This window comes from Ixodes scapularis, unplaced genomic scaffold, assembly GCF_016920785.2.
Source record: "Ixodes scapularis isolate PalLabHiFi unplaced genomic scaffold, ASM1692078v2 PGA_scaffold1__304_contigs__length_218370807, whole genome shotgun sequence".
Lineage (NCBI taxonomy): Eukaryota > Metazoa > Arthropoda > Arachnida > Ixodida > Ixodidae > Ixodes > Ixodes scapularis.
The window spans coordinates 167,287,528-167,431,706 of NW_024609846.1; the positions used below are offsets into that span (position 1 = coordinate 167,287,528).

Below are 144,179 nucleotides of genomic sequence, written 5' to 3' on the forward strand. Positions count from 1 at the left end.
ACACGGGTCCTGGCCGAATTAACACTGACGCTGTCCTCGCTTTCGATACAAGCAGAGTGGAGTTCACGCCGAACGCGGACACATTTCTGTGTGTAATTCATACTGGAGTAGACGTGCCCAAACAATGGCGGACTTGGACAATTCGCGCAGCAGCTAGCAGGTGGCGCGCACTTTTGAAAGAGGCTCGATTGCGCCCGCTTACTCGTTTTATATCCGATTATCTGGGAATTCAGAATCAAAAACGCGCTCTGCGAACTACGAGGAAACCAAATTAATGGCAGGGCCGCAAGCCGTATCCGCGCGCTCTGCTCTCCAGTATCTAATACTTGGAATTTAAGTTCTGAAACAATTACCAAATTTTAATTGTTTTAGGTGTAGAGTGATACCGGACAGGTACCAGAATTTCGATGTTGGTCAAGGCTCATAATCTGCCTCGAGTCAAAACGTTTCTCTAAATGTTTCTTTCTTTTTCTTTTTCGTAATGCCGTAATAATGATTTTGTGGTTAAATACTGTTACAGATTTCACACACGCCAACGCATACCTGTTTCTGTTGATAGCGCTTTAGCAGAGGCACAAAATGCGCTATACTTATGTCATGTTGTATAAATATTTTAACGCATAAGTTCTAACCGATCAATACAGCTAGAAAGCAATAATACTGATTAAATTGTATAGTTATAAAATTTGTTAAAATTTTCAATTTCAAGCGCACACGTTTGATGGCGATCGTTGATTTTTTTTCTTATTTTTAGGAGATTTATGTTTTATGTTTCACTTTATGTTTTTTTATTTATGTTTGAAGAAGGGTTCCCTTTCCTTCCTTCCTTTTCAACCATATATAAAGGGTCTTGTCCTCAATAATGGTTTAGCTGTGTTTGAGACGTTTTCCTTCTCTTCCTTGTCGTCGTCTGTCATTACCTCACTCTCGGGTTTTTCACTAAAATGTTAGATTTATGTTTCCTAACGTGGCTTACGTCTCTTCTTGAATTTGATCGCTTAAAGTCATTGGCAGTTTGTGTTAACGCTTAGTTAGCGTTAACACTCCTCCATAATTACGATACATGTTCACAAACACGTTATTTTGTGAATAGTCTGTGAAAACCAACCCGAAATAAAAAGGTTAGGTAACTCAATGTCTATGCGCGTCTCTTTTGACAAGAGTTTTTTTAATTTTTATTTTTCACTTTAGTTGTGAAAAGCCCTAACGTGTTTTTGTTTTCTTCTTACTAACAGACTAGAACAAAAGGCGCGATTCTCGATAGGCGCTGCCACTGAAGTATGAGCAGTCGGCTACAAAACGTTTTTTTTTTGTCTTTTTAGGGTCTTCTTTATTACTGTTGTACTGTAGATCTAAAACCCCAATGACGGCGAAACGAACAGGTGTGGAACCTGGAGTAACGCAATAGGCGTCCGGAAACTTCGGCGGCTGAATAAATTGGTACTGTCAGCATATATTTGTGGCCGGCAATTGCAACTGTAGAGTAAGAAAAAAAAAAAGGCTTGACTAATTGTCTGTCTGCAAATCTCATTTCAGAAGCGAGTGGTTCCAGTTCTCAGCACACGTGTGCCTACCCTCAAGGTATGAAATGGTCTTGACAGCCACTCTACGCCCATATTGTATTGCCGTGGATTAACGTTCGTCTGTAGAACAACGAGAGCATACAATGGGGTGGCATAGCTACCGAGGCTGACTGCGTAATAGGCGGCAAAATGGGCGCTTGCACGTAAAGGTCTCGAGTCTTCATCAAATGTGTATTTTAAGGGCGCTTTTTACCCATAATTTAAAGTGGAAACGTAAAAACGACAAGTAGGATCAGAAACACACACGCCTTTTTCGCAGCTGAATAAATTTTATTGACGATCATGTTTTATACGCCACTCTCTCACGTAAACAGCTCGCCTCTTTTTTTAACTGAGTGTATTTTACCTTGTAAACCATCAATATGTAGCTCTCTTTCTGTAATGAATGGGACCAACAAACTTTCTGGGGTCAACTGCGGACGTCGACGCAGACGACCGAGCTGGCCACAGTCCAACGGCGGACGTCGAACGCTGGTGACCATATCCTCTGCGTTGGACGGAGCTCATCTGCTCACTGCGCTCATCGGAGGACGACGCCACATATACAGCCTTCGCTAACTCGGTTGTGTGCGTCGATGTCCGCCGCGTTGACTTTGGCCAGCTTGTTTTTCACAGGAAGATACCTATATATCTTGCAGTTTCGCAAAGTAAAATTTACCACTACAACATACCTTAGACGAAAAATTTAAAACTTCAAATATAAGGGTCAATTTTTCGGGGGGGCGATCTGGAGCTAGACTTGCGAGTTGTGCCAATGTTGGGTTCGTCTCTCGGAGCGATGTCCCCAAATATCAGGAGCCAAGTGTATGTTTTCCAAATTCGTCTCAACTTAACTAATCAAGAGGACAGAAAAAAGTGTCGGAAAAGAGCTTGGAAAGAAACCTTTTGTGAACCTCTGCGTAAGATTTGACCGGACTAGGGACAGTACTCACCAAACTCAAATTGAACATGCGAACTGTGTATGTGTTTATGGCAGCGCTATCCTGGAGGAAAGTGAACAACGGCTTTTTTGACGAAGTACCCGAGGATGATTTTTAGCGCTATGTTACAAAATCGTTGTTTGCTTTCTACAGGATAGTGCTGCCTTAAGAAAATGCACAGTTCGCTTGTTCCCGTTAAGTTTGATGATAACTGTACATGCATGCATAAGTCACGCGTTTGTGCTTTTCATGTCGTTCAATAGTGCTGTCTGGTCGACAACCAGATGCGTTCTATATTTTTTCTTTTTTTAAGTTTAGAGCAGCGCTGGGCAGAGATACTCCAGAGAGTATCCGGGAATAAAAATTCTGAGATACATGTGTTTTAAGGCCCAAATACAGATGCTGAGATACATTTGTCTTTTATGGAACGGGATATCCCTGATATACTTCTGAAGAAACTGCGGAAACGTATTCCGCATTACAGATACAGATACTTATAGAAATACATTTGTTCCCGAACGGTGCTACGTGGGGAGGGTCTAGTTCGTGGCGAATGTGAATAGGAATATATGCTTGTGCTCCTCTTTTTGTGCCAATTTAGGCACTACCCCCTCCCTCGAACTCTTTATTTATCAATAAGGCTGATAAAACATATGTCACCGCCGTTGAACCAGATAGTTACAGAACGGTAAAGACAACGTACCATGCTTGACTAAAGACGTCTGCACTAAATGAACCCTATTTTTCCACGAGGGCGCATCTCAAATTGTCGTCTTATATGTGTCTGAGTCAACCCTAGTGTAAGTATATTGGACAACAGTGCCGTCCGTTTTCTCCGCTGAACTCTTTTACAGCGTTCGCTCTGCTGAATCGGAAAGAGTTGAGGGCTTTGTGAGATGAGCTGATTTTGTTATTTTTAAACCACAGTTTTTTATGTTAGTGATTGAGATGGATCCCATTGTAGGGCGGATTCATATTATAAATTTCGAAGAAAATTGCACCAAACAAATGTTTTTATTCTTTAAATTTATCTTAAAAAGGGCAACAAATGTATCGCGATACGAGCGATACATTGTAAATGTTTTTCACTGCTGAGACACAAATAAATTTTTCAAGTATATCTCGATGCATATATTCAGGTACTAGGAAGTACCTCTAAGATACTATTGCGATACATTTGTATCGCGATACTGCCCAGCCCTAGTTTAGAGCATGGCATACTTTGCAGATCTCGCATGTTGTGTTTAGTGTGCGTAAAAGCTAGTATGTTGCTTTGGGATTCTTTTCGTGTTCCTTATTTGACGGTTCTCGACAAGCGCTCAAGCTAATTTTGCGCAGAAGTCACCAGGGTTGTGCTAATATTAAGTTTCGAATTTGTATTGGAGAATGGTTCTCCGAATAATTCTTAGTATTTAAGTTTTCGAATAATTCGACAAATCAAATATTGGCAGCACCGGCGAATATTCGGTTTATTTAGGAACGATCATATGATCAAATACGTAGACAGTAGTCCTTTTCTAAAGTTCGTTGAAGAAAGCAATCATGCCCTTATCAGCTCATCTTCTGTAATGCATTTTCCTAAAAGCACTAAACTACGCATGTTGCTACTTTGAATTAAAGGATCTTGCGTGAGATGCAGGCATCTTTGTAAATTATAAACCTACTCTCGGTTGGGACTTTCATAATTACACAAAACTACTGTTAAAATAATTATAAAAAAAAGGCAGCGATAACTGATACGCCTTTTTCCGCTAACCCGTCGGTCCCTGCGGTATCGAACGATGTGCCAGAGCTAGGTGGTGCGAGATGCACGCGAGTGTAGGGGTTTAGCAGTATTATTCTGCTCAGCAAGCATGCAGCTTATCCAGACGTACTACATCCATTGATGTATCCGTCAGCTTTGTCTCAAGTTTGTTGTTTAAGTCTCCGGTCCTACGGCAGCCAACTTGAATGTCTATTAGCGAGTTCGTTTCACACGCACTGGCACCGTTCGAGTTCTCTCCCAGAATGCATCGCACTCACGGAGTGCTGCACGGAAAACTGGACTCAAACGAACTCGCCAAATGCACCGAGTGCAGAATAGTGCAGAAGACTGATGCTGCCGCCATCTATGTTGTAGTAAAGGTACCGACTTCAAACCGAAACTAGCGCCTTTCTGTTCGGAGTGATGCGTGGGAATGCGAGAATGCAGTCGCTACCAACGTTTATCTACAAACGTTGGTCGCTGCAACCTGTAGTTTATAGTTGTGATGACTTCAAGCAGCTAGGCTGGCATAGAGATAATTACAGACGGCGTAAATTTCCGCAACCAGCTGTCTACAAAGCAGCTGGTTGCGATCTTTCAATTCTTATAACCGTTTACACTGAAGAAAACTGATGATGCTGTCCGAGCAGAAGCTTGATCCGTTTGAGCATGGTATTATGCGCGAACCACTGAAAGGGTACGGCTTAAAACTAGCCTGTTGGAATATCCAGCAAAACTGGGACTTTCGATTTGGATCGACATTATAGGTGGATTAGATATTAGCCTTGGTGAGGGCGTCGAGAACGAGAGCTTTCTCGAACAAAATACGACGGGGCAAGTTAGCTGACGTAGGTAAATGTTAAACATGATGATGTTGCCCAATCCTCGGGTAAACTCTCCATCTTTAGCTTTGTCTGATGCTTATTTGGCAGTCAGAGGTTTCTGCTGGGGGAGTTTCGTCGACAAATGTTAAATTTTTCACCAGCACACGGATGGTGATAGACATCTCGGGGGCTGCTGTTGCGTTTGTTCTGAGCATTTCTTTACGCACTGGTATATTTCAGCGTTTGTACGGCAACAGAGCGATTTAAAGCCTGCAAATAAATCACGGTTTGTCAGTTGCTTCCTTCGTGAAATAGCAGACGCTCACAATTCAAGCTCGCGTTTGATTTCGTTGCGGCCGCGGGATGCGATTTTATCAGAAAATCTACTTTTTTTATTTCCGTTCGGTTTCGCGACACATCGTAGCAGACGAACCCTCGCCGTCTGCTCCCGCTCCTCGCCGGCCCCACCGGAGCGAGGCATGATGGGATTGCATTTTGGCGCACTCCCGATTTTCTCGGTGCAGCGAGTGCATGCACGCGGGGGGTGTCAGCGCTGAAACGAACTCGGAAAGTGCAACCACTCGTGGAGCGCCGGCCGAAACGAACCCGTTCCACGCTGCGAGTGGGCACGCGTGGGCACGAGTGCCGTGAAACGAACTCGCTATATGCAACTTCTTTCTTAATTTGCGAAAATAATTGTAAAACTACTCGAAAGTAACTTAGCTAACATGTTTCCTGTCTTCTTACACATTCTATAAGAAGCTATTTGAGTCATAGGGTAATAACTATATTACAGTGAAATACCGGGGGAGCGCCAACCCCACTGTAACTGAAAACAGGATTAATCTAGACATGAGCGCTTGTTCGGTCAAGTCGGGCGCTTAACGTGTAACTTGGAGAATTCGTAAGTTTGGGAAATGTTAATAGTTCGGGTCTGAACGAAGTGGGTGCTTCCGAGGTATTTTACGCTAGGTAATTAACTAATGAATACGGCCACGCGCTTCTAATTTTCCTTACACAGTATCAACGCTGATAGGGTAAAACGTTTACACCGTGCACTATATATTATTATAAAGAAATGACAGAAAGCTTGCTCGAAAGGTTTGTTAGGAAGTGCTTTTAATAATATAATGTTTTTGGTAAAAGTTATCTACTTTAAACTACGCTTTCAATCAAGATCTTCATAACTGACTCTTTCACCTATTGAATAGAATACTGATTATTCGATGTCAAATAAAATAAAAAAGCCTCACCCTCCTAAATTTTGGTGTCAGAGAAAAATAAAGAAGAGAAACGCGCTTGACAATGTTTTGCTTAGAAATCATTTATTGAAATAATAACCTATGACAATAATAGCTTGTTATGGAATCACAAGTAGCAAATAGAGTGTGTTGGCAACACTACTTTTGAGTATATATTCTAGATTACTTTTAATAGATTCAAAAACGTTTGTAGCCATTCATGATTACTGCCGCACCATTTTTGTACCTGCTGGCCTCTTTCGCTTTTCGTGCATAAACAAATAACGTTTTTTTTTTATGTTTGCGGCTTTTTCTGTTTTAGTTTTATCAACACTGCATATAGAATTTTTTACATTCGAATTTGACACAACATTTGAATTTGTTTACTTTATTCGGTAGTATTCCACTTGAATTAAGTACGAGCTAAAACTTTAACATTCGTGGAGCTATACCTTTTACACATTTACTCCTCTTCCATGCAGTTCTGTTTCGAGTAGTAGCTTTCTACGTGACTGAATTATCTTCTATGTGTTTGGTGAATAAATATATCGCGTTTAATTTTTATGATAAACCCAGGCATCTGCCAAAATAGGAGATGTCCAGGAAATGCCGTATTCCCTCGAGTAGTAGACGCACGGCTTATAAACAAGCAGATTGCGTTTACCTTCGTGCATAACACACTTACACTCATTCATTGCGTTCTGCAAAAACCAAGTAGCGAGTAACCAGTCAGACGGCACGATTCTCGGTAGAAATGCGATCTGCACAGAGAGCATTTTCGCGTGAAGACGTTATCTCTATATCCCGTGAATCTCTGGCATTATTCCGACAATTGCGATGATTGGCTGTCAGCCGTACTCCGCGCGTAACCAAACTCACAGGCAGTGTTCTTAAACAGTGCATGTATTATTGGAGTAAATGCGGTTATTAGAATGTCTTAGTTTGGTTCGAACGAGCAACACCTTTGTAGCATTCATATATACCATACAAAATTATTGTCTTGAAAATACACAGAACACCAAACTTATCATGAAGAGAAGCACGTTGGTCAGGGCGCGTTGCTCGAGATCACGTACAGCAATGCTTGCGCGCGCGAGGCGCCGATGTCCGTTTCGGCCAACATTGGTCTTGACTACAGTGTTGTCTTGGTCATATCTCGGCGTCGACGCCACAAGTGGCTTGCCAGTCAGAGACCAATCCGAATCACGTGGGGAGGAACTGAGGCCGTTCGCACCCTCTGCAATGTACGGGTCAGTCTCTTTGCAGGTAATGCAACAAGGTCTACGACTGTTCCGACACTCTCGCTTAATTTTCTTTACCGGAAAGTTAAAACGAAAAGTTTATAAATCTCAAATAGCCTTCTTTGTGCGGAACCTGTAACCAGGCAGTCGTCCGACGCTTTAGGCCTAGTCGATCTGGCGGCACTGCGCAGCGCCAGACTGATGACGCGGGCTGTCGCATGTCCCCATGCCCATGGGGTTAGTCCAATACTGCCTAGAGGACAAGTCCTGGTTATTACATCATCGTTAGTGAATCCCCGACCCACCCTTCGCGGCAAACGCGCCGAAGATCAACGGAAGACGCCGCAAGTCGGCAAACGCATCCGTCTTGGCGTCGTAGCATGCTAGCGTCGCGCTCGTTTCGAGACGCTCTGAGACGCGTTGACGGCGATGCTGATGCACGCTACGCGGCATCGAGTTGATTCACTGTAGTTATGTCGTTCAGGACAAGGGGAGATAGCGCAGGTCTTGTCTTCCAGGTGGTATTGGTTGGTCGACCCTTCTCTCGTCAGGTGGGTGGTGACGGGTGGACACGCGGACGCCAAGGAAGCGCGTGAATAACGCGCCCACGTGTGGTTGGACCTTTAAACGTTATTGAAAGTATTAACACGAGAACGGACAAAACGACAAATGTATCTTTTTGTCCGTCCTAAGGTTCGTACTTTCGGTAACGACCTACGTCAGCCCGCATGTACGAGAGCCAGTAGACATCTTGCAGGAATCCGCCGAACTATAGTATAAAACTAGTACTGTAGCAAGCGCCAGAGGCCCACTTTTCGCCATTATGTCCAGCTTGCTCCAATCCTGGAAACCCGGACCCAGGCCACACAGTGACGACCACGGCCCGCTACAACCCGGCCACGGGCCGGTGTGTGACCACCCCGTCGGTGACCGGTCCACACGACTGCCAGAGGTTCGCCACTTTGGCAGACTGCCAGCGGGAATGCGGACAGTAATGGCGGAGTCTTCGAGAACTGTGGAAGACGCCCTGCGGTTATAATAAAAATAAACCTACTCTCAATCCACGAGTGTCGTCGATATTATTCTTACATCTTGATAACACAGGTTGGCGGACGCTCGTTTGAAGGTGCGGTTGGAAAAACAAGAAATAAAAATGACGGTTGATCTCAGAAGTGCTATCAATTTTAACGCATATTTAACACTTCAAGGTGTAGGCGAAGTCCGTGAAGGACTCTTCGGTTTCTTTGGTGGCGCTACAAAAGCTCGGACAGAATGTCTTCGTTGACTATAGATACTTCTTCGGAAGAATCAACCTGACCGAGACATAGTTCGCGGAGTCCGCCGCACTCCACCTAGCGGATACAACGACTGCTTCACATGGTTTGAATGGAATAGATGCTCCGGGCACGTGTAGTTAGGAATCCCCATTTTGCTACACGTCCGCTCAAAGTTTACAGGAACAATTCTATAGCTTCTTCAACCTTCAGAGACTGCGTGAGTTATTTCAATCTGAACTTCTTAACCACGCTAATTTGAAACGCTTCCGCCGGCGTGCGCGTTTTCTCTTGCCTGTTTCAACTCTAGGTCAATGGTGCCACGTCTCTATTTTGTAGAGTTCGCGCCCTTCCCATTTCTTTCTGGCTCCTTGAGCTTTTGCTTCCAACTAGTCTCTGGTATTTTTATCTCGCTTTCCCGCCTCGCGCTTCTTTGCTTCAATCGTTCCCCAGCATTACGTCACCGTCGTCAACGTCGATGTCCTTAAAGGGGTATTCACACGAGGGAGAAATCCCGGGGATTTCTCCCCGGCACGCGCGCATCACGAGATGAAAACGCGAGGCTTTTGCACATCGCAAAGCTTGACGTTTTCGTCGTGGGATGCACGTGCCGGGGAGAAATCCCCGGGATTTCTCCCTCGTGTGAATACCCCTTAAAGGGGTATTCACACGAGGGAGAAATCCTGGGGATTTCTCCCCGGCACGCGCGGATCACGAGATGAAAACGCGAGGCTTTTGCACATCGCAAAACCTGACTTAAAAGGAAATGTTTTGACAGAAGAGTTAATATTTTATTGGCGAGTTAATACCACCCAAAAAATATTTTGCAAGAGTGTCACTTATATTTTAATAAAGTAAAACACGCAACTGCTCGAAACCGAAATTGGACTGGGAAGGAAGAAGAAATGTAGAGCATGGGGAAAGTTGCAGAAGTCACGTGGCTGCACGCGACCGCGTTTCTTTTTTGGTTTCTCTCGTTTTTCCGGCTGTTCGTAGCAGGCGAAAAACGCAAACGTCGCACTTCCCCCCCCCCCCCCCCTCAAAAAAAAAAAAAAAGAAGAAAAAAAAAGAAAAGAATTTGCAGAAAGTTAATTACTTTCTGCTTGACGTTTGCGTGTATTGGCGACGTGACCGATCGAAAGCGTCGCGGTTAACCTCCACGATTAACCGAATGCTGACTTTGACGTCAGCAAAGGAATCCTCATCGACTGAAATAAGAGTAATCTAAGAAGTTCGATTTTGACGGTGTTGGCAGTATTGCTTTAAAAGCGCAATGATTTCCAGCTTCCACCATGCCAATTACAAACACCATCGAACTTGTTGCTCAAAGGGTAATGACGTCACAACAGGTAACCGTAGGAGGGCACCACCCAAACATATCGCCGCTAATAGCTCTTACCAATTCGTGTTCGTAAGGGGTGCGATGTCTTCAACCAGGTAAAGGGGCGACGACTCAGCGACGTCTTCGTAGGTGTCAGCTTGATGGTCGTGCGTGTCGCTCCGAATCAATCCTAAATGTTTCGATCGGTAAAAGATGTTTCTTTCGAAGCTAGACAGATAGCGAACAGCAGTTCGGAAGTAGTGGTCCTGTACGCCCGGCGTCCGCCGCCTTCGCTCAGTCCGCTTCGTTCAGCCGTACGGCCCGCGACTCCCGCTCACCAACGCCATGTTGAGAATTACGCAGAAGATGCACAAAGACACAAAGGGCTTCCGGTTCTCTCTGGAACGTTTATTTTCAATCAACGCATTGGCAGCATAGTAGAAGCCACAAAAATTGGGTATCATATTTCTTGTTTTTAATATTGAATGTGTGCCTTCGATGACCCACGACTTTGAATATATTTGGTGTGTATGTCTAAACCATAGAGAATGGCACATGACCCCGGAGAAGGGAGTGAGCGCGGCTCAAGCGGGCCAGTTCTCGATCGGCAATTTTCGGCCGGAAAGAAAACGAATTTCGACCGGCGAATTCTGTTCTGCGGCGTATGAGCTTCCGTATGACATGTACAAATAAAAACCTTGGCGAGCATGAATGCCCTGTCAGTGTCCCTATAATGGCTTTTACGAGATGAGGTTTCCGTTGACATTCATTGGGTATCAATTCCCAATTCCTCTCAAAATTAGCAGCGTTTCGAGATTCATGGTGACTGAAATTTTAGCTTGTTTATAGCTACTCGAAGTGTACAAAATTCAATCAACTTGGGTGTAACGCCCATTTTTAGTACCCAAGATTACGGACTTACAATACAGGCGTCCCACATGAGCTCAAATTATAAGCACTCGCCCACGTTCCATGGCCGAAATTGTTAAAGTGTATCCCGCATTGCCAACTATACTTCGTTTCAGTTTCGGTCCAGACGCAGCCAAAGCTACAAGCGCGAGCTCCAGGCTTTCAGCATCTCTGCCAAGCACGCGCGCTCATGCAGTGCAAGCACTGTTCTGGGCCAGATGCTCGCGCTTGTAGCATCGGCTGCGTCTGGACCGAAGCTGAAACGAAGTATAAAATAGAAATTTATTGACTTCAGTGTAATCCAGTTAGTTGCGGCTTGACTGTTGTACCCCAGGCTGTATCTCATCTGGAGAAAGGACCAGTGCTGGAGTACCAACAGGAACTGAGAGACAGGTGTCTCAACCCACTGTCTAGCACATATTTACAGCAATAGAAAGTACGCTATAATACTGCTCGTTGTACAGTGCGCTGCAGTATGATAGACCCACTCGGAGCGCGTGGCCGAGCGCTCCGAGCGGGTCTTTCATATTGCAGCGCACTGTACCTTACACGGGCCACGTTTCCCAATCTCGACGAATGGACTTGACGTGAAACTATCGTGAGCCTATACGGGTCGAGCAAGCGCCGTAGGAATTGTGATTTGCCCACAGCGCTGTGATTGACAGAAAGCTCACAACTGACAAGAACGCACGCGTCACCAATGTTCATTGTTTGGGCGACTCACGACTCACGAGCTGCTTCTCGACGGGCTACAGCGTAATAATTTCCGGTAGGTGGCACGATCACTAAAGATGCCTTCCCAGCAGAGTGTTGAACCGGAACCGAACCGAAAACCGGAACTGAACCGTTATTTTTAGCCGAACCGGAACTGCACTGAACCGAAATCTTCACCGCCATCTTGGAACTGAACCGGAACAAAACCGGAAAAAAATATAACGGTAACCGGTGCAAAACCCTTCACGCAATTTTTTTTTATTATTACGAAATGAGTGTTCTAGAAGTAAAAATTGGCAGCTGTACTTCTAAACAGTGATCAAACGGTCATATCCCCAATTGCAATGTGTTAGAAATTGTAGGTTTTCGTGGCGCTATTGTATTAGTACTACGATTAATCATGTGTCGCGTGGTCAAATGACGTCAAGGTGTCAAGACATGCTGTCAGAAAATATCACGTCACGTGTCCCCGTGGCATAGTCACGTGGCTCACCGCGTCAAGTCTAATCAAATTGAGAACGTCGCTAGATGTATTAGCGTTGTTGAAACCGCGACGTCACATGCCATCACGACTTCTCCTCGCGAGTCACGAGACACCGTGACGTACTCGACTGTCATGATCCCGAGTTAAGTGCTCGAGTTAATGACAATCAGCATCGCCAAGCATTCGTGTTGCCTCGTGTTCAATCCAATATGAGAATGCCGAACTCTAACAACGTCTAAAGCTCAACCTACGCTTTAATATCTGGCAACCCCAGTGCATGACTATGATGAACACTGGCGCTATACAGTTAACGTCAGATCAAATCGCCGCTTGTTCTAATAGCGAGTTGAGGTGGGAAAAGCTGTTTCTTTTCTTTATGTTTTTTCCGGCGTCTGCCGGAGATGAAAACTAATGGGTGTTTTTGCAAGTTATGAACGTCAGGGATTAGCTCTTAGCGATATTTACTGCAAGAAAAAGAATTGTTACACGACCCATTTTACATGCACACATCATTGAGGCGCCCTAACATGTTTTCGTTGTTGCTGAACTGTCTTAAAAAGTTGTCCCCGAGAATAGAAGCATTGAAAGGACTAAATATGGCTTATTAATTTGAAGATAAATAGAACTACAAGTGTGTATGGCAGGGATACCCGAAAAGAAAGATTCTCGTGGCCCCAGACTCCAGAGGGACAGCCGAACGTTGGCAGCCGCTCAAATTCTCGCAGTTTTGTTTGAACTTCACAGTTCTTTGGTGCAAAATAAAAGAAATGGAGAATTACTGTTAAGAAATTACACAAAAATAATTGTCGAATTGCCACCCCCCAGATGTGTTACCCTCAGAAATAAAAAGTATTCTTTGGAAGAGCATCGTAAAAAGAAAAAAGAAAAGGGGGGGGGGGGGGGGGGTGCTTTAAAAACATACTGTGTTGCCAGAGGTTCCTCTGCTGCGCATCTTCGCCGCAGACCAGACAGCGTGATCCCGTAAAACTACCTCGTTTGCAAAATTACTCTTTTGCAGAAAGAGCGTTTTCGTGGTGCAAGACGCTCCCGCCGTCCCTCACGACGATGCACCAAGAAAAAATAATTTTTGTTTCTGAATACGTGAGTTGCACTGAGCACGAACCTTCTGCAGCGTGCATTCTGTACCACGGCATCTCATTTTCTCAGTAAAAACAAATCTCAAAGACCACCAGCATATAGAGTCATGACGTCACGTGTAAGCCATGTTAAACAGATTAGTTTTCTGGTGAAATGCGATGTTCTCAACATTAGCGAAAATCCAAATTGTAAAGTTATGCAATATATATTGCAGTTTCGCGGTGATATGCGGCAGCCTAATGAAATGTTAGAGCACGAATGTCTGATGAGGCACAGAGCTGTAAAATGAGACCCACAATGAGCCCCTGGCATGTAGATTCAGTACCAAACGCGATTGATTTTTTTTTTTTCGAATTTGTTTTAGAGTGTGCAGGCCAATTTTGTTTTTAGTCTTACCTTATCCCTAAGGGGGAAGAGTGTGGGAACCACGTGCTTCCCGTTTTCCTATCTAGGCGTAGCACATGCAGGCTGTGGGGACCGCTATGGCGGCGGGTTTCCGTACACGAGGCAATGCCGCAATCCTCAAAGAGGGCAGTGTCTCCCATGCCCATTTGGGTAAACGTGCCTCCGGCATACCCTTGGGAATGGTCGTGACCGCGACCCATTTGCGGGCTGAGCCGGTCCACCTACCCCGGGCGCGTCCATTTTCCTTGGGCTAGATAAGCCGGCCCCGAAACGGTGGCCAGTACTCCCTCACTGCACTCTTAGAAAAAAGGGTATCGATAGTCCTCCCTAAGAGGAGGAACGGTCTTGTAACCTATGTTCCTTTAGAAAAGGAGAAACTTTCGTCCTTGAAGCAGGGGAGCAAGTAGTTCCTCCGTCGCCTGCGACTCATTATGGCGGCCCTGAATCGAGCAAATCGAGCTCAATAAGGCTTAACGAGGACGCAGCCTCTCTTGTACGGGACGGGAGGAGCAGAAAATAAAAGCGTAACACGAGCTTTCCGTGAACTGTGTTTATTCTGAAGCCGGATTCCCCCGCACGTACAGAAACTTGCGTTTCGAAAGCAGTTACTCAGTCTTGTCGTCGTCAGCACTGCGATGTTAAGCGGAGACAACCGATACACAGTTACTTCGCGCACTTTACGGCTTACCTTTGCTGTTCCTCGGGTCAGAATTCCTTCGTCAACCCCACATTACGGAGGGATGGCAAACCAATCCGCGTAACCAAAAGCCGCTCTCAAAAGAACAAACTCGAAGCCGCTGCCCATCGGGTATCCTGAAAGAAGGTTAAGTCGCTTGCCACCAGATGGCAGGGTCTAGCAGAGTAATTGCAAGTAGCTAGGCTAGGTGGCGCTAGGTACCGCATAATTCATGTTCTACTTTTTTAATTTCTCAGGCCATCATTGTACTTCGAGAACCTCTACATGTAGACACATTACGCATACTGAATATACATTAAGCGCATACACATACATGGCACATAAAACGGCACACCAACCCGAACAGTGCACTAGAGCAGTCAGTCACTCAGAGTTTTAAAAGCAAGGAAATCAAAGGAAGTGCACTAGAGCGCTGCGCTTCCGTCTTTTATGCTGGCCGTTTTGAACGTACGCAATTTCTCGGTGACTTAAGCAATAAAAAATATTCCCAGCATGTTGATTTTTTTTCCAGCAGTGTCATAGCTCTGAGAGTATTTTGAATGGCTCGGGGGATGAATCTCTTATTAAAAAGTAAACGCTTGATCCAGCCGAAATTATTTGAAAGCCAATAAATTAAGCCACTCCAATGCAGTTCGAAGCCATGGGTTTGTTTCCCCGCACGGCACGTCGTAGCCTGTATTTCTATTGTGGTGTTTTTTTTCATTTTTTTTTTTTCATTTGTGCTGCTCGCGCACCGCTGCAATATCCGTCTTGAATTAATCTCTGTAGAGCGGATATGCACTCAGCTGGAAGGGATGCTTCACGGGCAGACAAATCGCTTTTCGATCAACTTCATTTCATTTCATTTCATTTTATTATACCTCAAAGGCACTTCTACCGAAGTGCATTACATGAGGGGGGATAAGAATACAAACTCACATAAAAACAAACAAAAGCAAAAGTAGATTCACAAACAAATACAAATAGTAATATTTGCCGAAAAATGGCTAGGGTTAAATCGCATCAGGATGCAAATCATGGTAAAAAAAAAAAAAAAAAAAAAAAAAAAAAAAAACTAATGTCTAGCTACCGACATAAACATTTAGACTAACGAAAAACACTTTTGAGGTGTGCCTTGCAAAGATCGCGGAATTTAGCTGGATTATTTTCGAGAGCAATAGCCTCAGGAAGAGAATTCCAGTTATTGATGGCTAGAGAGAGCGGGGAATTTTGAAATTTATTAGTTCTCGCAAATAGAGGGTTTATTTTCTGGCTGTGGTCACGACGTAAGGAGATGTGAGATGGAGGTTGGCAGTAATGGTTTCGGAATGACGAAGAGGAATAGTAGATTTTGTGAAACATGACAAGACGAGCAAGTTTAGTTCTTTCGGCCAGTGGGCAAAGGTCTAGATTTGTTTTAAGTGCGGTTACGCTTGATGTCCGTGAGTAGTCATGAGATATGAAGCGAGATGCTTTATTCTGAACTGATTCAAGTTTGTTAATAAGGTAAGCTTGATGCGGCCACCAAATAAAGTTGGCATAGTCCAATTTAGCCCTCACAAAGGATTTATAGGCTGTTAGTTTAACACAATGCGGGGTACTGTGAAGGTTACGTTTGATATATCCTAGAGATTTACAAGCACTAGAAACTACAGTGTTAATGTGGGTATTCCAGGTGAGGTCGTCTGAAAATGTTACACCTAAATATTTGTAGCTGGACACTTTTTCGAGAGGCAGAGTTTGTAATGTATAATTTCGTATTGCAGGCGTTCGTTGGCCAGTGAATGTTAATAGTTTACTCTTGGTGACATTAACTTTCATCTGCCATGTGTTACACCATAGTGAAAACATATTTAAATCCTGCTGCAATATTAAAGACTCTTCAGGTTTAGTAATACGACGATAAATAACACAATCATCTGCGAAAAGCCTTATGGAAGATGTTATATGGAGAGGAAGGTCATTAATATAGATAAGAAATAAAAGCGGACCCAAAACGCTGCCCTGCGGAACACCTGATATTACGGGAAGGCTAGGTGATTTGTCCTGCCCCAGGTGGACAGCCTGGTTACGGTTACTTAAGAATTGAGCGATCCAGTGGATAATAGAAGGGTGAATGTTTAGTTTTGAAAGTTTATATAGGAGACGTTGGTGAGGAACCGTGTCGAATGCTTTTGAGAAATCAATGAAGATGGCGTCAGTAGGGTGAGACGAGTGGAAGTTGTTATGTAGATCAGTAACGAACTCAAAAAGTTGGGATTCGCATGAATATCCCTTCCAGAAGCCATGCTGACTATTACATATTAATTGATGTTCTGACATATAGTTCATAATGTGGGAGTAGATGACATGTTCCATAATCTTGCAAGGCACACTAGTTAGTGATATGGGTCTATAATTTGATGAGTCGTTTTTATTGCCGGTCTTAAAAATGGGTAAAACTCTCCCGAATCTCCAGTCTGCGGGAAGGGAAGTTAAGTCGAGCGATTGTTGGAACAAGCGACACAAAAGGCGACAGGATATGTTCTTTGTTAATTTGAGAAGTTTAGGACAGATTTCGTCATCACCAGGACCTGAACTTCGGGAGAGCCTTTCTATCGCACTCAAAATGCCATAGGGGTTAAAAGTGATAGGTTCACAGTAGACGTTAATTGGTTTACATATTTGATCACTGGGTACAGGTAATTGTTCTAAGGTAAATACGGATGCAAAGTAGTTATTAAAGACGGTAGCTGATTCAAGGTTCGTTAGCACTTCGTTGTGTTCGTTGCACAATTTAGGAAGCGAATCATCTTTTCTCGGACATATACTTTTCCAAAATTTTTGGGGATTGTTTATTAATAAGTTAAGTAGGTCTTGCTTGTAATATTTATCCTTTGCCTTCTTGATGTTACTTTTAAACTCTTTACAGCAGTCATTATACTTAGTGAAGTCAGACGCAAGGTTTGTAATTTTTGCTTTGATATAAAGACGTTTCTTTTTGTTATTTATTTTCCTAAGGATATTTGTAAACCATGGTTGATCAGCACTCGTCCTTAAAACCATCTGAGGTACAAAATCAGACTTTATACGCCTAAATTCATTTTTGAGCATTTCCCAGTTGCGCTCGACTGTTCTTTCGCTAAAATGCAGCTCGTATTCCGAAGCAAACAGCTCAAAGGACTCGTTTAGAGCGTTTTCATTAACTCTACTGTAGACGTTTATGGTTTTAGGGGTTATTTTTTTACCTATTACTGGCAGAGACATTTCTACTAGGACTGTGTTATGGTCGCTGATTTTCTCAAGAATACGAACCGATTTTACATTTTCTGCACTCGAGGTAAAAACAAGATCCAAAACAGAATTATTTCTTGTGGGTTCCAATACAGTTTGAGTTAAACCGTAGCTATTCATCAAGTCAACAAAACTGGACACTTCTGAATGGGCCACCCAAGAGTTTATTTCTTCCTCTTTCCAGTTGACCCCGGGGTAATTAAAATCGCCGCCAAAAATAACAGTACTACTGGGAAATAAAGAAAAAATTTGCTCCATGCAAGCGTGCAGCTTCGTAACAAAAGTACTATCTCGGCCTGGAGGGCGATAGCAGGCGCCAACAATGATGGGCAACGAAGGGTGACTCAAGCGTACCCACAAAATTTCTAGTTCACTATCTAAAGATATAAGGGAAGCATCCATCATTTTGCTGATAGCGATAAGAATGCCGCCACCACGGGAATGTGTGCGGTCTTTTCGAAATAGATGAAATGATTGATTAAAAAATAATTCGCCATCGTTTATCTCCGGATATAGCCACGTTTCTGTCCCGATAACAATTTTTGCGTCCGTGTCATTCACAGTTGACAAAAAAATATCTTGTTTAGGTAAAAAACTACGAAAATTCGCCACGAGCACTCCGAGATCAACACACTCATGTCTAGATGTTTTATCAGGTTGTCAAGTAGTCGCCAAATTTGTGGTATGGAAGTTGTTAAGCAAAATAATCTCGTCACTGTCGGAACAGTATGAATATTGCTTGCCATCAGCATAAAGTTTGTCGTACACGAGTTTCACTTTAATGTTTTTTTCTCTGAACTGCTTACTAAAGTGCCACAATTTGCTCCGGTGGAGGCAAACCCTAGCAGTAAACTCCTCCGAGATAGACACCTTCAATGAAGTTGAATGCTTCAGTTTACTGGCGTTATTCAGCACGTTTTGTCTATTCCTGTAGTCTAAGAAGCGCACTACAATCGGTCGAGCAGTTACCCCGCGCTTTTGGCCGACGCGATGTGCACGTTCTATCTCCCCAGTCTCTATACCCAGATGGTTATTAACGAATTCTTTTATGAGGCAAGCCGTTTCTTCCCACGTCTCCTTTTGTTTTTCTGGGATGCCCCTAAATAGCAAGTTGTTCCGCCTCATTCTGTTGTTGAGGTCGTCGATACCAGCGTCAAGGGCGTCTATTTTATCATGCGAGTGACAGACTTCTCTTTGAACTTCGTGCAAGGAAGATTCGACCACGACAAGCCTTTCCTTAATTCCGTTTATTTCCTGCATTTGCTTCTCGAGAGTAGCTACCTTCTGCTTTAGTTCGTCGATCCCTGAACTGATGCCGCTCAGTCTTTCGCGTGTTTCGTTTTGATACTTGTCATTGGTCGACGCCAGGTTTTCAATTAGTTTGCTCAATTTTTCCATATCAGTAGGGCCAGGGTTGAGCTCGACGTCTCCGCAAAGCAGCAATAACGCGTCAAGGAAAAGAAGGCAGCCATCATGGGGTAACGAAAGTAAACAATTGAACACAAAGGTTACAGCGCTGCAACAAAGGGTTAGTAGACGCTTTAGGTCGATGGGGCACGACACCTCTAAGAGCAGTATGTTATTGGAACGATAACATTTCGCGTATTTCAAGTAACAAACCTGTGGTATGAACTGCGTTAGATTCGGCATGGTTGTGTCGTGCCCCGATGCTTGCAAGGGTGGTAGATCCTTTTGTAGACAACAGCCAGTCGACGGAAACGGAAGCGTTCCCCGGTGCGCCCCCGTGCGGAAGTCATCGATGTTGTACCACGTCACAGATGACGCAGCCGTGGATTCCTCCCGGGTAGTTCCAGCGAGACCAAACACATGGGTGACGTCCGCGCCAAAGGAAATCGGTGAAGCTGTTGGTGCAGCGATGACGAGCAGCAGCACCTGTGGTATGAACTGCGTTAGATTCGGCATGGTTGTGTCGTGCCCCGATGCTTGCAAGGGTGGTAGATCCTTTTGTAGACAACAGCCAGTCGACGGAAACGGAAGCGTTCCCCGGTGCGCCCCCGTGCGGAAGTCATCGATGTTGTACCACGTCACAGATGACGCAGCCGTGGATTCCTCCCGGGTAGTTCCAGCGAGACCAAACACGTGGGTGACGTCCGCGCCAAAGGCAATCGGTGAAGCTGTTGGTGCAGCGATGACGAGCAGCAGCATCTGTGGTATGAACTGCGTTAGATTCGGCATGGTTGTGTCGTGCGTGTCGTGTGTCGGCATGGTTGTGTCGGGACTGAATGCAGTCAAAGCCGCGACTTGCGACAGGTGTTAAGTGTACGGAGCTACGCCGTGGCGATCTGGAAAACGTCTAGCGCGCATCCCAGCGCGCCACTTGGAGGGCAGTTTTTCCAGGAATCGTATAGTATATTTAAACAGCAAAATAAAGGGTAGCTTCTTTTTTTTCGATTTTACCTACTAATTTTTTAATGCTAAAATTCCACACTGTAATTATACGTACTTTCCGTCATAATTTCGTACTCTTCAGTCCTTACCCCAGAGCGCAATCGCTCTCTGGGAGTCAAAGTCAAACTTGGGGTTTTACGTGCCAAACCTACGACGGGCATCTGGCACGCCCCAGCGGAGGACTGAGGATTAATTTGGACCACCTGGGGATCTTTTGACGTGCAACCGAAAGCTCGGTTACACGGCGCCTTCTCCGCAATAAGCCTCCGTCATATTGCGGGCACCTCGGTCGGGATCCGAACCCGCCATCTGGGGATCCGTAGGCCGGCACTCTCGCCTCGGAGCCGCCGAGGCAGCTGGGCTCTCGGGGAGGAGACAACCGACAGTCACACTGACCACTGTACGATAGGAGCTTACTGTTCGACCAGCGTTCCAACATGACTATCCGCACGTCGATCGATTGCACCGAATCCCCCAAGTGGTTTTAAACTCTTTAAAGTAAAACGGAATGTAAACCTGGCGACAACCCGCCCTCTTCGATCACGGCCCGACCAGTGGCATCAATGCCGGATAATTTACGTCATCTCATCTTGTTGTTACACCACTGATACGGTCACATCGGCGATAATTCCAGTCTTCTGTTCACAACGCACATCACTGCCATCACGATGTTGCTGCCATGCAGCTGACAGGCAGAAATACAGAGCCACATTGATTGCCGGTTGGAACTCGGCATCGGAAAACAGAACCGAACTCAGCACGGAAAACACCCAGGTAAGCCGGCAGCAAAACCTGCCTGTCTTGGACGCAGTTCCTGCGATTTCCATAACGTAGAAAACGTCGACACAGCTCCGCGTGGTTCCGCTACTGTAGTTTCGCGTGGGTCCCGCAATCCGGAGACCAGGGGGGGGGGGGGGGGGAAATGTGCCGCCGCCATAGAGTAATATACACAAGGTAAAGAACGGACACTGCCATAGGCCCCAGCGGCCCAGATAGGGCAGTGACAGCTAGCGCTCTGAGCGGGCGGTATTAAACACAATCTGCTTCCGGTTCCGGTCAAATTAGTTTCGGTTTCGTTTTGGGCATTTTTGTTTCGGTTCTTCGGTACCCTTCTTCTCTTCTCCCTTTCTTTCCTTCTCGCCTCCATCCTCGCTAGGCTCTCGGGAGCTCCTTGGCTCCGGAGCCGATGATTTTTTTTTTTGTTCTTGTTTTTATGCTGACGCAGATTTATTTTAATTTTTACCATATAATTTTTGCAAAATGTGTCGAACAAAATTTCAACTTATTGTACACATTGAAGTACAGTCGGGGACAAAAGTCTCCAGGACGTGCGAGCTACGGCTGAAACGCATCGTTCTGCCATCTGCCGGCGGGTGGCCTGGTTTCGACATCACACAGGCAGAGTAGGACGCGCATGCGCGTCCTACTCTGCCTGCAAACATGTCTGTTTTCCCGCTCTTCTGCGGCACAGTGCCTTACTCGGAATCGGGCGCGTGGTACCGCCTCGGAGATAGCGCTGGCGGCTGAGGAGCGTCTGCTACACATTCCGAAACTCGAGATACCGCCTGGGGCATTTCGCCGCATTTCGCCATGTCAGCGCACCTTGCTTTATAACCAGTTCACCTTATTGCTCAGTTGAGATGCCGTGACTTCTTGCTTGATAGGTGCCATGTCAGTAAGCGCTATCTCCGAAGCGGTACTACGCGCCCGATTCCGAGTTAGGCGCCGCGCCGCAGAAGAGCGGGAAAGCGCACATGTTGGCAGGTACAGTAGGACGCGCATGCGCTTTTCTGTGATCTCGAAACCAGGCGACCCACCGGCAGATGGCAGAGCGATGCGTTTCAGTCGCAGCTCGCGTGTCCTGGAGACTTTTGTCCCCGACTGTACATAATCGCCACATTGACTCCTGGCTGGTGGAGCATTTCGGGATGTTTTGGGGTCAACAACAGTAAGTGGTTTGAAAACATTTTATTAGACCACATTCATATGTACATGATTTACTTCAGAAGCTCTATATGTTTATAAGAAATAGATACTCACAAAAATAAATGAATATGAAGGAGTTCGGCATATCGTACACTTCGTAATAGATTTTTAGCGGAGCCAAGTTAACAAAAGCTTTCCACAGGGAACATGCTGAATGATCCATTCACCTTCACGCCGACTCGGGCACGGGAAGTAAGTGCAGAAAGAAACAAGACATCGCTATCATTACCGGGCGAAGCACACACCGGATAGTACAACATCCAAAGTTCCGGCTAATATAAAAGGCACGAAATGGCATAGCCTGAAACTCGCTGCGGGTGTGCCATTACAAAAAAAAAAAAAAAAAAAAATAACAACAAAAAAGAATGAGAACTCTATTCGGAATCTGACAAGATTCAACCATAGATATTCAACCACGATTCAACGTCCCTAAACATTCCCCGAAATACATATGTTCAGGAAAAAAGTATTACTTCAGAAAAAAAAAAAAAACGTCCAAACAATATAGACGGGTACACAAGTGGACACATTTTCTTCCAAATATCTATAGCCTCTATACACTATTTTCTATAGAAATTCTGTAGGAAGGGGATAAATATTTGTGTAAGGGGGCCGTGATACACATTTCCTGGAAATAAAGGAAACAAATGCTTGGAGTGCAAGCTACACTGCCCAATTAATAAGCACTCTCTTTTTTTTTGATTTGGCAACCGCCTCTGTTAACACGCTATTAAGCTATTAACAGTTAAACTTATCTAGTTGCTTACTAGCAACCGAAGAGTGTAACCGAACTTTGTCTAAGTTCCGGTTAAGGAATCGAACATGCCAACACAAGCGTATTCGGCAAAACATTTTTAAAAACCTTTTGTGACACTCCTCTAAGCAAAGGCTGAAACCACCCAGCCCTGGGAGTGTGTGATACATGGCTGCGCACACTCCTCGAACATGCGCTACACTCTCTATTACGGCAAGAAGGTAATTTTCTAGTTTCTGAATGAAGCTAAAGGCAGCCTGTGATGGTACTGCTAGGTGTCCGAAGAGTTTCCCAGGCACGTGGTATGCTTTAAGCATAAGAAAATACTGGTGAGGCCTGGTCAAGTTGTCAGACTCATCCTTTAGCAGCTTAGAACAGCCACAGCTGTGGGTTGTCTGTTCAAAGAAAAGTTTGATCAAATAGCCTCCAACGTAGTAAGTGCACGAGTCATCAATTATGTTAGACCTGATGTCTGATGCCAGCTCAGAAATATCTTCTAGTGGCGGGAAGTTATCAACTGGAAAACATTCCACATTGTCTGCAATGAAACTTTCATGGTGCGAAAATATTGGCAACTCCTTGAGGAGGGCAGCCTTTTCATCCTCTACACTCCCATTGTTCGAGAGTCTGAACAGTTTCTTTTTCCCTATGTGTTTCAGTTCTGAGGTGAACTGATTCACATTTGGGTTTGTATTGCAGCCCAGCATTTGTCGTATTGCCCCAAAAATGTTCTCCAGTGGGTCTTGCTGCAGGCGTCGAGTAAGTAAGAATTTAAAGTCATAGCTGTTTGAAACCTCATCCCAGAGCATGAGGACACTCTTTATTGTAACTGGCCACCCTATGATGGTTTGTGGCTGCCTCCTACTTTAGAACTTCCATGTTGAAATCCAGGCCAGTTGTTAGTGAAGGAAATCGAGTATCTCAGATTCTCCTTTCAGAATGGCATGACGCAACTTCTGCCCCGTCTTCTTGAATTGCGAGCTATTTAAACAATCAAAAAGTCTGTCCATTCCATTCCATCACAGAAATAGGCTGTAGCCATGGCTGCCTCAGGAAGCTCCTTGGCATAGACAAGGGATAGAATGGCAAGACAGACTGAGGCACTCAGGACCTGTGTGGCACGCTTTACTATCATGTTACTGAAAGGTTTTTGAAAATTGTGCCTCTCAGTAAGTTTTGGAGCCAATCGCAACCTCATCTTATGAGTAGAACGATAAAGTTCAACAATATGGGAACACTCAATGACCTCATTTCCAATGCGAAGTTTGTGTGCTTGGAGATTGTTTCTGGTTGTTCTGATGAGGTGCGGAACATCAAAGATAAAGTAAACAGGTTCATTGTCGACTTCAAAAAATGGCTTATCAGCGGATACACCAAGTTGGTTGGCTAAGCTTACGTTTGAAGCCCCCTGATCGCAGACCACGGCCTTTACAGTGAAGTAAACAGTCTTAAGCTCTCGAATGAAAGAAATCAGGAGGCTCCGGATAACAGAAGACGGTGTTGAAGTGTGCCCAAGAGTGTATGCGAGGGGCTTAAACCACCTCCTGGAAATTCCGGAGAGCACAACAACCAGGGCTCTATCTGCAATGGTCGAGGTTTTTTAACACCGTCATCTGTAAATTTATGGACAATGTCGTGTGCAGGGTCGTATGTCAAGTTCTTCTTTAAAACAATCTCATCAAAAATCAAGGTGCACACACGATCGCGTGCATTCCAAGACCGCGTTTGAGATTCGATGGAGGACATGACACCAGGTATAATACCAGGAATCATTTTTACGTTCGACAGCCACCTACACACTGAACGCTGTGTGGGAAGCTGTAACGATAAAAATGGTATGCCTGTGGGCCACGAAAGTTCAGATGCAAAGCAAACTTCTTGAGCCACAGTGGAAACTGTTTTCCTCGTCCCTTGCGCTTTAATTTTACATGCGACGAGATAAGTCCAAAAACCTCTTCTGTCACAAACGGACGCACCATTTCAAGTGTTTCAGCAGCTGTTTGAGGCATTTGCTTCTGTTGCTTGCGCAGTCTTGATATTGTCTTTCTGTAACTGGAAACCTTTGCTTGTAGGCGTTTTATGACGTCCCTGGGCCTTCTTGAGAGCTTGGCGGAAGCAGGTGTTGAACGACCAGAGCCTGCCAAAACAATACCGGAAGCACATAAGTCAGGCTACACAAAAATGATAAAAGTAGAACCCGACAAAAACGATACCCCCAAATACCGACCACTTACCCATGCTGCAATATGTGCCCCCCCTTCTCCCCCCCGCTGCTTTCGAAACGAAATAAACAAAGCACGTATCAAGTTCCAATTCCAGACTTAAAAACCCACCCACCTAACATAAATGCTCATCCGCTTCAGCTGCTTCTCCAAGCATACCGATGTAAAAGGTGAAGCTTAGTGCACGGGCCTCAAAGTGGTGACCCCCCCTTCCCCCCAACCTTTGGCTGCTCTGCATTTTTGCTTTCGGGCATAAGAAGCATACATCTCTGAGTTTTTTATGATTATCTCCAAATTGTGAGTGGGCATTTGCTCCGCATGTTCCGTTACCACTGTTTATACACAAATGGCTGCTATCAGAAAAAATTAAACTAGCTCTTAGTCTTTAAGCTGCAATAATTTCACCAAAAAACTGTATTAACATAAATTGATGAATCTTTCAAATATTGAATAATCGCGTAGTCAATCACTACATTCAACAGGGTCATCCAAAATGAGAACTGTATGTAAAAGGATTGGCAAATTACTACAGTAAGCACAGATTACTATACTAGGAAACCACCCCTTTTCAGAGCATTTCACGGTGCCACACTTCAAAGCTTATGTTCCCCGTCACCTAGAGCCCTGTAGTTATGTTACAAGTTATTAAAGCCAGCACAAAAATGAAGTGACAAATAATGTCACCTAATTTGAAGCAATGTGCATACTAAATGCAGAGGTACTTAACACAATTTTGCAGTGCTTAAATCTATAGAGAAGTCAATTCATACTCACAGGTTCCAGATGATTCAGAATGGCCAACAAACGAAGATGGAGTGCTGTGGTCCAAAGGCTGGCCAGGAGAGCTGGCCATCCCCGTTAGCTCTGGAAAATGTGTCACTGTTAATTACGAATGTTTGCATAAACCCAATTTGTGTACCAGATTTGTTTTACGACAGGCCGCTGTGGAATGTGACGTACTGGTACCCTCCAGTGGAATACCACAGGGGCTTGTCGCCATCGGTTGTTCTGAAAAACGGTTGCTTGTCAGATATGAGCAGCTGTTTTAAAAGAAATGATCTCACCATGAACAGCTGCCAAAGGTGACGTTCCGCTGCTCTCCAATGGAACATTCCCGGGCTTGGTGCCGCCATCGGTCCTTCTGAAAGACATTTGCTTGTCGGGTATGATCTACTGCTTTAAAATAAATGATCTCACCATGAGCAGTTGTTGAAGGTGACGTTCCACTGCCCTCCAATGGAACATTCCCGGGGCTTGGTGCCGCCATCGGTTGTTCTGAAAAACGGTTGCTTGTCAGATACGAGCAGCTGTTTTAAAAGAAATGATCTCAGCATGAGCAGCTGCCAAAGGTGAAGTTTCACTGCCCTCCAATCGAACATCCCCGGGGCTTGGTTCCGCCATCGGCTTTTCTGAAAAGCGTTTCCTGGTCAGATATGAGCAGCTGTTTTAATATAAATGATCTCACCATGAGCAACTGCCAAAGGTGACGTTCTACTGCCCTCCAATGGAACATTCCCGGGGTTTGGTGCCGCCATCGGTTGTTCTGAAAAACGGTTGCTTGTCTGATACGAGCAGCTGTTTTAAAAGAAATGATCTCACCATGAGCAGCTGCCAAAGGTGACGTTCCACTGCCTTCCAATCGAACATCCCCGGGGCTTGGTTCCGCCATCGGCTTTTCTGAAAAGCGTTTCCTTGTAAGATAGGAGCAGTTGTTTTAAAAGAAATGATCTCACCATGAGCAGCTGCCAAAGGTGACGTTCCACTGCCCTCCAATGGAACATTTCCGGGGCTTGGTTCCGCCATCGGCTTTTCTGAAAAGCGTTTCCTTGTCAGATAGGAGCAGCTGTTTTAAAAGAAATGATCTCACCATGAGCAGCTGCCAAAGGTGACGTTCTACTGCCCTCCAATGAAACATTCCCGGGGCTTGGTGCCGCCAACGGTTGTTCTGAAAAACGGTTACTTGTCAGATACGAGCAGCGGTTTTAAAAGAAATGATCTCACCATGAACAGCTGCCAAAGGTGACGTTCCGCTGCTTTCCAATGGAACATCCCCGGGGCTTAGTTCCGCCATCGGCTTTTCTGAAAAGCGTTTCCTTGTCAGATACGAGCAGCTGTTCTAAAAGAAATGATCTCACCATGAACAGCTGCCAAAGGTGACGTTCCGCTGCTTTCCAATGGAACATCCCCGGGGCTTGGTTCCGCCATCGGCGTTTCTGAAAAGCGTTTCCTTGTCAGATATGAGCAGCTGTTTTAATATAAATGATCTCACCATGAGCAGCTGCCAAATTTGACGTTCCACTGCCCTCCAATCGAACATCCCCGGGGCTTGGTTCCGCCATCGGCTTTTCTCAAAAGCGTTTCCTTGTCAGATACGAGCAGCTGTTTTAAAAGAAATGATCTCACCATGAACAGCTGCCAAAGGTGACGTTCCGCTGCTTTCCAATGGAACATCCCCGGGGCTTGGTTCCGCCATTGGTTTTTCTGAAAAGCGTTTCCTTGTCAGATACGAGCAGCTGTTTTAAAAGAAATGATCTCACCATGAACAGCTGCCAAAGGTGACGTTCCTCTGCTTTCCAATGGAACATCCCCGGGGCTTGGTTCCGCCATCGGCGTTTCTGAAAAGCGTTTCCTTGTCAAATATGAGCAGCTGTTTTAATATAAATGATCTCACCATGAGCAGCTGCCAAATTTGACGTTCCACTGCCCTCCAATCGAACATCCCCGGGGCTTGGTTCCGCCATCGGCTTTTCTCAAAAGCGTTTCCTTGTCAGATACGAGCAGCTGTTTTAAAAGAAATGATCTCACCATGAACAGCTGCCAAAGGTGACGTTCCGCTGCTTTCCAATGGAACATCCCCGGGGCTTGGTTCCGCCATTGGTTTTTCTGAAAAGCGTTTCCTTGTCAGATACGAGCAGCTGTTTTAAAAGAAATGATCTCACCATGAGCAGCTGCCAAAGGTGACGTTCCACTGCCCTCCAATGGAACATTTCCGGGGCTTGGTTCCGCCATCGGCTTTTCTGAAAAGCGTTTCCTTGTCAGATAGGAGCAGCTGTTTTAAAAGAAATGATCTCACCATGAGCAGCTGCCAAAGGTGACGTTCTACTGCCCTCCAATGAAACATTCCCGGGGCTTGGTGCCGCCATCGGCTTTTCTGAAAAGCCTTTCCTTGTCAGATACGAGCAGCTGTTTTAAAATAAATGATCTCACCATGAGCAGCTGCCAAAGGTGACGTTCCGCTGCTTTCCAATGGAACATCCCCGGGGCTTAGTTCCGCCATCGGCTTTTCTGAAAAGCGTTTCCTTGTCAGATACGAGCAGCTGTTTTAAAAGAAATGATCTCACCATGAACAGCTGCCAAAGGTGACGTTCCGCTGCTTTCCAATGGAACATCCCCGGGGCTTGGTTCCGCCATCGGCGTTTCTGAAAAGCGTTTCCTTGTCAGATATGAGCAGCTGTTTTAATATAAATGATCTCACCATGAGCAGCTGCCAAATTTGACGTTCCACTGCCCTCCAATCGAACATCCCCGGGGCTTGGTTCCGCCATCGGCTTTTCTCAAAAGCGTTTCCTTGTCAGATACGAGCAGCTGTTTTAAAATAAATGATCTCACCATGAACAGCTGCCAAAGGTGACGTTCCGCTGCTTTCCAATGGAACATCCCCGGGGCTTGGTTCCGCCATTGGTTTTTCTGAAAAGCGTTTCCTTGTCAGATACGAGCAGCTGTTTTAAAAGAAATGATCTCACCATGAACAGCTGCCAAAGGTGACGTTCCGCTGCTTTCCAATGGAACATCCCCGGGGCTTGGTTCCGCCATCGGCGTTTCTGAAAAGCGTTTCCTTGTCAGATACGAGCAGCTGTTTTAAAAGAAATGATCTCACCATGAACAGCTGCCAAATGTGACGTTCCGCTGCTTTCGAATGGAACATTCCCGGGGCTTGGTTCCGCCATCGGCTTTTCTGGAAAGCGTTTCTTTGTCAGGTACGAGCAGCTGTTTTAAAAGAAATGATCTCACCATGAACAGCTGCCAAAGGTGACGTTCTACTGCCCTTCAATGGAACATTCCCGGGGCTTGGTGCCGCCATCGGTTGTTCTGAAAAACGGTTGCTTGTCAGATACGAGCAGCTGTTTTAAAAGAAATGATCTCACCATGAACAGCTGCCAAAGGTGACGTTCTACTGCCCTTCAATGGAACATTCCCGGGGCTTGGTGCCGCCATCGGCTTTTCTGAAAAGCGTTTCCTTGTCAGGTACGAGCAGCTGTTTTAAAAGAAATGATCTCACCATGAACAGCTGCCAAAGGTGACGTTCTACTGCCCTTCAATGGAACATTCCCGGGGCTTGGTGCCGCCATCGGTTGTTCTGAAAAACGGTTGCTTGTCAGATACGAGCAGCTGTTTTAAAAGAAATGATCTCACCATAAGCAGCTGCCAAAGGTGACGGTCTACTGCCCTCCAATCGAACATCCCGGGGGCTTGGTTCCGCCATCGGCTTTTCTGAAAAGCGTTTCCTTGTCAGATATGAGCAGCTGTTTTAAAATAAATGATCTCACCATGAGCAGCTGCCAAAGGTGACGTTCTACTGCCCTCCAATGGAACATTCCCGGGGCTTGGTGCCGCCATCGGTTGTTCTGAAAAACGGTTGCTTGTCAGATACGAGCAGCTGTTTTAAAAGAAATGATCTCACCATGAACAGCTGCCAAAGGTGACGTTCTACTGCCCTTCAATGGAACATTCCCGGGGCTTGGTGCCGCATCGGTTGTTCTGAAAAGCGTTTCCTTGTCAGGTACGAGCAGCTGTTTTAAAAGAAATGATCTCACCATGAACAGCTGCCAAAGGTGACGTTCTACTGCCCTTCAATGGAACATTCCCGGGGCTTGGTGCCGCCATCGGTTGTTCTGAAAAACGGTTGCTTGTCAGATACGAGCAGCTGTTTTAAAAGAAATGATCTCACCATAAGCAGCTGCCAAAGGTGACGGTCTACTGCCCTCCAATCGAACATCCCGGGGGCTTGGTTCCGCCATCGGCTTTTCTGAAAAGCGTTTCCTTGTCAGATATGAGCAGCTGTTTTAAAATAAATGATCTCGCCATGAGCAGCTGCCAAAGGTGACGTTCCACTGCCCTCCAATCGAACATCCCCGGGGCTTGGTTCCGCCATCGGCTTTTCTGAAAAGCCTTTCCTTGTCAGATATGAGCAGCTGTTTTAAAATAAATGATCTCACCATGAGCAGCTGCCAAAGGTGACGTTCTACTGCCCTCCAATGGAACATTCCCGGGGCTTGGTGCCGCCATCGGTTGTTCTGAAAAACGGTTGCTTGTCAGATACGAGCAGCTGTTTTAAAATAAATGATCTCACCATGAGCAGCTGCCAAAGGTGACGTTCTACTGCCCTCCAATGGAACATTCCCGGGGCTTGGTGCCGCCATCGGTTGTTCTGAAAAGCGTTTCCTTGTCAGGTACGAGCAGCTGTTTTAAAAGAAATGATCTCACCATGAACAGCTGCCAAAGGTGACGTTCTACTGCCCTCCAATGGAACATTCCCGGGGCTTGGTGCCGCCATCGGTTGTTCTGAAAAACGGTTGCTTGTCAGATACGAGCAGCTGTTTTAAAAGAAATGATCTCACCATAAGCAGCTGCCAAAGGTGACGGTCTACTGCCCTCCAATCGAACATCCCGGGGGCTTGGTTCCGCCATCGGCTTTTCTGAAAAGCGTTTCCTTGTCAGATATGAGCAGCTGTTTTAAAATAAATGATCTCGCCATGAGCAGCTGCCAAAGGTGACGTTCCACTGCCCTCCAATCGAACATCCCCGGGGCTTGGTTCCGCCATCGGCTTTTCTGAAAAGCGTTTCCTTGTCAGATATGAGCAGCTGTTTTAAAATAAATGATCTCACCATGAGCAGCTGCCAAAGGTGACGTTCTACTGCCCTCCAATGGAACATTCCCGGGGCTTGGTGCCGCCATCGGTTGTTCTGAAAAACGGTTGCTTGTCAGATACGAGCAGCTGTTTTAAAATAAATGATCTCACCATGAGCAGCTGCCAAAGGTGACGTTCTACTGCCCTCCAATGGAACATTCCCGGGGCTTGGTGCCGCCATCGGTTGTTCTGAAAAGCGTTTCCTTGTCAGGTACGAGCAGCTGTTTTAAAAGAAATGATCTCACCATGAACAGCTGCCAAAGGTGACGTTCTACTGCCCTTCAATGGAACATTCCCGGGGCTTGGTGCCGCCATCGGTTGTTCTGAAAAACGGTTGCTTGTCAGATACGAGCAGCTGTTTTAAAAGAAATGATCTCACCATAAGCAGCTGCCAAAGGTGACGGTCTACTGCCCTCCAATCGAACATCCCGGGGGCTTGGTTCCGCCATCGGCTTTTCTGAAAAGCGTTTCCTTGTCAGATATGAGCAGCTGTTTTAAAATAAATGATCTCGCCATGAGCAGCTGCCAAAGGTGACGTTCCACTGCCCTCCAATCGAACATCCCCGGGGCTTGGTTCCGCCATCGGCTTTTCTGAAAAGCCTTTCCTTGTCAGATATGAGCAGCTGTTTTAAAATAAATGATCTCACCATGAGCAGCTGCCAAAGGTGACGTTCTACTGCCCTCCAATGGAACATTCCCGGGGCTTGGTGCCGCCATCGGTCCTTCTGAAAGACGTTTGCTTGTCAGGTATGAGCCCCTGTTTTAAAATAAATGATCTCACCATGAGCAGCTGCCGAAAGTGACGTTCCGCTGCACTTCAATGGAACATTCCCGAGGCTTGGTTCCGGCTTCGGCTTTTCTGAAAAGGGCTTCCTTGTCAGATATGAGCCGCCGATTAAAAATAAATAATCTCACCATAAGCTGCTGTGGGATGCGACATCCTGTTTCCCTCCAATGGAACGTCACAGGGGCATGTTGTCGCCACCGGTTCTTCTGAAAACTTTTGGATTTTCATATATGAATACCTGCTTATAAAGCTTCAGATGGAGAATCCCTGCTACAGGCGAATGATAGGTTAGTAGTGTTACCTTTCAAAGGGACAGAAAATATTCAGCACTCTGAAAGGGCATTGAAATCCCTTATTGATGAAAATTAATGTTGAGCAATATTAATCAATGGCGAAACAGGATCCCGCGGGTCTTGAAAAGGCACTTCGGAATCTCGGAATATCTTAAATTTCTACGGCCCGGTACGCTAATGCATGAAAACATAACAGCATGGGGAACTAAAGCTGACCCTGTAAACATGAGTGTCAGGAAGATGACTCAGATTGCACGAGTCCTCTTGTGAAATTCGATATGAACAGGGGAGCGTTGACCTGCCTTATCTTTCATTTATATCACTATTGTATGATACACACCTAGGATGCCCTGTAAGAAGTCATACTGCACTGACAGAACTGCCCTTCTTGATTGCAGGACACAAATTACTGTATTTCAATGCAGCTGACCTTGTGCTTTAAAACAATTATCTAACAAACTGGGCCGGATATTGGTTCTGGGCAACAGTATGCGCAGGGACATTACAGGGAATTAGATAAAATATTTAAGCACAAACTAATAATAAAAACTAATTATATCAGATTAAAACTTTTGAGACTGTCAGGAAGCATCGTTGACAGCATGCTAGCAGTTGGCATCAGTGACGTAGAGTTGGTCCTGCCTAAAATCAAAATATAACAGAACTCCGTACAGACTGCAAATAAAGAATATGTTACCTTGGGCTGTTACACATGGCCTAAGCATTTGCGGCCGAACCGTAGGGATAGCCGTTTTGGTCAGCCTTGTCTTCCCAGGATCCAAAAAGTCCTTGGCTGTGAAATGCTCACTACACAGGCGATACCCCTCATAGAGCTCCTTGGCTGTCTTTCCGAGGAGCTCAGGACGTCTGGCGTACTGTAGCCATGCTTTTGACCTGCAGAACATTGTATATACCACCAAGGTTACACATACTGTAAGGGTCAAATAAACTCCAAATATATGAGTCTTGTTTTTAATATTTCACTGCCGTTGGTGTGGCACCTCTCAGCGAAGTGTTCACGTTTTGAAGAGTTGTTTTTCTTTTTCATGTTACTCTACAGTGCAATACAGCTAAACAAACAGATTGCATACCCACCAGGGTATGCAATCAATTTAGGCCTGAGGCAAGATAACCCAAAAATCCTGAAAGATATTGGTGTTTATAAACCAAAGTGACATGGAAGAAATTGTTTTTGCTATAGTCCGTTGCAACCTAAGAACGAAGGGCGAGGGTAAGACGGGCCGGGGAGGAGGGAGCAGACGGAACGCTGGAGAAGAGAGGAGAAAACCTCATTCTCTCTTTAGCGTTCCGTCTGCTTCCTCCTCCCCGGCCCGTCTTACCCTCGCCCTTCGTTCTTAGGTTGCAACGGACTATAGTTCTCATTTCAAAATGTTATGCTTCGATCAAATGTTGTAAGGACAGCCTTAGAATCTATACGTACCTTAGGTCACGTGGAATTCGAAAAAACTTGACATTTGGCTTGTCATTTGTTTTCCCATTGTCGGCACACCAGACCACGCAGCAGTAACTTCCGTAGGACATAACCTGGGCCAGCGGGAAAGGGTGAGTTTAACATCTACTGAAGCCTAGCCAATGGCGCGTTCCTTTAGTCCATCAGAAGGTAGCACAATAGCGGCTGGTAAAAAAATAAACTGATGGAGAATTAAACAATGTCACAAGATAATCTAGCTATTGCCTTGACGCAATGTTACAATAAACCCATGACACATATTAACACAGACGGGTGAAAGAAATATTGTGAAGTTTACGCTATCTTCATGCATCATAATTTGAACGCAGTGTCTAGAGTGCCATCCCACAGCACTCCAACCAAGTGTTCAAGTGACGTCTGACTGGTTTTACCGAACGTTCGAATGTCGTCCTTAAGAGTAAAACAGGAATTTTAGCATAGTACGGCGGTACGGCCAAAATGAGTAAAACTAATCTATCTCTACTGTTTCTGGTAACTTGGCCGTCAATATTTTGAATTTTGCTTTCTTACATAGAAAATAATGTCAGCGAACCAAAGACCTAAATTTCGAGCTCCATTTGGTGATGTAGCGATGTAGTGGGAACCATGTTTGAATAGCAAGCCCTAGCAGCACACACGGTCCTCCGTACATCCTCAGAGTGTCCTAAAGTTCCATGGATGTCCTATCCTGGATGTCCCGTGGACGTCCATAGGATATACTATACTGTATGCTGCTTGGGAACTTTATTAAATATCTAAATTTGATACTGCGTCTCGCAGTTTTTTTCCCCTGAAATTTTATGCATGCGTTTGTCGTCGTAACTGCAGCTCGTATGGCGGTACACACAAGCCATGTAGCTCGCTTGAGCGACGTTCGCTTCTTTCGCACTTTATATGATAAATCAAAGCAGCGATGCGTCATTGAAAGAATACATGTCAAAATATCAATATGACTCAATGGACACCTTGCCCCGAATTCGTCGCACTGCGAACGACTGTCGACCCAGCTTTAGTCAGTGAATTAACTTCAATCCATGACGGCATAAGTCCCCTCAACAGCAATCCACAGCTGTCTGATGGCACTTGAGCACGCATGAACAAAGCTCTGCCAGAGGGGCGCCGGACGGCAACCCAGACTTAGCAAATTCAAAAGCCAGCTTTACAACACAGTCGAAAGACAAATGAGCAAAACGACTTACCTTTTGTTTAAAAATCTAGGCCCCGACAGCCCGACGGAAACACGAGAAGCTCAAGTCATATCAAGCCGCTCAGCTCTACAAACTCACGCCGAGCATGTGAGCACGTGGGCGGTCATGCGTCACTTTGTTTCGAGCAAAGTCGACCGAACACGCTGTAGCAGAAAACACAGACGAACGGCACGGACGGCACGGCACGGACGAAAGAAGCACGGACCGCACGGACGAGCAGAGGTGACGGCGTGCAGGCAGGCAGGCTATGACAGGCGCCATTCGTCACGTGGTTTTTGTGGCGTAATTGATTAACACTATTTAGTCGTTTTAAGTACTTTAAATAACTCTAAAGCATAACAATTTAAAAAATAAATACTTTTCGGAGAGAGAGCTCTAATTAATATTAACCAAATTACAGAAAAGCGCCACGTAGCGGAGGGTATGAAACGCACTATCTGGGCCCCGAATCGGTTTTAGTGTCCTCCCTCTTTACGTTTACTATATTACTCTATGCCGCCGCTTCCAATCAACGAGGTTAAGGGGCTTAGAGTGATAAACCGGAAGTTTGGAAGTGGCACCCCCCCGGCTGCCGCCATGTTGCACGCAAAGGTGACCACTCGTCACGTGACCTCTCAAGAGCCGTGACGTCACAGTTAAGATGGCAGCGCCCAGAGCTGACGGATGCGAGTTTGTTCGGTGCGCGGTAGCCGTAATGTGCAGCTGCTTTCCGACGACTTCGAGCTTCTTCGTGCTCGCTGACGCAGGTATAATGTGAAAATATGAAGGAATGTGTAGAGGGCGCAACCCTCGCGTAGTGATTGCCGCAGGCAACCCTGTGCCACCGCGGGGGCGGCTTCGTGTGTTATTTTTGACGGAATAAAAGTCACTTGTTGTTCTGGCACGAGGGAGTTCGCATGAACCTTCTTCTGGCCCGGCATGGCCTCCACATGGTGTCAGGAGTGCCAAACGTTATTCCTAACGACGTAGGCCTCGCCTCCGCATGAATCGTCTCCGCCGTAACTGCGTAGTTCGCTCGCCCGTCGCCCGGCTTTCGACCGCCGTGTTCCTGCTCGCTGCCGTCCCGCTCGCTGCCATGCCTGACGACGAAGGAAACGGCGCCAAGCCTTCATGGCAAGGTCTTTCACTGCATCAGCCCGACCGCTTCGACTTCGAGAACGCCGGTTCCTGGCCGACGTGGCTAAGCCTTTTCGAGGACTACGCCTTCGCTTCCGGTCTTCGACAGGCGTCGGGAAAAGTTCAGGTCCGCACACTTCTTTATTGCATGGGGCCGGAAGCTCGTCCTCTTCTTGCGACGTTCGGCCTCGGCGACGCTCCTACGGACTACAACGTGGTCGTAGAGAAGTTTACGGCCCATTTCGTTCACCCCCTCAACGAGGTGTACGAGTCGGCGCAGTTTCACCGGCGAGTCCAGCAGCCGGGGGAAACGGTGGGCAGCTACTATGCGGAACTCTGCAAGCTCTGCAAGAGATGCAACTACCCGTCACCCGAGGTCGTGGAACGCCTTGTCCGCGACCGCTTCATCGTAGGCTTACGCGACGCTCGCCTCGCCGACCAGCTCTGCCGCAACCCCAAGTTAACCCTCAAAGAAGCATGGGTGCAGGCGAGACAAGCAGAAGACGCCCAAAAGCAGAGAGACCAGCTCGCAGGCCACGACACGCAGTCTGGACCGGTGAGCCTCGACGCTGCCAAGTCTCGGCAGCCCCAAGCGGGACGCGTCAAGTACAGCTCAGCACGCGACAAGCGCACCTCAAGCTCTAGCTCCTGCGGCTACTGCGGCCGCGCTTCACACGCTCGCTCGGAATGCCCCGCCCGCAACTCGTTGTGCAACCACTGCAAGAAAAAAGGCCATTTCGCGGACGTCTGCCGTTCCCGGAAGAAACGGTCGACCCAGGTGGCAGAGCTGGGTTTGTACGCCGTTCGCAACTCCGACCAAGGCAAGTTCGTGGAAGTAACTGTCAACGACTACACGGAAGTGTTCAAGGTTGACTCGGGAGCCGAAGTTTCAGCCGTCTCGAACACCTTCCCCAACCTGCCGCCGTCCCTCGACAAGGTGGACGACACTCTCTTCGGGCCAGGGCAGCAGCCACTCAACGTTCTTGGGTCCTTCATGGCCACTTTGCTGTGGAGAGGCAAGTCAACCCAGCAAAGACTATATGTGGTAAAATCCCTCTCCGTGCCTCTTTTGGGCTTTCCAGCCATTCAGGCACTTCAAGTCGTCAAATTCGTCGACGGCGTCTCATCGAAAGAAAAGGACCCTCCTACCGTCAAAGTCTCTTCTCAGACTTGTGACAAGCTGTTTAATGGCCTCGGATCTCTCTCTGAAGAATACAAGATCCGCCTCCAGCCAGACGCTGTTCCATTTTCTCTTAGCGTGGCAAGGCGCATCCCCATTCCGTTGCGGGAAGTCGTCCGCAAGGAACTGCAGAAGATGGAACAAGAAGGCGTCATTCGCCGAGTTGACACGCCAACACCATGGTGCGCCGGACTGGTGGTCGTCCCCAAAGCCACCGGGGGCCACAGGCTGTGCGTGGACCTTACGAAGTTAAACCGGGTGGTCCTGCGAGAACGCCACATCCTTCCCACGGTCGATCAGGTCCTCGGCCTGCTGGGAGACGCAACGGTGTTCTCCAAGTTGGACGCTAAATCAGGCTTGTACCAGGTGAAGTTGGCGGAAGAATCTCAAGAACTCACCACATTTATCACACCTTTCGGACGCTACTGCTTCCGTCGGATGCCCTTCGGCATCACCTCTGCGCCCGAATTTTTCCAGAAGCAGATGTCCAGGATTTTGGAAGGCCTTGAAGGCACTGTGTGCATGATAGACGACATACTCGTCTTCGGACGCACTCTCGAAGAACAGGACTCCCGCCTGCAGCAAGTCCTGATGCGACTATCCCGCGCAGGCATCACTTTGAACGAGAAGAAGTGCTGCTTCCGCCAGAGCGAGGTTTCCTTCCTGGGGGTGATGGTATCTGCAAGGGGCATCCGTCCTGACCCAAGCAAGCTCCAAGCGATCAAGGAGATGAGTGCGCCAACTGACATTGCAGGTGCAAGACGCCTCCTTGGCATGGTGAACCACCTCGGGCGTTTCCTTCCGCACGTTTCGGACGTTGCAGCTCCTATCCGAGCGCTCCTGAGCAAGAATGCTGCGTGGAACTGGTCCCACGAACAAGAAACAGCATTCACCAAGCTCAAGCTGATGCTCGTCTCGGACCGCTGTATGGCGAAGTATCATCCGGCGTACCCAACAGTCGTCTCAGCGGATGCCAGTTCATTTGGCTTGGGGGCAGTCCTTCTACAAACTCAGCCTTCCGGCGAAAGAAGACCGGTTGCTTTTGCGTCGAGGTCCCTTACAGCGACTGAATTACGTTATAGCCAAACGGAGAAGGAAGCCCTGGCAGCTGTATGGGCTATTCAACGGTTCGACGAGTTCCTCCGTGGGTTGGTCTTCGACGTAGAGACGGATCACCTGCCTCTGGTCTCACTGTTTGGCAAGATGGACCTGGACATGGTACCTCCACGTATCCAGCGCCTTCGACTGAAGGTGATGCGGTACCAGTTCACAATGTCATATGTCCCTGGGAAGCTTCTCGCAACAGCGGACACCCTGTCTCGTATGCCAACGGAACCTGCCGATTCGTCTCGTCCTGTAGACACAATCGAAGTGTTTGCTGCGGAAGTCCTTCAGACCTCATCAGAAGCAGCATCTCTACAGCTGGAGGACCTTCGAACTGCTCAAGCAAGCGACGGGGAGTGTCGCGCACTCGCGTCGATGTGCCACAACGGGTTCCCTCCGAAGTCAAAGTTACCGCTTCACCTGACGAAGTATGCAAGCGTGTTGGACGAACTTTCGGTTTGTGATGGCTTACTCCTGAAAGGCACTCGCAATGTGGTACCAGCAGTGCAACGTGCGACAGCGCTGACTTTGATTCACGAAGGTCACCAAGGCATTAACAGATGCAAGGCTCGTGCCCGGGAATCAGTATGGTGGCCAAGTATCAACGCTGACATAGCAGCACTCGTGGCACAATGTGAACAGTGCACGTCGTACCGAGACAATCCAGCAGAGCCACTTCGGAGCACGCAGCTTCCAAGTCTACCTTGGGACTTTCTGGGCGCTGACTTGTTTCACCTGAACCGACAGACTTACCTCCTCGTGGTCGACTACTATTCCAGTTATCCGGAAGTGGTCTCGCTCAACTCTGCAACAGCTGGGCATGTCATCCAAGTGCTCAAGAGCATTTTCGCTCGTCACGGCATCCCCTCCACTCTGCGGTCAGACAACGGACCACCCTTCCAGTCCCACGAGTTCGCTCGGTTCATGGCATCGTATGGAATCGTACACCAGACAAGCAGCCCCAACTTCCCACAGTCCAATGGGGAGGCAGAGCGCATGGTGCGCACGGTGAAGAACCTGCTACGCAAGGCGCACGATCCGTGCCTGGCTTTGCTCAACTACCGAGATACCCCCGGACCCTCAGGTTTCAGTCCGGCACAATTGTTGATTGGGCGCCGACTCCGCACCAGACTTCCCAAGGAGGGGAGACTGTTGGTACCAAGTAGCAAGCCACAGGAGGAGGTGGCCACCAAGGCCGCGAAGCTCAAACAACGGCAAGTCACCGACTTTGATCGCCGCCATCGGGCTAGAAGCCTCTCGCCGCTGGAAGACGGTACCCGCGTCTGGGTTCGTCCGGAACGGGTAAAGGCTACTGTCCTCAGTCCAGCGCAACGTCCCAGGTCGTACGTGGTGGAAACAGATGAGGGAGCAATCTGGCAGCGCAACCGGAGAAACTTGGTGCCTTTCAGGACAGGCAGTGAAGACCCAACTGCGAGAGAAGAGGCTCAAGGTCTGGCTCCTTCTCAAGAACCGGCGGCACCTGCAGCGCAGGAACGAGCTTCACCTCGGCAACCACCTGCACCTGCATCTCAAGGACTGGCTCTTCCTCAAGGACTGGTTCCTCCTCAAGAGTTGGTGGCACCTGCAGCTCAAAGATTGGCTCAACCTCAGCAGCCACCTTCGCCTACGAGCCACAATCTCCGGCGCAACGAACCTGACTTAGGTACCTCACCTGTACAAAGAACCAGGTGTGGCCGACGGGTGGTGCGTCCCAGGAAGTTGGACCTTTAGTGTGATTCTGAGGGGGGAGATGTAGAGGGCGCAACCCTCGCGTAGTGATTGCCGCAGGCAACCCTGTGCCACCGCGGGGGCGGCTTCGTGTGTTATTTTTGACGGAATAAAAGTCACTTGTTGTTCTGGCACGAGGGAGTTCGCATGAACCTTCTTCTGGCCCGGCATGGCCTCCACAGAATGATACTTTACACTGTTTTCGCGCAAGATCGCTCTGGATCATCTGGATATTAACACCTGTGAGACAGCATCAGCTCTGCATCGCCGTACCGGTGCTCGGATTCCGGGATGTGTTCGAGGCAGTCTTGTACACGTTACTAAAAAAAAGTAATCGATTACAATTACTATTACTCTTGGCTAAAAAGTATTCGATTAGATTACTTGATTACTTGACGGCAAAAGTAATTGGACATTACTTAAAGAAGTAATCGTTACTTTTCCGATTACTCTATTGTGTGAAGACACATCTTTAGCGCTCATAACAATGAACTACTTCCAACCTATATTTCACATTTGCACAAGTATTGAAGAAGAAAAACTGGCTCCCTCTTCGTGCTCGTTGCACCTTCACAATGCGGACACAAGCATAGAATTCGTTTGAAGACGTTTAATGATTTGGGCCTTCGCCAGTGTCTGTGTGTGGGGAGGGGGTTCTAGATCTTGTTAAGCTTGAGCAAGGGTTGTCGCTCAAAGTTTGCGCCGCTCATTTTATTATTCCCATGCGGATGAGCTCGCATGTTATACAAAAGAGCAGCAGCTCCAGTATTTGAAACGGATCATGTGTAGTATCCATTAGCGGAAGAGATCGCCCCGACCACTTCTCAACTCGAAACATTGCTTGTCACAAAGACCACTTAGGGGAAATGGGGAAATATTTCAACTGCCTTTGTTATATATTGCATCCGCTTTAGGCATTCTTCGGTTCTGGTTCTCCTACGGGCTGCGAGTAGGTACCCTAAGCAGATTTTTTTTATTTTTTTATTTTTGTGTGTGTGTGCGTGAGGGGGCTAGTTTGAACGAAGGACTCAGAAAGCTACATTCTCCTTCCTTGAACTTCGCCCTGAATGGCCTTTGTCACGCACTGTGGCTTTCTTGGGGCTTCCCACTCCCAGTCCCCCCAGCTCGAAAAAAAAAAAAAAAAAAAAACGGATATTCTACAGAAATTGTACATAGAAAGAGATTGACCTGGTTTCCTACAGCTCCGCAAAAAAATTTATTTTTTCCGCTAAAAAAAAAAAAAAAAAAAAAAGCAAATTTTATTTTTGTAATTTTATAAAACAAAGGCTTGTCTTTGTGCCCGGGGGGGGGGGGGGGTGGTCCCGTGGACGAATTGTAACGGTTACAAGTAATTTTATTACTTCAAAAAGTAATCAGATTACTCTTGTGATTACTGCGTAATAAAAGTAATCAACTGATTACAAAATTACTCCAAAAAGTAATCGATTACAAGTAATTTGATTACTTGTAATGCGTACGGTACAAGTCTGGTTCGAGGATCGATAGAACTTTGAGCGCTTTTAAGATGAAATTTTCGCATTCTCTTAGCTTTGTTTGAGCGTTGAAATATCTGAGAATCTACGCGAAATGTATGCGTCGCGTTAGGGCCTAGGGGAAGTTGTTTCAGCCCTTTGTCACCGAACAACCATAGCAACTTTTAGCGAGGAAGCTCCTGCGATTTTAACCTTTTGTGCTAATCCACGATTCTACATTCGATCGCTTTTCCTCCTTTTTTTTTTTGTTTGTGAATGCGAAGTGCACACTTATTTTCAGCTACGAGGATGACGTTTTATTGAGTGTGGGGAAGAATAAATCGTTGCAGGCACCTGCTTCAAAGCTATTCGACTTGCTATTGAGGAGTTTCAGCGACGGTGTCACCGCCCTGACGGCCGGTCGCCGAAGGAGAACGAGGGGGATAGGTTCGCTGGGCGTTGGCTTGGTGTAAATGCGTTGGCCGCGATCGTAGGCTTAGAAACTTCGGCAGCAAGAATATTACGCGGCTTTAGTGTTCCGGTACGAGCAACAGAGGTGACACGATCTGCTGCGACTAGCTACGACCACCCGCCGCAGCGATGCAGGCGTCGAAGGAGCGCAACCTGTGTACTACGCACTTAGTCGCCGTCGCCCGCCCGACGCAGGTCGTTTGGCATTCAGGGCGTTCCGCCCCAGGTTCTTCGTATGTACTTGGAACAGAGTATTATTTCCTGTGCTTGTGTCTGTGCTCAGTGGCTGGATATGGACCTCAAAGAGCAGTTCTTCAGACTCAACAGCGACTCAAAGTTGACGGCGGAGGGGCTTGCAGCAACGCTTTCGGTTGGTGTACAGGTGCGACGACTACACGGATAAATTTTAAGATTGCTGCTAGCAAGGTGGGCCATAGTCGCTTTATGTTGACACGATTTTGGGTGTAAGTACTCCGTGCAAAGGCGAATCTATCGCGTTTCTAATCCACCTTTGTTTTTGTTTTTCGCACGCACGACCGACTGCTAAGCAAATGCTTCTGTACCGATCACGGGGTGAATGTCTTCGGCCTTACATTGCGGAACGCCCAATAAAAAATCATATTCGTTCAGCGAGAAAACTCCCCTTTCGAGTGACCTTCTTTGATTGATAATTTCTCCCGTACTTAAGTGCTTTAATCAACACGATCGATTAAGTTTGCTTCCCTAGCTAGGACATTTTTGTGCCACATGCAGCACTAATGCTTGGCACGATGTACGCCACTGGTGGTATTGTGAATTGGTTTACTTCCAAAGCTAACAGTGTGACAGGTGGGACCATTCAATTTGCTAAAAATGTGATATGGGAATTTCGTTGCATAACTAGCGTTTTACGTTTAAGATTGATAAGAAACATGCTCATGTGATGATGCATTTCAACAGCATAAGTTTTGCAGATCCAGAATGGACGTGCTATAGGCTACAGTTTCAAGATGTTTAATGGACCAAATTGGTGATTACATGGCAATAAATATTGTGGTGGAAAACTGCCCATTGAGTCGGCGAGTTTTGATCTTGACCATTGGTGTACTGTTGGCAAATTAGGTAATGGCACACCTTTTCCCTGATCATATGGCTTCAAGGGACATTGCATCTAGATGTGCTTAAATAACTTTATTTCAAGGTTCAGTGGACCCCTCTGCATCATTACAGGAAGGCAGTCTCAAGCCACAAGAAACAGCAGTGAATATACAATGCATAATAACAGGCACCAGTGTCCAGGCGTATAGTCCGCAGAAGCCAATTTGAGCCTAAAAATGTTTGTTTTGTTTAGATAGTTTGCATTTGGTGTATAATCCGCAGGGCCCGATTTCCGCGCCCAGTGCATAGTCCGCCAAGCTGGTGCGTTGCGTCTTCGTGCTTTTTTTTCTGGGTGGTATTTTCTTCAGAAGTTCTTCGGCGAACCCTATTGAGCCTGAAGAACTGCTCTTGGGGCCTATATCCAGCCACTGAGCACACACAAGCACAGAAAATAACACTCGGTGCCAAGTACAAACGAAGCACCTGGGCGGAAGGCCGTGAATGCCAAACGAGCAGCGTCGGGTGACGGCGACTGACTGCGTTCCGCCCTTTCGATGCCTGCATCGCTGCGGTGGGTGGTCGTAGCTAGTCGTAGCGAGATGATCTTCACTTCAAGCAAGAGATCTTGCCATACCATAGTCAAGATATGCGTGCAAGTGTTCGATGACGTGGGCTCTCTCACGTTGGTGCAGTTGTCATCAAGAAAGGTGCATATCAACAATGTTGCGTGTTTGAGGCTGAAACTATGACGCATACTTATCTAAACCTAAATTTATTGGTCTGCGGCTACAAACATTTTCGTTGACGTTGCTTAGATGACGTAACCGTTCACGCCTCGCAATAAATGGTGTTGCGAACTCTTCGGTTGTGTATGAAAACCTATTTTTGCCGTAACAGAAGACATTTTCAAAAGGACACGTGTCTTCTGCGGATACATATCTTCCAATTTACAATGCAGAGGCAAACAGAAAATCAACGGCGTACATCTACCTCTTAGCATAAGCACCTTTTGCCATTCATTCTTGAGCACACTCAAATATCGGCTTAGGTTGCTCTTGCTTTAGAAGCTTTGCCCTGTTCTGTAAAAAGAAAACAGTTAAAAAAGCTCTACCTTCGTTTTCCTTCTCGCATGTAATACAGACTTATTTGTCAGCAGATCACACACACAGCAGATATCACCGTGGCACATACAACTCGAATAACAGATGAGACTATTGCTATTACAATAAAGCTTTCCACAAGAGCCAAAACGAGGCTTGTAGGGGTGCACAAGCACATCGAAATGAGATTGGCGCTTCCGGGGCTTGTTTATATTATGCGTAAAAATAGGACGATCGGCGACCAGCTGATTGCAATATAACACCAAGGATACCGATGTCTCGATACATAGAACGCGGGATAAAGACCTCAATCGTCCCTTGTATGCTGTAGTTGTCATACTTCCCATCCAACCGCTTTTTAGCACAATTAACTAGAACAACCGAAGAGTTCGCAACACCTCTTAATGCGAGGCCTGAATGGTTACATCATCTAAGCAACGTCAACGAAAATGTTTGTCGCCGCAGACCGATAAGTTTAGTTTTAGATAAAGTACGCGTAATAGTTTCAACGCGCGAACATTGTTGATATGTACCTTTCTTTGGACCCGCGTACATTCGGTTCAACTTGATGACAGCTGCACCAGCGTGAGAGCTCACGTCGGACACTTGCACATATAACTTGACTATGGCAAGATTTCTTGCCTTCGACTGGCTTGAACACTTCGTCTGTAGCATCACGATAGGTCTTGGTTGAAACGATGATCGTCTCGCACACGGCAACAAACAGAGAACGACACGCTTTTTTTTATTTATACGCTACCGGTCTACGGGCGTCGCAAATCTATCCCCCTCTCGTCCGCCATGTTGGATCGATCGGAGCGCCCCCTATATTCGCTGAAACTCCTCAATAAGAACAACTGTTTTGGTGCATGCATAGATTAACTTAACATTTTTTCTCTTTCGTAGGATTTATTGCAGCCATACTCTTTTCCATCAAGAGTGCATTGTATTAGTCAGTCAATTAATTAATTGTTCTAATTACCTGGATAAGATGATTCATATTTGTGTTCATCCTTTGCCTGGAGAGCAGTCTTGTTGAAAAATGTCGACTACCATTCCTTTCGGTCTCTTCAATAGACTTTTTTCAAAAGTGGGGGCTGCCTATACTTCGTATCACCGTAACTTGGAAAAGGCCAGCCGCCACAGCCCCCTCGAGCCAATCAGAGAGACGGAGCGACGGTGTGTGACAAATCTCTGCAGACGAGCACACTGATGATATGTTGTCATGTTCCTCTCTCCAACGTGTGTATTGACTCACCGAGACTGTAGCCTTTGCCGTCTGCCAAATTCTGATGAAACAAATTACAGTAGCTAGTACTCTAATTACCCCAGGCTTTCATACTTTGGGCATTTGTTCCACAAGAATGTTATATCCGCCATCCCTGTGAATTCGGCTCAGCACTTATTGGACTCGAGTGCTGCATTAGCGTTCGACGTGAACTGGGGCCCATCCGTGTGCTTTACGCCGAAAAAAATGGTGACAGTTCTGTTGCTTGATGGGGTTCTGCAAAGGGTCTATTGTGTCATACATATACGCCTCGCAAGTGGGCTCATTTTCGTCTTCTGCGCATGAGAAAGGAAGTAGCGGTGACGTCAGAACACCGAGCCCCGATTGGCTGATCGCGACCCCCTATCTGAGCGTCGTCTGCTCCTTTGCAACGTCGTCTGCTCGCAACGTCGTCTGCGTCTGTCTTACCTTTCCTGCGACTTTCGGAAACGAGCGAGCTCGACTTCGCCTTTCAGAGACGGCAGACGAACTAACTCGAGATGTACGTTGTTTTTGTTTAACAACTAGCAGCTGCGCATCAAGGAGAGAAGTAAAAGGACTCATTGGCGATGTGTCCCGAGGCGCCGAGGTTTGTTTGCTAAGAACCGAGAGGTGAGCGTGTTAGTGTCCCGCAGGTTCCCTCCCAAATACGTTTTCCCTCTTTTCATGTGCGGGGAGTCCCCTCATTCTTTAACGGCGTCGGCGGGTTGGCGCAGTTAACGTCGTCTGCTTTACGTCTGCTAGTCAAAGCGATGGCTGCTTTACGTTTCCTGCGTCTGTCGGAGATTCACCGCTTTTTCACCGGCGAGAGTCACCGTTGCCTCGGGAAGCAAGGAAATAAGAAGAGGAAGAAATTGACCTCTTAATCTAAAATACAGGTCAGCGATCAAAGTATAATACGGGAAGGGTTCACAAGGGTCGCGCGGGCATATTCCATTCAACACGCCAGCCGGTGGTGGGCAGACGGTCGCCGAGTCGCGGAGTCCCTGCTAGGCCTAACTGCCGAAGCTCGCTCGGTCGCGTTCGGTAGAATCGTGGACGTTGGAGCTTTTCCCGGGTGTTTGTGGATTCAGCGTTCTTGTTCGTCGTGGTCTGTTTCACGTAATTTTACTTTTTTTCTTGCTGCTTGAAGTCGGCACGCGTGAGAAGCACACGTAGAAAAATAAACGTCCGTGGGTCGTCGCGACCGCGACGCTGTCGGCCATGCTGATTTGATCGTAAGAAGTGCGTAGACATTTAGCTTCGGAGCTGTCGTAGGATTTCGTCGTAACCTGCGCAAAACTTACGAAAATTTTGTTTCGTGAATACGAATTCGTTCTTAACTTATGTCTTACGCACATTTTGGCGTAACATCGTTTCGTGAATCTGCACTTCCGAAAGCCGCAGGAAGGGCAAGACAGACGCAGACGACGTTGCGAGCAGACGACGTTGCAAAGGAGCAGACGACGCTCAGATAGGGGGTCGCGATCAGCCAATCAGGGCTCGGCGTTCTGACGTCACCGCTACCCCCTGCGCGAGAAGCAGACGAACTTGCCCTCCGCATAGGAAGTGTCATGCTATATAACAATGCATCAACACATACTATTAAACTATATGCTTAGAGGTGTGTTTGTTTTTCGAATTAACAAGTTACAGCAGTGTGCTTTAATGTTATTATCATGTGTGTAGTTTTAAGTATCCTCTCTGCAATGCCTACGAAGGCCCCTGGAGGGAATAAAATAATAAATAACATTTTCACATCACTGTAGTTGGTTTTCGGATGCACCACATGTCCAGGAAAAGTTGAACAAGTGCAGCCCCATGCAAGAAGTCAGCCAGTCTGGTATGTCCCATTAATTAATATTGACGGGTCAAAGATGCGAGTGTCCTCGTAAGGTCCAGAGCGTACAGTGAACACAATTCTCACTGTATAGACTCTCAAGGCGTGAAGGCAAGCGGAAATATGTTTATCGGGTTAGTCTATCAAATATGTTTATTTCCACTTGATTACATAATTATTGATTCTTAGTAAATGGTCCCATAACGAGTTCTTTCTGCGACAGTCTCGTGTCAGGCCTTCAGTCGTAGTACCTGTGCTCCTTGTTGTCGGATGACGCTACTGGCACGTCGGTGTTCAGTTTGGTCGAGTGGCAACTTTGACCGACTGATGCTGTCTTGTAATCATACGTCATGTGCGGCCACTGAAGTCTGATGCACTGAAGCTGCAGGGCTGGCTTCTAATCCGAAAATTTTCCTGGTAGTTTTCTGCGTCAATGCAGCAAGCTCGGGCATGTATTGCTTACGTGGCTGTGCCTTTTGCTGTACCGTTGACTTGATAGCTGGCAACAATGTTTGTTTGCTATCCAAGTCTGGTGATGCTTGCAGTTCACTTTTGAGAGCAACCAACCATTCTATTCCTTCAAGTCACTCAGGGGCATTCTCCCTCAAAGTTGGAAATTGTGTGCTTCGTGGAGTGGACACAGATAATTGGTGTCAGCAAATTTTTAGCTATTGTCCTTGGACGACAACCGACACCAAATCCACTGTCACTGCATTGCCGCTCACCTGCTTTGTCGTGCTTACCACTCGTTGAGGTGATGGGCATCAGGAGCTTCGGGGTAATCAGGAATTCAGCATCTTCGATTCAGCACCTTCGGCATCGGGGACAAAGGTCGCCGAAGGTAATCCTTAATCTTCCGTGGTCGCTCCTCGAGACGTGATCGAGGGTCGTTCGGCACGAAGCCTCGCAGACCAATTCATTGGTACGGGCAGCTTTGGTAGACATCGTCGGCTTCATGCAGTGGTAGCAAAGTGTTCTTCGGTCGGCCATTCGCATTACCTACGTTTTCCTCGGCGTACTTTGTTGAGCACAGACCTAACCTACACACAATGTTGGGAATGCTTCGGCGTTGGAGTGTCTCGTTGAATTGGCGTTGAATACTAAGGGGCAGCCGGTGGCGGTCGCCGTGCCATTGTGGCGTAAGTTGCCCTTTGTTTGTCAGATGCCGCTTCGCTCGCAGAAGTCTCGGTTGAAATACCTGTCAAACTTGTTCCGAAACAATCTCGGCAATCAAAATAAAAGCCGGGCAACTGATGGCAGGAAGTAGCTTCCTGATCTCCTCCCAGACAACGTCGTGGATGATGTCGTGGATGCCTGGGAGTTTGGCGTCGAAGTAGCAGCTGAACAACTCGAATGTCGAGACGCCGGGAAGTTGTTCATAGTGACAGTCTCGGGCATGCAGTGCACATTCAATGTTGGAAGCCTCGGTGATATGAACACTTCGACTGTTGTTGGGGGTTGCGGACAAGGCTGCCGAAGGTGTTTTCCCTCACATGAGGGGCATGGGATTCTTAGGTTCTTGTCTTCTGTAGCATCAAGGTCGGCGTGGGCGTGGTCGCTCGATCAAGTGCAAAACAACCTCCACGAGTGCGGTGGCGCTCTCGTTGGGGCAGTGTCCTGGACAGAATCAAGAATGCGGCTCTCTCTCGTTGATGTTGGCTGACGAATGCGTGCTTCAGCTCGATCTTGCAAACTTCCCATGACGTTAAGGAGGATCTAAGGTTCTCAGACCAGCGCCGGCAGTTTCTTCCACGAGAAGTATAGGTCTGCAGGAGCTGGTTGTCTGCCCACCCAATGTGGCGGGCGACACTGTCATATTGTTCAATCCAGTCCTTGTCGTCTTCATACACCTTGCGTGAAAAAGCGTCGGAGTGTGATTTGCGACGGGCATGCAAACAATGGTGGGAGGGGACGCGGTTTGCTGCTACAGGTTTGTCATTGTTGGCTTAGTCAGCTTCGGATTTTCTGGCAGGAGACCGAATTCCGGTGGTTTTTCCTGGTAGCTGCAACTGGCTCGGATTTCAGGTGCTTCGTGGTGTATTTCCGAGGTTACTCCTTGTGGTACTCGCTCGTCTTGCGGTTGTTCTGCCAGGCTCGGGTTAGGACTTTGCTTACGGCTCGCCGGGGGTATAAGACGCAGGATAGTCCGCCACCCATGTCCCATTATCGGGCAACTCGGCTGAGGAGCCGCCGGGTTCACACAGAGTGAAGGGCTATGGGTAAAGTACCCAGCACCTCCACCAGAACATACGATGACAGCCGAGCATGACCTGCAGTGTTCCAAAATAGTGAATATTGATAGAAGATAGGACTGGAACAAGGATCCGTGACAATACAACAAAACTCGCAGAAGAGAGTCTATCCTGACCACTGAAGAAGCTGCATTGCTTTAATGCCATTCTGTCCGAATAAATCCTCTCCTTCGGGGTTTGGCGACTGCCGTGGACGAACTGAACTGAAATGGATGTGGGACCACTATTCTGGTAATGAGCCACTGCAGACTGTTGCCACAAAGCGGCGTGAGCTGGGTAGGTAACACGCTCGATAAAATGTCCATACAGCTTGCAATTCGCGTAACGAGTGTGGATGTACGTTTGTGTTGACGAAACGTGCCACAGACCAGCGGGATCAATACCAACTGCAACACCTGTGCTCCGTGAAAGTGCACGTGTACGCCGGAACAATTTCGGAAGCAGCACAGCATCACCTAAAGCATGGTACAGGAACTACCAGCTTGGAGGCAGCTCTTCGGTGCGCCGCACACCTGTGCTCCGTGAAAGTGCACGTCTACGCCGGAACAATTTGGGAAGCAGCACAGCATCATGCAGCACGGCACGGGAACTACCAGTTTCAAGGCAGCCTTCCGGTGCGCCGCACAACCAAAGTGATCCCTCGGTCATTTGACCGAAGCTGCACCAGGATTGCACACCGCCAAGCACGACTCACGCAATTTCCGTCGCTAAACTGTGTATTCAAATATATTGCACACGCTTCACTGCAAACCTTGGAGATTCCGATGGTCAACGAGAGCACAGAAACGTCGCCTTAAATTTTATCTTAGCGGTATCTGAATCAATCCGAGGTCCGAGCAACGTAGGTCAGATTGTCTCTTCCGCGGCAATATCCCGGTCGGTCACCAGCGAAATGCACACCGTTCCTCCGTGTTTTCACGTTATACCTACGTCAGACACCACGCTGAGCTCTGAAGTCGCTTTCCCCCTACAAAAATATGTATGGACGTCCTATGTCCATACTTTTGCCGTTCTGTTACCCCTTTGTCCATCCTATGGATTCCTGTAGACAGTTCTTAGACCGTCTATGTACCACTGGTTTGCCACAGAATGGGCATAACAACGCTATAGAGACCTTCGCGAAAGAAAAAGTTTTTAATTCCTTCCTATTTCCGTTCTATGGTCCTGGTGAGTCTATGGTCATCCTATTGCCTCTCTATGGTGTGAGCTATATTTTGGTACATTAATGAAGTGATGCCGGGTAGACGTTTTCTTTAGGTGTAGCGAGGTGTCCCAGTTAAAGAGTTGTTAATTAAGTTCCGGGTATCAATATGTTACATTGATGTCTGGAGGCATATCCAAAAATCAAAATCAAATTGGACGTTTTAGTGATTTATACAGCGTAAGGTTGGTCTGCCAGTAGGGGCGACACTGGTTTACACTGTAGATGAGCAATTTTGCCAGTGCAGTACGACTGCTAACCTGGGGTCTTTAACGTGCACCACGCAGTAGTGATACACGACCGCACGCCGGTACGATGCTCATCCAGATCGAGAGGCATATCCAACCTCAGGGTATATTCATTGTGGAGATGGAAGTGTTTAGTATGTGCCGGAATAATGTTTTTACTTTCTCAGTGGGAGGTAGATATATCTGGGTCGCTGCGGCCCCCGTAGATATTCGCAACTTTCACAACCCATAGGGGGCGCACTGGTGCCTATCAAAATTGCGGTCATCTGGATGATCGTCGCAAAAAAGCGGTGTACTAGGCTGGGTCTGCGCGCGACGCGTAAGCAATTCTAGTTATGCTGTATACGCGCAGTATAAAAACCTTACTTTATGTTTTTTGTTTGTTTTTTCACGTCACGAAAGTGTAGGCAAGCCATTTGATTATGAGGCCAATCATCCAGGTGCTAGGGAGTGCGATTCTCACACCGCGGTACCACCATCGGTTAAAGTGGCTTCTTTATAAACCCCGTAGGGACTCCGTGTAGACCCTGTATGGCTTCTCTGCAGACTCCATAAGGAGCCCGTGTAGACCCTGTATGTCTTCCCTGTGGACCCTCTATGGCTTCCCTGTGAACCCCGTACGTACTCCCTATAGACCTTGTAGGGCTTCTTTGCAGACCCCTAAGGACCCTACACTCTTTAAAATGACTTTTACAGAGCACGTTTTTGCGTGAAAACAAATGGGAAAAAGCTCTTTTTGTAGAAACTTTTATTGGAGATAGTACAAAATGACAAGGGCGTGATGTTTGCATACACTTTTAGCTTACTGGGTTTTGCGGCACAATTAATATTTCTTTTTACAGCCATGCCTCACCGGCGACTTCAGGTACCGCGTCCCGACTTGGGTGCGTCCTAACTTCGGTTGCAATTCGCGGCGCGTCCGCCTGGGAGACGGGGGTTGGCATCCCTGAAACCCCTCTTCTACCGTATATGTTTCGGCGCCAAAGTGGCCGATTAAAGCCGAAGCAGAACAGTCACATGCTGTTGAATATCGATAGTCCCAAACCAGCACACGCAGTCGTGCAGTTATCCGAGTGGCCGCTGCGGGTGGAATGGTGGCGTTGCGATCGCAATTAGTTCGGTTTTCGAGTACAGATCGGTGCCGCTTTTTCAGAGCAAGCTCTTTAGCGTTTCCCAACTGACTTCCTCTACAAACGTTGGTCGGTGCGGACCCCGTACAGACCCACTGCAGACTGACTGGCTTCTCTGCGGACCCTGTAGGGACTCCCTGTAGACCTTGTATGGCTTCTCTGCAGACCCCATGAGGACCCTGTGTAGACCTTGTATGGCTTCCCTGTGGACTCCCTAGGGACTCCTTGTTGACTTCGTATGGGTTTTCTGCACGCACCCTATAGACACCGTAAAGACCCTGTGTAGACACCCTATAGAGTCCTTATGGACTCTATAACGCGTCTTACCATAGAGAGGGTATAGGATGACCACACATCATCCATAGAATAGGACGTCCATAGAACGTCCGTTGGCCAATATTCTATAGGGCAGCCATAGGACGACTTCACGGAGGCAACAAAGGTCGTGGTGTGCCTATAGACGCCTTTTGTTCTGCCTATAAACGCTGCTCTATAGAACGTCCTAGAAGTGTCCATACATATTTTTGTAAGGGTCGACCGGCCTCATATGACGGCTTCCGCGTCTGAAATGAACTCGCCGAGACGAACAACCAACAAAGCATCCGACGAGCTCCGGCCCAGCTGGGGCCAGCCGCTGCATGGGCGCTGCCATCTTTCCTGTGACGTAACGTATTTGGTTTCGTCATGTGACGTGTGGTCCAATTTGCGTACAATGGCAGCCGCCTTATGGGGGTCACTTTGAGTGCAGACCGGAACCCCGGTTTATCGCTCTAAGCCCCTCTACCTCGTTGCTTCCAATGCACCCTCCTCAGAATTTACTGCGCTCCGTGGGGGCCGCCATGTTAAAACTTGATACCAGTGTTGTTGCATCTGTAGGTTATCTTTAGGTTAGAGCTGACGGAGAAAATCTGGCCACGGCGCAACGCCAATGTTCGCTGGAAGCTAGAGCTGGTTTGCTTTCTTTGTTTTTGTTTGGTCGGAGAAAATCTAGCTACAACGCACGTTCAACATGGCGCCGGTATTGCTTCGGCAGCTTCGGTTTGACCACGTTTGACGCGGTTTGCGAGCACATGTAACGAAGATGTGACCGGAGAAGTGCTCCTGTGATTGTCCCGGAAGACGGAAAGTATCATTCGTAATCGTCGTGCGTGCTTTGAAAGCGAAGGGAGTCACAGGGTCCACGAGTGCGCAACCACAAGCCAAGGTTCACGACAGCGCTCCGTTGACTTCGGCGATCTTGTTCAGTTTGGTGCATAGAGATAGGTTTGGTGCAACACGGCGATGCGACAAAAAGTTGAAACGTTCGTGGTGTGTGGTGTGGTGCTTGGAGGTAGAAGCCCATACTAACACGAAGCGCAAATTGGTTATTGTGGGGTTGAAATTCAACGGGTGAAGTCCCGTCGTCGGCAGCTGATCCGGTCCAGCTGGTCCGGGAGGACGCGGCGAGTGCTTTAAAAGTAAATCTTGCTTCGTTCCGTTTCAAAATGTGGAAGATTCTCGACGCTTACCGTAAGTAAAAAGCTGTGGGCGTTTTCAACAAAATTACGTCAGTTTAATTGAACAATGGACTCCGGATTGTTGTCCTAGACCTGCCGTTCTTATGTTTCGTGTTGTTTGCGTTTGCACAGCGACGCAAACAACACGAAAAAATTTAACCATTACAAAAAAATTTATCCATTTTCTACAGAATTTCTAGACATAATTGTGGCGAGAGAGCATTGATTTCCTAGGGAGAATGTATCCACTTTTTTAACCATTGTCTACAGATTATTGGCCGCTGCTTCCTACAGGTTTTGTGTAGACTTCAGTGTACGGATAATCTGGCGACTCTGTACAGCAAACATACAGACATTCTAGCACACTCCATCCCATTTCTAGCGCCACTTAGAGAGTTTCTAACGAATTGCGGTAGACAAGTGGCCACAGTTTCTATCATCTCACTATGGAGAATATAGCAGTTTCTACCCATTTTCTGCCCACTTTCTACAGAGAAAACCCCTCAACTCTATCCATTATCTACAGAAAATAGGCCAGTTTCTATCTTTGTGTAATGCTAGTTATTAGTTCTGAAGTGTACCTATGCATATGCTGCATGCAGAGCACTTGCTTCATTATACACTCAAAGACCAGACAAACTGTTCTTATTTTTCGTTTTTTTTTATTCTCAGTTGTTGAGCATTGTTTTGTTGTACTTGTCCAGCTTACTCAGCATGCTTGATAGGCTGTGCTTGATCTTTGCTGCATCGACCTTGAAAAGTGCACAGATATGGCCTGGAAAAATAGAGAGAGAGAGAGAGAGATGACAAGTTAGCATCTATTAAAATCTCCAGTTGTGCTGCTCCCCACTACTCACCTGGGGAGCACATGCCCCATTCATAGGCTCACTTGCTTGATAATTATGAAAAACGGGCATGACACCTTGGAACCAAAAAGGGTGGTAGATCATGGATGATGGACGATAGAGGCTGTAACCTTTGTAAGCTTGCGCCACCAATACAGCTGGCCCGGCCAAACTCTCCAATCAACGCCAAGCTACCAGCTTCTGCCTGCAGCTTTCATAGAAGCCTAGATTTTGCATGGTGAAGAAAAAGTTAAGTGTCCTCAAATTTCTGCACCATTAGCAAGTCTATTTTACACTAGGGACGTATACAGGGTGTTTTCTTTTTTTTAGTTGCACCAAATTTTCAAAAAGGGAACTTGAGATAGAGTATATTGAGCCCTAGGGAAGTGTTAATGGCCATGGCGGCCTCTAGAAGATACGTGAAATTAGGTAATTAGCAAATTAACTAAAATGTTTTCATTAGCTTTTTAATTTTTGACTTGAGGGCGCAAAAAGCACTTAGAAATAGCGCTGTACAGTGCCTTTCGGGCCGATCGCTGTGGATTACACGTTGAACTCGTCGGAGATTCTTGGCACAGAGTTCGACACGGTTCAAACTCATCGGATAGTGACAAAACGTACATTGCGTACCAAGAATACCTATCCCAAATGGTCAGGAGGGCCTCTCCTTGTTACTCACATGAAAGAGAAGGCGGTCCGTCGTGTCTTCGGTCCGTCGAACCGTCGAAGCTGGTGGGCACATGTATTCCCACATCAAAGGAAGATCACCAGGCGCTGCCGAAAGAATATCCATGGTCTTGGCAATCCGCATGTTGAAGATCGCACTTGGCACTTAGACAAAATGCGCTGCTGGTGATTGGAACTCTGGAACTAGATTTACCACATTTACCACAGCGGCGAAATCCACAGCAGGCCGCAGGCCGCATCACCCGCGAAGCTAGGTCCGGTCTTCGCAGGCGTTCCGGGTTCGTCAACGGCTAATGCGTTATCCGTCAAACCACGTGATCACGCTTCAGCCGTTACCCGCGCGCAGAGAGAGGATTCAAGCGATAAAAAGTATACAGTTCATTGGTCCGGCGAATACGCACCCTCTACTACGCCTTCAGCTTAGAGAGAGAGAGAGAAAAAGAAAGAAGTAGAAAGGAAGCAGCAGAGAACGGGGGGTGCGCTTACGAAGGCACCCCCCGTTCAGGGCCATCTCAACAATGAACACAACGGAAGGATTTGTCACTTGTACCCAAGGTTGATAATGCAGTGGATGTTATGCGTAGCCTTGGGCTTTTAGTCAGGTTCCCTGCTCTGCCGTATCACCACCTTCGAGACTGTAGTCACGTGACCTTAATTGGCGACACGATTGGCCTAAAACACGCATAGCGTCTACCCTGTTGTCAATACCGATTGAACAGGACAGCTCTTTGAGGGCCAGCTTTTGAATTTCTAAAGAAGCTGTCTAGCCCAAGAGTGACTCTAAACGGGGCAAGTTTGAAGACACTATGTTTTACGTCGTATACCTTACATTATAATTTAGAATGAAGAACTAAGCGCGACTATTTTTTGCGCACGATGTCCACAAATAAACAAATAAATATATATATTATCAATAAATTTAAATTTATTTGTACACTGTTAGGTTCTTGTTTTTAAACTTCAATTTTTTTTACAAAAGAGTTACACATAAAAGACACCACGGACAGCACATCGTCCGACTTTCAGCACACGATAAATCGCCGAAGCTCGCTGACAGAAGGTTTCGATGCTGCGCTAACAATTTCGGAAAGATGCTGCGTAGGGTACGCCGGGCGCAACTGCTTCGCGACCGTTCGAAGGGCAAAGGATTTGCGACGACAAAGTAGCGTCGTCCAACTTCAGTAAGCTAACGGGGCTCGAGTCCCACGCTCACATTTCCGTAGAGCGAGCGCGGCCGGCCACATGGCGGCGCAGGGTGTAGGAAAAAATGTCCCCGGAATAAATGTCCCCGGAAAAAATGTCCCCGGAAAAAAAGGCCCCAGATGGAAAGTAGGAAAAAATGTCCCCAAAGGATTTTCTATCTCTGGGTTTCCCTGATCCTCATGTGCTTCGGGCGGTCCGGTCATATGTCCTGGGAAAAAAAGGCACCGTGTGGCAGGTAGGGGAAAACGGCTCCGAAAGAGGATTAGTGAGAACGAAATTTTACCGTTTACCCAAATAAGCACCTTCAATACCTATAATAACTTTGATGACAATTAACCTCTCGTTTCTATAAAAAATGACCGCATCTCCACGTGGTGAATTATGTTGATTGGGGCGAAGCTCTGGTGGTGCTGATGATACTGATTTTATTGTTCATAGGTAGTGCTGATGGTGCTGATTTTTTTTTATTGCTCATAGGTATTACTGAGTTCCGGGTTGCGTTTTGACTTCATTATTACTGCTTTATGGTAGGTGAAATGCAGAGCCAGTGGTTCTTCTAGCGGATCAGCTTGGATCCGCTGGATGCCGTGGGAAAGCATCTCCACGTCCATGTCAGAAAGAGAATGTGTGGTATAGAACGTGGTTATATACGCATTTGAGCATTTGACCGCAGCGCCCTCCGCCCTCTCTATAAACGTTGAGCCAATGCATGCAACGTTTAACGCGATTACATACGCATTTGACCGCAGCGCCCTCTGTTGTATAGACGTTGAGCGGCTACATGCAACGTTTCATCCATGACATCCCCAGCTCTTGAGTTACTACCACATCTCAGAGCCCCCACTCGTCCCGCAGTTAAGGCGATGGACTAGAAATCCATTGGGGTCTCCCGCACAGGTTTGAATCCTGTCGACTGCGCAAACATTTTTTTCTTTTTTTAAGAAGACAGGTGGGATGGCAATCGATGTGAGCACGGACGCCGGACAAACAAGGCTAAACCCTGGGAGCTTCGCCCCCTAAAAAAAAAAAAAAAAAAGAAAAAAAACAAAAAAAACTAGCGATTGCTTGTTTGTGTTAAGTGTCGCGCTTTTTACATATTTGGAATAGGGTACACAAGTACCTCTCAAATTTCCCGACACAATAATTTGGTTTTAGCTAGAAGTGTTATGAATGTTTGATTTACAATGAAAAACAAACACAAACAGTTGAGATGCAATGTTGCAAACTCAGGAATGAAATGACAAACTCTTGATTCATACACAAAAGTCAAAAACGGATTGTACTTGAAGTGGAAAAAATGTCCCTTTGGGGACATTTTTTCCTACTTTCCACCTGGGGCCTTTTTTTTCCGGGGACATTTTTTCCGGGGCCTTTTTTTTCGGGGACATTTTTTCCGGGGACGTTTTTTCCGGGGACATTTCTTCCGGAACCCGGCGGCGCAGTATGCTCTCGCGTCGCGATTGCTACGTCGTTGCTCTGCCTACACTGATGACATGTGCACTGGCAGTCGAAGCAACCCTCTCGAGATTCATTCGAGTCCAATAGACGACTTTATAGCGCGATAGACTCTCGTAAAACTGAGAGTAGAAGTCACTTCGGTTGGCGGCGTAAGCGGCGGCTTTATGTTTATTGACACCTGCGTCGACAATGACAAATAAGCAGAGAAACATTAAATATTAAAAATAGGACACGTAGTGGTCGAGGCTGCAACCTACAGCATGTTTGATTTTTGATTGGAAACCTGTGTTATTGATATATATATATACTCTATGTGATTCTTTTTAAATGTTTATCACAGCCGGATCTTGTGACAATAAAATCCTGTACTATGTAGTTCCCTTCAAGCCTGTTGTAAAAGCGTTTCTTACTAGACACGAAAACTGCTTATGACTCATATCAACGATTTTGTCATGTTTTCAGTGTGTCTGGTCTATCAGGTCAGGTCTGTAGAAAATCTAGGAATATGGCGACGCAAAGTCTAGCGACCGTTGGCGACAGACAGTTGGTAGGGTTTCTGTCGACCGTACTCTGTAGACTCCTGTTGACAGGAAATCTGTAGAAACCTTGTAGGGAAAATGGGGATAAGATAGGAAGTGGACAGGTATGTTAAAAAAATCGTTAAGATGTCTACAGACTGGCTCACATTTTTTTTTTGTAAGGGCACCGCCTGAGTAGACGATTCGGTCCTGCAAACGACCGGTCATACAGAATTTCAGGGAAACTTAAGTCACCACCGATATTTTTTTTTGTAAATCTCGTGTGAGTTTGTTGCGCTCGTCATGCGGTGTGAATAAATTAGGGCAACGTTTCCTACCTGCCTGCGGATGCTGGACTGAGACCATTTTTACGTAGTGAACATAGCGTTTTTTCTTTATTTTGGAAAGAGGTGTTGGGGAATTTATTATGGTACAATCACTTGAGAGTTCAGAAATTGGAGAGAGCGAGCATGCTTTCCCAACTTTGTCTCTTTTCTCTCTTGCATTGCCCCTAGTCTCAAGTTGCAGTTTCAGTAGACATACCTACTAGCAGGTACAAACTGCTGTAAAGCAGGTAAAAGACTGGTAAGTCAGGGCGGTGCGGACTCCGTGTTTCGCGCTTTTCGCAAGGCGACTGGGTAAGTGCTTTTGTGAGGTATGCGGAATACGCAAAGGATTTTGTAATGCCCGTCGTTTGCGTCTCCAGCAAAACGAATAAGATGATGTACAAAGGCGCAATCACAAGCCTATATTTACGATAACAGTGCATTTGATTCGGTGGTCCGTGTAGTTTTATTTTACCCTGCTTTCTGCAACACCGTGTCATGGCGAAGAGCTGGAACGTTCACGGATTGTGCTGGGCTACCGGTTGACCCAGGGGCGGATGCAAAACTCTGTTTTTTTTGGGGTGGGGTGGGGAGAGAAATCTAAAGCAAGATAAACAGGACTCTGGTTGCGCCTTTTGTTTTAACCGCCGCAGAACCACACTGCGCCGACGGCCCCTAGATCTGCGCCGCTGCGTGGACTTTTGGTTCTAAGCCGTGCTTTGAAACCGCCGCCGCGGACTGCAGTCTCGGTTGAAGCGACGGAGTGGTTCTCCAAGTTCAGAGTACAAGTATGCCTGCTAGGGTGCGACCTACCCTACTGGGAAACCTCGTCCTTGAGTACCGAGCCTCCTACCACCTGGCAGGCCGGTGGTTGGTTTTATTTCGGGGATCCACCCATGTCCAATCGCCCCCCCGAGAAGGGGGCAGGGGAGGGGGGGTGGGTGTCGACTGTTTGGAGGGAAGGCAGCCGTTCCCGTCGCCCGCCCCCCCCGCCCCCCCCCCCCCCCCCCCCCTTGGGTCGCCCCTGGGTTGACAGAAGCCCGCGTCGCCCGCATCGGCACTGAGTGCACTTAGGCTGTTGTAGTGACTCTAGGCTGTTGATGCTCAAGCCTTTCATCCGCGGCTTGCCGCCAGCTGATCCGGCTGCTCGACGGTGAGGAAGCGGCGAAAGTTACCTCTTAAGTAAATGTAAATACTTGTTCATCCAGTTATCCGGTGTCAAAGTGTGGAAGGTGTCCAACGTGTACTGAGAGCGGGAACTACGAGCGTTTTGCCTTGCTTTCGTGACCGAAACCAGAACAGCGAGATAACTGCCTTGCGTACTCCAAAATGACAAAAGCAATAAGTCGTCAAAAACCCGTTTTTAGGGTTTCAAACCAAGTAAACAAGACAAATATAATTAAACTTCGTTGCCTGTATGCAGGAGGACTTATGTAACACAACAATACATTCTCGTTCCAAAACGAAAAAGAAAGTAAAACTCAGTCCGCCGTATATGGCAGCAACTTCTCCGTTGCAAAACCTATGCCGGCAATGTAAGCGGTTTTAATATGGCAGCCTCCGCTTTGCGCCGCGTTCCCTTTCCCTCCCCCCCCGCCCGGAGACGGCCTTCCACTGATCTCAATGACAATTGCTGGATCGCGCTTCCCCGCTTGTTCGCTGCAGCGCGAGGGAAGCCACCGGACTTCACTCGCTTGGGATACGATTTGTGGTTTTGCTAGCCTTTTGCTGCGGTTTTCCGGCGTGCTGTGGACACGTTTTCTACTCGTTCGACGTCATTCGCCGAACAAGTTTTTTAAGACTCAGTGCACCGTTGAGACTTTCCGTTGTGAACACGTAGACAATTTTACGAAAGCGCAGTGCCGCAAAAAAAAAGGCACAACTCGTCGAAAGCAAGTTTCGCCGGGCTGGCGGCGTGTTCAAAGCTTCAATTGGCACGCCGAAGTGCCGTGTCTCTGTGCCTTAGCACGCAATTGGATACGGACCAAGAATCGACGCCGTGTGAATGTGTTTTGCGAGTGGAATGTGCGTGAAACCGTATGTGCCTCCGGATCAGCGTCTTACTTTACTCTGACGTCTGTATACTTGCGACCCTCGCGGTTTAGGAACGAGCTTAATCCAGCGTTCACTAGCGACGGAAGATGGGGGGAAGGTACGTGTTTTTTTCGTCCTTAGGCGATTTACAGAATACTGCGCAAAACAGCTCCTCATCACTGATCAGTGCTGGCTCATTATCAACCTACTTAATTGCACTTGACGTTTGACCACGGCTCGCCCTAATTGTGATTGGTCAACAGATTGCACGCGACCATATGGGCCGCGCTTCAAAGATTTTCATTCTCGCCGTCTTGTACTTTTGCCTTCGAAAACCCTCCTTGCTCCACAGCTTTGCTCTATTCGTGCTCCCATGTGACCCATTAGAGTAGATTTGGAACATAGCCATGGTTAATTGTACATAAGAACACGTACCGATCTCCCCCTTTTTATTGATAGCAACTCACCGGAACAGCTGGACGATCCAGAACTCCGTGGCCGATATATATATTATATATAAATGATCTAAAGGCATCTACGCGCGACACACGTTCAGAACTTCGGTGCGCCTTCAATTCTTGATCGGCATCCAAGCGTGCGAAGGCACAAAGATGCATCACTCAGCGTGCTAAGGAAGCTTTGATCACGCCGCGAGACCGGCGACACTTGTTTCCGACGAGTTGTACCTTTTGATACGGCTTCACGCACATTGCACTCGCAAAACACATTCACACGGCATCGATTCTTGGTCGGTATCCAAGCACGTGAAGGCACAGGGACACGGCACTTCGGCGTGCCATGGAAGCTTTGAACACGTCGCCAGACCCTTGCTTTCGACGAGTTGTGCCTTTTTCCTGCGACACTGCACTTTCGTAAAATTTTCCACGTGTTCACAACGGCAGGTCTCAACGGTACACAGAGTCTTAAAAAAACTTCTTCGGCGAATGATGACGAACGAGTAGAAAACGTGTTTACAGCACGCTGGAAAACCGCAGCAAAACGCTGGCAAAACCACAAATCGTATCCCAGCGAGGTTGCGTCCGGTGGCTTCACTTGCGGGAGCGGGAAGCACGGTCCAGCAATTGTCATTGAGATCAGTGCGGCCTTCTTACCCAGTGTACGTAGCGCTGCTGGCACTGCTCCGGAACTTCGCTGTTTCTAGCGGCTTCGTTTGCTCATTTGATAGAATTAGTGATAAAAACGTCAATGCAACCAAAATGTTCTGCACGGTTGGACTAGAAGACGAAATTACAGGCAGCCTTCGCTGCCGCCGAAGCTCAATCAACTCAACAACATTTATTGAACAACGTGCGCGACGTGCTCGGAAAACGAAACCGAAAGATGAGTCAGGAGGACGAAAGCTTTCTCCCGTCTGCCTGGAGAAGGAGAAAAACGTCTCGTTCCTCCCTGTTTCTCGCGTCCGCTTGGGGGCGCGTCAGTAGAAGGGAGGAAGACGCGCCGTTGCTACCTTTTTCCTCTATTTTTTTTCTTAGAGTGTGGGGGAGGCTCTGGTCCTCGGAGCCTCTTTCTTTTTGCAGCTTCTCCCTTCCCCCGAATCTGCCTAGTACGATAGAGTAGGCTCCTCGAGGTGAATCTGTCTGATACAACAGCGCTGACCTTTTTAGTCTTTCATGCCTTTGACCGACGGGAAAAGTTTGGTGGCGAGATGCCAATAAACTTTTCTTCTGAATCCCTGTGTTTCGGAGTGACTCCTCTTCACCGGAGCCTACAGCAGCCTTCGGACGGACCCGGCCGTAGCAGTCCTCAACAGCGAGCTACGGAGTGGGAACTAACTCGCGGCGCAGTAAGGTAAATGGAATCCCACAACCTTCTAAAGGAAGGAAACGCAGAAACGGCCACGAAGTCCTACCAGCTGCTCATGTGCGTTCTCATGTCCTCGTTTATTGTCACAATCGTAATTTGTGCTGCTTGTCACTGACACTTCAGTTGTCAAGGGCGTGCATCAATGTCCGTCAGCTGACCTGGTCCAAGCAATCGGGCACATGGATTAGGTGGAGGCCACTGTTTTCAAGCTGCAAAAGTCGGGGTACGCGGCTGTTCTTCAAGCCGTGGATAGATTTTGGGAACTAGTCAGCCCCCGAATTAAAATGTCGCGACTCACTGCCCGTCAAAGGAACTTTGGGGATGTCGCCGTGTCCACCGCGGGAGAGTGTTTCAGGGTGCACGTATTACTTCCATTTTCGACTACACTCTTAGAAAAAAGGGTATGGATAGTCCTCCCTTAGGGGAGGAACGGTCTTGTAACCTATGTTCCTTTAGAAAGGGAGAAACCTTCGTCCCTGAAGCAGGGGAGCAACTACTTCCTCCGTCGCCTGCATCTCAATATGGCGGCCCCGAATCGAGCAAATTGAGCCCAATAAGGGTTGACGAGGACGCTACGTCCCTTGTACGGGACGAGAGGAGCAGCAAATAAAAGCGTAACACGAGCTTTCCGCGAACTGTGTTTATTTCCGAAGCCAGATTCCCCCCACAGGTACAGAAACTTGCGTTTCGAAAGCACTTACTCAGTCTTGTCGTCGTCAGCACTCCGATGTTAAGCGGAGACAACCGATATACAGTTACTTCGCGCACTTTGCGTCTTACCTTTGGTGTTCCTTGAGTCACAATTCCTTCGTCAACCGCGCATCACGGAGAAGGGCAAACTCAATCCGCGGAACCAAAAGCCGCTCTCGAAAGAACAAACTCGAAGCCGCTGTTTATCGCGTAGCGTGAAAGAAGGTTAAATCGCTAGCCACCAGATGGCGGGGTCAAGCAGAGTAATTGCAAGTAGCGAGGCTAGGTGGCGCTAGGTACCGCCCGATTCATGTTCTACAAAAAATAATTTGATTACCTCAGGCCACTATTGCGCTTAGGGATGCTCTACTATACACACTTTACGCTTATGAGAGGCCATAGAGTTATTATAATGTACGCTAGAGGTTCAACTGGCGCTAGTGTGCTGCTGCAAATTGAAGCAGACAGCAACCAGTCCGAAATTGACTTCCGGTAATACATTTCTATGGGGAAAAGTGAGTGCATTTGCTCTCTGCGCTCGAGTATAAGAGCAAATATCACGACTAATTCGTACGCACTGGACACATTAGGACATTTCTCAGTCACGCAGACGGAATAATTGGTCAGTTACGGCGTTTTTATTTTAAATACGTGGCATGAAAAACGGTGCTAAAACTGCTTCGTACATGTATTTATGTGCACTGTCGGACACTGTTAGCGCGAACACGGCATCGGCGATTTCTAGCTTGGGGGATATAAGTGCCAAACGAACGAAAGACATCTGGGAAACTATGAGAGACGGTAAGAACTACGCAGTAACACTGAATAAGTGACTCCTTGTGCATGCAGACGATCAAAATAAATTGAAAGCCACGTAATATAGTCTGATTTCCAATAAATAAGTACTGCTAGTTTTATTCTTTCTGCTCATGAATATGTGCGAAGATGCTTGTTCTGGGTTCCAATCATCACCCGCACGCTCCAAATCTTTGCAGAAGAAGGGAGAAGCCGGAAAACAGGTGCCCGATAAAAACTGCTTGACATAGAAAATAATAAAAATACACACCTTTTGTAGCCCACGTACTTTATTTTTTACGTTCGAATGTTTTTTTTAACCGATCGTAAAGATGCGCACGACGGAGTCATTTTCATATAATGACACGACGGGCATATTAGCGATATATGACCGGCACCAGAATGCTAGCTAACCCTGAACACATTCTACATTCCTTTCGATCGTTATTTCGCTTGGAATCGCCGCTCGTTTTTACATACCTGTCATGGTACAGAGGTTTGGGCCTGAAATACACCGAATTTTGACATCGTTCAGTGGTAAAGAAAAATGCCGTAACTAAAGCATTTACACTTTCATAATGTTAATAAAGGTACACACTATACAGTACAACCGAAATAACAGAAGTTATTTATGTTATTTTCCGGCGAAGAGACAAAATTCACGCGTGTTTCCCCATAGAATGCACAGGAGCACTGCAAAAGTAGACTGGTTGCTGTCTGCTTCAATTTGCCTCCCGGTAGTCGCATAGACACTAGCGCCAGTTGAACCTCTAGCGTACATTGTAATAACTCTATGTGAGAGGCATCAGGTGAACATACACTGAACACATACACGGCACACACACATATCAATAAAACGGAACACCACACTAACCCGAACACTACACCCAGCTCGGCGTTTCCGTCTTTTATACTGGTCGTTTTGAACGGACGAAATTTTTCGGTGACTGAATAAACAATAAAAAATATTCCCAGCATGTTGATTTTTTTTCCAGCAATGTCATACCTCCGAGAGTATTTGGAATGGCTCAGGGGATGAATCTCTTATTAAAAAGCAAACGCTCGATCATGCCGTAATTATTTGAAAGCCAATAAATCAAGCCGCTCCAATGCGGTTCGAAGCCATGAGTTTGTTTCCCCGCACGGCACGTCGTAGCCTGTATTTCTATTGTAGTGTTTGATTTTTTATTTGTGCTGTTCGCGCAAAGCTGCAATTGCCGTCGTGAATTAATCTCTGTAGAGCGGATATTCACTCAGCTGGAAGTGATGCTTCACGGGCTGAGAAATCGGTTTTCGATCAACTTGAATGCAGTCAAAGCCGCGACTTGCGGCAGGTGTTAAGTTTACGGAGCTACGCCGTGGCGAGCCCGAAAACTTCTAGCGCTCATCCCAGCGTGCCACTTGGAGGGCAGTTTCTCCAGGAACCGAACTATATATTTAAACAGCAAAATAACGGGTAGCTTTTTTTTTCGACTTTACCTACTATTGTTTTTTAATGCTAAAATTCCACACTGTAAATATACGTACTTTCCGTCACGATTTCGTACTGTTGTCCTTGCCCCAGAGCGCAATCGCTCTCGGGGAAGAGACAACCGACAGTCACATTGGCCACTGTACGATAGGAGCTTATACTGCTCAGACCAGCGTTCCAACATGACTATCCGCACGTTCATCGATTGCACGTAATCCCTCAAGCGGAATTAAACTTTTAATGTAAAGCGGAATGTCAACCTGCGACACCGCGCCCCCTCCGGTCACGGCCCGACCAGCGGCATCAATGCCCGACAGTTTACGATTTCATCTTGTTGTCACACCACTGATGCGCGACCACACGGTCACATCGGCGATAATTCCAGTCTTCTGTTCACAACCCACAACACTGCCATCACGATGTTGCAGCTATGTTGCTGACACGCACAAATACAGAACCACGTTGAAAGCCGGTTGCACTCGGCATCGGAAAGCAGAACCGAACTCAGCACGGAAGGCACCCAGGCAGCCGGCGGCAAAACCTGCCTGCCTTGGACGCAGTTCCTGCGGTTTCCATAACGTCGAGAACGCTGACACAGTTCGGCGTGGTTTTGCTACTGCAGTTCCGTGCCGCGTGAGTCCCGCAATCCGGAGACGGCCATCCTACAGAGCGTACGTGGCGCTGCTGGCACTGCTTCGGAACTCCGCTGTTTCTAGCGGCTTCGTTTGCTCGTTTAAAAAAATTAGTGATAAAAACGTCAATGCAACCGGAATGTTCTGCACGTTTAGACTAGCAGACGGAATTACAGGCGGCCCTCGCTGCCGCTGAAGCTCAATCAACTCAACAGCTATTCATTAAACAACGTGCCCGACCCGCTCGAAAAACGATACCGAAAGAAGGTGAGTCGGGAGGGCGAAAGCTTGCTCCCGTCTGCCTGGAGAAGGAGAAAAACGTTTCGTTCCCCCGCTTTCCTCGTGTCCGCTTGGGGGCGCCTCAGTAGAAGGGAGGAAGACGCGCCGTTGCTACTTTTTTCCTCCATTTTTTCTTACAGTATATTTCCGGGTGCAACTTTCTGAAAGATTACGGAAACAGAAAACTTTCAGGCTTGTTGCTATAATATCGCTGAAGCTGAGAAAAGCCTTAAATTCGAGCAAATCTCCAGCCTGTACGGAGCATTCGTGTCGTTAACTGATCTGTCTGGTGAAGTTTTGGCCGCAAATCCTGGTCACCAAGCTAATTAGTACCACTGTTTTATTAAACAGAAATTATTTCTTTCAAGAAAATATAAAGGTTTCAGATTTAACATTGCCCTTGTGATGCACTGCATGGGTGTCTCCTTTCCATTCGCACTGTACCCCACTGGCTCGTCGGCGACTGCAATAAAAGCGTGAAAAACTGGTCAGTAAAATTAACAAGACAAACGGAAAGGCATACGCCTCCCCACAAGAAACATGAATAGCATAGAATTGTTGTTCTTGAGTGTTGTTATGCACGGGAAGGAGGTATGCCTGCACGTAATGTTAGCCTCCTTGACCTGGGGCAAGACTCGCACAGGCGGTGAAAGAGGGCGAGAAAAGAGGAGAAGAGGTGTTGGGGTTGATTTGGTCGCCGATCTCTGGATGAGTAGGGTCGAATCAGGAGGCTATAATTTTTAGGGAAAGGGGACACTGCAGAGCAGTCTTCTAATGTTGAGATCACAAAGTAGTCAATGGCAGTTGAGACGAGAAGGCGTGACTGGTCTAGATGACGGGCCGGAGGGCTAGAGGCGCGGTGCGAGTCCTGTGGCTTGAAGGTAATGCAAGTTCTCTTTTTCGCCGACCTCCGGGGAGAAATAGGATTTGGTTCTTTTGAGTCAGTTAAAAAAATTCGCAAGGTCTCTTATATTATCCCTAAGGCAACTTGAAGGCGAAAGCCCAAGCGCCGATCCCGGTGATAGCTAACCTCCGAAGACAGCGCGCTTTCTAATGGCGCACTTTTGGCGCCGTTAATCTCACGGCATGTCACACGTCCGCTCTTCACCACTGCCCAAGCGAAAGTGTCCTTCTCTCCCGCTCCTGAGGTATCTCGCCGAATGCTTCCAATTTCAGTTGGAGCTCGTCTGTGAGCGCATGCTGGTCCCTCAGGCGCTCCACCAGGGTTTTGAGGTCTCTGATGTTTTGCTCTTTTATTTTCAGAATTGTCATCGTTACGTTGATTTTCTTCTTAGCCGACTGTAGCTTCTTGGTCATGCACAGCCGCTTGCTTTTTGGGGACTCTTGGTCTAAATATGTGTGGTCTGTACTGAAGGATGGTTTTGGTAATGTGCCACTGTTGGTTCGTCTTGCTGGACGCTTTGTGGGAGCTTATGAGGTAGAAATTAAGACGGCACATTAATGTGTACACACCTTTGTTTTCTTTCACTGGATGTAAGTTGAAGACTGAAAAAAAAGCATTCAGAAACAGGCACCACAAATAGTATAATTGTTTTTTTCGGATTTACCACAATGAAGTGCAAGCTTAATTGGACCATGTAGTGTAGCAACAAGGGGATGGATGATATATTGATTACATCGTTTTATTAAGACTGTTGCTTTGTTACACACATAAGAATCACACCAAGTTTTTTATTAGCTGGTGGCTGATTTCTTTTTGTTTAAGTTATAGTAACTGTAAATAAAACGGTGATTATTTTGTGAAATATTGTACAGAATCCCAAAACATATAAATATATTTCATTCAAATTTTGCTTTCCCCTTTACATCTGTACACTTCTACAGAAAACTATCATTTTGATGCCCCTGAATTTTTTATATTCACTCTAAAGTGCCTGTTCAATATTACGTTAGAACCACTTTTATTTTTAATCTACATTTTTTTCAAACAATGATGAACAAAAATGTTTCTCTTTTAATAAATAATGGTGCTGCTCACATCGTAATGTGCATATTGTTTATGTGCCAACTGGCATATTAACCGTACCTTTTGTCCTAAACACTGAAATGAATCTTCTCCTTATATCCCTATGGACTCCACAAATATCTCCAAAACGGAACAGGTACAAATATGCCTTGTCATGCCCATGAACAGGGGTTTATCCAGAATTCTTACCCTGCGGGAGATTCACAATTTTTTCGGGGCGTTCAATGTGGTGTGTGGGAGGGGGGTAGGGCCTCGTATGCATTTTGCGCAGAAAGGTCTGGGTTGGTGTGGGTTTCAATCTGGGGGTGCTGGGGTATGTGTACAAATCACTGCACATGAACATGTGGTTGGACATTTTAGAGAACTACTGGTGACATTTTTTAAAGTTTTATAGCCCTTCGGGGCATTATGGTTCATGAAATTTTGTAAGCATATATTTAAATGTGTGTAAACCCTAGTAAGACGAAGAAGTTGACAATTTTTTTGTCAGTTTCATGTACATGATGTGGGTAATCCATGCATGTGGCATAAAAATCTACTGGAGTTACTTGGTCATATTTTGTTTTGTTATGTGCTTCGTTGTTTGGTGTGCATTGATTGCGTTAAATGGTTTAGGAGGTGCAATTATTTGGACTTAGCGCGCCTTAATTTGCAAGGTCTGGTGCCCTTGTACGAAAGGAGACTAATGCAAACTTTGTTTTTTCACATAAAGCAGTGAGTGCCATCGCCTATGTACCTTTTCCTCAGAGTGACATTTCATTTTGTTCTGTACAAAACTGTATCACATCTCTTTTTGTCTGCAGAATGTTGAAGGTTTGACTGGGATGGTATAACAGCTTAAAAATATGAGGACAATGGAAGGAATCTCCTGTGGTGTGTGTTCCTTTTATCGACCTCGTTTTTTGAAGCTGCTATATCCACCATGTCAAACTTTTACCAGCTCGCTCAGTTGATCTCCTTGGTACTATTAAAAGTGCATCCTTCGTTGACGTTTACAGTTCTTTTGTAGCCACAAGAAGAGAGGTTTACATTTGTTTTTGTGCTCTCATAACATTCAGGAATGGCATGTCGGCAACTTGGTAACACATATGTGGTCTGACTTTTTTGCTTTAGTTTTAATTTTTATATGTTATCATTTGTTTTTTGTTGTTATCGTTTTGTGACCACAGTAAACAGAATAATAAAGATCTGCATTCGGTATACTAGTATTTTTTACCTTATACACTTACACTGACACAGGATGCTGAGGCTGCAGAAATGGTGGGTACCACATCTTCCTTGAGCCTAATTAGTTAAAACGTCTGTCGACGAACTGAACGCCACCGGGCAAAAATTTAGATCCGGATCCACGGATGCCCGCATCCGCAGCTCATCGCATCCCCATCCGATCAGCAACCTGCCCAGTCTGGCTATTATTTATCCGCATCCGCCAGTTTACTGCGAATATCTGCGAATAATCCGAGGGTTTATGCAGGGCTCTATTGATGAGCGTAAGGAGGAAGAAACTGCTAGTGGAAAACCATGGACCTCACAACCGCGACGTACAGAAGGGGACTGGAGCAAACCCCTGGACAGGAGGTCTTCAAACGCCTAAGGAAATTTCCCGTCTAGCTGGCAACAAAAAAAGGTTCCTGCGTTTTCAAACTAAGACCTTGCCGGTTGAAACGTGGCTGCCTGTCGAGACCGTTTACGTGCCATGGAGGGACCACTGTGGTTTATGCGGGCAAAGGGGAACTCCAATGCACGTCTTTCTAGACTGCAAGAATGGGCTTTGCTTCTGGGCGGACTTCCACTTCGCACTGGAGGAGAGTTTCGCCCTCACGTGGCAGTCAATCAAGTTCTCGGACGTTGGTACAGACAGTGTGCCTCCGTTTGAGCCACTCCTTGCAGTGGCCCTTCATGCCATTTGGATCTGCAGAACGATGTATATTGAAGCGGTTCCGACGCCGAAAACGGCATGAACTATGTTCACTGAGTGAGTGCAGTGGACCCTGAGTGTCGTCATTTCAAAGCCAGACCAGTTTGACGAAGGCTGGATGGATGTGAGAGAGAAAATAACAAAGCGCTCACTGTGACAATATTTGACACTACTAGACGCTGCCACGCACCGCGCAGGAGTGACCCGCTCGTTATATATAGCAGACGTTGTTTTTTCTACCAAGGACAGGTGACATCCATTGTATTTCACATGAGTATAATGACACTGCTCGATTATTATTTATATAATATAGTGATATACATTTTATTCGTGAATGTGCACATTTCTCTTAGTCTATATGAATGGTCGGCAACACGGCCCTCGGGCCGCATGCGGTCCACGGGGAAGTTTCATACGGCCCCGGCACGACTCCAGGAAATGAACCCCCCCCCCCCCCCTCTGCAGCTTCCTCACAGACCCGAAAACCACAGGTTATTTACGACCGCAACTGGGGTTAGACAGGAACAAGGAGCGCTTTCAATTGACATTGCCCGGCATTTTCATACGGGTGGTTATCATTTGGGCCCGTTCTCATTTCGACCTTCTCACTTGGCCCTTCTCAAAACAACCATTCTCAAAAAAGATCTTTTCTCTTGGACCTGTCGCATTTGGTCCTTTCCCGTTTCGTCTTTCGCATTCCAACCCTCCTCATTTGGGCCCGTTCTCGTTTCGCCCTTTTCACCTAGCCCTTTTCACAACAGCGCCATTCTCAAAAATATCTCGCTTTGACCCGTCGTACTTGACTCTTTCTATAGCAAAATAGTTTTTGAGGGTAATATTAATACATTGATATAATTTGTGTGTGTTTGTGTGTGTGTGTGTGCCACACCACAGGCATACTCTGTCTGCTAAGGATTTTAGCAGTGCGTCGAGGTCGTCATGAAAAGCTACTAGCTGACAATAAAACAGACCAACTATTTATCACAGTCAGATCATATTCCGAAATGTCACGTTGTTTGAGGACTCTCGATTTGGGACGATGCCACCACTTCTATAATGCAGTGGTTCCCAAAAGAGGGTCTGCAGCGAAGACATTCTAGGGGTCCGCGAAGCCCTGTCTCATCAGTCAGGCACGGCACTATTAGTTGTCTTTCTTCACGTTGAGAAGAAACGTTCCAATTTTCGGGAGAGTACTCTCGTGTGTATGTCAATGAGATAAGTCTACTTTACACTAGCAATTAGTTATATCCATTTATTAAATCATTATCATGATAACCTATACCTTTTTATTCCCCTCACCCCGAACGGGGTCCTCCATCATCTCCGCCTTTCTACAAGGCGTCCGCGAAACATCAATGGTTGAGAACCACTGCTATTTATGTATGCTATTTCTGTTAAAACGAAGTTTCCAAATTAAATGTTCATCGCTTTTTTTTCTCGCTTGCTTAGAGGAAGGGAAGCAGGTGTCAATGTACGATTATCAGTGCGTACCTCTACACATAACATATATCTGGTGGTCCAAGCAAGGTAAGGCTCATGAACAAAGCCGCGAAGGCATAACGACGTTAGAAGCATGCCGAACCAGCGCCATTCGGTCATAGCGCGAACGGGCGAAATGAGAATGGGACCAGCTGCGAAAAACACGATTCGGATCTTATGAGAAGGTTCAAACGAGAAGGACCAAATGAGAATGGGTCCAAGTGTGCAAGGTTCAAATGCGAATGGGACGTTTTGAGATACACCCTCTTCATACTTGGGTAAAGTACGTCTTCACTTACTTTTTGCATTTTTTCCCCTGACCCCCCTACCGCCCCCCCCCCCCCCCCCCCCCTTTTTGCAGCGACGACTCGGCCCGTCGCTGCAAAAGGTTGTCGACCCCTGTTCTATATTCTTGTGAAAGAAACACCATGTATATTTTATGTTTCGTACTTGCCAAATTGTAGTAAGAATCGCACATTCATTTTCGGTAGTCCGAGTCTCAAGGCTTGAATGCGCTAGTGACAAGAATGCTTGCTGCTGCCAAACTATACTCCGTTGTTAGACGCTGTCAACGCTGCTGGCTGTGACCCCTAGCTGTCTTGGTTTAGCGTTCAAGTTACACGAGCTCTCGTGGAAATGAGAGTTTAGTGACAGTATACGCGCTCGAGTCGCTATCGTTGACAGCGTTATACTCGCACTAGCGTCGACTTGCGTTTTATGAATTAACACAATCCTGCCGTGTAACGATCCACTTAATCTAACCGCTGAGCCTATAAAAATGATTGAATCAAATCCCTGTCCTATATCAAAGGCGCTGGATGTACAGCTCACGGAAGTTCTTACCATCGTTCAAAAGTTGGGATATCTGTCAATCGACAGTGCCCTATAGTATTACCTCGAGAACAACCAAGAAAACACTCATGTGGCGATAAAACCACCGGGAGAAAGAGTTTCGACGTCAGAAAGTAATTATGTGTCTCAAGTTCAAACCGTGCACAGCTCGTGAACGAGGCCCATCGTGACGATGTTGTGCCTCATCTTCGAGCTGAAGTTCACAATTTAGAAAACCGGTCGCACAGAAACATCCTTATCTTTTTCGGAAACAAAGACACTGGTGAACGGGAAAGATCGGTGGATTCCGAGAAACTGATAAAGTAATTTTCTAAAAATTCCTCACCAAAAAAAAAAAAAAAAAAAAAAAAATATTGCAGGGTTATTTTTAACAGAAAAATAAACTAGGCATCGCGGAACGTTCATTCTCCGCCCAAGGGCGCAAAAGACATGGACGTCTGTTGCGCTAAAAACCGAAAACCAGCAAAAATGGGCCCAATTTTCCCATTGAAACTTTCAGAAAATTATAACTTTTGAATAAGATATTCGTTCAGGCTAAAACTTTGGCATCTGGTTTGGACCTCGAGCGCTTCCTTCGGACGGAGAATGAGCGTTTGGCGATGCGTAGTTTAATTTTGCGGTGAAACAAAAAACAAAACAAACCTGTAAATATTTTTGGGGACACCCTGTAGATAGCATTTCCAGGGCACATGGAGTTGGCGCTTTTTCAGTTGATAAGAAGAGGCGAATAATAGCAGAATGTTGAAATGAAAAAAATATATTGGAAGTATTATTGCAGACCGTTGCAAAATAAACGACACTGAATTTAGAGTAGACAATGATTACACTCGGACGTGCTTAGCAACAAACGTAGAAGTCGACTCCAATTTTTTTAAAACCGTGAAGGAGCTTGGTGTCGAAGTGCGCTTGCATGATCAACTTTTGGTGAACGAAGAAGTGTATGTTTGGGACTGTGATGTTGGACCTGCTGCCCCACTGGTTACCACCGGTAATGCTGAAGCATGACGTGTTCATCTTTCGCCAACAGGAAATGCTTTGCCTATATACCTGGTGAGCGTTACTTAGCAAATTGTTAACCCTCATGTACCCACTGCTCCTTCGTGTCTTACAGAAATAAAATCCTTAAATTTATTTTACATCGTGCTATCTAAACACAACGATATCTCCTCTTTGATAGAGTCTTTCTCTACGGACAGTGTTGCTGTCACCGCAACATAGTTAAATGACGTATTTGACTCAGCTATTTTCGAGGGCGTGTCTTTCTTTAACATATTTCATCACAATAGACAGCAGCGCAGGGGTGGCGGCGTAATGTTTGGTGTTAGTAATAATGTAATATATACACGTATATTATTGACGCCGGTTTTGAAAAAGTGTGGATGTCTTTAAGAATTAAGATTATCAATGTTGTTCTGGGAGTGGTTTCCAGAGCAGCGGACTTCAGAGAGGGTTTCATTTCTGCATTTCACGGTGCACATTTTACCCTGTCTTCACGGTTTTCTAGTTGCTCTTATATTATCCTGGATGGTTTTAATTACCCGTCTATTGACTAGACGCGGAATCATCCTTCTAACTCTGCTGAGTGCATAATTTTTGACGACGCGTGCCTCAATTCCAACCTCTCGCAGCTTGAGAAAGTGCTCACACGATCCATTCTCGACCTAATCCTCACTACTGAACTCGACCTGTTTGAGCCAATCGCAACATTTCCAGGTTCACCAGACCAAGACGCTTTGATCACTAGAATTAAATTACCAGTTCCAATAAAAATATAATGTTCGACAGCCAATTAGGAGCTATGGCAGGGCAAATTATGATGCGATTAACACTGTGTTAGCCTATTTGTGTAATCCAATATTTATGTATGGCTTTGAGTACACTTTTAGAAAAAGAGGTATCGATAGTCCTCCCAAAGGGGAGGAACGGTCTTGTAACCCATGTTCCTTTAGAAAGGGAGAAACGTTCGTCCCTGAAGCAGGGGAGCAAAGTTCCTCCGTCGCTTGCATCTCATTATGGCGGCCCCGAATCGAGCAAATCGAGCTCAGTAAGGCTTGACGGGGACGCTACGTCTTTTGTACGGGACGAACGGGGCAGCAAATAAAAGCGTAACACGAGCTTTCCGCGAACTGTGTTTATTTCCGAACCCAGATTTCCCCCGCAGGTACTGAAACTTGCGATTGAAAAGCAGTTATCCACTCTCCTCGTCGTCAACACTGCGATGTTAAACGGAGACAACCGATACCCAGTTAATTCGCAAACTTTACGTCTTACCTTTGCTGTTCCTCGAGTCCCAACTCCTTCGTCAACCGCACATCACGGAGGAATGGCAAACCAATCTGCAAAACCAAAAGCCGCTCTCAAAAGAACAAATTCGAAGCCGCTGTTTATCGCGTAGCGCGCAAGAAGGTTAAATCACTTGACACCAGATGACAGGGTCAAGCAGAGTAATTGAAAGTAGCTAGGCTAGGCGGCGCTTGGTACCGCCCAATTCATGTTCTACAAAAATAATTTATCTTCTTCGCGCCACCATTGCGCTTCGGGATCTTCGGCAACCTCTATTATACACACATTTATGTAGACACATTACGCACACCACAAGGACATTCACGGCGCATACAAGCATCAATACACCGGCACACTAACCCGATCGCCACTCCCGAACTCCGCGTTTCCGTCTTTTATACTGGTCGTTTTGAACGTACGGAATTTCTCGGTGACTGCCTAAGCAATAAAAAATATTCTCAGCATGCTGATTTTCTTCCAGCAATGTCATACCTCTGAGAGTATTTTGAATGGCTCAGGGGATGAATCTCTTAATAAAACGAAAACGCTCGATCATGCCGTAATTATTTGAAAGCCAATAAATCGAGCTGCTCCAATGCGGTTCCAAGCCATGAGCTTGTTTCCCCGCACGGCACGTCGTAGCCAGTATTTCTATTGTAGTGTTTGTTTTTCTATTTGTGCTGTTCGCGCATGGCTGCAATTGCCGTCTTGAATTAACCTCTGTAGAGCGAATATTCACTCAGCTGGAAGTGATGCTTCACGGGCAGAGAAACCGCTTTTCGATCAACTTGAATGCAGTCAAAGCCGCGACTTGCGGCAGGTGTTAAGTGTACGGAGCTACGCCACGACGAGCTCGAAGACTTCTAGCGCTCATCCCAGCGCGCCACTTGGAGGGTAGTTTCTCCAGGAACCGTAGTATATTTAAACAGCAAAATGAAAGGTAGCTTTCTTTAAAATTTTACCTATTCTTTTAATGCTAAACTTCCACACTGTAAATATATGTAATTTCTGCCAAAAGTTCGTACAGTCCTTTCCCTAGAGCGCAATCGCTCTCGGGGAGGAGACAACCGACAGTCACATTGGCCACTGTACGATAGGAGCTTAAGGTATATTCACACGATACATCTTAATGGCGAATCTTGTGTCGCGAAACTAGGTTTTGGGAAACAGATTCCCCGTCTGAACGCGACCAAAAAAGTGGCGCGCCTCCAAAAGAAGTGGCGAGTGTTCCTCGCTTTTGGAGCAATTTTTCGCTGAAACCTCACCGAGGCCTGTAAGTCACCCGAAGAAGAAACGCGGACGCTGTCAATGGCCGCTCGACTTCGCTATGACGTCTGAGCTTTGAGGAGGAGCGAGCTTTTGGAGGAGTGTGATTTTTGGCCGATTCTGTATCCGAGCCAAAGCCGAAAGAAAAACAAACAAACATGGCAAGGGAGAAGCGGTGCGTACGGGCGATGAGTCTTGGTCCCACTCGGTTGCAGGTGTGTGAGCGGCGTGCAGTACGGGTTGGTGGCGCAGTGCACATTCATCCACAGTCGCTACGACTGCAAGCACCGCATATAAATACGATGGCTGGGGATAACTTTCTTTACTAGCGGTGCAAAAATGTCCGAGATGCTTAGAGATCATCTGCCTGTTCTTTGACGTTCGTGGTCTCTCCCGGGTTTGGCAGGACTAGTAAACCCAGTGAGCCGAATCTGACGAACTTCATTGAGTGGTATTAATTAAACGGACGTTCTATTCACACTGTGCGTACTTCATATCATTTTGATGCGAAACGCTTGATATTCCCGAGGCAGATGACAAGGTTTGGAGAAATTCTTGTGAGTCAATACGTCACAGGTTTCGCACGTCAAACTCCACGTGTGAACAGGCTGATTTCGCGAAATCTTGGTTTCGCTAAACTGTGGCGCGTTGAAAAGATGCATAAAGTGAATAAGCCTTCACTGTTCAGACCAGCGTTCCAACATGACTATCCGCACGTCGATCGATTGCACCTAATCCCTCGAGTTGTCTTAAACGCTTTAATGTAAAGCGGAATGTCAACCTGCGACACCCTGCCCCCTCCGATCACTGCCCGACTAGCGGCATCAATGCCCGACAGTTTACGCCATCTCATCTTGTTGTTACACCACTGCTACGCGAACACACGGTCACATCGGCGATAATTCCAGTCTTCCGTTCACAACTAACAACACTGTCACCGCGATGTCGCTCCTATGTTGCTGACAAGCAGAAATACGGAACCACGTTCATTGCCGGATGGTACTCGGCATCAGAAAACAGAACCGAATTCAGCACGGAAGGCATCCATCCAGGCAGCCGGCAGCAAAACCTGCCTGTTTTGGACGCAGTTCCTGCAATTTGCATAACGTCGAAAACGTCGAAACAGTTCCGCGTGGTTCCGCTACTGTAGTTCCGCGTGGGTCCCGCAATCCGGAGACTGACATCTTACCCAGTGTACGTAGCGCTGCTGGCACTGCTCCGGAACTTCGCTGTTTCTAGCGGCTTCGTTTGCTCGTTTGTTAAAATTAGTTGTAAAAACGTCAATGCAACCGAAATGTTCTGCACATTTGGACTAGAAGACGGAATTACAGACGACCTTCGCTACCGCTGAAGCTCAATCAACTCAATAACCTTTATTAAACAACGTGCGCGATGTGCTCGAAAAACGAAACCGAAACAAGATGAGTCGGAAGGGCGAAAGCTCTCTCCCGTCTGCCTGGAGAAGGAGAAAAACGTCTCGTTTTTCCCTTCTTCTCATGTCCGCTTGGGGGCGCGTCAGTACAAGGGGGAAGTTGCGGCGTTGCTACTGTTTCCGTCCATTTTTTCTTAGTGTACCGCACTGTTCAAAAAAGTGGGAGCAATATGCAAACAAAGTTAGTGCTCTGGTATTTAAATACATTCCATTCAGGCTCATCAAGACGTGTAATCTTTCTCCCTGGTACACCGTTAGATTGAAACGACATGGAAATAAAAAAGAAACCTTTTAGACGGGCTAAAATTTGGCAGTTCCTTGGAATAGCGGGCATACTATGTGTGTTAACCTGAAAACAAAAAAAAATGACGTGACTAGAAACTCCTACTACAACACTATATTTTCCTAATATGCTGCGACCAGATCCTAAAAAAAGTTTTTGTCTATAATTAATCCTAAATAGTCAAATGACCTCAATTTAATTGATAGGTCAGGAACTCTACTGTCTAATTTTGAAAGTGTTAGTTTTTTTTTAGATTCCACTTTATGTGCAGCTTCTCCCATGAGGGTATTGATCCTCTTCCTTCATTTCCATCTTAAGGGCCCCATCAAATGGAGAACACGGCGATAAACTCGTCCGGGATGTTAGAAGTATTTGAAAATTTGACATATTCTTTTTCGGGTTGCAATGATGAAATTAATTTTAAGGTACTTTGTAAATACGAAGTTTAATTCCAGTGTCATTTTGTCAGCATTCTTTTCACCATCACTGCTCCATCATTCAGTTTCCGATGACTGGAAGATCGGCCAAATTGTCCAACTTTTTAAGTCAGGTGATCAAAACTCCCTTCCAAACATCGACCTATATCCGTCACATTCATTGCTTCAAAAATTCTTCAGCAGAAACATTCAAAGGGCATCCGGTTTTTAGCGGAAAACAATCTATTTTTCAGTCACCAACATGAGATTCGCAAGGGGTATTCATGTGAAACTCAACTCGCAGGCTTCGTACATGACGTTCACATTTTCATCGACTCTGGTTCTCAGATCGACGCTGTTTCTAGACTTTTCAAAAGCAGTTGACTGCATATCACATCAGCGCCTGTTGCACGAATCAATTACTCTGAAATCTGATAACAACGTTGTTGCCTGAGTCAACCCTATTGAAAATTCCATCAAGGTACGTAATTCGGGACACTGACTGCCAGTCAGCAGCCTTGGTGGAACGTGATGGACCATAAGACGTCATCTGATGGTCCATCAGATGACGTCTGACTGCCACTGCCAAGGGAATTTCATCAACAAGGGCAGCATTTATATAAGAGTAAAGCTATACGCACTCATAAATATCGCCAAATGCCTCGATAAAACAAAATGTTCGAGAAAAAAAAAAGAAAAAAAAAAAAAGCAGGACAACCGCGGATTTGAACCCGCGACTACTTGCGTACAAATCGCACACGTTAACCGCTATGCTATGGAACCGTTTTTGAAACTCGATTTCACTAATCGTTTTATACGAGATGCTTCGGCTGCAAATGCAGTTAAGCCGTCAGCATGTTATGCAAAGCACTCGTACATCACTCGCCGTACTTCAGTTCTACTCACCTGCCATGTAGAGTACTTTCGCGTCGTAGAACGATCCTTTTGTTCGCGCGTCACCGGCCCAGTAGACCTGGTACACCTTGTCGTCTTCAACTACACCGCTTAAGTCCCTTACATCGTCGGAACTCACAACAGGCTGGGTTTTGTCGGGTAGATATTCTACTAAAAATAAGTCATTGTAGAACCCTGGCAGGATCGACAGGTTGGAGCAAGCGGGCAAACAAAACGAGTCGAGAGCGATCGTTCATGAAAGCTCGGCGAAGCGGCGAAGCCTCTATGGGCGAAGCGAAGTGTCGTTTTCGGCGCTTCGGCGGGCTTCTGATCAAGGTTGTCGGTCGGTTGCGTGTCAAATATCTAACGTCAGCGGTTTTATGGGCTCACGTCCCGAAATCGTTTTCTCGTGCATAGATTGCTTTTCGTATTCATAGATTTGACGAAATAGTGGTGTCCGAACGAGCTTTACGTCCTTTGACCGTACGTCTGTCTGCACGTCAAAGCTTTTTGACGTACAGTCAGAGACAATCGATGTACGGTCAGAATCGCCACCAAGACATCCTGATGGAATTTCGCGGCGGCCGACTGCCACTAGGAAACCATCAGAAAGCCGACAAGCAGAGTCTGACTGGAGTTTGACTGTCGGTCAGAGTAACCTGTTGGCCAATCAGACATGCTTGACGTACAGTCAGGCACAGTCAGCGGTCCACTAGAAAACATTGACTGCCAAACAGGGTTACATTGATGGATTTTTCCTTCGGGAAGGATTAGCTTTACAGGAAAACCCAATACACAATCATAAATTCGCATAATTCAAGTGTTCCCATTTCCTCCGGTGTTCCGCAGGGCTATGTCCTTGACCTCTACTTTTACTGTTGTATATTAACCCTCTGCCATCCTCTGTTTTATTTTTCATTCGTATTTTTGCAGGTGATTGCGTTTTATGTCAACAAAATTTAGGTACAACCGTTCACTAAATTCTACAAGACGACCTTTCTAAAATATCTGACTGGAGCCCATCTTGGCTCATGAAGCCAAACCCACCTAAGTGCAAACATATTTCGTTCAGTAAACAAGATCCCTTTTTCATACACTCCTACTCTATTGATTCTAACTGTAGTAAATCTGTTTCCTCCTATAAATATCTTGGCGATTAACATCTGTCATGGCGAGATCATATTTATTTATTGTGGTCATTCTGCAGTCGCTTTTTTAGTTACTTAAAACATAATCTTCGCTTTGCTCTTCCTAACCTGAAAAAACTGCATATCTCGTCACTTCCGCCTAAACTAGAATGCGCATCAAGCATATGGGACCCTTATCATGCATATCTAATTACCGAAATAGAAGTTTTTGAAAAACGTTTAACGCGTTTTTTGTTTCAGAATATTCCCGTCATTCAAAGATCACCTTATTAAACTAAAGAGCCGACCTTCCCGAGTTAGCCTCGAGACGGAAAGTTTCTTGCATATGCCCCGCCCCCTTCATCGCATTTTCTGCTCACCTTCTCTCCGCCATGATCTCCTCACCCAGTCCCCCTTCTTTACTCCTCGTCTGAAAGAGCCATGCAAACTTGATCGCTACACGTGTCGAACCTCTTCATTTCAATTTTATTTTCCCCATATCTGTCGTCCCGTGGAATGACCTTCCTAATTCCATTGTCACCTTAACTAATCCCGAACGTTTTTGGCCACTAATTATTTCTACTCATTTAGGTAATACATAATTTGTGCTCGACCGTTTTCAGATAGTGCTTGTCTTCTGCGATTAGATTAAATTATTGATTGATTTTTGTGTTTATTACTTCGATTCTTTTGGTTGTGAATAAACTGTTTTCTGTTATTGTTCGGGCAATTTTACTGTTTTTTTTTTGTTTTTCCCTGGTGTTGTTTGTCTCCCCCCCCCCTCCCTTATAGAATTTCCTTTTTAAGGGGACCTTTAAGATATTTCAATAAAGAAATAACTATCAAGTTCCTTAAGATTGTGATCGGGATAGTTATTTCTTTAGTTGTCACCTTGACCCCACAACCTTTGTGGCCACGTAAAAAGGAACCAGTCAGCTTGTTTCATCAGAGATTATAGAAACTTTACCCACTTCTGAGCTCGCACGAACACGCCGGTATTTCATGTAAAGTGTTTAGGAAGTTTAGAGCAAGCTGAATACAATTGGTAACTTGATTGTACAAGTTCAATGTGAAATTTTATAATAATTAAAAGGCCTTATCTTCTTAAACAAGTCCTTAGAAAGCAATGCATCTTTAAAGTTTGCTCCAAATGAAAAACTAAAAAGGAGTCTTTGAAGCGTTGCACTATCACGCGAATACTTAAAAAAAAAACAATCAGCTTTATTAGAATGCTGTTTTTGCATTCTCGAACTCGCCTCTTTCCACTTTTGAGAGCACTTTATCATTACTTGCAAATTGTATCCTGACAAAGGCACAATTGTACAAGTACTTGTTGTTGGGCTAGTTGGCGATGAACGTTTTAAGCCATGGTTAAAAGCTCTAAAAAAACGATCACCATCTGCTGCATCCGTGTTTGTCTTCTACCTTGTGTTCGTCTCTCTAGCGCTTTTAATTATGGGTAAAAGAAGGAGACAATTGTATAAAAAGTGACAGCCTATATCCGATTTATCCTAGTAACTAAATTTAGGCTTGTTTGATAAAGTGAAATCTTATACATGGCTGTTTCAGATTTCACATTTATTATTACAAGTGAGCAGAGAAATCTAGACGACAAAGATGAAACACGTAGCCGTGCAAAAAGGCATTGAGTACATGGAAATAGATACGTATATATATTGGAATGGGGCGGTCGATCGGTTCAGGCTCGGCACCGACGAAGACGACAAAGAGGACTAAAAAGCGCCAAAAACACAGACGAAGAAGAGACACATACAACACGGACTGGCGCGAACTTTCAACTGATTTAATCAAAACAAACCACCCAACACATATGCGGGAACACTCTTTCCCATCACGCCACCCACATCTGATAAAAGCAACCCATAAACACAAACATCAGATGACAATAATTTAAACATTCGTACCAGTGCAGCGTGACTACACAAAAACATATAGAAAAGAAACTTCTTTGTCGTTTAGGAAAATCGAAGGCGTGCTGACGCAGTTGTCACCTGAGGACTTTATAAAACGCGCTTCAACTATTTCCCTCTCAGTCTTGTTATTTGCTCTTTAATAAATTTTGTTAATTCTAACAGCGGATCACACCCGCACCGCAGTGTACCGCAAGCTGTCCCCCCGCTTTGTTACGAACCGCTAGACGATGGTCACGCGCTCTTTCGTTAAAACACCGCCCAGTCTGTCCAATATACACGCGCCCGCACGTTAGCGGAATCTCGTAAACAACATTAGAGGCACAAGCTTTGCACTGAGTGACGTGCTTCTTCGAGCATTGGACACGTTTCTGTCTAGTCATAATACCACACATTTTTGCCAGCTTGCATGGAGCGGAGAAAACAACATTGACATCGTACTTAACTCCTTTTTTTTAAAGTTATGCGACAGTTGAAAGTTGAAAGCTAGCGCCAGTTTGTGTTGTGTGTGTCTCTTCTTCATCCCTATTTTTTGCGCTTTTTAGACCTCTAGATCACAATGAAAAATCTAGCCCAATCCAAAGGACGGCAAAGCTACTCTTCGAAACGAGTTCGACGGCATGAGAATAAACGGAATGTTTTCACTTAAGCTCGCAGTCGGTCGGATCATCCCTTCCGTCCTGAACATCGAACGCGCTACAAATTGGTGACTCGGACGTGATGATCGACACAGAGCACCTGCCATCCCGGGGATGGTAGGTGCTGAGAGTTTTTCCTGCGCACGCAATTACACCGCCACTGTAACTGCTCAAAATTGCCGTGCTTTTTCGCAAATTCGCGTTTTCACCACGATAGTAGAAACAAGTTAGCTGGCGCGCCAGTATCAATCTTCGGAACGCCGTCCTTATCGGCAACCTTCGCCGGAACCAGCCACTTTGCTTGATTGCTTGTGCTGCGTATCCCTACTTCCAGTATTTCAAAGTCGGCCCCCGACTCCGTGGTTTTTTCGTCAGTTACATCGTCATTGATTATCACGTTCACTCGCTTGGGACAGCGCGCCACAAAATTACCGTGACGTTGTCACTTTCGGCATTATTTTCGCACCGCTGGACAGCCCGCTCCTTGATGAGTGAAGTTGCACTTCTGACTGCGGTCTTGTTTAGGTGGTACTTGTGCTGGTACCGTTAAATGCTTTCCGTTGTTTGGTTGATACTCAGTAAGAATTCTTTAGGATTGTCCCAAACTTTGTTTTGCTTCGCTTATATTTCATCCGCCTTGCACATATGCACTGCTCTGGCAAGAAACAAGTGCTGTTCTCGCAACAGCCTTTGCCGTAATCTCTTTTTCGCGGTACCGTACACGAGTTTATCCCTGATCATTAAATCGGTCAAACTACATAATTCACAGGTCTTGGGTTTCAACAACAGGTCGCGGTAGAACTGCTCAAGCTCTGCTTGTACCCTCGATTTGAAGACGTAACACTCGTACGTTTCATTCTTCTTGGGAGACCAGTAGCTTTGAAAATTTCCTACGACGTCGGCGTAGGTTAGCTCTCCCTCGAGGTTGAACGTGTCGTAAACATCTAAAGCCTGTTCTCCAGCGACAGGCCGCAGCACCGCAATCTTCAACTCCTGTTTCCTTCAAGTGGATGGCTCCGAAGCAGCTGTTAAGTTTTCCAGCCGTTACTTGAAACGTCGCCAGTTTTCAGCAAAGCTGCCTGTAAACCACTTTTGTACACGTTCCTCAAAAAAGGAACGAAAGCTCGTTCCTCGTTCCTTCTGATTTTTGGAACGCGTTCCCGTTACAAGTCTCACCCGCAGAAAAGGAACTATTTCCCGTTACAGTTAAAAAATAGAACGTATCGTTACATATACGTTACATTTGTATACTGCCGATTACATTATTTAGTTAGATTAAGCAGTTTTTTTTATCTATCCTATCAAACGGGGACATACGATTTTGAATACCGGGATGGAAGGGCACCAGGGGAAGAAAACAAGCGGAAGCAGGGTTTCTTTTCTTGGTATATTCAGGTTTACATATCTCAGCTTTTAACCATATTCATATTCGTGCTAAAAAATTCAGACGAGCCACCTATACTGTTACCTCACATTGCACGAGCGTTTACCTACCTTACACGTTTCGATCTAAAAAAATCCCTTGTTCGAACTTAACAACAGTTGCTTCTCGATGTTGCTGTCCGCAAGACGAGCAAGTGAAGGAGAGGGTAAGGATTTTGGAATGTCAGTCTTGAAAACTTCAAGTCTGTCTTCGTGAAGGTTGGATTCGTTGTTCAGTTTGAGGATAGGGGACAAGGGGAGAAGTATAGTTTAATTTTTGTGCATCTTTTAAGTGACGAATGTTCGAAATACAAGGGTGCATTCGATGCCTGGTAACCTGTATTTTTGTTGTAACTCTAGGTCTCTTTGTGGAAGTTCAGTGATGGCTGTAGTCGGCCTTAACTTTTTGAGTATATGAGGATTCGTACACTGTTAGCGAAAATGTAATATTTCGCCTGTTTACACCCCATTTTCACTCGTTAGCATATTTTTACACGCTCCGCTAGTGATAAATCGTCAAAAAATTACTTGGGGTAGTAAAAATTGGTGTTTCGGTTTCGGTTTACACGACTAGGCGTGTAAGCAACACTGAAAACACCCCAGCCCAACACCTCAAAACGTCGAGCGCCATGTTGCTTCTGCCTTGGAGCGGTACGGCGGACGTAGCAGCCGAAGGTGAGTGTTTGATTTTTTTTTATCAAGTTTGTATAGAATGTAGCACGTCTCAGATTTTTATTACGTGCCGTTCAAGAACGTTAGATTTGCTTTGAGCAAGCCGGCTCAGGCGTTAAGCCCGATTCACACAACCGGCGTTTAGCCACCCCGTCGATTGGAAACGACTCGACTGCTCGCCGGTTCTTTTGCGCGAGCTTTCGCTCGGGCGCTGTGAACCCTATGAACTGTTGTGCTCAAAGCTAGCACAATTAGGCACGGCTAGCGTCCCGGTGGAAGCTGCAGAGAGCGGAAACCGAAGACACCGTCGCATAAGAGTGGCGAAGCCGCGATCCTGCGCTGATCGTTGTCCCGCCGCTCTCTCCGGCAATATCGACACTTCGCTGCTGGGTGTCTCGTATTTCGACGTTTTAGAGAAACTTGGCATTGGCAAGCGCGAGGAGTCTCTATATCGTTTTCTCCGTCGCCTGCGTGGAGGAAACACGGTGGCGATAGAAACATATGCTCATGCAGTCAGTCAACTTGGACAATCCCCCTGTTCCCTCAATCCTATCGCATTCTTTGACTGCGTTTGTGACAACAACGTTTCCCCAGTGTGAAAGCTTTCAGTCACAACGGGCTACAAACTGGGTTGTGCATTGCATGTAGCCCTGAGGGAATTCTTCGCCGGAGACACCAGCACATTAGTTTCATTGGTAAGGTGACCGGCCACTAACGTGTTTGGCAAATGAAGCGATCACGGGTAAGTAGAAATGCAAACAATGTTGAATGAATATTAAGGTGATTGTAGCCAGAGCCTGCCAGTTGAAATCAACCTTTAACAATATAGTCTGCGGTAACTTCTTTTTGCACTTAGTATTGCAATTTTAAACACAAAGCCACTCCACATAGCTGTCGAAAATCGTGTAAACAACAGCAGTCATCGTCCCCGGTTCGGATGAGCGAAGCCTTAGCTTGATGAAAAGAATGGCGGTCTATACTTCTTGGTTGTGTCAATCACAACCTCGCACAGCTGAACAGACAAACAAATCAAGGAAATATATCCCGCGCTGGCTTGCAAATCACAGCACACAAGCAGGGTACATAGCAGAGCAGAAAACACTGGCAATGAGCACACGGAGGCATGCAGCTTCCTTTCTTTTTCCCTCGGCGAATGATTGGTTTGCTGCAGCATTCCGTAAGCACGTCGACATTCAAAGGTTGAGCCTGATCTGTCTTGCAGTGCCTTGCGGAACGGCAAGTATCGCCCACCATTCCACAAGGCACTGCAGGACTCGCAAATGTGTGAACAGTGCTTTGCAATAAAGGCCATGATCGGGCAGCAGGTGCCCATCTAAAGACATTTAATATTGATTGGCATTGAACTAACCTTTGGGCTTCATCACGTAGCAAGCATGGGTGAGGTATAATTCAAGAACATTTAATGTTCGACGAGTTTAATACGTTGTGGTGCTTTCCCATCTGTTTCGGTGTCACGGAGTGGAGTTCAAATTAATAAAAATAATTCAATGATCCACTCTGAGAATAAACGAGAAATTACGGGAAAAGAACAAGAGAGCTAAGTTCGACCATTGACTAGCGCTAGGTCCACGCCTGGTGTATAATCAGTAGAGAAAGATGATGACACAGGGAGGATAAGCAAACAAAAGATTAGATTTAATAAAGTGAAAAACTAAGCTGTACACGGCAATAGAGCACTCAACACAAACCACACTCCAGCTCAAAGCTATGGAGCCCTGCGAGCCAAAAACTAATACTAAAAAGACTCGACGCTCATAAAACCGGAATAAGCCAACAAAACAGTGACGAAAACCCGACACTAACAACGAGAGCAAACCGAGATGGAGCTCGAACGTTACCGCTACACACATGGGATAATCCCCCAAAACAGTCGCGACAGAAAGTAGCACTGTGTAAAAATCTTCCCAACATTCAACAATTCGTACTTCAGAGCCAGAGAATGCAGTAGACAAGTCCTAGAAAACCAGGCTTAGCTTTCCGGTAGGTGCCTAGTCCAGAGCAGTCCGTAGTCTGGAGTTGTCGGCCGAAGAACGGCGTCTCGAAGTCCAGCGGTCCAATTAGAGGCTTGATGAGGTCGACACCGCGCACCACACAGCCACACACGCTTCAGCACAACAAACTCAAACACTTGTCCGACAGGCAGGGCAGAAGCCAAAAATTACACGTTCCAAGACTCATCTGCAGGGAGTAACCACGTTGAGTAGCGACCCGGCCAGCTCTGGGGTTGGACTACCTTCTTTGTTCCCGAACCCCCTTTTATAGGCTCGTCTACCGACCAACCTCCCGTTTCCCCGCCTTTCGGGTCAGTCAACTTTCAAGAAAAACAAAGCTACACAGCAACGACCCAAATGGCAAAACCTATTACATTTTTCAGACAACCAAACATATGTGCCCATCCATTCCCCCGTACGAGTCCAAAAACATCAATTATCGCCGATACATAGAACACGACAGGCGGCAGACTGAGCAAAGCCGCCGCCTTCAAAAAGCGTGCTAGCCAGCGTAAACATCTTTGTATCCCGGCGGCGCCCCTGCATGTCAAATCGGCACCATACGCGAGCCAGCATACGCACCCCTCCGTCCGCGAGGTCAAAGCCACAAACTGTGACCTGGGATGATTTACGTCGCCCGTTAACAAAAACCCATTTCGCAAACGAGCAAATTCGTTGGGGACTTAGAAAGGAACTACGACGGGACGAACTGAGATTAAAAGTGGCACCACACTCCCCCTTTTTGACCGTACCAACACTTAAAGTGGTCCAAAAAAAAGATCATAAAAGTATTTAAAAAAATGAAGAGAAGCCTGAATTTGTGACACCCGGTTTCTCCATCCTGTGTTTTTTTTGGTGCTTTTTCTGTTACGAAGCGAGACATTATTCCAGCCGTAGGCACCAGATGTAATTCCCGTCTGCGATCATAAGATTTTAGGATTCTAACTGCCGGCAGCTAAATGTCAATTACATCCGGCTTGTGCATACAGTGCAACATCTTTTGCTATTCAGCCGATCATCACTTTACAGCCTGGGTATCTGTTCTTGTAAACGACAGTAGTGCTACATGTTAAACGGCTCTAAAGCGATAGAGCAAACTCACATCTCATCATCTTTTAGCTGAATAAACTGTTTGTTTGGTTATGCTTGTTATCCAATTTTTGTTTTAAATTTAATTTTCTCATATAAACACCTTACATTATAGAAAAAAATCTTTTTATAGTACGGAGGTGTCCATAATAAGAAGACATGACTGTATCATCTTTGAAACTAGTTTGCCACAGCCAGTGTTATAATATGTATTGATTTTTTATGCAGTGCCTGCCTTTCCTCGCCCCTTGTGAGGACGACTGAGAAAGCGACTTTGCGCCACAACGACGGATGGCAAGTGTCCCAAGTGTCGTCACCTATAGTGGTCATGTGCTATGTGTTCGCAGCATTGTAAGCCGACCGTGGAGCACTTTCAAAAGGGAACTTTTGCCATGTGCACAGTATGGCCGTGTACAATACGGGGCACGTACAGTCAGAAGAATTATGAGAGGGAACATGTGGGCGCGTGTCACTTGGTACAGGCAGAGCAACCTAGCAAGTGTCATGCTTGTGCACTGAGGGGCCCTGGTTTGAAGAGCCGAGGCAGAAGTTTCAGCGGCGGTGTCACCGCCCTGGCGGCTTTTCGCCGAAGCAGAAACGAGGTTAGCTAGCTTTGCTCGTGGCTGGCTTTGTGTGGTGTGTGTAGACCGGGAACGTAGGCTTATGAACTTCGGCAACAAGAATACTACACGGCTTTGGTGTTTTGGTACGAGCAACAAACGTGACACTATCTGCTACGACTAGCTACGACCACCCACCGCAGCGGTGAAGGCATCCAAGAAGCAGAACCTGTGTATTACGCCTTTGCCTTAACCCAACAGTGCTCATTTGTCATGGAGGGCTTTCCGCCCAGAGACTTTGCTCGTCACTGAGTGTTATTTCCCGTGTTTCTCTTTGTGTGCGCAGTGGCTGGACGGGCCTCATACAGCAGTTCTTCAGTCTCAAAGGTGACTAAAAGTTGAGGGTGGATGGACTTGCAGCAATTCCCTCGGTTGGTGCGTGTGACAGAACCTTTGTACGGCATCATCGGGAGGATGCTGTTGTGAGTTAGCAAGTTGTCCAATTGTATGTTCATTATGCAAATATTTGAAAAAGCTTGTTTAAAAGGATGCTGGACCAAAATTTGGATTTCATAAAATAAGGCCGCGGAAGCTTTGAATGGGAGCTCTACAAACTCCGAAACATCACTCATACATTAATATCTCAAACGGATGGCCGTATTCTTGGAAAGGAAAGGGCACAATCAAACAAGAAATGTGGCATCATACTTCTCCTGGTACACTTTAGAATGAGGGGAAGCGGCCTCGCTTCTCTCATTCCCGCTTCGTTTCACCTGCTTAAGGGGATGAAGCCTAGAGGAGAGGGAATGAGAATCGCGACATCACATGTCTCGTCGGCCTTGTTGAATCCCACATGTTTCCAAAAATACGGCCATCCGTTAGAAATAATGCTCTATGTGTGATGTTTTGGGGGTTTTGCAGCGTCCTGCCTACCGCCCCAGTGTTGTTTTGCAAGCTTCAAATTTCGGTTAAGCATACCTTTTAATATGAATAATTGTGTCATCAGAATGTTAGAACATGTCAGTTCTACACAGCTACTCTCAAACATTTTCGAGTGGTCTCGCCTGCCAGATTCAAAGGGGGGGGGGCAACATGTACATGTTTTTATGCCTACAGCACAAATAGTTCCTATCATGCACTCTAAATAGCTGTCAATCGACAGACTGGGTAAAAGAGTGAGCACAAACAAGTCCAACTACCAACAATGCTGTCCATGGCGAATCTTGGACACCATGTCTTACGTTATGTGGCCTCAGCGGTCTTTCTATAGTTCTTTTCATTGTTGCCGGTAGAGCAGCTACCGATAGGGGGGGTTGCGAGGACGTCAACTTTGAAATGCAGTTTCTTCACATAATGTTTGCACTTTGGGAAGTTTCTACACATATACCTTGAAGTCGCTATTGTACGGATGAAACAACTTCGTAAGAGTGTCTATGAAAACTTGGGCAGGGTTCTCTTTAACGTGCCTGACTTACAACAAGGCTGTCCAACTTGAGAAATTTCACTCGTGGGAAGCTTATTTTCATATAAGAATGGTGTACTTCTTCACAGCGCTGTATGTATCCAACAGAAACTCCAGATGTGTTCAATAAAAGTAGCATTTGCTAATATTGTGTTTTCTGTGTATCTGGTGCACTAGGTTGTATTTGTTTTGAACGCTTGCTACGTTTAGGCTATAAAAAATAGTCTAAATTTTATGCCGACAAGCTTATTGAAAAAGAAGCGTTTGGTCTGAATAAAAGATTCCAGAAATTACACTGAAATAAATTGCTACTTGGGGTAGCAAAAATGGTGCTTTACAGTCGACTCTCATTATTTCAAACTCCAGGGCCCGTTTGCTCGAAGCGCTAACCGCGGCTGAAGTTAGCCGCAGTACCTAGGAGAGGGATTTTCAAATCACGTGACTGGCTCGGTAGGGATGCGGGGAAGCGTGGCGGTGCCCCGGTGAGTGAGCGCCGCACGCTTTGGAACTAATATGTCGTTGTAGCTGCAATACCGGGCGCGTTAGTCAGCAACGAATGGTGCAGGAGGCTTTCGCTTTGCCTTACCTCACTTCATCACAAAGCATGAGCAAGGCTCTCGCCGCATTTTTTAGATAGTCTTTCGACTCTGGCCATTCCTAAGCCTAAATGAATGCGGTAATGGTCGGCTTGGCAACATCTTTGGAAAGCGGATTGTCTTGACTCAATCGGTCGGGTATTGATTGCACACAAAAGCAGACAGCATCCCTATAGACCTTTTTCTAAATTACCCAAGCATCGAAAAGAACACTGAAAGTATAATTCTGCGGTCTGCGCGCACTGGCCTTCCTCTTATAAAAGATTCAAAGTAAATAATCATAATAAATATTTGACCGACGCACGTGCAAGACAAAATTTGTTTTAGACTTTTTGCTTTAGAACAGTTACTACTTCAGATGCCAGCACGTGCAACGCGTGTAACTACACTTGTAGCATGCACCTCGGTGCTTGGGAAATTTAGAGAAAGGTCTAATATGGTCTATTGGGACGCTGTCTGCTTTTGTGTGCTATTAATACCCGGCCGATTGAGTCAAGGCAATCCACTTTCCAAAGACATTGCCATGCTAACATTTATTGCATTCATTTAGGCTTAGGAATGGCCAGAATCGAAAGACTATCTAAAAAATGCGGCGAGGTCATATGCTCATGCTTTGCGATTTAAATGAGGTAAGGCAAAGCGAAAGCCTCTGGCACCATTCATTGCTGACTAACGCGCCCAATATTGCAGCTACAACGACATATTAGTTTCAAAGCGAGCGGCGCTCACTCACCGGGGCACCGCCATGTTTCCCTGCATTCCTGCCGAGCCAGTCACGTGATTTCAAAATCCCTCTCCTAGGTACTGCGGTTAACTTTAGCCGCGGTTAGCGCTTGAGCAAACGGGCCCTGGAAGCCACACACTTTAGTTTGAAATATCAGAAGATTGAAATATCAAAATTCATCTAAATATTGTCACAAATAAAAACATACTTCTTTATTAAACTTAAAATCAGTGTGTAATGCGCCGAACTTGTGCTGAGAAACATAAATTAACAAAGACTTTTCATGGTGCCGAAAGGACAACTGCCTCACGCAGCCAAGCGAAGGTACTTTTGTAAGCGCGTGGGTATCTAGAAGTTTCTGAGCTCGAACAAAAAAAATTTAGAGTCGTCTCATCATTCCAGTCACGCAAACAATAGAAAGAAGGACATGCGCTGGCGGGGTCAGCGGCATGTGAGTCGATCACGCTGCTGACTCGGCTATTTGCACGTGGCATTACTCCCCTCTTGTGAAAGACTCATCGTCTTTATGCAACACAAAATTAAATTAACAGCTTAAACAAGACTAGGTCAAAATACAGTCTCGTAAATAGCAGATTTTTACAGTCCTACCGAGCATACCTAGTTCAGTTCAGTAGGAAGACGTGAATCGCCTACGGGTCGCAGAGGGCAGCGTGACAATGTTGATGTGCCATTGGCCAACGACTTACAACTTGGGTCTCATGTAGCGAATAACCTTGAGGTCGAAGCACCACTTTAACAGTTCCTTGCTGCAACGATGAATTGGTGTTTAGATTCACAGTGGGTAGCCAGGCTGAAACTGGGCGTCGTGGTGACAAAGATTGTAGCAGTCATCGTCAGGAAGTTTTGGCTTGCATCAAAATGCTACCAAGCTGGCAAACTTCCTCCGTTCGTTGAGTGACAAACCAGGCGTCGTCGTCCTGTTCGTCTTCGTGACAGATACCACACTTGCCGTAGGTATTGTCATCGGGTTCATCATCAAGGTCGCCGTCAAGTTTGTAGTCGTGGTTGTCGTTAAAGGGCAACTCCGGACCATACTTTCAATTTTGGGATTATGACTGTTTTTAGTGCAGTCAGCGTCCCTGAATTGCAAGGTGTAATTTTTTCCTCGTTATTGTGCGTAGTTTTAAAGATATGTACGCCTCAAAGTTTTGTTTGGGGCACGGCCAACAAAACCGAAACTAGCCGCTCGAGGCCCTGTCAGCACTAGAAATCAGCCGCTATGTGAACGTGACGTCAGGGTCGTTCTCGTTCAACGAGTATGCAGGTTGATCAGCAGCTACTTCTGTTGCGCTAGCCGTCTAAAGGTAGGAGGCAAGCTGATTTTATTTTAATTCTGTATATGTGGTAGTTATCCAGCACATGTAGGAAGAGTTAGTGCGTATACCCAAAAGCTAGTGACTGGAAAACCCGTAAACTCGTACAGTGCCGTACTTGGCGGCCGCTGCCGCCGTGCGTGTGCCATGCCGTACTTGTCGCTAGTATACCCAAAATGTAGCGACTGGAAAACGAGTGAACTCGTTCGGTACCGTACTCTGCGGCTGTCGCCGTGTGTGCAGTGTCGCTAGGCCTAAATTGTCATCGGGGCTCCGTGGATGGAGCGGCGTTGCTCTACGACGCGCTGCCAGTGAAGTACAGTACTGGGGGCCCTCTCGCTTTCGCGCTGCGGGTCAGTAACAGACACGAAGCTTTGAGGCTTTCCGGCACGGGCTGCTGCGTTAGGGCTGTACATGTCTGTTTTTGCATTCTTTTTTCCTTGGGCGCGTAAAAGCCAAAGTCCACTCGTCGAACAGCGTTTACCCACACCTTCTTTAATTTCTGGTACGTTGGAAACTTGTGAAAAAGCACCTCCGGGTTGTGCAGCAGGTTGTTTGAGCAGCCCACAGCACTACAAGTTCTACTCGGCATCCTTCGAGGAACAGCTGGGCAGTCTTGGGCGCTACGAGTTGCTCGCTAAAACCAGTCTTTGAGTCCTCACAAGCAAATAAACAAAAGGCTATACCGAAGCTACACGGGCTACAGATAAAAGCAATGGCTAAACATGACAATCACAAGTCCAAGTAGCGGTGGTAGCGGCTCAAAGAAGCGCACTCCGCGTAACGCTTGGAGGAAAAAAAGAACGATGCTGACGTCACGGCCCAATGTTGCTTTAGTGATCGGCAACCCGCTAGCCGACCGCTAAGGTGCAGCGGCTCGCGGCGGGTCACATTTTTATTATCGGCATTAGTTGAGAATGCGGCATCCCACGGACGTAATATTTTGGCTGGGGTCGTATTTTGTGTCACTACAGCGATACCAGTAATTTCTTTAATTTCGAGTTTTGGCCGGAGTTGCCCTTTAAAGTCATCGTCCGGATTGTCCTTGGATAACTGTCAAAGCCGTAGTCGGGATCGTCTTCCATGAAATTGTTTGAGTCTTCGCCTGGGTCATCATCAGTGTCGTCATCAGTCTCGTCACCACGGTTGAAGACTGTTTGTCATCGAGGCCGTTGTCAGGTTGGTTGTTGACATTGTAGCCGGGTTTGGTCTTTGGAGTTGTCGTCCGTTTCATCATCAGCGTAGAAGTCGTCGTGATGTTTTCGTCTAAGTGTGGTAGCCAGGGGCTTTGTCAAGTTCATTGTCCGGGTCGCTTCCGAGGCCATAGTTGAGGTCGTCGTTGGTGTCAGAGTTGGAGTCGTCCTCGGATGATTTCAAGGACGTCGCCTTCACGATCGTCGTCTTCAGAGTTATCGTGTTCACAGATGGTACGCTTTATGGGCATAGACTGCGTTACCCTGCACATCCACCAATATGTCATGAACAAAAACAAACTTGATTAATAAAACTTCAGATCAATGTTAAATGCAGCGAACTTGTGCCGAGAAACATAAAGTAACAAAGACCGCACATACTTTGACAGCGACAAAAGGACGACTGACTCGAGCAGCCATGCGAAGCTCTTTTTGTAAGCCCGTAGGTATCTAGAAGGTTCCGAGCTCGAACAAACAAGATTCTCGAGTCATCTCAAACATTCTAGGCGTGCAAACAAACAAAAGATTCCCCATTCCACCCAACTCCATTGCAGAGAATTGGAATTTTCTAACACTAATTCCATTCCTTTGAACTCCTGGAAAGGAAAAACTGGGCCCATTCCCACTCCTGGAATGGCTGAACTGCTGCATTCCATTCCTCTCAATCCCTCCCAATTGTGAAAGTGGCACTTGACAGCTAGTACTAAGTTACCGGAAAATAACGTCGGCGTAAAGCTGGCGTTGTGAAATGCGTAGACAACTGCAAAATTCAAAACCCTACCCGCAATCATTGATTTTACTAAGTTGAGCTTTGGTCGCACATAGCACTCGTGGCAATTGGTATGGGGGCACTGCAGATATTGATCGCACCACCAGGTGTAAAAGCCTCGTAGCAGAGAGGAAAACTAAGTCGCCCATCTTTTCCACAAAAGAACCGTATATGTCCTCCACTTTTACGAGATACATAATAAGTGAGGAGTCACGTGTATTAACGAAGTGCGGGCGGTGTGACATTGTCCCTGCCTGGTGGCCTGCAACTGGTGCTGTAATCACACATGGTCCCAACAGCCTTATGGTTGCATCTCGCAGCACCAGGAACGACACTTTGGCTGTGTTCCAAATCTTACCCAAATAGATCCGAGTTACTCCGGTGGGTCGTGTCACGTGACAACACAGATTGAAAAGTGCTGGGCACGGGTAGTTTTTGGAACGCTGAGGTGCAAAACCCTTACCCTGGATTAAGATCGAGTAAATTGCCCTTGTCAGCCTACAACTCTACAGTTTGGGTTGCTTCACTGGGGTTGCCACTTTCATCCTCGAAAGAACATAAGCAGTCAGATAACCAAACCGTCAGTTACCTAAGTGCAATAATGCCGTTTCGAAAGCCCCTTTGACGGCATCTAAGCAGCTCGCATTAGAACAAAGCCTATTCCATTCCTACTCTATTCTGGGCAAAATGTAACTACTAATTTCATTCCCATTCCATTCCAGTGCTGCCACCATTTTATTTGCATTCGATTCCAGGGCTGTGGAAGTGCGGAATCGTTCCAACTCTGGAGTGGCAACTCCTCAACACTGGTGATAGTCACCAAGGCACCCAGTTCAGTGTGAATGCTGTCCTCACAGCCCATCCAAAGCTGTTATTACTGTAACAAACTCCAGTACGACGAAGTAGTTGAATTCGGAAGCCTGTTGTGCAGATTTGTACCTTGCATTGTTTCCGGTATTTTTTATTTCTTTTGTATTTTATAATGGACAACAACCGTTGTAATCTCGGTATTGTTGCCAAACCTGAAGGTTTTATCATCGGTGCACTTTTAAATAAATACATATATGCCACAGCCGCAGCTCAGCGATGAGCACTTACACTGCGACTTAGGTGTTTCGTAAGTATTCATTTTGATTGCGCGATAATGATGTTTGTCTTCTGTTAGAATTAAAAAAACCAAAACAATATTCAACATGATGGATAATTTTGGACACCCGCGGCATGTGTGATCTGAGCATTTGTTCTTTTCATCTGAAGTGTGTCTCTTGCTTACTACCTATAGAGTATACGATGTTGTGGACGGAAAAGATGCTGCGACCGACTCCGAGCAATAAAAACATTTGTTTATTCTCATGTCGTTGAGCTCGTGGTGACGAGTATGAGTAGCACTGTCATCTTTGGCGATGCCAAGGCTGAACCGATAGACTGCCGCAGAGCTATCGCCCTCAGCTCTGCACTGTGAGGAATGGCACGATTTTGTTGAAGTGATTGCGGCTCCAGAGAGGTGTCGTTGCTGTTGACATGTACCGCAAGCAGGATGACATACTAGAGAGCAGGAAAGAGAGCGTTTGGAAGCCGTGCATGGTAGTTGACGCCGAGGTCAGGAAATGAGGCAGCAGACGGGGGAAATCGACCCTGTCGTGCTTTCAGTCCGGCTCTATCAGTTTGGAGTGTACAGCCTCGGACTGAAAGGGGGATGCCGGCCGACTGCGGGGCCGATGCAACATCCCCTAAGATGAGGAACCGAACTGAGAGCGAATGCCTGACATGGCAACGATGAGGAGACCCTGGTCGGCTAGCAACATGCCTTGTGAACAGTGTGAAGATGTCGATGAATATTCACTTGCCAAGCCGGTGGGGCAAGCAAGGTGGTCGCAGCCCATTGCTGGGAGATGCCGGTGCTAGATGCGACAGAGCAGAGGTGGTTGCGGAGGCGCTGCAGATGTGGAGGCTGAGAAAGTTGAATATGTGCCTACTGCATTTTCGTCCGAAAAGGCAGAGCCATTGCCGTGCCCTTGGCCACGAAGAACATTCCCCTGGATAGCAGGTGCTCGGAGTCAATCATCATGTCCAGGTCACCAATCTGTAGCACTTTCGATCTTGAGGAAGGTAGAGACGGTGCAACAGACTCTGAGTTTAACTGTGAAAACATTCTCTTTATTCTCGTACCGTCAAGCTCGTTCCGACGAGTAGCTTGCTTTTATACACTGCAGTCATTAGCATTATAGTTGATCTAAGTATTTTGCAACTCTATTAATACGGCAGATTGGGCGAGTTGGTACGGCATAATTACGAACCAGCGTACAGGTAGACCAGTTACTCAAAATCCAAATACACAAAAATATACACTCGCACAGCGCTGATGTGAGTTTTTTGTGTTTGGATTTTTGGTAACTGTCTACCTGGGCGCTGGTTCGTAATATTGCAACACTGCCGTCTTTAGGCGGTGTGGAGGCTGAACCGATGGACCGCCAGAGGCCCATTGACCCCGTAAGTGATGACGTCACAACATGGCGTCTGGGTCCAAACAAACCGTTGCTAGGGGCGTTGCTATGGACTAATGCATGGTAACTCCACACGAGGCTAGATTTTAGCTTATAAGGAAGTAAAAAATTTTTTGTAAGCAACCTAACTTCTTGATATCTAATTATGAAGATGTTCTTGTCATCTCAGCGTCGTATTGCACGATGAAAGCCATTTCTAAAGTATTCCACTCCGCTTTGTTTTGATAGCAGACGACACGATAGACTTGCTGGCCTCTGCTGCAGCGGGCGTCTTATTTGAATCGCGTCGGTAAACGAGCAACACAAGCAAGTGCATCGCCATGGCCACAGAGGCCTCCGCAATGTGCGTTTTTTTCCGTGAAGAACCCAGCTTAGTTCAGAAGGGCAAAAATTCCGTAAAATCAAACCACGTCATGCAGATCAGTTACGAAGACGACCTGAAGTGCATTACCGGCGCAGTGCAGGCCAGCATGAGAAACAAATCGTACGCCGTCAAGGTAAGTCGTTTGTTATTATTATTATTGAAGTTGTCAGGTTATTAAATATTGCATGTCTATAGCAATTTCGCAATTTTTTTTTGTATACATTAAATTTAGTGGATGTGCTCTTTCGGTGAAGATCTCCATCGAACCCGCGATCAGAGTACAATCTGATTTACACTCACCTTATGTTTTTTATCCAGTTCTTTTGCGATTTGGGGTTTTGCGGAAATTTAAAGAAACCGCAAGAATCTTTCTCCACGGGATCGCGGTTACAACCGGGTACGAAGCACCCTCCCATAGCGCGAGTCCGCGAACAAAACTTGGGATCTCTACCGATCGTACAGAGGCTAGACCCAGAGCCTTTTATACTGGGAGAGTTCGGCGGGTGGGAGGGGCTTACGGCCCGCTAGGTCTAGCGGAATCAGCGGGCGCCGCTTCCGCCATGATGTGCCTCCCGGCGAGTGGGTCCCCATTGACATGCGATGTATACGCGTGTAGGTTTTGCCGTTCGCGCTTTTGTTGGCGTAAGGAGAAAGTCGAAAATCAAGCATTTTGATACGTTAATCAGACGTTAATCATGAACTTACCTCGCACAATCGAGAACTCGGCTTCCAGTCAGCCCTTCTTGGTTTGGTTTCGCAGATCTTGTGCCTTGTGCGGTTTTCTTTTCCTTGTGGGAACCGGTACATCCTGAACCCCTTTTTCGCGTTGTTCGAGCACCCAACGGCACTGCAGCCCCCCATTTCTTTTTCATCTAACGTCTGGCAGAGCGCAGCGCAGAACGATCATTTTCATCGTCGTCTCTCGCTCCATGGACTCTAGCGAGCCGACTGCCGGCTCGTGTCAGTAGGGCAGACGGGTTTTATCAGCCGCCACCAGCCTTACACCAAACAAGGGTGAAGCTTGCAATTTAAGGTTATAATTATAATGCAATTAAATGCAAAGGTGCAATCAAGCTAGACGGCAAGGCACATCATGGCGGATGCGCACAGTTGCCAGACTGTTTGATCAGTGCTGCCAGACTGGCGGCTGGATCAAAGAACCGCCGAACTCTCCCAGTATAAAAGGCTCTGGCTAGACCGATCGCCTGAAGTGCTTTTCTCACGGGCGCAGTGCGATCTTTTAGCAGACGATCATTTCGATCGACGCCCGGACTTTCGATAAACCATAGTTTGCATCGCACCACAGAATTAATTCTTATACGTGTGCTGTCTGCCACACGCCCCGGCGGGCGTGTGGCAGACAGCACTCTTCTTGCATTCGTCGTCTGCTGCAGGCATCTTGAGGACCGGAAGTTGCAGTCGTAAATATTTCAGAAACAACCGATCACCGGCACACTTCTGTCGAAACATATATGACATTCAAGCTTTCTGTATCTGTGATTTTTAGAAGTTTAAATCCTACTCCCGATTTTTGAACGGTCGGGTTTTCGTAGCGAAACCTAGCCACATGTATTTGTCCATAACAACGACCCTAGCAACGGTTTGTTTGGACCCATGACGTCACACTTACGGAGTCAATATCTGTATCTGTTTCATATACTGAATGCCTTTTTGCACGGCTCTGTGTTTACTTTTGTCTTCCAGATTTTTATTGCTCACTTGTTTTTTAAATTTTATTTAGAGGATACTACTGGCCATTGAAGGCCCAAGTAGGAGTGGGGTACAACATATGCATTCACACACCTACAACAACAAACAAATAACACGACATTAAGAGGTTTACAACAACTAACCAGCAAATATACAGGATATATATATTTAAAAGGGGGGGGGGGGGGGCGGCACAGCATGCATCAAGCAGCATGTAATTCCATCATTTGTAATAATAGATGTGAAATTTAAAACTCATATTTAAGATTGAACATTATCAAACAAATGTGAATTTAATTAAGCTATAAATTTTATATAGACTGTTACTTTTTATACAATTTTGTCTAGATTTGTCAGGATACAATCTGCAAGTATGCATAAAGTAACTGGAAAGTTGAAAGAAGCAAATTAGAGATTGCAAAACCTACTTCTCAATAGATATTTTTTTCCCAAAGTATTTACGTGATAGTGCAGCTGAAATAAGGCTCCTTTTTCAATTTTTTTTATTTGAAACACCTTAAAAATGCATTGTTTTCTAAGATTTTTTTTTTATTATTATGCTTGGAAAATTAAGTTACCGATTGTGTTCAGTTTATTCTAAACTATTTATATGAAATTCCAGAGTGATTTTGTGCATAACAGTGGCTAGATAAGGTTTTTATAATTTCTGATAAAACAAACTGACTACAGTAGAATCTCGATAAACGGAAATCGCTTAGACGAAATTGCCGCTTAAACGGAACAGTAGCCCGTAAGTTGGTTGGTTTTGTATTCAGATAAGGTAAAAAAAAACTTTCGGTAATTGGAACTAAAATTTGCACTTCACCGTGTAAACGGAACCGAAAATACAACTTCTGGCAGACCCATTGCCATGAGCATCAGCCTTTTCCGGTTCCGGCTGTTTCTTTGTTGTTTTTTTTTTTCTCGCCTCGCAAGCCTCGTTGGCCTCGCCTCGTTGGTAGTCGGCGCAACGAATGCAACACTGCTGTTCTTGATCAAGTCGTTCGGTCTCTGTTCGAGTCGCCTAGGTTGCAGCCGCATCGTTCCTGCCGTCGTGGTGCCTATCGTGCTTCATTGCCGCGTTGGTGTCTTCCAACTTCGGTGGCTCGTAAGCGCTCGCGAAGTTGAGGCCTCGCCTCCGGCCTCGCCTCTGCATTTTTCAGTCCACAGTGATTAATTGCTGCCTAATAAACTTGTGAATGCTATGTAAAAACCTCATGTACTTTCCTTGCCTTCTAAAAAACTATGAGTTACATTCACCTCATAGTGTTTAGACATCCATAAAATAGTATTAAGAGAGTGTGCACACATGAATCGGCACTTTTTTATATCTCTCTTAGTAAACGGAACTCCTGTTAAATGGAACAAATTTTTTTGGTCCCTTGGAGTTCCGTTTACTGAGAGTCTACTGTAGTTTCTCTTTAGTGACCGTTTCGCCAAGGTGACAGCAGAACAAGTAACGGATCCCGACGTCAAACTACAGGAATTTGAGATATATGTTTTCTTAGCGAATGCACGCCACTGTTGTGACATATTTGAATATCCTTATCGCTTGCTTGGGCTCAGCGGGTAATGCAGGTCGGCACTAGCGTGAGTATAAAGGCTGAACTGCATAAAGCGATTTAGCGAGCGACGGCGACAGCGACGAGTCAGCGACGTATTACGAAGATTTCTTACTATCGCTCGTCGCGTCACTCGGTTTTTGGATTTCTAGAAAACATCGTTCCGCTTTCATGCGGCTTGCGTCGTCGCGCGAGTGACCGAGCGTCAGCGAAGCGGGTCGCCGTCGCTGTTCTCGTCGCTCGCAAAATCGTTTACATTCGGTTTATACTTCACGCTGTCAATAATATCGACTCGAGCGCGCATAATTTCATTTCCACGAGAGCGCGTGTAAATCAAACCCTAAACCAAGACGGGGGCTGCAGCCAGCAGCTTTGAGAGCGTCATACAACGGATTATAGTTTGACAGAAGCAAGCACACACTTCGCTAGCGCATTCCAGCCTTGAGCGCTCGAACTTCCGAAAACGAAACCAGATTTTACTACATTTTGGCTAGCTCGAAACATTTTTTTAAAAATATAGGGTGTCTTTTAGCTATAATCTAGACTAAGAGAAATGTGTACGTTCCCAAATTATATTTATGTCGCCGTACTATATAAGTAATAATTGTGTAATATCGTTACGTTCATGTAAAATACGGGGGGGGGGGGGGGGGTCACCGGACTTTCGTTTGAAACAAAAAGTCTGCTATATATACCGAGTGGGTTTCTCTCGTAATCGAGTAGGAGTGTCGGGTTGTCAGTGCCTCTGTTCGTTGTTTGTGTATGTAGGTGCTTGTATGTTGATCTTGTGGTATGTGTTGTGATGTATGTGTTTGTATGCTGCCGTCCGTGTTCGAGCGTGTCACTTCCTCGAATGCCGAAATGACCTTCATTTTTGTAGTTTTCCGCATACTCACTAGGTGGCGCAAGCAGCCGCCCAATTTTATTTTAGCTTTGTTTGTACATAGTCCATTTATGTGGAAGGAACCACACCACATAGCTACAGTCTAGTAGAAAAGTAACTGCGTGTTTAAATGGCGCATAGCGCCGACGTTCAGTTCGTCTTCGTTCGCTGGCCGTTTCGGTAGCCGATTCGTACCCGGAAAGCCGCAAAATTTGCGTACACACGAGATATGAGTGGATACGTCGAAACGTCGCGTACAACTTTGCTCGCGGTAAAGAGGTGAGCGGGACGTCGGTAACGCCGGTCGGGTCGGGTCGGTGTCGGAGCTATTCGTCGTCGCTCGCGGCAAACGGGCTTTTTCAATAAAGTTCATGTCTGTGGTCGCGAAAAGATAACTGCTGTGGAAATTACCCGGCGTCGGTGACAATGCAACCGGCTTGAGGCCTCGGCGATCGGCTGAACCGCCACGCGAACGAGACCTGCTCGATGGGGAAGCACGCTGCTGGATGCACTCGATGGTCGCTCCCACTGTCGCGTAATCGCCGTAATGGATACGGCGTCGGCGCTTGGGGGTGAATGCTTGCGGTAGTTCAGCACGTATGGACGATTACGAACGAACACGTGCAAACTACGCTTTCGCTGCGGCCTCGCTCGTAGAACCCGTCTTGCGTCAAACGGCCGCCATTGTAAAAAACACCCCTAGACGTGTGATCGCAGAACGAAGTACACGTTCAAAGATGTTCATTTTACACGAGACCTCGGGTGCAAACGAAATACACCGAGCCTCGCGTGTAAAACGAACACCGTTTGGGGAGTCCGCCCTGGGACAACGGTTTACACGTCCAGGGGTGTACTTTTTCGCTGTGTGTGTAGAAGCAAAGAAAGTAGTTGAGTTTGAAACGTCCCTTTTTCTGTGTCTTTTTCTTCGACTAAAAGTTTTGCCTTTTGTGCCGCAGTCTCGCGCACTCAAAAAAGAATCAATGCCCACTGGCTCTCCTGCATTCGACTGTTACCAAACGAGGACCGCACAAAATAAACCTTAAAATTTAACGAGATCCTGCTCTTCGTGAGGATATATTTTAATACTTTTAGAATTTCCCTTTTAGAAATAAAATAATAATTACCCCACAGGACGAAAAAGAAGGAACGCCGTTTTTTTTCCCGTTCCAGTAAAAATGTGACGAGTCCCGTTCCAGTTCCACCGATGCAAAATGGAACGGCGGCGTTCCTTCGTTCCTCTTAAATGGAACGCGTTCCAGGCACGCCGTTCCGTACAACACTGCTGTAAACTGAAGCGTCTCCGGTGCATTCAGCCTCTCCATGACAGTTGCAGCCACCGCACTTGTTACAGCGTTCAAACCCCTTCTGACATCATGGATCAGTCAACGACAGATCGGACTCGGTGAGCAGGAACCAACTGCCTTTACTTTATTCATACGAAGCACGCGCGTGCTCGTGCTGCGTAAAACAAGGTTGCAAGCATCACAACTGTTAGACAAACTGGCCGTGGCAGAACATCTACACAACCTACACACACATATAGTTCAAACTGGTTCTGGCTGAACATCCACACAACCTAACGCACAGAGGCAAACCGGCTCTGGAAGAGCGTCCACACAACCGTTCACACTGAGTCCAAACCATAGGTCGGCATTTTAAGCTGTCCTCACTCAAACTCACGATCACTATTTTTTCCTCAATCAGGACTCACGCCCACTCACGATCACGATTTATTCAAAATAGGGTCATCAGCCGGACTCACCCTCACGGTTCAACACAAAACCAAAACTCACTCGCCGTCATCATCGCGGTCGTCACGCTCACATATCATCACGGTCATCACGCTCACAGGTCATCACAAATCATCAGACTCACAGGCCATCAGACTCACAGGTCATCACACTGACAGGTCCTCACGGTCCTCACACTCGCAGCTCTACACGGTCCTCACACTCACAGGTCCTCACGGATCTCACACTCACACAGGCCCTCACGGCCCTCACACTCACAGGCCATCACGGTCCTCGCACTCACAGGTCCTCACACTCACAGCTCTTCACGGTCCTCACACTCACAAGTCCTCACGGTCCTCGCACTCGCACAGGTCCTCACGGTCCTCACACTCACAGGTCATCACGGTCCTCGCACTCACAGGTCCTCACACTCACAGCTCCTCATGGTCCTCACAGGTCTTCACGGTCCTCAGACTCACACAGATCTTCACGCTCATCTTACCCACAGGCATAGGTCGGCATTTTAAGCTGTCCTCACTCAAACTCACGATCACTATTTTTTCCTCAACCAAAACTCACGCCCACTCACGATCACGATTTATTCAAAATAGGATCATCACCCGGACTCACCCTCACGGCTCAACGCAAAACCAAAACTCACTCGCCGTCATCATCACGGTCGTCACGCTCACAGATCATCACGGTCATCACGCTCACAGGTCATCACGAATCATCAGACTCACAGGTCATCACACTCACAGTTCCTCACGGTCCTCACACTCACAGGTCATCACACTCACAGATCCTCACGGTCCTCATACTCACAGGTCATCACGGTCCTCGCGGCACTCACACTCTCAGCTCCTCACGGTCCTCACTGTTACAGGTCATCATGCTCATCACACTCACAGGTCCTCACACTCACAGCTCCTCACGGTCCTCACACTCGCAGGTCCTTGCGGTCCTCACACTCACACAGGTCCTCACGGTCCTCACACAGGTCTTCACGCTCATCACACTCACAGGTCATCACGCTTGCCGGTTGCTTTCTTTGTGCTTTTCTTTTGTTTCTCTCAAGCCTTTGGTTTGTCTTCGCGTGAGTCGTGCGGCGGGGAAACTTCTGAGCCACTAATCCAATTTGAAAGGAATGTACTATGTTAATGTTTATGCTCCGCACATTTCTACCAAATTTCGTAAACCTGGATGAATTACGAAAGAAACTAAATGCAAGCTGACTAAAGTGGGTGCGTTTAACTTTCGCCTGCTGACAAGGGCGGCGGGAAAACAGAAACGCGCCTTCCGACAGGTTACACAGACAATGTCGCAGTGATTAGAACATCGCCTCGCTGTGCATACCTCGCTCATTTGTACACAGATAAACAATTACTACATATATCACCTCCGTTTCTTTTTTTGTGCCACCCACAGGTACTTCTAGGGAAGTTTATGCGGAATGTATATATAGTAAACATATGGGCATCGACCCATATTTTTTTTTGTGTGTGTGTGTGGGGGGGGGGGGGGGGGGGAGAATGGTTGTATTAGGTAGGGTGGTTGCACGTGACGACGGTTTGAAATCTCACCATAATCCCTGTTGACAGTGGTGTCTGTCAGTCGTATGCTATTCTATGAACAGAGGCCGCGGTGGCCGAGTTTTCTTCTCACTTGAGTTGCTTCTGATTTTGTTGATCGACCGTGCTTGCCGGAGTAGGCTGCAATTTAAGGATAATCATCGGCTGGCATTGTTTCTCAGTCATCTCGGCCTTTATAAAATACTGTCAGCATTCATTATCTTGATACATGCAGCCGTCCTTGAATTGATTTCGTTTGGATTGGTTTGACTTTGGCATGACTTTGCCTGGTTTGGTTTGGAGTGGTTTGGGGGTTTGCGGCCGCTCCCATGTGGTTCTTTGTCGCGCTCTCGATCATGTAGGGCGCACCACTTTTCATGTGGCAAGCCGCGTCATTCTTGACACGCAGTTTTATAATGGGCAATCAGTTCGTCGAACAAGGTTTCATAGACAGATTGTTTCATCGACACTGCGATGTTTCATCGGCAGATCGTTTCTTCAACATTTGTTTCATCGATGTGTCATCCGAAGATCGTTTCTTCGACATTCGATGCTCGACAGAGCTTATTACTCAGCCACCATATTACTACATTTCGTCGACACTTTTTTTGTTCGTTTTGTTTTACTCGTACGTCTGACGACATTTCTCTTTCTCTCTCTTTCATCGACGCGGCGTTGGCTCCTTGACGTCATGCGTTCTTCGCGTGTTCGCAGCGCACTACGGTGTCCGCTTCGGACAGGGCGCAGGTGGCGCAAGCGCAAATGCTCCTCACTCTTTGTACGCATGCAGTGCAGTGTGCTGTGCGTGGTGTTGGCTTTGCGCTTATGCCGCTTCCTAAAAGCTTTGCGCTTATGCCGCTTTCTAAAAGGAGTTTTTCTCGACGCATGGTGGCTTAGGATACCGCTCATTTTTTGTAGCGTCATGTGAGGCTTATTTTGTGCCCAGTAATGCACGCGAAATTCCAAAACTGACGTTTTGCAAGTGTTCCGAAATAGGTAGTAGCGTAGAGGTTAATCTGTCGGTTTCGGTAGTGTTTACAAATCCAATGAACGAGGTATTTGCATTGTTATAGAGTCGGAGCATAAGGAGTTTGAGCGAATATAGGGGGCGCTCCGATCGATCCAACATGGCGGAAAAGAGGGGGATAGATTTGCGGCGCCCGTAGATCGGTAGCGTATAAATTAAACAAAGCGTGCTGTTCTGTTTGTTTACGTGTGCGAGACGATCATCGCTTCAACCAAGACCTACCGTGATGCTACAAATGAAGTGTTGAAGCCAGTCGAAGGCAAGCAATCTTGCCATAGTCAAGATATGTGTGCAAGTGTTCGACGTGAGCTCTCACGCTGGTGCAGCTGTCATCAAGTTGAACCGAATGTACTTGGGTCCAAAGAAAGGTGCACATCAACAATGTTGGCGCGTTGAAACTATGACGCGTACTTTATCTAAAACTAAACTTATCGGTCTGCGGCTACAAACATTTTCGTTGACGTTGCTTAGATGAAGTAACCATTCAGGCCTCGCATTAAACGGTGTTGCGAACTCTTCGGTTGTTCTAGTTAATAGTGCTAAAAAGCGGTTGGATGGAAAGTATGACAGTTACAGCATACAAGGGACGACTGAGGTCTTTATCCTGCGTTCTATGTATGGAAACATCGGTATCCTTGGTGTTATGTTGCGATCAGCTGGTCGCCGATCGTCCTGTTTTTATGCATAATGTAAACAAGCCCCGGAAGCGCCAATCTCATTTCGATGTGCTTGTGCACCCCTACAAGCCTCCTTTTGGCTCTTGTGGAAAGCTTTATTGTAATAGCAATAGTCTCATCGGCCGTTCGAGTTGTATGTACCACGGTGATATCTGCTGCGTGCGATCTGCAAAATAAACAAGTCTGTATTAAATGCCAGAAAGAGAACAAAGGTAAAGCTTTTTTAACTTTTTTTTTCTTTTTACAAAAGAGGGCAAAGCTTCTGAAACAAGAGCAACCTAAGCTGATATTTGAGTGTGCTCAAGAATGAATGGCAAAAGGTGCTTATGCTAAGTGGTAGATGTACACAGTTAATTTTCTTTTGCCTCTGTATTGTAAATTGAAAGATATGTATCAGCAGAGGGCACGTGTCCTTTTAAAAATGTATTTTATTAGGGCAAAAATAGGTTTTCATACACAACCGAAGAGTTCGCAACACCATTTAATGCGAGGCCTGAATGGTTACATCATCTAAGCAACGTCACCGAAAATGTTTGTAGCCACAGACCGATAAATTTAGGTTTAGATAAAGTATGCGTCATAGTTTAAGCCTCAAACGCCAAACATTGTTGATATGTACCTTTCTTGATGACAACTGCACCTGGCCGCCTCGGTGGCTCCGAGGCGAGAGCGCCGGCCTACGGATCCCCAGGTGGCGGGTTCGAATCCCGGCCGAGGTGCCCGCAATATGACGGAGGCTTATTGCGGAGAAGGCGCCGTGTAACCGAGCTTTCGGTTGCACGTCAAAAGATCCCCAGGTGGTCGAAATTAATCCTCAGTCCTCCGCTGGGGCGTGCCAGATGCCCGTCGTAGGTTTGGCACGTAAAACCCCCAAATTTGACTTTGACAACTGCACCAACGTGAGAGAGCCCACGTCGTCGAACACTTGCACCCATATCATGACTAGGGTATGGCAAGATTTCTTGCTTGAAGTGAAGATCATCTCGCTACGACTAGCTACGACCACACTACGCAGCGATGCAGGCGTCGAAGGGGTGCATCGCAGTCAGTCGCCGTCACCCGACGCTGCTCGTTTGACATTCACGGCTTTCCGCCCAGGTGCTTCGTTTGTACTTGGAACCAAGTGTTATTTTCTGTGCTTGTGTCTGTGCTCAGTGGCTGTGCTCAGTGGGCCTCAAGAGCAGTTCTTCAGGCTCAATAGCATTCGCCGAAGAACTTGCGAAGAAAATGCCACCCAGGAAAAAAAGCACGAAGACACAACGCACCAGCTTGGTGGACTATGCACTGGTCGCGGAAACCAGGCCCTGCGGAGTATACACCAAATGGAAACTATCTAAAAAAAATCATTTTTACGTTCAAATCGGCTTCTGCGGACTAAACGCCTCGACACTTCCTGTTATTATGCATTGTATATTCACCACTGTTTGTTGCGGCTTGAGACTGCCTTCCTGTAATGATGCAGAGGGGTCAACTGATCCTTGAAATAAGCATATTTAAGCACATCTAGACACGATGTTCCTTAAAGCCAGATGGTCAGGGAAAAGGTGTGCCATTACCTAATTTGCCAACAGCACACCAATGATCACAATCAAAACTCACCGAGTCAATGGGCAGTTTTCCACCGCATTATCGCCGTGTAATCACCCATTTGGTCCATTAAAACCCTTGAGGCTGTAGCCACCAGCACACCCATTCTAGATCTGGAAAGCTTATGCTGTAGACGAAATTCCCATATCATCACATTTTTAGCAAACTGAATGGTCCCACCTGTTACACTTTTAGCTTTGGAAGTAAACCAGTTCACAATACCACCAGTGGCATACATCGTGCCAAGCATTAGTGCCGCGTGTGGCAGCAAAATGTCCTAACTAGGGAAGCAAACTTAATCGATCGTGTTGATTAAGGCACCTAGATACGGGAGAAATTATCAATCAATCAAAGAAGGACCCTCGAAAGGGAAGTTTTCTCGCCGAACGAACATTACTTTTTATTGGGCGTTCCGCAATGTAAGGCCGAAGACATTCACTCCGTGATCGGTACAGAAGCATTTGCTCAGTAGTCGGTCGTGCGTGATAAAAACAACAGCAAAAACAAAGGTGGATTAGAAACGCGATAGATTCGCCTTTGCACGGAGTACTTAAACTTAAAATCGTGTCAACATAAAGCGACTATGGCCCGCCATGCTAGCAGCTATCTTAAATTTTACCCGTGTAGTCGTCACACCCGTGCACCAAACGAAAGCGTTGCTGCAAGCACCTCCGCCGTCAACTTTGAGTCGCTGTTGAGTCTGAAGAACTACTCTATGAGGTCCATATCCAACCACAGAGCACATACACAAGCACAGGAAATAAAACTCGGTTCCAAGTAAAAGCGAAGAATCCTGGGCGGAAAGCCCTGAATGCCAAACGATCTGCGTCGGGCGACGGCGACTGACTGCGGTTGCGCTCCTTCGACGTCTGCATCGCTGCGGCGGGTGGTCGTAGCTAGTCGTAACAGATCGTGTCAGCTCTGTTGCTCGTACCGGAACACTAGAGCCGCGTAATATTCTTGCTGCTGAAGTTTATAAGCCTACGTTCGTGGCCAACGCATTTACACAAAGCCAACGCCCAGCTAACCTATCCCCCTCTTTCTCTTTCGGCGACCGGCCGCCAGGGCGGTGACATCGTCGCTGAAACTCCTCAATCGCCTACGTCCCTACGTCGTCTTCTTTGCCATAGGGCAGCTGACCGCTTCTACGTGCGCGAGCTCTCGCTGGAAGCGTAATCCTATTTATATAGTGCTCATCCGTGTGTACTGTAGCGAATACTTCAGGCCCAACATATCAATAGTTTATTGTTATCAACCAGGAAAACGCAATATCTGTAAACACCCCCCGACAAAGAAAGAAAACGAGAGCTCGCCGTTCGCTTTGACCAACGTTGGCTTTGACCAATAGACCGATCTCACCAACCGTCAAGAGCGTGCGTGACGCAGCCATAGTTGTACTTCACAGGAGGCAGCGGTAGTGCACGAGACGGCTCGTCTCGTGCACTACCGTGGCGTTTACCCTCGTGCGGAAAGATCACAGTTCCCGCAATTCATTGCGACAGAGGAGGCATTGCGAAACTGGCGATGAGGTCGGTCTATTATCCCAAGCACGGTTCACAAATCTGCGTTTCGAGCGACAGAAACGACAAAAACAACACGAACGACATGACAAAGGGGACGATTATGTTCGTATTACAGAGCGTGGCAGATAATGCAATGAGCAGCTTTGTCAAGCAATCATGTGTCACGGTTGTCCCGGTGTCATGTCGTTCGTGTCGTTTCTGTCTTTCCTGTAGCTCGGAAGGCAGATGTGTGAACCGGCCTTTACGAGCCTACTCTGAGGGTACGCTTGAACGTCACGGAAAATCGGTCTCCTCGCCTTTTCGAGGTGTCGCCACGGGTACGAATACTAGCGGGGTATTAAGTGATTTGTTCGGCACACAAGCGTCACTACAGGTTATGACTCTGTCAACATTGCCTGAATCTTATTCTAATTGTAAAATAAAATCTCGAAGGTGTCTTCCCGGGTACAATGTCCGCCCATATCAAAATCGAACTTTGCGGTTTTTTTAAATGCAATATTTAGCATTATTTCGCGCATTAAGTTCCCGGAAATTAGCAGCACATTCGGGAAATTGAAGTTGAGTGTTTTTTTTTTTTTTCATAACTCTCGGAAATGATGATAAACGGTTTCTCCGGACTTTTAGTTGCAAATTAACAAGATATATTATAATTTATGTTGCATAATTATCAAATTCGCGGCCTTTCTGTAACCATCGGTTCGAGACAGATTCTCTGTCGCTCGGTTAACAAGTGTTCATTCAACGCAGTAGCGCACTTCAACAAACCGCTGATCAATCTTGTCGTCCGCTACACCATTGTAAAAATTCACTACGGGCTTGAATTATCGCGATATGTGTCATATGCCTTCCAACGACAAGAAGTGTTTCAGAATTGAATTGCAAAAAGTTGGTCATCAGATATATTATTTTTGTTTTACAAGAAATTCTTGCCTCACTCTGAGCACCTATGCATTAGACCATAACAACGTAAAAAAGAAACATGAATAAACAACGGCCAAGGGGAGCACAGCGTCACGCACGAAGCCCGAGAAGCCCGGGCAATTGGCGCCTCGGAGTCGCGTCCAGCCGGCGCGCCGGCAACCCGCCGTGGCCGTGGGGCAGGCGCCGCGACGTTGCGGCCACTGCGCGCCTCCGTCAGCGAAGGCACACGGCACACGGCGAATTCTGCGAATCCCGATGAGCCAGTAGATTTATTGGAGTAAGACACATGGCAGCGTCTCACAGGCGTCCATTCTAGATGCCACCTGTCTCTATGCGACGCTCTAATTGGCCCACTGAGTCGTAGCTTCCACAGTTTGCTAAGTGTGCCCATAGGCAACCAGCATTGCAGCTTGGAAGTTGGCACGACACGTTGCCAACGTTGCGCCATCTAGCGACTGAAAAATAAAACAACTTGGATAGTCCAGGACGGCCTGGGTCGCGAGGACTGTGGGCGTGCGCATTTAGAAACCACGTGTGAACGTGGCATTTTGGATCGGCGTGAGCCTTTTTGGAACTGTTTTTTCATAAAATTAAGTCTCAACTTCACGTCTCTATGACCTTTCCGGGTTCCTGTGACATCTGCCCTAAGCCTAGAGTTTTCCCCAAAAATAAACGCCGCTACTGCTGCGTGAAAGACTGCCACGGTCGTGCAGGTGACCCAAGCGTCAGACTTTACCGCTTCCCTTTAAGACCTTGGGAAGCGACACGGCGACAAAGTGGATTACTGGAGTGCGATGCATCAAGTAAGTGAATTTTACATTAATTGTGGAAGTGAACGAAAATAGATGGGCAGGGTTGGAAAGTGGTCTGACAGACTCCTTTTGCAAAATAACGTATTTATACTAGTTTTTTTACGAGTCTCTGAGACAACCGTTTAGAGAAATACAGTAGGAAAAATTGGGCCGATTGTTGCTTCGCTTTGACGTCGAGAATCAGGCGATCAGGTCTTCAAGCGAGATGCCCTTCGACCTGTTCCCGGCACTCGTAGTTGTAGGCGTGCATTTGGTTGCGACCGCGCGCGCCGTTCGGCACTCGCGGTTGCAACCAAAACCTTTTAAGCATGCAAGTTTTTAAATAGTGTATTTTCGTAGAACAAATTTTTGTTTGTTTCGGCTACCAAATTTAATGCTGAGTCTGGTAACAAATGTGACGGCGTGCGGAAAACAGGATGCTCACTTTTTTTCTGGGAAAAGCTCATGCGAAGCGTAAATATCCTTCTCATATCCTGTCGCCAGACTTGTGCACAGTTCTCTAGCACGGAGAGTTTGGTTCTAATTACCCACATTTTATTCTAGTGTCGTGGGGGCGCCGGGAGAAGAAGACGGTCGAGCGAGGCGCGAGCGGGGGCCAGCCGGCGAGGAAAGAGGAAGAGCGTGCTGCACGAGGCTGGGGCCGGGCAGGAACGATAGAGCCGTTCTGGCTGGTCCGGCCCATGTCGGTCCCAAGCGCGTTCCACCAGCGAGCTTCGGATCAGGACCGGCGGAAACGGCGAACCTGGCCTTATCGGCCTAGTCCATGACGGTCCAGGAGTGGTTCTGCAGCGAAACTCTAGCTGTGATAGCCCGGAACAGCTAGCGTACGCAGTGCGTGGGAAGGACGATCCGCAGGCGTGGACAGGGACTCCGACTGCCAGTTATGAACGACGGGCGACAACTAGGGTCGGCGGGTCCGGACTGCCGGCTCTCGCAGACGAGCAACCGGGAAGTACAGTAAACCTATTCGCTGACTTCTCGTTGGGTTGTGTCACTTCCTGGGAGACGAGCGAATCACAGACCGATCGGGCGGCGATTATTATAGAGCGACGCCGCAAGCGCACGAAGACAGTTCAAACAGGTGTCCAGATGACAGCTTCAGATTATGCTCTCAACACTTGGACCTATCAAGGCTTCCGATGGTCTTAAAAAACCGCATAAAATAAAAAGGGACATGGCGCGCACGTGCACACGGGGACTGCTGAAATCGAGTTCGCCGCCGCTCGCCACGGCCCGACAGGCAGACAAGCCACTGGCCGACCCATTAAGAGAGACCCCTCCGCTTGTGACGCCGAATGCAGCACTCTCGTGGCGCCGCCTGGCCATTGCCGGCTGGCTGTCTTGCACTTGCGCCATCTTGCCCCAAACAACACTTAAAAGCATGATATCGCACAATGTGAAAGACCTCACTCGAAGCTTCGATCGATCATGACACCGCCTTTGTCGCACTTCCTGAGTGATGACTCATTGCGAAAGGTACGTTGAGGTGCGCGGAGAAATGAAATTCCGGGTGCTGATGAGGATCATGCGAGTCATTTAATTTTATTGCAGCTGTGCGAACGTTATAGTTGACGCAATCATAAAATTCTGTGCCCACTGACACCAACTTGACAACAGGAACCGAAATACACACGAACCTTTCTATGCCACAGAGAGAGAAGCGCTAGCCGTTTGGAGCGCTTCCCCAACTCCGACGTTACCGCGCCGCCTCGAGGCGCCGTCAGTCCGTTGGCGTCTCGCAGTCTGCCGTGAAGCGAAGAGCGAACGCTGAGGAGAGACGAAAGCGACCCCCCCCCCCCCCTTCCTCATTCCCCCTTGCCCTCTACAGCTGGTTGAGACATTGCGGAGGGCGCTGGCAAGGAGGAGCCTGCAAGAACAAGCACCCCCCCTCCTCCGCCCTCCACAGGAACCGGCGCGTTCACATGGCGAAGGAGCAGGCGAGCGACACCCAAACCAACTCTGAAGGCCCGAACCCCACGCAGTACTTGCGAAGCGAGGGTCTCCTCGCCCACTAAGACGGCCCGGGAGCTCACGTGACCAACCCAGCTAAGAATATACCAGCGCTCACCGCTACTCATCCTGGCCATGGTCCTCAGGCTCACGCCATCACGCAGACTAATGCGATCACCGGACTCATATCCACCCAAAGACTCACGTCTTGATTCAGGCTCATGCTCATGAGCCTCGAAACTCACAATCACACTCAAGAGACCTCAAAACTCACACTCATGAGTACTTCACTTAGCGCTCAAGCTCACACTCACACTCAAGAGTTTTAAGAACTAACAATCACACTCACGGTCAAACTCACGTTCATGAGTTCGCAGGGCTCACACTCGCACTCACACTCATTAGTTCTCAGAACTCGCGATCACACTCGCGATCAGACTCACGCTCATCAGTTCTCAGGACTCACGCTCACACTCACACTCATAAGTTCACGTACCTCACGATCACACTCACACTCACAATCACAATTTTTCGAGACTCGCGGCCTCACTCACGATCACCTCAAATCTGATGGTGAGCGTGAGTGATCGTGAGTGATCGCACTCATGAGTGAGAATGCCGAGGTATGCCCACAGGTCCTCACATTCACAGGTCATCAAGCATACAGGTTGCTTTCTTTGTTTTTCTTTTGTTCCTCGCAAGCCGTTGGTCTGTCTCCGCGTGAGTCGTGCGACGGGGAAACTACCCTAAAACAGTGAACTTCTGAACCGCTTATCCAATTTGAAAGAAATGTACTATGTTTATGTTTATGCTCCGCACATTTCTACCAAATCTCGTTCACCCTGATTAGTTACGAAAATAACTAAATGCAAGCTGACGAAATTGGGTGTGTTGAACTTTCGCCTGCTGACAAGGGGCAGCAAAAAAACACAAACGCGCCTTCCGACAGCTTACACAGACAACGTCGCAGTGATTAGAGCATCGCCTCGCTGTGCATACCTCGCTCATTTGTACACAAATGAACGATTAATACATATATCATCCCCGTTTCTTTTTTCGTGTGCCACCCGCACGTAATTCTACGGAAGTTTATGCAGCATATATATAATAAACATATGCACTGACCAAATTTTTTTTCTCTTTTTTTTTCTTTGGGTTGGGGGGGGGGGGCGGTATTGTTAGGTAGGGTGACGTCCGTCTGGTTTGAAATCTCACCATAATCCCTGTTGGATGTGTTGGGTGAGGGGTTCCGCAGTTCTGTGGTGTCCGTCAGTCGTATGCTGTTCTATGAGCAGAGACCGTTGGAGGCCGAGTTTTCCTTCTCACTCGAGCTACTTCTGCTTTTATTGATCGACCGTGCTTGCCGCACTAGGCTGAAATTTAAGGAACCATCAGCCGACATTGTTTTTCAGTCATCTCGGCCTTTATAAAATACTGGTAGCATTTATTATCTTGATACGTCCAGCCGTCCTTGGATTGGTTTCATTTGGATTGGTTTGGCATGGCTTTGCTTAATTTGGTTTAGAGTGGGTCGGGGGTTTGGGGTCGTCTCCGTGTGTCTCTTTGTCGCGCTCTCGATCACGTAGTGTGCGCCACTTCTTATGTGGCAAGCCGCGCCATACTTGGCGCGCAGTTCATCGAACAAGTTTTTATAGACAGATCGTTTCATTGACACTGCGATGTTTCATCGGCAGACCGTTTCTTCGACATTCGATGCTTGACAGAGTTTGCTACATTTCGTCGACACTTCTTTTTTTTTTTTTTTTTACTCGGACGTCTAGAAGACATTTCTCTTTCTCTCTCTTTCATAGACGCGGCTTCTTGGCGTCTCGCGTTCTTCGCATGTTCGCAGCGCACTACGGTGGTGTCCGCTACGGGCAGGGCGCAGGGGGCGCAAGCGCAAATGCTCCTCACTCTTTGTACGCAGTGCGCTGTGCGCTTACGTTGCTGGAGTGGTGCGTGCGGCGAGGCGTTCTTTTGGATACGTTTGGCTGTACGGGCGCGTGCTCGGCCTGTCTAGCGGCTATTTGTTTACGTAAGGAGCGCGCCCTATGAAGCTGAGGCTGGGCACTGGACAGCCAGACGGCCGGACGTAATTGTTGCTTTCTGTCGTGCTCTTGGCTGCGTGCACACTCGAAGCTCGCGAGATGCATAATCGTTCCAAACTTTTTCTAAAGGAGTGTTTCGCGACGCGGTGGTGGCCTCGTATACCGCTCTTTTTTTTTTTGTAGAATTATGTAAGGCTTATTTTGTGCCCAGCAATACACGCAAAATACCAAAACTGATGTTTTGCATTCTCGTCTTGCAAGTTTTCCGAAAAAGGTAGTGATGTAGAGGTTAACCTGTCGGTTTCGGTAGTCTTTAAGAGTCGATGAACAAGGTATTTACATTGTTGTAGAGTTGGAGCTGGCGGAGATCTATCGCCTACGTCGTCTTCTTTTCCATTGGGCAGCTGACCGATTCTACGTGCTCGAGCTCTCGCTGGAAGCGTAATCCTATTTATATAGTGCTCAACAGTGCTCCTCCGTGTGTACTGTAGTGAACATTTCAGGCCGACATATCAATAGTTTCTTGTTATCAACCAGGAAAACGGAATATCTGTAAACATCTCCCGACAAAAAATGAAAACCAGAGCTCGCCGTCCGCTTTGACCAATAGACCGATCTCACACACTCTCACGGCTACCACAATGACAATTGTGGTAGCCGTGAAACGCGAACTTAATCGCGCCGCCGCTTCGCGGCGACACGACAGACCTGTGTGACTCATATGAGTCCTGAAAGAGACACAACTACCAGCTAGATTGCGCGCGTCGCTGTTTCCCATGAGCTATGATCTGCCCAACGCTCTACATTTCCTCTCCAACTTTTTCCTCACATAGATTGATTGATTGGCACCCTTCTGCATATTTGCGGCCAACTATTTTTACCAAACCCCTCTCTCATCTTTCTTTCCCCCTTCCTGGAGGATAATCTGCATAGGCATTAAACCCCTTTTCCCGTTTTATACAACCCCCTCCCCCCTCACCAACCGTCTGGAGCGTGCGTGACGCAGCCATATCTATAGTTGTACTTCACAGGAGCCAGTGGTAGTGCACGAGACGGCTCGTGATCGACACTCGCAAGCCTACAGCGGCGTTGACCCTCGTGCGGAAAGGCTACTCTTCCCGCAATGCATTGCGCCGGAGGAGGCGTAGCGAAACTGGCGGTGGGTCGGTCTATTACCTCAAGCCCGGTTCACACGTCTGCGTTCCGAGCGACAGAAACAACATGAACGACATCACACCGGGACGATTCTGTTCGTATAACAGAACGTGACAGAGATGGCAAAGAGCAGCTTTATCAAGCGATCATGTGTCACGGTGGTCCCGGTGTCATGTCGTTCGTGTCGTTTCTGTCGTTCCTCTAGATCGGAACGCAGATGTGTGAACCGGCCTTTACGAGCCTACTCTGATGTTACGCTTGAACGTCACGGAAAATAGGTCTTCCCGCCTTTTCGAGGCGTCGCCACAGGTACGAATACTAGCGGGGTCTATTTAAGTGATTTCTTCGGCACACAAGCGTCAGTACAGGTTATGAGTTATGACTAGGGATGCCGCGAACTTCTTTCGAACCGAAGGTTCGATGATCGATTTAAGCGGTTCGAAATATTTCAAACTTTTGAACTTTACATTTCAAGAAATTCGACGGAAATCGAATTTTCGAACTTGTTAAACTAAGTTCGACGCTTTTAGAAATTTCGAACTTTACACGTTCAGAAACGCAATGTTTTTCGAACCTTCGAACTTTTTACGCTAAAAAGTTCTATCCTTCTCGAACTTATTACGCTGTGAAATTGGATGCTTGTCAAACTTTCCAACTTGATAGACAAAAAAATCGATGATTTTCGAACTTTCGAATTTCTTCCACTAAAATGGTTGAAGCTTTTCGAACTTTTGAACTCCCTACGCTAAGAAATTCGATCATTTTCGAACTTTCGAACTTGACGGTGACAGCGCAGGGAAAACCAATCTCAAACCAGACACTCAGGAAGACAAGCATACGCGCGTGTCTTCCTGAGTGTCTGGTCTGAGGTTGGTTTTCCCTGCGCTGTCACCGTCAAGTATGGTTCACCAACTCGCCCAAGCATCCATCCTATCAAAGAACTTTCGAATTTATTTATCTAAAGAATTCGAAAATTTTCGAACTTTCGATTCCTGAAAAGTCAAAAGGTCGAAGAACTTCGAACTTTTAGGGTAAAAGTTACAAGTTCGTCGAACTTCGAAAGACGGGCGGGCGGTTTCATTTGGATTCAAGTTGTACGATGTACATTCGTAATTTCTCTTCTCAAATTTCGACATGCAATGCCGCATTCCTTGCGAAAGGCAATGCCGTTTATTTCAATTATCTGGCATGCTTGGTTTTAAGGAAATAAATTCCGGAAGGAGCAAACAAGGACGACGGGTTTTTGACAATTGTCGTTCGTTGCATATTTGAAGCACGTTATAGCCGAAGCTCTGTATGGTACAGATGTTAAACTTTTTGAGACTTATCTATGTATGGCCTAGGTAAGTGTCGTCTTTAGGTAAGAATATTGCTGTTCAAGATGAGTTTCGAAGAAATGTCCAAACATGTATCTACGGGCGATTATGCCCTAAACTCGGTAATTGTTTTCGTCTCGCAGCATTTAAATTAACACCACAGACAGTACATATTATTGCCATCTGCAGAATACAAAATTATGTATTTATTGTTTTTTCACGTTGAGGAATAAATTAACTCATGGGGGAAGGTATGTAATACTGTTCAAGTTCAACACGTCAGTTAATGTTGTTCCTCCCGGTGGTGTGGGAGGCAGGTTCCGCTTCGATGGTCTGGAGCGTGGTGGCACGAACGTCGCTGAGTGACGGGTCGACTCACTGCTTGAATAGAACTATGTGCATTTATTTACACTCTAGTTACAATTCCCAACTTGGGAAACCATCCTGCCTCGTCTAAAGTCTCGACCCCCGTCCCCAATTTCTCTCCATCAAATCCAAAGTCCGAATCCCTCAAAATCCTCTCCGCGCTCTTTTTGTAGGTCCGTAGGGGCCTCCTTTCCCCTCAGGAACCGACCAATCTCTTCAAATTCCGCCACTCACACGTGGTACACTGTTCTCCAATGGTCGGCGAGCTGTCATCCTGGCGTCCTAACGGTCAAACCTAAATTCCTCGTAGAGTTGTTCTTTGCAATTTTCCCAGCCTGACTGGCGCCAACCGCTAAGTTATTGCATTGGGCAAAAAGCGACAATTTTATACAAAGCGGCAAAACCCTCTGCATACACGAACATTCGGCTATAAGCCACAAGCATCTTCCAGCGCGGGCTCTTTCGGTCCCGGTCCGAGCAGACCCCCGAAACCCGAGACGCTTCTTAACGACCGGCGGGGGGACCGCTCCCGCGTCGCGGCCGCTCTGGCCCCGCCGACCCAAACGTAGAAAGCTAAAAAAACACAATGCCGACGCAACTCTGGAAAGATAAACTTTCCTAACCAAAAGAAAACACCTTAATTAATAAGCATGACTCCTAAATACTTAACTCCTCCCCACCAAGACTGTTGCGTTGACACTTGATGTAAGCGCAACATAAATTCCTTCCCCGAATATCGCACTGGCAAATATTCGAACTGACCGCTTGTCCCAAAGTTAGCCAAAAGCAACAACGTCGACATTACGCTCTAAAAGTTCACCAACTGCTCATTCGTAAATGTCAACACAATCAAACGGCACCGATAAAAATAAGAAAATGACTACAATTCCAAAACCAGAAACACTACAACGGCTGCCGCAGGCAAAACGTCCAACACACACCAGACTGGGCACACAAAAGAAAAATTGCCGTGATAGCTGTCATGTTCAAAGTCAAACTGCCACCCAAAATCACACAGGTTGGACCCACTCCTGTACATTCCAGGGTCCCGCAAAATCAGTGGTGGGAGCTCTCAAAACTGTGGCATAATGACCACGTCCTAATCATGCCTGTCTAGCCTCGACATGCTTACCAACGCTAAAGCTACGAAACACGTTTCAATTACGTGCGGACACTCAAACTTCTCCGCAGAGAATAAAAACCGAACACGAAAAATATATATTTCGTAGAATATAATATACCGAGGGGCCAACCGAAGGCCAAAAGAACAATGAGTCAGGGGGGCCGTGACATAAATGTAGACTAAAAGTGAAATAAAAACCTAGTAGCCTGGCTAGCTACCCCCCTAATCGTGGCCGTTTGGTCGTCCATCTCGTCGCCGTGAAAGACGTTCTGAGGACTACCTGGGGCGGCTCGCAGTCAGTCGCTTCCGCAACACCCGCCGATCCCGAGCCCAAACCTGAAGTCTGCTGTTCACGCGTGCGAGCTCTGGGCACTGACCGGTGTGGCTTCCTCGTCTCCTCCGTGTTCATTTGGCGTTTGCCGCCCTTGCAGCACTTTGCGTCCGGACTCCCCCTTGTGGAGTAGCGCGACGCAACCTTGTCCCTGGGCGGCGCCCTGCGATGCACCACCGGCCTGACCTTCGGCGACGACACGGCCCTGGTCCCGAAGTCGGCGCCTCTCCGCAGTCGGAGCTTCCGTCTCGACGCCTGGATCGGAGGAATCAAGGCTCTCTTCGCCGTCCTCTCGCCGTCGTTCACATCCTCTGCATGACCGTCCTTGTCGTAGCCCGGAGCCGATGCAGGGTTGGACCCGGAGTTCTTGTTGACCGCCGACTCCGACCTGGCGATGCGCTTCTTGCGCAGCCGTTTCCTCCCAGCCTGGGACGGCCCTTGCCTGCCCAGTGCTGCGGTGACCGGTGCGCCGGGGTTCCCTGGATCCCGGCGCTCGATGTCGCCAACCGGGTTCGTCCCCTCGTCGCCGCCGTCACCATCGCTCCCGCTCTCGCTCTCGCCTCCTTGCGTCACCGGATCACCGGCGGGTGCATCTGCCTCGTCCGCGTCAGCTCTCCTATTAACGGGCTTCACCTCGCGGCCGCCGCAGTCATCGCCGTATGCGTTCTCCTCGCGGTCTTCTTCCGGATTTTCAAGCTTCTGCCGCTTGTTCAAGATTTCGGGTGACCCGTCGTCGTCGTCCGTTTTCCCGGTGGGCTTCTGGTGCCCTTTTCCCGTCCGGACCGCCGGCTCGACCTCGATGTCGCCGCAGTCATCGCTGTCCGCGTCTATCTTCTCGGCAGGTTTGGAGTGTCCCTTGTCCGTTTTAACAACCGCATCGGATGCGCCGCCCGCTCCGACCCGGCCCTCGTCTTTCCTACCGCGGCGCGACTTCTCTTCTGCCTGCTTCAGATTAAATTGGGCGATCTCGAGCCTGGCTTTTAGAGCTGCAATTTTTAGCTCAAACGCGTTATCGCCCTCACTCCCTTCGCCGCTGTCACCATCGCTCACGCTTTCGCAGCGGGCCTCGATGTTCACCTGTTCCGGGCATGTCGTCCACGGCAGCAGGATACTTTCCCACTCCACTAGGTGTTGTTCGCCCGTCTTGACGACCACCTCGAATTTCCCGTTCGCTCCAACCTGGCCCTCATCTTTCCCACCGCGGCGCCAATTTTCCTCGTCCTGATTAGCGTAAAATTTGGCTATCTCGAGTTTGAGTCTTAAAGATGCAATTTTTAGCTGGAGAGCGTTCTCCCTTTCACTCCCTCCCCTTTTCGATACGTCATCCAACATCGCCGGGCTCTAATTACCGTTCTAACTCATAGTACGTCGAGCTCTTTTAGTCATCGACCGCGACACCACTCTCATGCGAAACCCGGAGGAAACAGAAATGAGTCCTACCTGTGTCAGTGCGCCGCTCCTGAGGCGATGCCTCTCCGGTGTCGCTGGAAGTCACCCACCGGAGTCGGTCTTGGGTTCGGGCCCGGCTGCTCCGCTCTTCGGGTCGCAACACCACGCAAACTCTCACGTAGACGATGCTGCGTCGTCGCTGTATTTTGGGCCGTAACCCACGAAGCTTCTCGCGTGGATGTTGCTCCGTCCACTCGTTCTCTTCGGGTCGTAACCCACAAGGCCTCTCACGAGGATGTCGCCTTGTTCACATCGGGTCGAAACCCACGAGGCCTCTCACGGGGAAGTCGCCTTCTTCTCTTCGGGTCGAAACCCACCAGGACCTCTCACGTGGATGTCGTCCTGGTCACTTCGGGCCGGAGCCCACGAGGCTTCTCACGTGGATGTTGCCTCGTCCACCTTTGACGTCGGGTCGAAACCCCCAAGACCTCTCACGTAGATGCCGCCTTGGTCACTTCGAGCCGGAGCCCACGAGGCTTCTCACAGGGATGCTGCCTCGTCCACCGTTGAGCCGAAGCTCACGTACTTGCCCGCAGGTCGCCGCCACGTCGTCTCACCGGAAATCGCGCCACCATCCTGTCGACTGCGCCAGTTAAAGTTGTTCCTCCCGGTAGTGTGGGAGGCAGGTTTCGCTCGATGGTCTGGAGCGTGGTGGCACGAACGTCGCTGAGTGACGGGTCGACTCACTGCTTGAAAACAACTATGTGCATTTATTTACACACTAGTTACAATTCCCAACTTGGGAGACTATCCCACCTCGTCTAAAGTCTCGACCCGCGTCCCCAATTTCTCTCCATCAAATCCAAAGTCCGAATCCCTCAAAATCCTCTCCGCGCTCTTTTTGTAGGTCCGTAGGGGCCTCCTTTCCCCTCAGGAACCGACCAATCTCTTCAAATTCCGCCACTCACACGTGGTACACTGTTCTCCAATGGTCGGCGAGCTGTCATCCTGGCGTCCTAACGGTCAAACCTAAATTCCTCGTAGAGTTGTTCTCTGCAATTTTCCCAGCCTGACTGGCGCCAACCGCTAAGTTATTGCATCGGGCAAAAAGCGACAATTTTATACAAAGCGGCAAAACCCTCTGCATACACGAACATTCGGCTATAAGCCACAAGCATCTTCCAGCGCGGGCTCTTTCGGTCCCGGTCCGAGCAGACCCCCGAAACCCGAGACGCTTCTTAACGACTGGCGGGGGGACCGCTCCCGCGTCGCGGCCGCTCTGGCCCCGCCGACCCAAACGTAGAAAGCAAAAAAACACAATGCCGACGCAACTCTGGAAAGATAAACTTTCCTAACCAAAAGAAAACACCTTAATTAATAAGCATGACTCCTAAATACTTAACTACGTCATTAAAAAAAAATCTTTTTTTTTTTGTCGTTTTACGTTTTTGGAACGTGTTTCTTTTAGCCTGTACACATTTTGGTAGGGAAAACTTGTTTCGTAATTCTGGGCCTCTGAATCTGCAAGAATACAACACTTCCGGCGGATTCTTGATAGTTTCTTTTTTCTCGCCAGCTTTTTATTCCCGCATTTATTGTTATGTTTAATTTTTTTATTACTATTATTATTATTGACATAGTTATATAGGTTGCAAAGACATAGCTTTGAACTTCCGAACCACTCAGCATGTGACGAGTAGTGACGAGTTTCTAACAACGACCATCTACGCGATCTTTTATGCTGTGTATGACGACAGTAGCTATACATATGCATAAATAATTTCACATTAAAATAAGCTCGACCACACCGTCTTTCCCCGTATTGTTTTCTTTAACAATCCAAAATCCCCCCCTCTTTTTTTTTTCTTTTCTTTGTCCCCAGTTTTTACTTTTCTGACGTCACTGGTATGTTAGAACGCTCCTCGACCTCGAGTTGTGTCGGCTTCTGTGCGTTTTGCTCGGCGTTTCTTCCGTCCCGGAAAATAAGCATCTAGAGCAATTACAAACTGAAAAATTGCCAAGGTGCAGGCGAGCTGGTGTATGTTGATCGTGATGCAAAATCCTGAGACTGGATATGAAATTTGAAAGAAAAAGTGTAAGAAGACAGAAAAAAGGGGACAGGACAATGTCTCAAACTCCACGTTGTCCTGAGCTAGCTGAGTTTGAGACGTTCTCCTCTCGTTTTTCTTTCTTCGTACAATTTTTCTTTCAAAGTTCATTCCATCATGGTTTTGCAGCATGTACAAACTAATATTACTATATGCCAGCGTCACTCGGGCGGCGTTCGATCGGATTACTATCAGCGTGCAAGGGGGTAGGGAGGCAGTTTGCCAGATCGTTTCAAGCTTTTCTGTGTCTGAATCTTTTGCCTTCCCCTGGCCGTTTCATACTGCATGAGTATCGACTGTATCGTTAAGCATTGCGTTCATGTGATCACTACTGCGTGATGCACGTTAATTCCCCCCCCCCCCCCCCCCCTCCGGGCTGGCGGTCACAATCACTGTTCTATCGTCACACGTCGCTCTGCACTGGCAAATATTCCAGTACATCCGGGACACTCGACGTCTCATTTAATTGCCTCACCAACTTCGCACTGTCTAAATATCATACCCGAACTTTTCTAAACCTGATTTCATGAAAACCACTGAGGCGTGAAAACAATATTTGAAACTGAAACTGTGGAGGAACATGAAAACCCGACTTCGAACTTTGCGCACTTGGCCTTTAAAGACATTCGAAACCTTCTAAGTTCTTTTTGAGTTTAGCCTTAAAAGAAAATTGAAACCTTCGAACTTTAGGACTTTGTACAGAAATAAATTCGAAATCTTCAAATTTATCGAACTTTATGTCTATAAAAATTTGAAAAGTTCCAATTTTTCGAAATTCAGATCCAAAGAAATTCGAAATCTTCAAATTTTCGAAATTCAGATTCAAAGAAGTTCGAAATGTTCGCAGTTTTCTAACTTTAGATCCTAAGAAGTTCTAAATTTTTGAATCTCTCGAATTTCAAGTTAGGAAAGTTGGAAATCTTCGAATTTCTCAAATAACAAGTAAAGAAATATTCAAAACAACCGAATCCGAATTTTAAGAAATCGTAAAAGCTTCGAACGTTTTGATTGCGAAACTCCCCGGTGTTTGAAAGTTGCGAACTTTTCGAATTCGAACCTCGGTACTGTTGAAAATATCGAAATATTTCGATTTCGAACCTCAATTCGGTTTGAAAATATCGAAATTCGAACCTAGGGTGGTTCGCGGCATCCCTAGTTATGACTTTGCCAAGATTGCCTGAAGCCTATTCCAATTGTAAAATAAAATATCGAAGGTGCACGTGTCTTCATGGTCCTTTTAAGTGTGCGTGCTTGCACGACATGAAGTGTCACAGTTTTGCGACAACAAAAGCTTACGCGGGCACATTCAAAATTGAACTGGTCGGTGTTCTTAAACACAATATTTAACATTATTTCGCGCATTTCGTTCCAGGAAATTAGCAGCAAATTCGGGAAGTTGAAGTTGAGTGGCATTCTTTTTTTCATAACTGGCAGAAATTATGACAAACGGTTTTTCTAGTCATTTGGTTGCACATTCACAAGAAATATTATAATTTATGTTACATAATTGTCAAACCTGCGTCGTTTCTGTAGCCATCGGTTCAAGACAGGTGTTCTGTCGCTCGGTTGACAAGTATTCATTCAACGCAGTAGCGTACTTCAAGTCTTCAACGACCCGCTGATCAATCATGCCCTGTGCTACACCATTGTAAAATTTCATTACGGGCTTGAATCATCGCGATATGTGTCATAGGCCTTCAAGCGATAAGAAGTGTTTTAGAATTTAATCAATATAATTGTAAAAAGTTGATTCTCAAATATAACATTTTTGTTTTACAAGAAGTTCTTACCACCCTCTGAGTACCTATACATTCAACCATAATAACGTAAAAACGCAGCTTGAGTAAACAACGGGCAAGGGGAGCACAGCGTCACGCACGAAGCCCGAGAAACCCGGGCAATTGGCGCCTCGCAGTCGCGCCCAGCCGGAGCGCCGGCAACCCGGCCGTGGCCGTGGGGCAGGCGCCGCGACGTTGCGGCGCCGCGCGCCGCCGTCCTCTACTTCTCAGTGTAAGCACGGCACACGGCGAATTCTACGCATCCCGTGGAGTCAGTAAATTCATTGAAGTGAGACAGGTGGGCGACCCGGGTCGCACGGGGACTGCGGGCGGGCGCGTTTAGGAACCGCGTGTGAACGTGGCATTTCGGATCGGCGCGAGCCTTTTTGGAACCGTTTTTCGTAAAAGTAAGTCTCAACTTCACGTCTCCATGACCTCACTAAGTTCCTGTGACATTTCGCCTACTCGTAGAGTTTCCCCAAAAAATAAACGTCGTTATTGCTGCGTGAAAGACTGCCACAGTCGCGAAGGTGACTCAAGCGTCAAGCTTTACCGCTTCCCTTCAAGATTTTGGGAAGCGACACGGCGACAGTAGTGGATTACTGCAGTGCGACGCATCAAGTAAGTGAATTTTACATTAATTGTTGAATTGAACGAAAATACATGTGCAGGTTTGGAAAGTGGTCTGGCAAACTCGTTTTGCAGACCACTCGTTAAAATAACATATTGAACAAGTTGTTTTACGAGTCTCTGAGACAGCCACATAGAGAAATACGGTGGGAAAAATCCGGCCGATTGTTTGCTGTGTCATCGAGGATCAGGCGATCAGGTCTTCAGGCGAAATGCCCGTTGCCCCGTTCCGGCACTCGTAGTTCTAAGCGTGCATTTGGTTGCGACCGCGTGAGCCGTTCGGCACGCGCGGTCGCAACCAAAACCTTCCAAACCTGCAAGTTTTCAAATAGTGGATTTTCGTAGAAAAAATGTTTTGTTTGTTTCGGCTACAAAATTTTATCCTGAGTCTGGTAAAAAATGTGACGGCGTGCAAAAAATAGGACGCAAAAGGTTTTCGTTTGAAAAAACTCATGGGAAGCGTAAATATCCTTCTCACGTGCACTCTGTTGCCTGTCGCCTTTTTACACCAGGCTTGTGTACTGTTCTCTAGCATGCAGAGTTCGGTTCTAATTATCCACATTTTATTCTAGTGTCATGGGGGCGTAGGGAGAAGAAGAGGACGGCCGAGCGAGGCGCGAGCAGGGGCCAGCCGGCGAGGAAAGAGGAAGAGCGTGCTGCACGAGGCTGGGGCCGAGCAGGAACGATAGGGCCGTTCTGGCTGGTCCGGGCCATGTCGATCCCCGGAGCATTCCACCAGCGAGGTTCGGATCAGGACTGGCGGAAATGGCGAGCCCTTCGTCCTATAGGCCATGACGGTCCAGGAGTGGTTCTGCAGCGAGACTCGGACTGTGATAGCCCGGAACAGCTAGCCAACGCAGCGCTGGCGTGGGAAGGACGATCCGCAGGCCTGGACACGGACTCCGACTGCGAGCTATGAACGATGGGCAACAACTATGGTCGGCGGGTCCGACTGCCGGCTTTCGAAGACGGGCAACCGGGAAGTGCAGTAAACCCATTCGCTGCCTTCTCGCTGCCTTCTCAGACCGATCGGGCGGCGATTATTATAGAGCGACCCCACAAGTGATGACGACAACTCAAACTGGTGTTCAAATGACAACTCTAGAATATGCTCCAAACATAAAATAAACAGGGGCATGGCGCGCACGTGCACACAGGAACTGCTGAAATTAGGATCGCCGCCGCTCGCCACGGCCTGACGGGCAGACTGGCCGCCCCATTAACAGAGGCACCTCCGCTTGTGGAGCTGAGTGCAGCACTCTCGTGGCTCCGCCTGGCCATTGCTGGCTGGATATCATGCGCTTGTGCTATCTTGCCCCGAACGACACATAAAAGCACGATATCGCACAATGTAAAACATCTCACTCGAAGCTTTGATCTATCATGACACCGCTTTCGTTGCACTCTTTGAGTGTTAACTCATATGCGAAAAGTACGGTGATGTGTGCGGAAAGATAAAATTGTTTGTTCGATTGGGTGATGATGAGGATCATGCGATTCACTTAATTTTGTCGCAGCCGTGCGAACGGTAAAATTGTTTTGTTCGATTGGGTGATGATGAGGATCATGCGAGTCACTTAATTTTGTCGCAGCCGTGCGAACGGTATAGTTGACGCAATCATAAAATTCTATGCGCACCTGCACCAACTTGGCAACAGGAGCCGAAATCCACACGAGCCTTTCTATGCCACAGAGAGAGGAGCGCTAACCGTTTGGAGCGCTTCCCCAGCTCCGGCGTTACCGCACCGCCACGAGGCGCCGTCAGTCCGTTGGCGTCTCGCCGTCTGCCGAGAAGCGGAGAGCGAACGCCGAGGAGAGACGAAAGCTACCCCCCCCCCCTCCCCCCCATACTCCCTCTGCCCTCCGCAGCTGGTTGAGACATTGCAGAGGGCGCTGGCAAGGAGGAGCTTGCAAGAGCAAGCACCACCCTCCTTTCCTCCACCCTCCACAGGACCCAGCGCGCTTACATGGCGGAGGAGCAGGCGAGCGACACCCAACCCAACCCTGAGCCCCACACAGTAGTTGCGAAGCGGGAGTCTCCTCGCACACTAAGATGGCCCGGCAGCTCTCACGTCATCAGGCAGACTAATGCAACCACCGGACTCATATCTGCCCTAACCGCTCATTCATACTGGAAGCGGATATCCGTTCGCAAAACGGTTGCGAACGCGGTTGTATAAAGATCCAGTACAACTGCACGCGCACTCGATGGCATCAAGTGCGCGTGCAATTGTACTGGATCTTTATACTACAACCGCGTTCGCATTCGCTTTGCGAACGCGGATCCGCTTCCAGTGTGAATGAGCGGTAAGACTCACGTCTTGATCCAGGCTCATGCTCATGAGCCTTGAAACTCACAATCACACTCAAAAGATCGCAAAACTCCCGCTCATGAGTACTTCACTTAGAACTCAAGCTCACACTCACACTCGTGAATCCTCAGAACTCACGCTCATCAGTTTTCAGAACTCACACTCAAACTCATGAGTTCTCTGGACTTAAACTCACGTTCAATGGTTTTGAGAACTCACGATCACACTCACGATCAAACTCACGCTCATGTGTTCGCAGGACTCGCACTCACACTCACACTCATGAGTTCTCAGTACTCACGATCACACTCACAATCAGACTCACGCTCATGAGCTCTCAGGACTCACACTCACATTCACACTCATGAGTTCACATAACTTACGATCACACTCACACTCACAAATTCACATAACTCACGATCCCACTCACACTCACGCTCATAATTTTTCGAGACTCGCGGCCTCACTCACGATCACCTCAAATCTGATGGTGAGCGTGAGTGATCGTGAGTGATCGCACTCATGAGTGAGAATGCCGAGGTATGGTCCAAACAGGCTCTCGCAGAAGATCCGCACCACTGTATAAACACACACACACACACAAAAAAAAGAGTTTAAGCTGGCTTTGGCAGTGTGTCATTAGCAGTGGTCCTGACGAGGACCACGGTGACTGCGTCGAAGTCGACGGCGGATGCTCGTCAAATAACTCGCGATAGTTCGGAGCACGAGGCGGTCCCAAAGTGCTTCCTCCAGCTGGTACAGGCGCCTTGACTGGACGCCCTCTGCTCATCTGCGGTGTTGCTGGACTCTTCGACATCGTACTCTTTGTCGGAGCTGCTTTCCAAGTCTGAGACCGATGGCGGCTCTGGCTCGGGCTCCCGTGAGGAGAGGCAGATGCTGTAGAGCACTACACAGGCTGCCATAATCGCACCGGGGATCTTCGGGTGGTGGTAGAGCGTTCGGTACCTTTGCAAGCATCGGAACCTATTTTTCAGCAGCCCGATACAGCTCGCCACAACTGCCCTCAAGGAGGCGTGGACCTGGTTGTATTGTCCAGCTGCTATACTTCATATAGTCGCTATAATTCATGCAAGTTTTCTTGACCATGTCTAACATTTCGCCTGCTTCATTTAGCACACACCTTTCCACAACAAGTTAATGTGCTCTGGGTTTTGGGTATATAGCATGAAACATTGTAAACATCTTAAAACCGCTACATTGCTGATTGTGCCCATATTTATCTCATGCACTGAATGTGCCTATTAATGGTTTCCCAAATTGTCGAGTGCCACTAGCTACTGGCTTTCTTCACACATACACAAACTAAACTTTCTTATGTCACGGCGCGGCGGTGGCACTTTGAGCGCATTTCCGGTTCGGAGTGTGGGCAAGAAACGCCATGCGGTTCGGGCATATGTTGTCTTGGTTGAAACCTGATTTTTTTTCTCAAGATTTCACTATTGCAGCTGCACGCTGGGAACGGTGTAAAGTTCAATTTTAACCTGATTCCTGTCTGCCGTACCTCCCCCCCCCCCCCCCCCCCCCCCCCCGAAATCGTGAATAGATGTGAAGAGGGAAAACTAGACTCCATCGGACTATGATCGCTTATGCGGGAGGATCTTCGGGGTAAGTTAACGGAAACTTGTTGTCGTAAGATTTATTTATATTCTTTTAACATATAAGCGGGAAACCGTCAAGTCTTCCGGAGCACATCGACTGTATGCACTGCCTCTGCACGTTCAAACGACAATGGCCCGCAGACCATGTTAAGGGTATATGCATGGTCGACACGGTACGTGCGCTTCGAAGTAACTTGAGGGGCATCTGGGGTCAATCGGGTAAATGTAAGCAGTAATTAAAATGTGATGTTGACTGTTGTAACCGATGGTGATCGTGGAACTTTTATGCCTGCTCCCCGGTCACTAATAAATCTGCATCTTGTGCCCAAGATATGCTTCTAATGCACCTCGCAATATGCTCTCTATATCCCGTCTTCCTGAATTACCTGTCTCATTCATGTCGTATACACCACCTGCTATTCTGCGATTACGTATAAACAAAAAATGACTGAATTTAACGTGATAGAGAGTCACCTTACCTCCAGATGAGACCTTCAAGTGTTGGCTCAACGTCTCTCACCGAGCAGGTACTTCCCTCCCTTATGAGACTGTCACCGACACTCCTGCCTGATTCAGAAGGACCTCTACACGAGGACGTCATTAGTTGCTTGTGCCGACAGCCAAGATCTGCATGTAGGCATCGAACATCTAGAATCAAGAAGAGTATTGCTCTAAGATGGGGGCAAAACACTTACACTCAGTCACACTTTTTAATGCGTTAGCATTAGGACACTAGTACATGCGTTGACCTTAGATGATGTGGAGTATTTTGAGTATTCAAAGTTCACAACGTCGTGACGGGATGGCGCCACGGTTCCATTGGCTGTGGAAACTGGCTAGGAAACACCTTCTGCAAGCGCCGACAGATGGCGGCGGGGTGCATATTTTGAGACGCTAGGCAGTAGGACGCATAGAAATGGAGGTCGCAATATATTGGCTGCTTATAGGCTCCTTGCACTGACGTCACATCGCATACTTTTGAACACCATGTAAAAAGAGGAGAGGGAAACTGCTTTTGTAAGAATTTTGAGTGACAGGTTAATCTTCTATAATATTCTGGGAGGAGAATAGCGACGCCTGTGAAAATCCGGGAGGCACAAAGGAGGATCTTGATAAGAGGAGAGCTCCTTCTTCCCATTTTATTTGTAGGTCGTCGGAAATGACGTTATGCGCAAGCCTCGTATAGGGAGCGACTCCCTGACGTAACATTTAGCGACCGGAAATCACTGGCGGCGTCCCCCTTCGCCAATTTCAGCCCCGCGCAGTGGAGGACGGCGGGTGTATAACTGGGGCGCGTGTTAACTCCCCCGCACCCTAATCCACGCCGCTTCGCGGCGACAGTCTGCGGATGGCTCATTACAAAATATTAACCCACCTTGGCCCATCCCAACCAGGTAGAGGGGTAATAAACCTAAAGTTTCAAAGAGGCCCTTCCTCCACTCCCTCCCCCCGGTTTGCCACCGTGTTGTACGCAAAAGTGATTTCTCGTCACGTGAACTCACAAAATTCGTGACGTCAAAGAAAAAATTGCAGCGCCCAGAGCCTTCGCGGGGGCCGTGGGGGACGGTTCCGAGCAGACAAACGGGAATCGTGGCGTAGGATCGGTTTAAAGCCACTTCTGCGTTTTTCATGATCACTCACGCAGGTATAACATGGCAATTCCACGGCCCGCGTCTTTTCGTCGGTTTTTCGCTCGTAGTCTGCGTGGTTATCGCAAAAGAGTAATACAAAATGAGCCCCACGTTGGTCGCATCGCTAAGCGTTGTTTGAACGTCAGTTGAACATCAGAGATTTGCTGTGTGCATCACGCGTGGAAGAACAATTTTGGAACGACAGCGAGCAACTCAAACTCACAGGAAAAACCGTGTCAGGATCTTAACACTTTATTACAGTCGCCAAATCACCAAGCCCCGCCAATAACACTGCCGTCGCAGTCTTCCATCGGAACGAACTTCGGACTTCACGACGCGTGCCTTGCAGCGAGTTTAATGCGAGGCTTCTGTCAGCCCGTGCCCCATTGGCGCAGACACTTCTTCTTCAGCTGCTCCAAAGTTTTGTGTTCCCCGGAATGGACGCGACGGTGCCGCGCAAAGTGTACCAACTGCCGTAGTGACCGCCTCGGCCAGTCGCCAAATCGCCAAGTCTCCCACCCGAACGAAGCAGCTTCTATGGACTTCACGACGCGTTCCTTGTAACAAGTTTGGTGCGAGGTTTCTGTCTGCCCGTGTCCTAGTGGTGCAAACTCTTCTTCTTTTATCTGCCCTAAAGCTCTGTGTATCCCTGAATGGACGCGATGGTGCCGTGCAGAGTGTCTTGACTGCCGTTGTGTCCACCTCGGCCAGTCACCAAATCACCAAGTCTTCCCCCAGAACGAAGCAGCTTCTTGGGACTTCACGACGCGTGCCTTGTAGCGAGTTTGGTGCGGGGTTCTGTCTGACCCTGTACCATTGGCTTGAAGTCTCCTCAGGGCTGGTCGTTGACCGGATGTGTTTGTGCACCACAGCTTGGAGTATGCGGAGCCAGAGCTCACGCTACAGAACCCAGATGTCTGTTCAGTCCCAGAATCTACCCATTTTGATGTGAATGAGCATTGCACCGGCGTCCAGTCGCATATCACGACTGCGTGATGCTTGTTAAAGACACCCAGACCAGCACGCAGAGGATGTGCGCAAGTTTTCCCTCACAACGCACTTTTATTTGGCAAAGGCGTACAAGTTTCTGCGGAAGCACATCAGGCTGCCACACCCAAGTGCTCTTCCCAAATTGGCAGCGGTGAGAGATGGAAACCCAGGCTTCACCAGGGAGTCCTTCAACAGAGTCACGCAAGAATTCCACAAGGGACGTCTTCAAGTCCGCTTGATGGTCGACGAGTTGAGCATCAAGAAACAAGTGATTGGGACGGCAAAGAGGTCATAAGGTACCGTGGCCTGGGCCACGGCATCCACAACAACGACTGCGTCGCCTATGCCCAGCATGCACTTGTGTTTCTGGTGGTCGCAGTCAACATAAGCTGGAAAATCCCCCTGGGATATGCCCTGATCGACGCCCTGGACGGCGGCTGTCGGGCCAATCTCGTGCGCCAGTATACCACCAAACTCAAGGAGGCCGGAGCAGAGTGCATCAGCGTGACGGTCGACGGCAGTAACTGCAACATTTTCGTGCTTACAGCACTTGGTGTGTGCTTTGCTTTTCCGCTGACGAGCTGTTTCCCAACCCTTCTGACCCCTCCAGGAAGGTTTACGGACTTTTGGATGCTGCCACAGGATCAAACTAATGCGCAACCTGGTTGCCGAGAAGCAGTGCATCAGGGATGGGGCAAGTAGGGTCGTGGCCTGGAAATACCTCGAGTTTCTGGACAGCCTGCAGCAACAAGGGGGCCTTCATGCTGCCAAGAAGCTGCGCAAAACGCACATTGGTTTCTAGCGCCAAAAGATGAAGGTCTCCCTGGCGGCCCATACCCTAAGTCGGTCAGTGAGCTGTCTTATGTTGTTGTAGTGAGTGCGCAGGCGAGCTGGTGGAAATTAACCATTCTGATGTTAATGTGTTAGAGACGTATCCTCGACTGTTCCTTTTTCTTCTACTTTGAAACTTCCTCTTTTCCTGCCTCAGTCTCAGGCTAACATCAGAATGATTGTCTTATGTTGTTTTGCCAGGGTGAAGGGCATCCGAGGCTTCGAGGGTGTGGGGGCCACCGCAGAGTTGGCTGCAGCAGTCGACAACGTCTTCGACCTGAGCAAGTCCTATCACCCCCCTGGTCATGGATGCAAGGGCCCTTGTTCGCGCCATCAACAAGGACAACATGCTGACACGCATCGACCAGGCTTCACACTACCTCCGGTGCTTGAAGGACTCAACGGGCCAGCCACTGAGCCAAGGAGCAAGGAAGACCCCAATCCTCGGCTTTCTGATTGTCCTAGAGTTCATCAAGGGCCTCGCTAAAGACCTGGTCTGGGACCCGAGTCCACTACGCAGGTGCCTGCGGACGAGGAAGCTCAGCCAGGACCACCTTGAGCTGTTTTTTGTGACTGTGCGCAACAGGACGGGCAACAACGACAACCCAACGGCACTCGAGTTCCGCTTTGCCTATAGGAAATGCCTGGTCGCCAATCTCCAGCCCTCAACCCGAGGCAACTGCCAGGTTGACGGCACCGCAACACTCTTTGTCAGCTCGTCAGGGAGCCACCAGCAAGTCCAGTCAAGAGATGAAGCTTCCACGAGTGAAGGCACCCATGAGACCAACTCCTACCAGCCACTTTCTCAGTTCGCTGATTGCGTTGTCGAGTATATCGTTGGGAATGTAGCCATAAACTTTGCCAAAGTAACCAAGTGTCCAGAATGCTCCAGGATTGTGCTGGTCACAAGTGACAAACGTGGCCTGGTGTTTGCCAAAGACGCCGGTGGCCTCCACAGCCCTTCCCAGGATGTTCTGCACTTGTGCACAATAGCAGAAAACGTGCTTCGGCGAAACTCTGACAGAGTGGCCAAAAGAGGCCGAAACTAAGTCCTAATGCTGCAGACGGAGACAATGGACATTGCCTCCAAGACCCCACTTTTCAGGAGGTTTGATCATGTATTTTTTGCTCAGTGTGCTATCATGATGAAGACAATGCTAGAGTACTACGTCAAGCGGTGAATATACCACATGTACCGTGAGCAAAGTGTCACTGAAAGTGGGGTGGTTCACAAAGTTGGTCATCGTTTGAGGGCAGTAGCAAGGCCATGGCTGCATTACAGTACCAAGGAACAAGCACTCCGGACTTTCCCTCTTTAGTAGATCGCATACATAAAGGCGTAGTGGGAGTGGTACACACCAAAAAAGACATGATTTCAGAAAAAAAAAAAAAAACAAGAACTGAAACAATTTTACCGCCTCTGAATCTTTGCAAGCTACGAAGTTCAGAGAGACCAAGAAGCCTTCATAGCTTGACTGACCAGACACTGTAAAACCTCAATGAAAGCGCATGGGCAAAAGGAGCCAGTGTGCGACGGAGGCTGGCTGGTTGCTACAATGATTCCACCGATGGAAGGGGACAAAAGTTGTGTTGTGTATGTGTAGACAGAGGGATGTTACTTAGCCACAATGGACGTCAGCATCTTTTCTTAGATGATAGATTTAACCAACGCAGCACCACTGCTAGTCTGAGGGTCCTTAACAAGCATCACGCAGCAGTGATATACGACTGGACGCCGGTGTAATGCTCATTCACATAAAAATGAGCGGCGGTTAGGACTGAACACAAGACATTTGTGTTCTGTTGTGTGAGCTTTGGTACCACATACTCCAAGCTGTGGTGCACAAAAACACTCGGCCAACGATCAGCCCTAAAGAGACTTCGTCAATAGGAAACGGGCAGACAAAAACCTCGCACCAACCTCGCTACAAGGCACGCGTCGTGAAGTCAAAAGAAGCTGTTTCGTTCCGGTGGAAGACATGTCGATTTGGCGACTGGCCGAGGCGGACACAACGGCAGTCGAGACACTTTGCACGGCACCATCGCGCCCATTCCGGGGAACATTGAGCTTTGGGGCAGCTGAAGAAGAAAAGTTTGCACCTATAAGACACGGGCAGGCAGCAACCTCGCACCAAACTTGCTGCAAGGCACGCGTCGTGAAGCCCAAAGCTCATTCCGGTGGAAGACTGCGACGGCAGGGTGATTTGACGGTGCATGGTGATTTGCCGACTACAATAAAGTACTGAGATCCTGACAGGGTCTCTCCTGTGAACTTGAGTTGCTCGCTGTCGTTCCGAAATTGTTCTTCCACGCGTGACACACACAGCAGACCTCTGATATTCAATTGACATTAAAACAACGCTTAGCGATGACCTACCAACGTAGGGCTCATTCCGCATTACTCTTTCGCGATAATCACGCCGACTATGAGCGAAAAACCGACGAAAAGACGCGGGCCGTGGATTAGCCGTGTTATACGTACGTGAGAGAGCACGCAAAACGCAGAAATGGCTTTAAACCGGTCCTATGCCGCGATTCCCGTTCCTCTGCTCGTAGCCACGTCTCCCACGGCCCCTGCAGGCTCTGGACGCTGCCATCTTTTCTTTGACGTCACTGATTTTGTGAGGTCACGTGGCGAGACGTGACATTTGCGTACAATGGCAGCGGCCTGTGGTGGGTAACTTTCGCGTGCAGACCGGAACCCCAGTTTATCGCTCTATCCCCTCTACCTCGTTCGCCCACCCGTACACGCCGCCAAGGGGCGCCCCGCCGCCGGCCCACGGAAGCCCAAGCCCAGCTATCGCCCACTGCGCCATAGAGTAATATGCACATGGTAAAGAGAGGATACCATCATATCCCCAAGCGGCCCAGTTAGACCACTTGACAGCTAGCACTCCTAGCGGGAGTTAGGAAGCATAAGTTGGCTCCGGTCCCGGTCAAGGTAGTTTTGGTTTCGGTTTGGGCGTTTATGCTTCGGTACCATTCTCCTCCTTTGGCCCCCTCCCTTTCCTTCTCGCCTTGATAGGCTTGAAGGCTCTTGGGCTACCTCTTTTTTAGTGTGGACGCAGTTTTATTTTCATTTCTACGATAGAAACCGTGCAAAACGTGCCGTACAAAATTTTAACTTACTTCAGAAAAAAAAAGAAAAATTGAAAGACGTTTTCAAATCCTTGTAACGTGAACTTAGGGCGCAGTTCCTGAGGCATTTTGATTTTGCGATATACCGTGACAAGAGGGTACGCAGGAGGAGGGGGGGGGGTACGTAGGAGCAGGGGAGGGTACGAGAGAGGAGGAGGAGGGTAGGGTACTTAGGACCCCTCCCTCCTCCCTCTCACCTCCTCCTTATCTCCTCCTCCTCCTCTCCATAACCTTCCCTCCTCCCACAATTTGCCAGCTAAATTTAGCTGGAAAATTGACGCCACGTGACCTCAACACCAATTCGATTCCTCTCTAAATTTAGCGGGAAAACTGAATTGGTGTAGAGGTCATTTGACGTCAGTTTTATCGCTAAAGTTAGCGAGGAAACTGAATCCACAGTGTTGCGTTATGAGACGTCACACACCTACACACCAATTCAGTTTCCTCACTAAATTTAGCGGGAAATTGAATTGGTGTATAGGTAGGTCTGTGACGTCCCATAAAGCAAGCCGCGCGCTTACACCGAAGTCGACACCGACAGCGATGGCGACGGCGACGCCACGCGACACGGGAACAGGCGCCTAGGAGCTGCGCTCTAAAAAGTGTATTCCTTTTTTTTTTCTATTGTGAAACATTAAAGTCACACAATAGCCACGCTTTCACCTGTCTGGTGGAGCATTTTGGGTTCAGCAACAGTAAGGGGTTCGAAAACTGTTTATTGGACCACATTTATTTATACAGGATTTACTTCAGATGCGCTTTATGCTTTATAAAAAAAAATCAGGTTCCCACAAAAATAAAGGAATACGAAGGAGTTTGGCATATTGTACAAATGGTAATAGAGTTTCAGCGATACTGAGTTAACACAATTTTCCAAGGGGAACATGCTGAATGATTAATTCGCTTTCACACCGACTCGGGCACGGGAACTAAGTGCAGTAATAAATAAGACATCCATATCATTACCAGTCATAAGAGCATAATGAGAATGCGAAGCATACACCGGATAAAAAAAAAAATCAATTCCCGGCTAATACAAAACACACGCATCTTAATAGCCTGAAGCTCAATGTGGACGAGCCATTACCAAACAATGAGAAATGAATCGAAACTTATGGAAATATAGTGATCATTGTTACATAATACAACAATGATCACTCTGTTACATCAATATATTGTTATAGCTTATGCAAGCAGAGTCATAGCAGCAACGTACTTTATTAATGGAGGCTGGCGTTCTTCAACGACCTCGGTTGGTTGCCGCGCACCTCAGAGTTCACGCGCCGGTCACGCCTGCCCGTCATGCAATAACGGCATTGTTGTATTATGCAACAATGATCACTATATTAGACTTATAATGTACAGTCGCCGGCCATATGAGCTCCCCCGGCCGAACGCCGACCGGAGCAGCGAAAATCCCGCATGCGGCGCGTCGAGCGTTGCCGCGTTGTGGGAGCCGGGCTATCGGGACTAAACCATTTCGTTGTCAAAGGGATGGACGCAGAAAGTTCAATAGTATTCCGCGTTTTGGAACGTGAATCTGAAGCACAACCGATTACAATCCCGCTTCCGGTTGTCGATAAACGCTGACGGTTTATCGAAATTCTTCACTGCATAAAATCTCTGACGTGTTATATGCTACTTTCTTGTTTGCGAAACCGGTTTGTCATTTTAAATATTTTCTTCCCAAAAAGTAATTTTAAGCACAAGTCCCCTTTCTCACAATCTTTCTTAAATCTAGGCAAGTCAATGACAAGTGATTTTGAAATAATATATTTAATCTATAAGGATATGCTATAAATGAGAAAAAGAAAGATTTGTGTCGAAGCAGAATAAAGATTCAGGCGCTCTTCATGAACGCGTTTTATTGAGGAGACTCTATTAATCTGCGCTCAGTAGCGTGTTGCTTTGCCAAGGGTAATCTTCTACATGATGACTTTGCAGATGGCTTCCTGATCGGCCACTTCTCGCTTGCCGAGGGATCGTTGTTGTTATGCCTAATATTATATCAAACATGGGGTTTTTACATATATAATAAGCATCGATCGAACACTGCTGCTTTATCTACGCCTAAAGCAAGCTCCAGTTTATCAGCAGTCATCTGCGAACACTTGGGGCCAACACCCGAAGACGGCAATTCTAATCGGTCATGCTTTTGTGATTCACGCTTCTAAAGGCTGGAATCCCTTTGATAACGGAATGGTTTGGTCCCAAAAACCCGGCTCCCAAAACACGGCAACGCTCGACGCGCCGCGTGCGGGATTTTCGTTGATCGGGTCGGCGTTCGGCCGGGGAGCTCATATGGCCGGCGACTGGACCTCTTACGTTAAGAAATAAGTTTAACACGATCAGCCCTATTTGATAATGACAATCACATGGTTGTATTTTGAACGGATAACTATCTTTTTCGTTGCAAAGGGCCGATTCCAGCAAGCGCACGAAGATGAGCCACTGAAGAGGGTGATGCACCACGGGAGACGTGACGTCAGTTGGGCCATCACGGGCAAAGTTGCTTAGGAGTTGGCGTGGTTTTGATCTCCGCCACTTGGTGTCGTCAACGCGTTACAACCTGGTCGTTTTAGTTGCCCCTCCCCGCTCCCCGCAGGAGGTAATATCCCATGGAGGAGGACAGAAAATCCGGTTCGAGAGGGCTGGTGCGCATGCTGCTTGCCGCCGCATTTCCGCGGAGCAGCACTGTTTTGAAGGTCAGAGTGACGTAACGACATTCAATTTATTCTGCTTAAATGATGTTTTGGTGACTTTTCGAGCAAACAGTTGGTGTCTTCGTGGTGAGGCCAGAACGTGGTTGGAATTTATGGAATATAATGGGTACTAGAAGTTTGTTGCAGCATCCCTTTAACAATTGAGTCAACCCTAAAAACGATACAAAAAATAATATGAAATATGTTATCTTTAATATGGCTTTACTATATGGCCGTTTTTGTAAAAATAAACAAAGAGTCATAATATGAAAACAAAAAAAGAATGAAGGAAGATTCAATTCACTTGCAGGAAGTCTGTTAAAGGGGTGTTTGCGATTTGCTCGAAGCTACAGTACTTACACCAATTAAAATTACAATACAAATGCCTGATGGGGCACCCCCACTAGAAAACATCATGGGAACCCATTACCCACATTTTTATTATACCATATTAAAGACCTTTATGAAGAAAAACCTGAACGCTGAATAGTTTTATCGGTGGACATTAACATTTTCAGTGATTCAAAGAAATATTCCTTACCCTGTACGCATATTATACACATCAAGCACATAAAATATTTCAGAAAGCTGTACGGCACAATAATTAAATTAAAATAACGGTTACTGGGAAATGAGTAAGAAAAGTGGAAGGAAACAATGCCATTTATAGGCCATCTGACAAAGAAAGTATGGTGACAACCTTGCCTAGACAGCAAATGGACTTTTTTCACATACCGACGGCACCAGGCGATGGCTGCACGAACTAAAATCGAGGAAGTGACCTGCGCTACCAATCGATAATGGGAGCTACGCTATCAGTTTCTTCGCTATCTGAGCTGCGGCGCGTGGGCGACGGCACGCGAGCCAAGCGAGCAGTCCGAAGTTACGCACCTAGGGACTTCCACACCTCGTGATGAGCTTCGTAGGGAGAACCAGGGGGAACCCGCGAAAAACAAGGTAAAAGAAAGTTTTAGCAGATCGTTTTTTCGCCCCGATAACGATACTCGATAACGATACGATGCATGCCCAAGGCCGCCGGAGGGGAGAGGAGGTATCGTTATCGGGGCGAAAAAAGATCTGCAAAAACTCTCTAATAGCGAGTTTGTTTCACACCTACTGGCACCGTTCGAGTTCTCACCCAGAATGCATCACACTTGCGGAGTGTCGCACGCAGAACTCGTCTTAAACAAACTGGCCAAATACACTGAGTGCATAAGACCGATGCTGTCGCCATCTATGTTGTAGAAAGAGTACCGACGTCAAACCGAAACTAGCGCTCTTCTGTTCGACGTGATGGGTGGGAATGCGAGAGTGCATTCGCTGCCAACGTTTATATATAAATGTTGGTCGCTGCAACTCGTAGTTTATATATGCGAGGACTTCAAGCAACTCGGCTGTCGTAGAGATATTTACAGACGGTGTAAATTTCCACAACCAGCGTACTACAAAGCAGCTGATTGCGATCTTTCAATTCTTATAACCGTCTATACTGGGGAAAACTGATGATGTTGTCCGCGCAAAAGCTTGATCCGTTTGAGCATGGTATTATGAGTGAACAACTGAACGGCTACGGCTTAAAATTAGTCCTTTGGAATATCTAGCAAAACGTTTGGTGCGACATTCGATTTCGATCGTCGTTACAGGTCGAGCAGATTTTAGCCTTGGTGAGGGCGTCAAGAACGAGAGCTTTCTCAAACAAAATACGACGGGGCAAGATGGCTGACGTAGGTAAATGTTAAACATGATGATGTTACCCAAGCCTCGGGTAAAGTCACTATGTTTAGCTTTCTCGGATGCTTATTGGGCATAGCTTTGATAGCTTTGTCGAGAAATGTTAAAATTTTCACTCGCACACGGACGTCGTTAAAGATCTCGAGGGCCGCAGGTGCGTTTGTTCTGAGCATTTCTTTGCACACTGGTATATTTCAGCGCCTGAACAGCAATAGAGCGACTAAAAACTTGCAAATCAAGCACGCGTTTCAATTGCTTCCGTGATGAAATAGCAGACGATCACAATTAAAGCTCACGTTTGATTCCGTTGCCCTCGGGACACGATTTCTATCAGAAAATCTACTTTTTTACTTTCGGTTCTGCTGTACAAACGACGCATTGTAGCAGACGAACCCTCGTCGTCTGCTCCCGCTCTTCGCCGGAGTGATGCATGACGGGACTGCATTTTGGTGCACGCTCGATTTTGTTTGTGCAGTGAGCGCATGCAAGCGTGGGGTGCCGCCGCTGAAGCGAAACCGCTCCACGCTGAAAGTGTGCACGCGTGGACACGAGTGCCGTGAAACGAACTCGCTATAACAGCGTGCGGCGAACAACGATGGCGACGGCGGCGGACGAGTGTGGCATGAGGCCTTTAGAAGCATAAGGCCTCATACTCATATACACTGCCATTTTTTACCCCGTCCCGGCGATATAGCCAGGCGGCATTCCCGCAGGGGGAGAGGGTTTTGGGAGCGGTTTCGGACCGAAATCGGGCCGCTAGTGCCGAAATGAGCCGAACGACGGTGTTTTACGTCCCCGGCGCCGATGGGAGACGTGGGACACCGGCGCCCCGCCCCATTGAGGGACGGCCATTCACAAAAGAGGAAACTTTGGCTCAATCTGGCAGTTTCTCAAAAGTTGGGTGACCGTGGGCACGGCCGCGGGAGGTGGGATTGACCGTACTCTATAGGAAGAGGCGGTGAAGGCGTGAAGAACTAATGATTCCGATGAAACACAGGTTGCACAGCTGACCACTACGGCGATTAGAGAGGTACAGCCACCATTCTAGGTACTTTTTCTCCACGGAGTTGTTCACTGGTCGCGCAACCAACGCGACTTTAAAAGAGGGTCATTTGTGGCGTGCACCCAAACGTCGTGTTTTTCTTCCCGTCCAGTTCTTTTTTGTGTGTAACACAATTATATATATGCTGCAATTACGTGTTCTACTCGCTGATCCACAGCCTCCTTCCGAATTTCCTCAAATTCCCGTGCCGACTTCCGCCGCTTGGCAGCGGCCGCTCGCGCGTGCGCAGAACGCTTCTCGGGAAAGGTCCATTGGACTGTGCATTCTCCATTGAAGAAAAATGCTTACTTTATGTCACACCGTTCCTCATATAAATGACATTAAAATATGGTTCCTACCGGCGTATTTGTTTCGTAGATACTACATATACTAATTAGTCAGGAATTATTTTGTATGATTAGGTTTAATAAGATAATGCTCCTACAATGCCTCTCGAAAAAATTTTTGAGGGCTTCCTATAAGAGCAGTGAGAGTGCACTGTGCAGTGGCGACCATGAGAAACATGGCAAAAGAGGTGCGCCATGTGCAAAGATCTTCCCCTTCACTACACAACAAACAGCGGTAGTGGCCGACGCACGTCTGAAACGGTTATGTCCAATGGCTTTTCATATCTCGGATAATGTGGTCTAAAAAGCCAGACAATATGTATAGTCACCTCATGCTAAGCGACGCTTAACTTGACGTCCCGCCCTTGATTCAAGGTTTTAGTTGAGCAGCTTCATTAATAAAATGTAACGTGTCCTTGCTTTGTGTACTAATTAAGGAACACGTGTTGAAACTTGACAAACAGACAACTCCGATTTTAAAAAAAATAAAAGGACCACAAACTTAAAACTTCTAAGCGGGAATAGAACTTTAGCCCCAATGAAAAGGCTCAAATACCAAAGCAAATATGGTAATTTCGATAACAGCATACACGGGACAAAACACCTTCTGAACGATATTCACAAGGGCGGCTGTATAAACAAAACAAAACACATTCGAAGCCACGATCACAATATAAGTTATTCAAAGGGCAAAACCAACCTCCAGTGTGGAGATCTCAAAAGCACACATGTAAAAGTCGAAACACCTACGACACGGGGCTCTACAAACAAGTATACAGTTAGAGCGTTTACGTTCGTCCCCATTTGGGGCCTCCCGACTCTGGTAGAAACCATGAACGGTGCCGTGGAGACGACCAGCATCGGCCGAAAGATGCTCGCAAACCTGGGAGGAAAGTAAAAACATCAGTGAATGCTAAATTATGCATGCGTGTAAGCACAACTTCGCGGCACTGCGATGTTTTGTGAACACATGCTCCTGCAACGTTGTCGGCTTGCTTTTTTTCTAAGTGGATTACATTATTTGCTTTATTTCGATCGCTGGAAACATACCTGAACTAAGGCGGACTTGAGCAGGCGGCTCTGACAAGCCACAAAATAAATTCGCGAGCGTTTATATTATGCTTCGAAACAGTCCGCACTGCGCTCGAACACCCCTCGCTCCGCTAGGGAAAACTCTAATATTGATTGAAAATACATTTATGCATGGCGGATACGACCATCCCTCTTGACCAGGAGCGTAAGGGCGAAATTTTGATATCTCAGGCGTGAACCCGCACCAGGCCTCATATAGGAACCGTCACGGTTTTGGCAAGCCAGGCTTGGGGCCTGAAACCTTTCGCTGCAGCGGGCCGAATCACCGCAAATTGGGGATGAAGCGGCCCGGATAAAAAACCGGAGAAAACAGAATGAAAAAAAAAAAATTGTCTAAAGTTTAAGTGGCGTGCAGAGATGTGTCCTCGATTTAGGCACACGTAACTTAAGATTACTCAAGCGCCCCCCCCCCCCCCCCCCCCTCAGTATAATTTCTGGTATTGAATATTGCTCGCGAAGTTACAAACATTTGCATTAAAGCTACTAACTGGGAGCCGTAAAACGTTTTGGAGGTACTCATTGGTCATTCGCGAACTGAATTTGCTTTCTCCATCTTAAAGAAAGACGTTCGACAATGCAGAAATTATAAGGACACTGCAGTCAAAGCTGTTGCGAGTTTTTGTAGATTTAAAAACTTTGATTCAGGAACGTCAGAGTAAAACTTAGCGAAGTCGTTCGCTGGAAATACATCCCACAACTTATTGTTTGTTTGGTGATCAGATGATCAGGGAATTTTTATCGGAAGCTTCGGAAAAAAAATACGTGGTTATTGTTTGAGTATTTTGCAAAATCAGGGAATCTCACTCCGACACTAAACAGATCGCGTGTCCTTGTTCCTTCTACAAAATTCTTCACAAAAAAAAAATATGATATAGATGATTTGTTGATGCAGATTCCTGGTGTTTGGAGACCTCAAGCTTAAGCTCTAAAATGTTCACGTCTAAGAGGATATCGCCACGAGTTTCTCTTTCCTTCATAATCTTAGGTTCCGGTCATTTGGGAAATGTGAGATATTAGCCAACAATGCCAAGTCGCGCGCCCAGTCAGGATCAGAAAGGCTCTGCGACAGCGTCTTTAGGAAGCCAAAAAAGAAACAGCAGAACGAGTAATCGTTTTGTATGGTAGTAAGCATCCCCATAAAAAAGCCTCTTTGTGCGCCAAAATTGTT

General features: G+C 47.1%; 1 protein-coding gene across 1 annotated transcript; it reads left to right on the top strand.

The window, feature by feature from the left end:
- Nucleotides 1-133,264: 133,264 nt before the first annotated feature.
- LOC120846938 lies at nt 133,265-134,008 on the top strand. Its single transcript, XM_040218844.1, has one exon. It carries the CDS (start codon nt 133,265-133,267, stop codon nt 134,006-134,008), a length of 744 nt encoding a protein of 247 aa, XP_040074778.1.
- Nucleotides 134,009-144,179: the final 10,171 nt, after the last annotated feature.

Excerpts from the sequence above, each read along its gene's own strand:
- LOC120846938 (XM_040218844.1), top strand. The coding sequence starts at position 133,265 with ATGGATGCAAGGGCCCTTGTTCGCGCCATCAACAAGGACAACATGCTG.